At 42.6% G+C, this 121896-nt stretch overlaps 4 protein-coding genes across 4 annotated transcripts; all 4 read left to right on the plus strand.

The window, feature by feature from the left end:
- Nucleotides 1-5374: 5374 nt before the first annotated feature.
- LOC137560738 (oocyte zinc finger protein XlCOF6-like) lies at nt 5375-6247 on the plus strand. The gene has a single exon (XM_068271889.1). It carries the CDS (start codon nt 5375-5377, stop codon nt 6245-6247), a length of 873 nt encoding a protein of 290 aa, XP_068127990.1.
- Nucleotides 6248-20384: 14137 nt separating this feature from the next.
- Nucleotides 20385-21141, plus strand: LOC137560740 (oocyte zinc finger protein XlCOF22-like). Its single transcript, XM_068271890.1, has 2 exons — nt 20385-20443; nt 20571-21141. Exons 1-2 carry the CDS (start codon nt 20385-20387, stop codon nt 21139-21141), a joined length of 630 nt encoding a protein of 209 aa, XP_068127991.1.
- Nucleotides 21142-33605: 12464 nt separating this feature from the next.
- LOC137560741 (zinc finger protein 300-like) lies at nt 33606-45919 on the plus strand. Its single transcript, XM_068271891.1, has 3 exons — nt 33606-33675; nt 42921-42990; nt 45199-45919. The coding sequence occupies exons 1-3, from the start codon at nt 33606-33608 to the stop codon at nt 45917-45919; spliced, it is 861 nt and encodes a 286-aa protein (XP_068127992.1).
- A 21158-nt stretch (nt 45920-67077) lies between these two features.
- LOC137560742 (zinc finger protein 850-like) lies at nt 67078-116102 on the plus strand. Its single transcript, XM_068271892.1, has 6 exons — nt 67078-67197; nt 78400-78470; nt 80364-80495; nt 80580-81746; nt 98131-98886; nt 115241-116102. The coding sequence occupies exons 1-6, from the start codon at nt 67078-67080 to the stop codon at nt 116100-116102; spliced, it is 3108 nt and encodes a 1035-aa protein (XP_068127993.1).
- The last annotated feature ends 5794 nt before the right edge of the window (nt 116103-121896 follow it).

The raw sequence follows: 121896 nt of genomic DNA on the forward strand, positions 1-121896 counted from the left end.
ATTATGGCTGGATAGCGTAATGGTTAAGGGCTCTGCCTCTGACACAGGAGACCTGGGTTCGAATCTCGTCTCTGCCTGTTCAGTAAGCCAGCACCTATTCAGTAGGAGACCTTAGGCAAGTCTCCCTAACACTGCTACTGCCTATAGAGCGCATCCTAGTGGCTGCAGCTCTGGCGCTTTGAGTCCGCCAGGAGAAAAGCACGATATAAATGTTCTGTGTTTGTTTGTTTGATTAACCTAGAGCACAACCTGCATGGATTACACAGGCAATACAATACAAACAGTATTTTATTATTAGCAGAAATGTAGCTGCATCTAAGTCACTCTGGAACTAATGATCCATTGCGCAATCAGCAGGAATGCTCTTTTAAAAGTAGTTTTAATTTAAAAAAGTTAAGTGAAATAGGATATTATGAAATATTGTTAAAGATGGGAGGTCACATGATAGCACAGCTAACAAGTTTTCAAAGCAGGAAAGAGAATTTTGTGTTGTGGTCTACATGTATTTAATACATTCAGATAACATATATGTTTTAGTATTAAAGCTAGAAAATAATAGAAAAAAAATAATGTATGAGAATAAAGGTTCCATTTAAAGATATGCATATTCATGTCCTATCCTTACAGGAGGCTATGAAAAACGTAGTGCTATTAAAAAAAATTAGAAGATTTAGTTCAGATGGTTGGACGTTCAGAAAAATGACCTGATTTAAGTTAACTGAACCCTAATCTGGATTCGGCGTAGACAGTTTTGCAGTAATCTGTGATATTTTGCAAATGAGGGTGCTGCTCTCCTCTACTGTAATTGTTTTGTTTTGTTGTATGTGTTTGTGTAGTCCATATCGGCACCTTTTGTTGCTAAAAATGCTATAAAATTTGACTTTAAAAAAGATATGCATATTCATATGAGATTTCTAATACGTTTTTGAGGAGAATGCTTTTCAAATTTGTGAATTTAGTACTGAACATATTATTATGTATGCATAGAACACTGAAACTGTCCATCCTCTACTGACCTATTCATTGTATTTCCATCTATTGTTATGCTATTGAAGAATCTCCAACTTTGATCAGCTCCTTCCATTTGCCTTTTGTTCATATTGTGGAATGTTAATGACTGGGGGTTAATTTACATAAAGAGGTCATGGAACTGTCTTTTAATAATACTGTAAACACACCTTTTGTTGTTAACAATACATTCTTTTTAACCAATGGAAAATAACCTTATGCTAGTGAATGAAGGAGAAGCGAATAAAAGATGGGTCAGGCCTGAATCAGGTAGCAGAATACCAGAGACTTCCAAGGAGTAAGGAGCCCCAATACCACATCCTACTAGGTAACTATGACCTGATTTAATCAGTTGTAATATTAGTCTAAACACATTGTAGTTAGGATTGCATTGTAGTATTTTGCATTCTTTAGTTTGTATTTTTAAAATAAATTAATTATAAATTATGTTAATAAGCGTGATATTGCATAACCCAGTAAGTCTCTTATGACTGGGTGGCACATGTGTGAGTTTTATATTGTACAAAAGTGTACCTGTTAGAAGAATAGCAGTAGGGCTTGTGTTAGTGCTGGGCTATTCTGAAGAGATTTTTTGGGGGCATATGAGTAAAATATTTAAATTCTTGTAAGCAGTTGCTCTTTTTGTCCATTGTGTTTGTTGATTTTAAAATAAAGAGTAAATAATTATTTATTTATTGTACATAAAGAGATTCTGAATAAATCCCACAGGCAAAAATAATTTGATTAACAAACTAAGGATAATAAAAGGGATTTATAGTTTATCAGAGATTAATAATAAGTCCCAATGTGGTATGTAGGTCAGTTATAAGGTAAATGAATGTATTTATTTGCTGCATTAATATCAAGTGCAGTGCTACCCTGATTATCTCTGCGTAGACAATGACCTCAATTCAATAAGATCATGCTGGAGATAATAAGGCAAGAGAAAACTTACCTCCACGCAGTGAGAGAGTTATCTTATCGCTTCATTCCTTAAGTTACCTCCTCTGTAGTTATTTTCACATGCTGTTAATTAAAATTTAATTTAATTTAAAGTCTTTAACTTTAGAATTCTGGAGATATTTTAAGGATCGAAGAGTTAACTTTAGGTTTACTTGAGGTAAAATGTTTCCTGAATACGACATGCCATATCACCATGGTGATAATTCTAGAAACGTTATTAAGGACAGGAGATAAGCTTAGCGAATTAAAGAGACACTGAAGCGAAAAAAAATATGATATAGTGAATTGGTTGTGTACTATGAATAATTACTAGAAGATTAGCAGCAAAGAAAATATTCTCATACTTTTATTTTCAGGTATATAGTGTGTTTTCTAACATTGCATCATTCTATAATATGTGCAGATTACACAACACTCGGCATTCAAAATTAGTCTTTCAGAGCAGTCTGTGAAGTAATGACCTCTCCTCTATCAGAGAAAAAGTAAACAGTTCACTTACAGTTGAGATAATAAAAGTCAGATAACAGCCCTCTCCATGACTTAGGGCCCTTTTCCACCAGCGCGTTTGCGCTGGCTGAATCGCAAAACCGCAAACCGCTAGCGATTTTACAATCGCTACGGTTTGCTTTTTAACATAGGAATCGCGGTAGGTCATTTCCACTACCGCGATTCGCTTTTGTCGGGGACGCGAACACGCGGCGGAGCGATAATTGCCGCGATTTTGCTATGCAGTGCATAGCATAGCAAAATCGCGGCCTCAAACGTCGGGGGAATCGCCGGTTTTGCGATTCAGCAATCGCTAGCGTTCAGCGTGAACGCTAGTGATTGCAGGTGGAAAAGGGCCCTAAGACTTAGTCGGAGAGTTAATGGCTTGTTTGCATAGAGATAACAACTGGAGTTTCTTAACTCTTCCTGTACTGTAAACAATTAGACTGATGTATCTGATCTTAATGTTTTATTTCTTAGCTGTACTACACATACAAATCATAATATCATAATTTTTTTTCGCTTCAGTGTCTCTTTAAGGCTATTGTAATAATGTAATATTTTAAAATAATGGTAAAACAAATTTTGGAGTGCAGTAGTCAAATAAGGACTAAAGACTGAGGGTTGCAAATAAGTGGCCAGAGGGTCTATTAATCAGAGTCATCTCAGTGTAAGTGGTATGAGGAATAGTGGCATGAGACAGTATACAAAGATGCCAACAAGCCTGCTTTTTATGGTACATGATTCTGGCAGCTGGAGAGTGTACTTTGCATATACATAAACAAGGCTTGTGTTCATTTTTGAATTATTATTACTGTTGTTATCAATATTGTTAACAATATTATAATAACAGCCTAACATCAGTAATATGCATATCTAAGCCACACTAACCCTCCTATAACTAACCCTCACCTGAACTTGTTACCCTATCTCCTAGCACTAACTTAGCTATTACTAAGCGCAACACTAGCCTCTATAGATAACCTCTTCGGCTTCATCATAGCTAATAACATTACACAGCTTTACATGTAGCCGATAGTGGTACTTGGCTACATCAGCACTGCATCCAATCCGGAATCCCTGATGCCGATTGCCCAACCCCACCACCTGCTATGCCAATAGTTGGAGTTCAGCTATATAATAGTCGAACCTCAGTATCAAATTAAACTACTCAGTGCTCCATAGCTGCACATTTACATTGTGTTCTATAACATCACCTGATTTTAAAAACAAATTGTGCATGCAAATTAACTGATTTGGTGCACTTCTTTTCAGGGAGTGCTTCTGAGAAAACCCCAGAAGGAGGGAGACGGATCTAAAACCTGTTGGTGAGAGGTTCAGAGCTGTCAGCTACTAATTCCCAATGTAAGTGAAATCTACATAGAAAAAATACATTTACAGTGCAGTTTACTCGGGGACAAATGTACTCCTATATGTGTATATGCAAAAATAATTTCCAATTGTCATTTTAAAAAAAGGGGGTTCTGTGGCATGTTAATATAAAAAAAACACTTACCTGGGGCTTCTCTCGGCCCCTGCAGCTTGCATGTCCCGCGCCATCCTCCTACGATCCTCCGTTCCTCACCGCCAGCACCGGTCAATTATTCGACTAACAAGATGACTAATGCGCACTCCCGCTTGCGTTTGCAGGAGTTTCCTGCGCAGGCACAGTAGGAGGTTCTTTTGTACTGCGTCTGCACAGTAAGCTCCTAATGACGTACATGGAAGCCACAGTCGCGTTAGAAGAATAATTAGACCGGGAGCAGCGGCATGGAACGGAGGATCATAAAGGATGGCGCAGGACATGACAGCTGCAGGGGGCCTATAGATGCTCCAGGTAAGTGTCAGTTTGTTTTTTTTATTATTATGCCACAGAACCACTTTAAGTTAAAGGACCTGAGCCAGTAGAAAAAAATGGAAATTATAAGTGAGTGTAGGTAGGGGTGCAGATGCTTACTGCACATACCCTTTCATTGTGCATTAAAAGGCCCTGTTCTGTAACCCTAGTCAGCAACGTCCTTTGAACTGGATATATTATGCTGTGTGTTCACAGTATGTCAGGTCAGCAGCCTTGTGACTGTGCTCCCCGCTTGTCTCCTTCTATGTGTGTATTCATACATGCAGGGAGCACAGTCACAAGGCTTCCCACCTACTGCACATGCACAGTGTAGTATGTCCACATCAAAGGGCACTGACCACTGTTAAAGAAAATAATTCCAATTGCCTTTTTTAGAGATGACAATTTTTCTGTGTAATTCTTGCAAATGACGATCTAATAAGCCACATTATGGATTATCTTGTGTTAATTTCAAGTGTCTTAAATGGGATTATCATCTGCAGTGTAGTATTATAATAGACTAGGGATGATCGGAAATGCCAATTACCGCTGCCGATTTACTCCTTCCGCGTATTTCCACATTCCGATGTGGATTTTCCAATAAAAATAAATTTTCACGTTCTCTGATTAACTTATTCATTGTAAGGCTTTTGAAGTTCTGATTGGCTTAAAATTACCAAGTATCAGTAAGTGGAGTTTTGCAAAAAAAAAACACATTATCTGATTGGTTAATTCATTCCGACTTTCTGAGTCTTCTAATTGGCTTAAAATTACCCAATATCGGTAATGCGGATTTTCCGTCAAAATTTTCGCCTAAAATCCGCATTCACTGATTGGTTTATTCATTCTGAGTCTTAAATGTTCACTTTTCCACAGAAATCCGTGTTCCGCATTAGTATTTCCAAGTTCCGCATTCCCATGTGGAAATACGGATTTCCAATCTGAAATGCGGCAATTGTATTTCTGCTGAATCTGAATGAGCAAACCTATAATAGACCATTTTTTGTTTGATACGCTGTCAGAGCTTCTGGTAATATAGCAACAATAACATATAATATATTCAATTGCAGGAGTGAAATGATGAGTCACAGTGGAGACAAGCCGCATCACTGCTCAGAGTGTGAGAAAAGCTTCACTTACCAATCACAGCTTATTAGTCACCAGAGGAGTCACACTGGGGAGATGCCATTTTTCTGCTCAGAGTGTGAGAAAAGTTTCAGTCGAAGGTCACTTCTTAAGTTACACCAGAGGATCCACACCAGAGAGAAGCCATTTTCTTGCTCTGAATGTCAAAAATATTTCAGTCAGAAGGAACACCTCATGGCTCATCAGAGAATTCACACTGGAGTGAAGCCTTTTTCCTGCTCAGAATGTGACACATCTTTCACTGAGAAGTCAAACCTTATAAGGCATCAGATATGTCATACTGGAGTGAAGCCTTTTTCCTGCTCAGAATGTGACAAATCTTTTACTAAGAAGTCATCCCTTATAAGGCATCAGATTAATCATACTGGAGAGAAGAATTTTTCCTGCTTTGAATGTCAGAAATGTTTTGCCACAAAATACGGCCTCATAGAACACCAGAGAATTCACACAGGAGAGAACCTGTTTCCTTGCCCAGAATGTGAAGAACTTTTTACTTTCAAAGCAAGCCTCAAATACCACCAAGTGATTCATACTGGAGTGAAGCTGTTTTCTTGCTCTGAATGTGATAAGTCCTTCAGCACTCAACAAGAATTTAGTATCCATCTCCGCATTCACACTGGAGAAAAACCATATAAATGTAGAGAATGTGAGAAAAGGTTCTCACAGAATTCAACTTTAACTCGCCATCACAGAACTCACACAGGAGAAAAGCCATTTAGTTGTTCAGAATGTGACAAGAGGTTCTCAGTACAGTCAAATCTGAGAAGACATCAGAAGATACATGAGCGAGTGGATGTCAGCCTGTAAACTGTGTTTTAATAAACATGTTGCTGTAGCATCACAGGATTATGATCATTGATAAGTAGAACAGATTTATTAATTGACATGTGATTTGGGGGTTGATGCATGAAGCTGCAGTAATATTTCTGTACACAGACAGTGCACAGCAATATTACCGTTACTGCCGGCAGCAAGTTACCATAAGTTCCATTATTAGTATGACTCGTGGTACTCGTGGAAAACGATAATTGCTACAGTAACAACATTACTAATGCTTATTATTGTAGCAACACCAGCAGTACTTAAGCACCCCAGGTTGTGCTAATAGCAAAACTCGCAGTAACTTGCTGCCAGTAGTAATGCTAACATTACCTGCCTGCATACAGCAATACAACCGCAGCTTCATGCAACCCTCAGAAGCTTGATCCACCATCAGAGATCACAGAACAGGCAGAAAGTATATTGTTTTTGGTGACATATTAAGACAATCACAAATTACGTTAACTGTGATTAGCTGGTACATGGAAACCTGGCCATTTTTTAAAATAGAAATTTACATTATGTGCACAATGGGCTGTAATAATAAGATTCCCATTTAATCTGTGTGTCATGTACTGTTAGGTTTATGATCTGTAACTTGCCCTAAAAAAATCTATCTTTTACTTTGATGGGAAGTGATTCTACATTTTTGTTATTGCTGTATTTGCATGAATCTGTGTTTTGCATTGGGTTTAGATAAATTATGTCAACTTGGAGTTGAAAAACATTTTGAGGCCCTGATTAACTTACGGTGGTGGGATAGTTAGAGTTTTGTATATGTTTTGATCTGATGTATATTTTATCTGCTCATTGATGGAGGTGGTTATGTGATTTAAGTTTGTTTTAATAAAAACATTTTTCTATGCTGAAAATATTGTTTGAATTGTTATTTTATAAGATGTGTCTTCAGTTTGATAAACTAAAGCATTCTCTATTGAACAAAAAACCATGGAGAATGCATTATAAGCGTTCTAGCATATGCACTTGTGCCACAATAACTCAGTATCGATCAGAATCCTGGTCAACACTTTAGTCTGAGTTATTGTGGCACAAGCACATATGCTGGAACTTTTATAAGACAGATTCAGTCCATGGAGCAGGTGAGCATGATTGGAATTGTGTGTGACTCTTGCCAATGAAACTGATACACACAGGGAAAAACAATGGCCTCGATCCATAAACAGCAGTACGATAAAAAAATCTTGTCGGGAAAATACCGCACTTGGTATTTTCCCGGTCTGTGTGCTAATTCATAAAGATTTGCCCAGCTGCCCTTGGAGGTCGGTAAATTACCGCAGCCCATTGAGTGGTAGAGTAGAGCAGTGTCTCGATTCTCTCTTTGCCCTGCAGAAATGACTCACACAGATGGCTCTCTGGCTCTTTTCACTGATGACTCAGACAGATGAGTCACACAGTCTTTCCCTGCATGCTCAAATGATTCACACAGATGGATCTCTCCACTGATGACTCAGACAGATGAGTCACAAAGTCTTTCCCTGCCTGCTCAAATGATTCACACAGACTGATCTCTCCACTGATAACTCAGACAGATGAGTCACACAGTCTTTCCCTGCCTGCTCAAATGATTCACACAGATGGATCTCTCCACTGATGACTCAGACAGATGAGTCACACAGTCTTTCCCTGCCTGCTCAAATGATTCACACAGAGGGCTCTCTGGCTCTCTCCACTGATGACTCAAACAGACTTCGGCTCTCTGCACTTTTGCATTCATCAGAGCTGTCAGAGCTGCCGGTAACGTGTTATCGCCTCACTAGAGGTGGCGGTAACTACCGCCAGGCTTACCGCTTGTTAAAGGCTTTATGAATTGACATTTGCTGACAATTTACTGACATGTGTTGTCGGTAACTACAGCCAAGTTGGTAATTTATCTCCCGGGTCGGTAATGTCAGCTTTTTATGCGGTAACAGCCTTTATGAATTGACATTTTGCTAAGTGGTCGGTAAAGTCTGCTGTTTTCAGCATTACCGCATGAGGTAATGCTTTATGAATCGAGGCCAATGTGCCACTTTTGACACAGAAATCCAGGCAGAAATGAAACACCCAGGAGGTAAATTAAATGCATTATTGCTGCCATTAGACAAGACAAGACAAATAAAGTTCATATTGTGCTTTTCTCCTGATTGAGGCAATAGCAGTGTTAGGGAGACTAGCCCCAGCTCTCCTTACTGAACAGGAAGCCCAAGGTGCTGGCTTACTGAACAAGAAGAGCCAAGATTTAAACCCAGGTTGCTTGTGTTTGGTGGTAATGGTGGTAAGTGTCAGTTCAGTACACTAGCAGATGACTGGGCTGTCAGAGCAGCAGGAGACTACATTGCTAGCTGGCATCATAACCCAGGGCTGGGCAGAGGCAGAGATTAGAGAGGCTCCAGCCTAAGGGTGCAGAGTAGGAGGGGGCACACAACTCATTCAGCTATCATTCCCCTGTTGTGTTTGCAGCAGAGAGAAATAAGAAAATGAGATACATGGCAGTGACTGCATGCCAAATAACTAGAGATTAAGGTGTTGGGGGGGGGAGGCTCTGGGGCACCTCTTAGTCTAATTGCAATCAGTGTGTGACGGCTGGGGTGGGTGGGATGGAGGGGTGCACTTTTATGTCTCAGCCTTGGGTACTGGAGGGCCTTGTCCCAGCTCTGTCATCATGAATATATGACACCCATAAAAGTGTCTTGAAGATGCAGAAATATTAGGCTCAAGGATGGAGGACCTGAGATGGAGCATTAGTCAGTGTGAAGAGTAGCAGTGTGGCGTCAGGCCAGCTATAGCCATGGAGACTGCATTATAAGAGTTCTAGCATATGCACATAACTCAGTACCCATCAGCATCCTGGTCAATACTTTTGTCTGAGTTATTGTGGCTCATATGCTGGAACTTTATATAATACAGATTAAGCCAATTGAGCAGGTAGTTGGAATTGCATGTGACTCTTGCCAGTGAAACTGATACACACAGGGAAAAACAATTTTTCACTTTTGACACAGAAATCAAGGCAGAAATTAAACGCCCAGGAGGTTAAATGAATGCATAGTGTTCTTTTCTAACTGCTGGAATTACACACAGCTCCCCAGTGGGAAAAGGAGGCGGAATTTGTAGCTCTGTGAAGATTCTAATTAATTTGGTTTTATAGAAGGGTGTTGTTTCTCCAAACAAGCTCAGGTGAAGAATATATGCAAAATAAATAGACTCTACAAGCTGGAGAAAAACATTAGTGATTGAATGGATCCTTAGTGAAAATAAACAAGTATTTTGTGTGTGATGCTGTAAAGCTCTCTCTCATTTGTTGTCTGTCATGTTGGCTCTGATTGCCCCTCACTCCAAAACCTTATTAGTAAATTTTACTTGTGTACTCTGTATGAATATTCATTTTCCACATAGTCACCATAGACTATCCTTACATGCATTTCCATAGCATTTGGTATGCTGCATTTCTCTCAGGTGTGACCCCTGCTGCTCTTGTTGCTGGTCATGTTGGCTCTGAAAGCTTTTTGTTCTTAAAGAGTAACTGTTAGCCCCAAAAATGAAATTTAAATCTGTATTGCAATGTTTTATTTACTTTTTAAGTGAGCCAAAAAGGCAATGCAGAAGTTAAAAATCAATCTAATTTTTTTACTATGTAGCCTTTTCCCCAAGCTCCGGACGCAAAGCCGCATATCAGATACTGCTGAGCATGCAGAGCATGCCTATGTCTGCCCTCCCCCCCCCCCCTCTCCCCCCAGGACCAGGTGCCGATATATTCTCACCCCAAACAGCTGACCGCTCTGACACGGAGAGAGAGCGGGAGCACTTCCAGCGCCGCCACCGCAGAGCAGCCGCTGCCGTGCATCTCTCTCCTGCTCGTGATTCTCTCACATGTGACTCGGCGGTGGCTGCTCTGCGGTGGCGGCGCTGGAAGTGCTCCCGCTCTCTCTCCGTGTCAGAGCGGTCAGCTGTTTGGGGTGAGAATATATCGGCACCTGGTCCTGGGGGGGAGAGGGGGGCCGGGCAGACATAGGCATGCTCTGCATGCTCAGCAGTATCTGATATGCGGCTTTGCGTCCGGAGCTTGGGGAAAAGGCTACATAGTAAAAAATTAGATTGATTTTTAACTTCTGCATTTCCTTTTTGGCTCACTTAAAAAGTAAATAAAACATTGCAATAGAGATTTAAATTTCATTTTTTGGGCTAACAGTTACTCTTTAAACATTTTTTATTTAACTAGATTAGTCTAGACTAGACTAGATTAGACTAAGTTTTTTAACTAGTCTTTTTAATAGACTTGTGCTCCTAAACATTGTCAGTAAATTTTACTTGTGTAATCTGCACAGATATTCATTTTACTTTAATTACATAAAGTTCATAATTTAGGTTCAGTATTATTTTATAATGTTAATATTTACGTTTTGAGTATTTATATTGTGCTGACATGTTTATCAGTTCTTTTGACAGTATACAGTCAGGTCTCTAACTGGCTCTGCTGCAGAGATTTTGGTACCAGACATCACAAGGTACCATTAAAGGTGTTTAGTCCTCACGCCTACAGAAATGTGAGGTGTTTTGGAGGCATAAGGGGATTAAATAAAATATTAGAAGGGTTGGAATGTCTTTTTTTTGTTGTTTTGTTTTTTTTAGTTTAGATAATAACTTCAGTAGGGGAAACCTCCGGATGATCCAGAGGCTTCCCCAATCCTCAGCAACCCCTCTGCTGCTGGCCGGGACCTTCCTTATCTTTGCTACTGCATTACCCTCTATGTAAGCATGCAGCCACACTGTGCAGGTGCCAGTGGTTTTGCTCCTGTGCAGCAGCACACAGACACTTGTGCATGGAGAAAAAAGCCATTTATGAGCACCCTGTGCCACTGCGCAGGACTTGGATGTGCTTTGTGCCTGCGCAGTGCGGCCACTTTGCAACTGCATAGTGTGAACACACTTTTTAACTTTTACATGACAATAAAGAATATTCTACTAAATAGCCTGAACAAGGTTTCAACTAAACATACTTAGAATTTAAATTAAATGAAATGTAATGATTTAATTTAAAGAAAACTGATCAGTTGGCCGCATCTTGAAGTTATTTTGCAAAGTTGTATAATATAAAAATGACTCAAACACAAAAGTATCATTAACCTAGAACACAACCTGCATGGATTACCCAGGTAATACAAATAGCATTTTATTATTAGCAGCAATGTAGCTGCATCTAAGTCAGTCTGGTACTAATGATCCATTGCGCCATCAGCAGGAATGCTCTTTTAAAAGTAGTTTTAATTTAAAAAAAGTTAAATAGGATATCATGAAATATTATTAATGAGAGGCAGTCACATTATATCACAGCTAACAAGTTTTCAAAGTAAGAAAGAGAATTTTGTGCTGTGATATATGTGTATTTAATACATTCAGATAATACAAATGTTTTAGTGTCAATAATAGAAAAAAAAAATGAATGAGAATAAACGTTCCATTTAAAAATACGCATATTCACTTCCTATCCTTAAAGGAGTCTATGGAAAACGTGGTGCTATTAAACAATTTGAGAAGATTTGGTTCAGATGGTTGGACGTTCATAAAAATGACCTGACTTAGGTTAATCACCCTGGCGTTCTACACACTATGGATGCCTGGAGAGCGCGTCCAACAGGTTAGACAAACCTGTAACTAAAGCCGGTGCCTTGTCCCAGCCGGATTGCTCCCACGGCTTTAGGAAGTACCCAGAAAGACACAAGAGACGGCACACCACTGGCTGCAAACAATTTTGCTGTATTGGATCAAGTACACTACATGTTACGGATATTACATCCTTCCTCAGGTGTCAAACAGCAAATTAAACATACACCATTATATATCATCAGGAGAGCGACCACACCCGTCATGGCTAGCTCCACCCTCTCCCATAATCACCAATGTCCATCTCCCAAAATAGTCTTTGCGGTCATCTGGCACTCCAACAGGCTACCAATAGTACATAGAAAAAACTGACCGTCATTCAAGCACTTCCAATGATGGACTGCCACTACTCCACCTAAAAATGACATGCAATACATAAATAACATGTATACACTAACAGCATTATACGCACATCTTAGAATTATACAATATACCAACATCTTTTATAGAAAACATTTGAGAGGTAGCCTCTCATTCATACCTCTTGGGGCTACAACATCCAGCATATGTATCCATCTGGATTCTTTTTGTTTTAATACTTTCTCTAAATCACCCCCTCTATTCGATGGATTTAATGCCTCCAGAACACACCATCTCAGCTGTGATGCGTTGTGTCCCATGGCAGCAAAGTGTCTTGCTACTGAAGTGTCATAGCTCTTTCGTTCACCCTCAGCATATTTGCTAATGGCCCTCTTATGCTCCTGTATCCTGGTCCTCACTGCTCTAGTGGTCTCTCCAACGTACATTAGCCCGCACGGGCACTTGAGCCCATAAATGGCCCAAGGTGTAGAACAATAGTGTCTCCCTTTAATGGTGATTTTACGTGAAGTGTGTGGGTGACAAACTACCTCTCCTTTAATGATGCCACTGCATACATTGCAATTGAGACACGGATGTGTCCCTGGTTTACCTGTGCTCACCTCATCACTCCTGGGGGCGGTGTCCATGTGCCTAACACTGTCCTGAATCGTCCTACCCCTCCTGATTGAAAATATGGGCTCCTCTTTGAATAATGCCCCAATCTCTTTATCAGTGCTTAACAGGGGCCAAAATCTACGTATGGACTCTTTAATTAATGTGGTATTTTTCCCCAAATTGGTGACCAATGGTATCCCCTTGGAGCTGCTCTTTCTAGAGGATCCATGTAACAGGCGTTCTATTAAAATCACCAGGGTGGCGGCGCAGCACCATTTTTTGAATTTTTGTTTAAAATCATGTAGCTAGCCTAGCACTAGCTACATGATTCCGCCCTCCCTGCGGCATCTGCGTGTATGGTCCAATCGCCGCCGGCGCGTAAGCCCGTCCGGAAATCCCATTCTGAACGGGATTTCCTTTCGGGCTTCCCCCGTCGCCATGGCGATGATCGTGATGATGTCATCGACGTCATCGATGTCGTGACATCATCGGGAGTCCCGATCCACCCCTCAGCGCTGCCTGGCACTGATTGGCCAGGCTGCGCATGGGGTCTTTGAGGGGGGGCCCTCTTTCGCGTCGGGTAGCGGCGGATCGGCGGCGAGCGGTGGCAATCGAATTCCCCACACAGCTAGCAAAGTGCTAGCTGCGTGTTTTAAAAAAAATAGCAAAATCGGCCCAGCGGGGCCTGAGCGGCGCCCTCCGGCAGTCATTGACGAGCTGAGCTGAGCTCGTCAATACCGCCAAGTTAGTTAACCAGACCCTAATCTGGATTCAGCATATACAGGCTAGCAGGACTCTGTGCTATTTTGTAAATGGGGGTGCTACTCTGCTCCACTGCAATTCGATTTGCAATTGCAAAACATGGCAAATCGAATTGAAAAGAATCGAATCCCGATCGGACATGTTGGATTTAATTGGATTGTAAATAGAGTCATAATTGAATCGTACAAAGAATGGTATCATGTAGATGGGGCTTAATTGTTTTGTTTTGTTGCATATGTTTGTGCTGTCCATAGTATACACTCTGTAGTCAGGAGGAGCTCCACACCAGAAAGAAGATGAGTGTGCCTCGACCTTCACCTCTGCGTCCACTGAGGTGCTCAAAGCATTCAAGTAGTAAAGAGGTCGGCACCACTCCAAGCATCAGGAAAAGCTCTTTTATTGCATCACCATTGTGGCTTAACAATGACAAACGTTGTTTCGGGCTATGCTTGGAGTGGTGCCGACCTCTTTACTACTTGTGTGCTGTCCATATTGGCACCTTTTGTTGTTAAAAATTCAATAACATTTGACTTTAAAAAAAGATATGCATATTAATATGATATTTTTAGGAAGATTTTGAGGAGAATGCTTTCCAAATTTGTGAATTTGGTGCTAAACATATTAAAATGTATGCATAGAACACTGAAACTGTCTGTCCACTACTGACCTATTCATTGTGGTTCCATCTATTGTTATGTTATTGAAGAATCTCCAACTTTGGTCAACTCCTTCCATTTGCCTTTTGTTCATATTGTGGAATGTTAATGAAGTTATCACCTTGCTGGCTGGGGGTTAATTTACATAAAGAGTTCTTGGAACTGTCTTTTAATAATACTGTAAACACACCTTTTGCTGTTAACAAGAAACCCTTTATAACCAATAGAAAAAAACCTCATGCTAGTGAATGGAGAAAAAGAGAATAAAAGATGGGTCAGAACTAAGTTAGGCAGCAGAATACCAGAGACTTACCAGGAATAAGGAGTCCCTATACTACATCCTACCAGGTAACTACGACCATTCTGATTTACTCAGTTGCAATATTAGTCTAAACACATTGTAGTTAGGATTGTATTGTATTATTTTGCTTTCTTTAGTTTGTATTTTTAACAGTTGCTGTTTATGTCAATTTTGTTTGTTGATTTTAAAATAAAGTGTAAATAATGTTATTGTGCATAAAAAGAGTCTGAATAAATCACACAGGTAAAATAATTGATTAACAAACTAAGTATAATAAAAGGGTTGTATAGTTTAACAGAGTTCAGTAACCAGTCATAATTTGAATTGCAGGTCAGTTACAAGGTAAAATGAATGTATTCATTTATTGCATTAATGCTGGGAATACACCATAAGTTTTTTCAGCAGAAAGATGGTTTGATAGAAATCTTCCGACATGATCGATCTTATTTTCAATTGTTTTTCTGATCGATTTCTTATAGAAATTAATGGAAATTGATAAGAAAAGATAAGAACATGGATCGTAAAATCGATTGAAAATAAGATCGGACAGTAAATCGACTGAAAAATGTAATTGTGTATTGCCAACATAATATCAGTGCATTGCTACCCTGATCATCTCTACGTAGACAATGTAATATTTTAAAATAGTGGTAAAACATATTTTGGAGGGCAATAGTCAAATAAGGACTAAAGACTGAGGGTTGAGAATGAGTGGCCATGTGGTACATTAATCAGAGTCATCTCAGGGTAAGTGGTATGAGGAATAGTGGCATGAACCAGTAACAAAGCACCGCCTGGGAAGGACCTACACAAAGATGCCAACAAGCCTGCTTTTTCATGGCACACGATTCTGGCAGCTGGACAGTGCACTTTGCATATAAGTAAAAGAGGATTGTGTTCCTTTTCGCAAATTCCTTTTGTAAATGATGATCTAATAAGCCACATTATGGATTATCATGTGCTAGTTCCAATTGTCTTAAAAGGGATTATCGTTTGAAGTATAGTTTTCTAATAGACTAGAGATGATCGGAAATGCTGATTACTGCTACTGATTTACTCCTTTCATGTCTTTCCACATTCCACCAAAAATAAATGGTCACGTTCTCTGATTAACTTATTCATTGTAAGTCTTCTGAAGTTCTGAATGGCTTGAAATTACCAAATATCGGTAAGTGGAGTTCCGGCGAAAAAAGGCATTATCTGATTGGCTAATTCATTCCGACTTTCTGAGTCTTCTGATTGGCTTAACATTACCCAGTATTGGTAATGTGCATTTTCCGCCAAAATGTTTGCCTAAAATCCACATTCACTGATTGGTTTATTAATTCTGAGTCTTCTGATTGTCTTAAAATTACTGCATATCATTAAGCGTAATTTCCACATAAGTTTTCACATTTACGCAAAAATCTGCTTCCGCATTATTATTTCCAAGTACCAAATTCCGATGTGGACATACAGATTTCCAATCTGAAATGCGTCAATTGCATTTTAGTGGAATCTGAATAAGCATCCCTATAATAGACCATTTGTTTTGTTTGATACGCTGTCAGAGCTTCTGGTAATATAGCAACAATAACATATAATATATTCAATTGCAGGAGCAAAAAGTATCTCCAGCAGCCGATGATGAGTCACAGAGGAGACAAGCCGCATTACTGCTCAGAGTGTGAGAAAAGCTTCACTTACCCATGAAGACACACACAAATGGGCAAGCACCATCTACTCAACCATAAATATGGGTAAATACCAGAGTGTGCAGTGTGCAGAAGGGAACCAAAAGCAAGTACTGTACAAACAAAAGAAAAAGTAGTTCCCTAAAAACCGCACCACTCAATTCAATAATGAATAATAAACCAACTTTATTCAGTATACAAGGAATTAAAACACTAAAAACAATAGATCATGGGGCACATGATAATAGAATGAATGTAGTCAAAAATCCACAATGCCAGCAAGTATATCGCAATAAATACACATATATATAAATTATATATGAAAAATAAAAATAATAATAAATATCAAAAAACCCCTGACAAGCTGTCAGCCGATGCATGCAAAGAGGTAAAGTGCATAGTGCAAAGATGAGGAGGAACAGAGTAATCAACCCTCCAATGAAAATGTGGGATCAATAACCATAAGAACAAACAGATACAGAAGTCAGTGAGGTGCTAATAGTGGAGAAAGGATATAGGGCTGTATGCAGATGGTGAGAAACAGATAAGGGCTGTATGCTAATAGTGTGGCATGGAGAAAGGCTGTAGCTTACCAGGTAGGAGAGAGAGAGCAGGCAAGGGAAAGGGGTGCCCCACGCACGCCGTCGCGATTCGCTGCCTCCAATGCGCAGCTTCGACTGGGCTGAAGGACCTACATTAGTGGCCGGCTTTTTAATGCAGGACCTATGTGGGCGGGGACAGGAAAAGTCCTATACTAGAATGTTGTGTGCGCGGCCGCGCACTAGGAGGAACCCGGAAGTAGCGTCAATTGACGCTACCCCGATTCCTCCAAAAGCCCTCAAGGATTATGGGAAATATAGTGCCGGCGAATGATGAGGAAGTTACTGAGCGGGGATAGTAAAGAAATAGTTTAGGGGTGGTTAGCCCCATCAGAAACCATAGGAAAAGATCCCTAATATGAGTACAAAGAAAACACACATGTAGATAAATGAACTCAATATGCTTAATAATTACACATCGTCAGAAAACACATAGAATAAGCTGAGCCAATCACAACAGTTATGTACATAATCACATGTTGCCATCTAGTGGTCAACTACATATTGCTGCAAATACAGTTATATAAACAGGCAATTAGCCCTGCCACATGAATGAACCTAATAACAAAAAAATAAAATAAAATAAAATAAAATAAGGAAAGCACACACAGGGAGCTCTATCCAGAACCTCAGAGAGGCAAGAAGATGTACTGTAGTCCATTCCCGTCCATCCAGGTTAGTTAAAATAAGTAATGCAAGTATTTATAGAGCATCCAGATTCCAGAAATACTACAAGAGAAAAGTATATATTAATATATATCCTGCATAAAAATATCAGGTAACAATGGAACCCATCATGAAAAGCAGCCCGTATAGCCAAAACGCCAAGGAACCAAGAAAACATCCTGTGTTAGGTAGGAAGATCCCCCAAATGACATGCGGACCAGTGCATAAATTAAAAAATGAATGATGAAAAATGGAACTACTCACGAATTCCAAAACCGTACGATTGAGACCTCAAAAATGGGTAAAACAAGCAGATCAGTGGCAAGAGGGAGAAAACACACAGCAAAAGGGAGAGTGGTGCTATAAATATGATTCAGACCAATACACCCACTCACCAAGGATGTCATAGGTCAAATCAGTTGTTAATGTAAAAAACCCAAAAAGGAAAAATCCTCATTGAGACCTACCGGTGATTTTGAGCCCAGGTCGAAGATCCACCTTGTCTCGTGTCTCAATAGTGACGTGACGATATTGCCGCCCCTAGGAGACATAAACACACGTTTTAAACCACATACTGTCCAACCAGTAGTCAAACCCCCATGTACTTTTAAAGCGTGGTCTGCCACTGGAGTAAGTGGTTTCCCCTCTATGAAGTCCCTCTCCGCCAAACGAATGGTTGAGAGGTGCTTCTGAATATGTGTTTTTAATTTATTTTTGGTTTGACCAACGTAATACAAGTCACATGGGCACCTCAACAAATATATCACTGCTTCTGTCTGGCAGTTGATACACTCCTCAATACGATGTGTTTTTAGTGTTTTAGGGCTGACTACTTCCTTAGTAGGTCTCATCAAAGGACAAATACTACATCGTCCACAGGGAAAACTTCCCTTGGTTTCCAAACGTGTGCTTGGGTGCTGCTGGAAGTGGCTCCTACATAGATGATCCTTGAGTGTGGGTGCTTTTTTAGCTGTTAAGGCCGGTCTGGTTGTAATAAACTTCCCCAAAACTGGGTCGGTATGTAGAATTGGCCAATGTTTTGCCAAAATACATCTTAAGTCATCCCACCTGGTGTTGTATGGGGTGCAAAGCCTTACCATAGAATTGGTCTGCTTTCTCTTAGCATATAGGAGTTCCTCCCATCTGGAGTGCTTCGCTCTCTGATACGCCTGCTTGACCGTCCGTTTGGGGTATCCCCTCTGCAGGAACCTCATCTCCAAATACTTAGCTTCTCACTCAAATTCCTGCTCCTCAGAACAGTTCCTTCGAACCCGCAGGAACTGTCCAGTAGGGATATTGTTCTTTAGCTGCTTAGTATGAAAAGATCCATAGTGTAGTAAAGAGTTAACTGCAGTAGCTTTTCGGAAAAGGGTACTTCCTATTTGTCCATTGTCTGAAAAATAAAGATGTAAATCCAGAAAATCCACAGAGACAGGTGAGATCTTAGATGTTAAAACAATATTCATATTGTTCTGCCCCAATTCCTGAATGAATTCCTGTGCCATTGTCACGGAGCCCTCCCAAAGGATCAGAATGTCATCTATAAAACGGTACCACCCCAAGATGTTAGGGTGGTACAGTTCTAACGAGGGACCCCATACTATTTCCCGTTCCCACCACCCAAGAAAGAGATTGGCGATGGCGGGGGCACACTTTGCGCCGATGGAAACACCATGGGTCTGTAAAAAGAACTGTCCATCAAAAACAAAGAAATTGTGGGCCAAAATAAATTTCAGAAGATTAATCAGAAACGAATTAAAGTCCGCTCTACCTGTTGTAGTCGTAGACAGGAAATAATGGACCGCTCGACACGCATCATCATGTTGAATATTCGTGTAAAGTGATTCTACATCGAGCGAGATAAAACAAGTACCTGTTGGAACAGAAACGTGATTAAGTTTCGTAATCAAATCCAAAGAATCACGGACATACGAGTCCAAAGTAACGACATGTTCCTGCAAAAAAAAGTCTAAAAAACTGCACCCCTTCTCAATGAGGCTACCAATCCCCAAAACAATAGGGCGGCCAGGTGGACACACTAAATTCTTGTGGACCTTCGGTAAAAGATAAAATGTTGAAGTAATTGGTTCTTTGACCGTAAGGAAACCCTTTTCCTTTTGTGAGATTAGGCCCCTCTCTCTAGCCTCATCTAAGAGATGGTTCAGTTCTGTGTTAAAGTGAACGGTCGGATTGCCAGGAAGGCGTTTGTAAAATCTTCTATCTCCTAATTGTCTCTTGACCTCCTTCAGGTATTCACTAGTCGGCCACAGCACAATGTTCCCACCTTTGTCCGCCTCACGGATCACAAAGTCATCCCTGATAGCAAGTTCAGAAATGGCTGCGTTCTCTTCCATAGTCAAATTAGACATGTAGGGGCGTCGTGAGGTTAAACTCTCTATGTCCTGAACAACCAGGTCAAAAAATATTTTTATCGGTGGAAAAAGAGACAAATTAGGTAGAAAAGTAGATCTTGATCTAAACATACCTCTTATGGTCTTCTCTCCATCAGATCCCATATTGTTCTCATTCTCATTCAGCAAGTCCATGAGGTCCTCAAACACCTGTCTGTCATTCTCATCAGGAAGGTCGACAATCTGCTGTGTTCGCACATCCAATTCACTATTCTCGTGATGATATAAACGTTTCAGAGCCAATCTTCGACAAAACAAATAAACATCTTTAACCACTTCAAAGACGTCCATATTCTTGGTTGGGGAAAAATTAAGGCCTTTCTGTAAAACACTCAGTTGGGCAGGACTGGGCTGATAGTCTGTTAAGTTAATGACCTGAAGTGTATTTATCTCCTCAATTCTCCTGGGCTCACATTCAGCTTTCTCCTCTTGTTGGTAATTTATATATATGTGTATTTATTGCGATATACACATATACACAATGCCAGCGATATACTTGCTGGCATTGTGGATTTTTGACTACATTCATCCTATTATCATGTGCCCCATGATCTATTGTTTTTAGTGTTTTAATTCCTTGTATACTGAATAAAGTTGGTTTATTATTCATTATTGAATTGAGTGGTGCGGTTTTTAGGGAACTACTTTTTCTTTTGTTTGTACAAAGCTTCACTTACCCATCACAGCTTATTACTCACCAGAGGAGACACACTGGGGAGAAGCCATTTTCTTGCCCTGAATGTCAAAAATGTTTCAGTCTCAAGGGAAACCTCATGCTTCATCAGAGGATTCACACTGGAGAGAAGATTTTTTCCTGCTTTGAATGTCAGAAATGTTTTGCCACAAAATACAGCCTCATAGAACACCAGAGGATTCACACAGGAGAGAAGCTGTTTCCTTGCTCAGAATGTGAAGAAAGTTTTACTTTCAGAACAAGCCTCAAATACCACCAGAGGATTCACACAGGAGGGAAGCTGTTTTCTTGCTCTGAATGTGATAAGTCCTTCAGCACTCAACAAGCATTTAGTATCCATCTCCGGATTCACACTGGAAAAAAACCATATAAATGTAGAGAATGTGATAAAAGGTTCTCACGGAATTCAACTCTTACTCGCCATCACAGAACTCACACAGGAGAAAAGCCATTTAGTTGCTTAGAATGTGACAAGAGCTTCTCATGCCAGTCACATCTGAGAAGTCATCAGAAGATACATGAGCGAGTGGATGTGAGCCTGTAAGCTGTGTTTTAATAAACATGTTGCTGTAGCATCACAGGATTATGATTATTGATAAGTAGAACAGATTTATTAATTAACATATGTGATTTGGGGGTTGATGCATGAAGTTTCAGTAAAATTGCTGTACGCAGACAGTTTACAGCAATATTACCATTACTGCCGGTATCAGGTTATCATGAGTTCCATTATTAGTATGGCCCATGGTACTTGTGGAAAATGATCATTGCTACATTAACAACATTACTAATGCTTGTTATCGTAGCAACGCCAGCAGTACTTAAACACCACAGGTTGTGCTAATAGCAAAAATTGTTGTGCACTGTCTGCATACTGCAATATTACAGCAGCCTCATGCACCCCGTAGAAGCTTAATCCACCATCACAGACCACAGGACAGACAAAAAATTACATTGTTTTTGTTGACATATTAAGTTAATCACAAATGAAGTGAACTATGATCAGCTGGCACATGGAAACCTGGTCATTTTTTAAAATATAAATTTACATTATGTTTCAGTGTGTTATGTACTGTTAGATTTATAATCTGTAGCTTGCCCTTAAAGAGACTCAGTGATGAGTATTAGGGTATTTTTTTACTTATCTGGTGCTTCCTCCATCCCCATAAGCACGGATGCGTCCCTTGCCGTCCACCTGCAGTTTCCCGTTCAGCCGTGGGGAGCCCCGGTAATATGCTCAGTGACGTCAATCTGGAGCGCATGTAGACCCAGACTGGCTTCGGCTGAGCCCCTTATCGGGGCTCACCGCAGCTGAACAAGAGACTGCAGGAGGACAGCGAGGGACACATCTGTGCTTATGGGGCTGGAGGAAGCCCCGGGTAAGTAAAAATAAAAAATCTCAGTACTCATTTCTGAGTCTCTTTAAAATCTATTGTTTACTTTGATGGGAAGTGATTCTCCATTTTTTATTTCTGTATTTGCATGAATTATTTAGCATTGGGATTAGATAAATTCTGTCAACTTGGAGTTGAATTATATTTTGAGGCCCTGATTGACATACGGTGGTGGGATAGTTCAAGTTTTTTCTATATATTTTGATCTGATGTGTATTTTATCTGCTGTTAATTGATGGAGGTGGTTATGTGATTTAAGTTTGTTTTAATAAAATCTCAGATTTTTTAAACATTTTTCTGCACTGGAAATATTGTTTGAATTGTTATTCTATAAGATGTTTCTTCAGCTTCATAAACAACAACATTCTCTATTGAACAAAGATCACCATATCAGGGATTAGCCAACTAGGGTTACCCCATTTATTCAATCAGCAGAACATACAGAAAGACAAGCTCAGTGTTTCAGGACAGAGCACTGGGCATTTGAGGAAGGGGGCATGGCTCAAATCATTGTGCTGGTCTTTTTATATGTTCTACATGCTGAATTTTTGGGATAGACTTGGTATTCTGCTTTTTTTAGTGGTGTATCTGGGTGTTGTGGTAGCTAGGAATGAGTGAGAACACCTCTCTGGTAGTATCATTTTTTTTTTCTTGAACTTTGGATGGTTTTGTGATTTTTCTGCAAGACAATTTTGCATTAAAATCAAGGGCAAACTTTGGAGGTCAATTGCATACCAGAATCACCAAAATTGCTAAATATGTTGAAGGATACCAGAGCCAAAAAGCATAGGAGAAACAAGGGAGCAGGCATGTAGCGGGAGCTGTCCTAATGGCCACCACTCCCCCCGTTATCCATTGTCTTCTTCCTTGCTTACCTTAAGACCCCCAACAGCCTCTTCCGGGTCACCAGGAGTCGCCAGAGTGATGACCATCAGCACAGCTCCCCCTACATGCCTGCACTCCCCGTTTCTGCTATACTTTTCAGCTGTGGTATCCTTAAAGGAGAACAGTGGTAACAAGGGAAGATTTAAAGTGCCCTTAAAGAGGAGCTGTCAGCCATACTGTCTAAAAAAATCATATATAAGTAGATAAATACTTGCTCTACTTACACAACATATGTATTGAACAGTCCACGTTTTGATTTTAGTGATTTTTCTATAGTAAAAAAATAAGAAAATCATTCTTAAGGTCCGTACACACACCGGACTGGAGGCAACGACGGGTCCGTCGTCACCTCCCGCTGGGTGGGGCGTTCCAACGACAGTCCGGTGTGTGTACGCACTGTCGGCGGACTGATACGGCTGTTTCTGAGCGATCCGCTGGGCGGATCGCTCAGAAACAGCCGTATCAGTCTGCAGACAGACTGTACACACGCCGAACTGTCGTTGGAATGCCCACCCAGCGGGAGGTGACAACAGACCCGTCATTGCCTCCAGTCCGGCGTGTGTACGGACCTTTAGGATTCTCCATTTTGACTGTGTCTATCTTAAAGCTAATTCTGGTGTCATTGTCTCAATTAATCTCCTCTGCCTGATTGTGTATGCATTGCCTGCCCTCCTCCCAGTCTTCAGGCGCTCCCACCCAGCTATGTAATAGAAAGTGCATTGTCTCAGCGTGATAAATATTGGTCAATCAGAGAGGAACAGGGGTGGGGGAGGGGAAAACAGGAGGAAAGAGGTTTCAGCCTATCAGGCTGCATTAGTTAAGTCTGAGAAGAAGGTAAAGAAGAACAAAAGACAACCCAACATGCCCTGCAACTTCATTTGTATGGCAATGTACCAACTAAGAGTCAGATAAACTGGGAAATGATCATTTATCAACAAGAAAAGTAAAAGTAATGTTTAACTTTTGGATTGCCTGGTTAGCATCCGTATTACTTGTTTACCAGATGAAAATAAATAATTGATTTTTGATTTTATGCCTGATAGTTACACTTTAAAGACCTTATGGGAATTTCCCTGAAAATTGGATTTAAAATGACTGTATTTAAAAAAAATGCAGTAAAATGACAGAATTTGTAGCTGGTTTACAGGGAGCGATAAATCTGTTTATGGGATGTGGGACTGCGAACAAAGTGCAGCACACAGATGACAGCACATGCAGATTGTACAACCTACATGATGCAGAGGGTGTACATGAAACATGACATGTTTTTGAAGCAGTAATATACATACTCTTACCCATTTCCAAAAGGTTAAATAAAATAAATACATGAGAAATAAAAACACAAGAAAAAGTCCTTTAACCATTTGCCCTCCCTCGGGACGAGTAACTACGTCCCTGCAAGTTCCCATAACTTCTTGCAGGGACGTAGCTATCACGTCTCTCCCCACCATAAGTTACCACTTGCCCCTCCCACGCTTGTTACTGCCACTGATCGTTACCTGCTACGTCAATTAATGGGAACACAGTTCCCATTCATTGATCTTAGTCCCTGGGTGAATGACAGCAGCTGTCAATTAGATGGCACTGTCATTCACAAAACCCGTCCCCACAGTGCTTCCTGTATGTGTACTAATAGCACGCATACAGAAGACACCTGTGAGGGCATCTTGTGGCCAAAGAGTAAAATTACAGCTGCATTTATTTTTCAATAAAGGACCTATTTTTACCTTATTTTTACTTTTTAAATTAACCCCTGACCTCCCACACTCCCCAGTAGTTAGAAGTTTTTTTTACAAAAAATTTACAAAAAAAGATACATAAATAGTTACCTTAGGAACTACTTTATAAATTATGGGCTTGTAATTAGGGGTAGAATCAAAACTGAAAAAAATGCACCTTTATTTCCAAATGAAATATTGGCACCATACATTATACTAGGGAAAAATGTTAAAGGGGCACTACAGCAAAAAACTGTAAAATTTAAAATATGTGCAAACATATACAAATAAGAAGTACATTTTTTTCCAGAGTAAAATGAGCCATAAATTACCTTTTTCCTATGTTGCTGTCACTTACAGTAGGTTGTAGAAATCTGACAGAAGTGACAGGTTTTGGACTAGTCCATCTCTTTATAGGGGATTCTCAGGGATATATTTATTTTCAAAAGCACTTAGTGAATGGAAGTCCAACTGCCAAAAAAACTGTAGTGAGCAGGGAAGCTGGCCAGTATCATTGTTTAAATCAAACAAACAAACACAGAACACTTATATCGCGCTTTTCTCCTGGCGGACTCAAAGCGCCAGAGCTGCAGCCACTAGGACGCGCTCCATAGGCAGTAGCAGTGTTAGGGAGACTGGCCCAAGGTCTCCTACTGAATAGGTGCTGGCTTACTGAACAGGCAGAGCCGAGATTCGAACCCAGGTCTCCTGTGTCAGAGGCAGAGCCCTTAACCATTACTCCATTCAGCCACTGCTGGGAATATGTTTATAAAGAATAAAAGCCTTGCTGAGAATCCCCTATGAAGAGATAGACTAGTCCAAAGCCTGTCACTTCTGTCAGATTTCTATTACCTACTGTAAGTGACTGCAACATAGGAGAAAAGTAATTTATGGCTCATTTTACTCAGAAAAACACACACTTCTTATTTGTATATGTTTGCACATAGTCTTAGCAAAAAGTACCCCCCAAAGAAAGCCTAATTCGTGGCAAAAAAAAATAAGATATAGATTGTTTTGTTGTGATAAGTAGTAAAAAGTTATAGGCGAATGAATAGAAGGAATGCTGACAGGTGAAAATTGCTCTGGTTTTTTAAGGGGAAAAACCCTTCGAGGTGAAGTGGTTAATATTCTTAATTAAATATAAATACTTACCTACAATTTTTGGATGAAAGTGATTATCAACTGTGGAGCATATGTGTCTGTACTGTTACAATTTCAAATAAGAAACCAAATACATATAATTAAAGAATATAAAAAATATCAAATCTTTATTAAACTAATATTCAAAAAAGTGCTTAAAAACAACATGGGATGGCCACCCCGTCACGACCAAACACAGCCCACTCACAGACACATCCACAAGCACACAACGGCCGTATGCATGCTATAAGGAAGCTTGGTATGTAGCAAAAAGAGAGAACAATGTTCCACAACATCCAGATAAGGGGGGATGCTTTAAGAAGGACAAGCAGCCTCCAAAAGTTCCACAAACCACAGCTCCTCAGCAAGGAGTTAGTCTGAGCAAGGAGTTTAATAGATCACATGCAGGAAAAACGCTTCATGCAGGGAAAGCCACAATAGATATCAGCATATATAAGCAGGCAGGCAATAAGCACCGCAATCATCAATCATCAGTTCAAGGCCTCATTGCATTGTCAGCATGATCTCACCACACCAGATCTTGGCTGGAAGGAGTTGCGGAGTGTTGTCACCATGAGTATGATAAATATCCAAGGCTGTCTGTGGGATGCTTAGGTGAGGTAGGATGGTGAGCAGTCGGTAGTGTGCATCAATGCCCAGTTGGCTAGGCCGGGCAGTGCGTCCAGATGGAATCCGCTGCTAAAAGGTCGGGGCGGCGTGGCGTCCCATGTGTGAAGAGGGAAGCGCTCCCGACAGTTTCGCCGGCTTCCGGCTTTCTCAGAGGGCGTGGCTTCCCTCCGTACATGCACACATACAAAACAGTCTCCATCACCAATCATATGCGAGTAGGGGAAGGAACACCCTGAGCGGCCAATGAGGAAATTTCAGGGCAAAGCATCACCAGTATCTAGGTAGAGTAGAAAGTCAGCGCAGGGCAAACGGAACGCAAGCCTATAGTGGGCAATTGTATGTATCGCCCCAGAGAGAGCATACTGCTCTTAAACAACTCGTGCTGTGTCCCCACTGCCCTGGGCGCCCCGGATATAAATTACCTCAACATGGCTTAGCCCAGGGTGAACATCCCGGAAAGAACACATATACTCATACGCAGCAACCTCAGTTGCCTAAATGTATACTATTTAAACTATGACAGACATTGATCAAAATATTAAATATTTAAATTCCCTACAAAATAGTATATATATATATAGAAAAAGAGATAATTTCAAAAGGCATTTTTGATCCCAAAAATATATGTAGGGTTTTTTTAAACCGGACCCAATATATGTCCATCTGACAAGCCAATAAACAGACTAAGCCACCCATAGTATACTCCTATTCCATCATATACATAATTGAATACTAAAGCATTAATTTCAAAATGCACAAAGGATAGGAGAAACATTGCAGCCGGGACTTCCTGCCAAAGCCGCAGGAAGGAGGACAGCAGCGCCCAGACACAGGCCGGATCGCAGAAACAGAAACATCTATACTGGTAAGAAATGGGCATAATTAAGCTGTTCATTTAGGCCTGGATGGGAGCATGCCCCTAAATTGTAAATCCATCTGGACTCACAACGTAATAAGAGGCGATCCCAGTTGCCCCCTCTTATTGTAGGGTGAATGCGATCTAAACCCACAAATATTCTCAATATTGGTTATATGTTCAGACATACGTTCACGGAGTGTACGCTTTGTCTTGCCAATGTAAAAAGCACCGCATTGGCACAGTAGAAAGTAGACCACCAATTTAGTTTTACAATTCACAAAATGGGATAACGGAAGTCCCCTGTTGCCAGATAACTGCACAGTCCTACCCACCTGTATGAAACGACAATATTCACATCCTCCACACGTGGGGGTCACTCCCACGAAGTGGCTGCGTACCACAGCATCGCGCAGAGATCTCGACTTGCGGAACGTCAAATTTGGTCTGGATGAAACATGTGGGCCTATCACTGGATCATTCTGGAGTAGATACCAATGTCTCTCCAGGATTCTTTTCAACACAGGATGCTGTGCACAAAATCGTGTACAAAAACGGGACGACATCCCCGCATCATCACCGCGTCGGTGGTAACTTTGCCACAGCAGGTCTCGTCTATCGCTGTTCAGTGCCCTATTAAAGGCTCGTCTCAAAAGTTTGTCCCGATAGCCACGAGCTCTAAATCTCTTGCGCAAAATCCATGCTTCCTGTAAAAACGTTGATTCCTTGGAACAATTACGCCTTGCTCTTAGATATTGACCCGTCGGGATACCCCGTATGGTATGTGCAGGGTAAAAGCTCTCTGCATGCAAGAGAGCATTAGTGGCCGTCGCCTTTCTAAATAGAGATGTACTTAGATGACCGTCATGTTGTATTGTGATACAAATATCCAAAAACGGGATCGTAATAGGGTCAAACTCGAAAGTAAATTTTAGATTTCGGCTGTTGTTATTAATACACTCCACAAACTCAGTGACCTGCTGTGGCGTGCCCGTCCACAGTATCAAAATATCGTCTATGTACCTGTGCCACCCTAACACGTGACACAGGTACACCGACAGACCGTCGTCCGAAAACACACTGCGCTCCCAGTCCCCCAGGTACAGGTTTGCGTACGACGGAGCACAAGTTGTCCCCATCGCCGCACCCTGCACCTGGAGGAACCTCTGACCGTCAAATGTGAAAATATTGTTGTTCAACAAAAAATCCAACAGCCGCAACAAAAACGAGTTGTGCGCAGCATCCTGTATCCCCAACTCACAAAGAAAATTAGCCACTGCCTGGACACCGAGACCGTGGGGAATGCTAGAGTAGAGTGCCTCAACATCAAGGGAGACTAGTAATGTCCCAGCCGGGACTTGAACGCCATCCAAAATACGTAGAAGGTGTGTAGTATCCTTAATATATGATGGAAGACCCTGCACATGCGGCTGGAGATGTTTGTCAACATATATACTGGCCTTTTCTGTTAAGGAACCTCTTCCCGATACTATCGGGCGTCCAGGTGGATTTTTAAGACGTTTATGCACTTTTGGCAAAGCATAAAAAGTCGGGAGCACAGGGTCTTCCACCTTCAAAAACTGTGCAATATTGCCATCGATCACATTATTCCTCAGTGCAATGTCAATGATAGAAAAGAGTCTGGATTGACAAGAGTCAACCCTCGATGCCGAGACCCACGTGTAGCACTCCCCACGGCCCAGGATGTCCAAACACATGGCCCTGTATTGTACGGTAGTCATTATGACGACATTCCCCCCCTTATCGGAGGGCTTTATCGTCCAATCTTGTCTACCAGAAATAAGATCCAAGGCCTCACATTCATCCCGTCCCAAATTCGACATTCCCTCGTCTCCCATCTCCAAACTGGCAATGTCTCTTTCTACAGCCCTAATAAAGCAACGTAAACCAACATTGCATGACACAGGTGGGAATCGTTTTGAACAGTTATAAAATTGTCTATTAATTGTGGAGAATCTAGGGCCCGGGGCAACACAAAGTGCATCCCCCCCTGAATAATCCCCCATAATCATCCTGTCACCTTCCGCTAGCAGAAAGTTGAGATCTTCTAACGCCTCACGATCTTGTCGTGTCAAGGGGGGTGCTGCCATTACAGGTCTTTCTATGGTCCTCTCACGCAGAGTCGATTGAAAAAAGAGTTTTCTGCAAAACAACTGCAGATCAACAATAAATTCAAAACGATCAAGTTGTTGTGGTGGGCAGAAGCCCAAACCCCATCCTAGGAGTTTCATAACCCCCTCGGGGATGATTTCACCCGTAAGGTTAATTACTTGTAATTCTTCGCTGCGACATTGGGGCTGAGCTCCCAGCGTCTCCGCTCCAGCGTGGACCATATTGATCTGTTGGGGGGGGGCGTTACTCTAAAAAAGATGCAGCAGAGGATGGTGATGGTAGGGCAGATGCAACTCCCGCTGCCCCCACACTCTCTTCTATTCCCTGAGTACATTTAGGTTTGTTTTTGGCACCCTTTATATTTCTTCTGGGGTTATCTCTATCCTTATCTTGATGGCGAGTAGGATATCTCCGTCTGGATGTGTTTGAATTATTACTAGAGGCTGAGGTGGCCGATATGCCGCTTGCCGCTGAGGAGTCAGATTCCTCCGCTGTTTCTACTGGCTGCGGCCTTTGTCTAGGTTGTGGGCCCCTGGGTCTAACTGGGTAATCAGGACGAGAGTCCCACCGATAGGCCTGGCCTGATTTGTATGCTAGTCTATCGTTAAATAATTTCTTATCTTTCAGGACATCCAAATCCTTATTATATTTTTTAATATGATTATTTAAAAATTCATTCCTTTTCTTATACAAGGACTCCTCAGAGAATGGATTCAATTCAGTGGTAATTTTAACAATATTCTCCTCTATTGTGGCCAACTCCGCCTCGTCTAGATCGTTCATCAAGCCAAGGCATACGTGGGCGCAATTTTCAAAATTTGCTTCCCATTTACGTTTAAATTCCAAACTAAGATCTCTTCTATGTGGGAATACCTGAACTCTCAACCAGAGCGGTGCAAAATGATCCCCTATATAAACTTTGTTGTATTTTATATTCCACCACAATCTAGACTTTTTTTCATACAAACGCTCCAACTTGCGGAAACCAGTATTTATTGTCTGCTCAGCGTCCCTACTACCTGCCGTCTGCGCACAGTCACCCTCCACCTGCATTACAAGATCGTCCCAACGCAACATCCTCCTATCCAAACACCTGATCAATCAATTGCTGATTATGACAAATACCCAGGGCCTATTGTAGCCCTCTAACCATCATTAATAAGGTCTCCACTTTCACGGATAGATGTCAAAATCACTGCAATAAATAAAGTGATTGTTTATTATTTAGTTGCTCACACTATATATAGTACAATTTTTGGATGAAAGTGATTATCAACTGTGGAGCATACGTGTCTGTACTGTTACAATTTCAAATAAGAAACCAAATACATATAATTAAAGAATATAAAAAATATCAAATCTTTATTAAACTAATATTCAAAAAAGTGCTTAAAAACAACATGGGATGGCCACCCCGTCACGACCAAACACAGCCCACTCACAGACACATCCACAAGCACACAACGGCCGTATGCATGCTATAAGGAAGCTTGGTATGTAGCAAAAAGAGAGAACAATGTTCCACAACATCCAGATAAGGGGGGATGCTTTAAGAAGGACAAGCAGCCTCCAAAAGTTCCACAAACCACAGCTCCTCAGCAAGGAGTTAAATACTTACCCGTACCTTTAAAAAGTTTTACCACGCCAATATCCTCAGAAATAATCCCATGCCAATATCATCTAATGAACTTGATTGAAGTTCTCTGCCCCACACCCGCCACCACACACCGCAGCTCCTCGCTGCAGCTCTAGCTATACTTAGTAGGTATCCTCCTGATCCCTATTGGTCTGTTAATAGACCAGTGGGGAGCCTTGGAGCCAAATTTAAAGATGCTTATTGCTCTAGATATACTTCAGTATAGCTAGAGCTCTGTCTTCAAATTCCTCCATGGCTCCCATGCTCTAGCGCGTACGGGGCATTGCTATTAACTTCTAGCCGACTGCATCATGCTGGTGGGCATGGCCAGGTGGCAGCCCCAGGACCCCCTAATGCCGATCGGGGTAAAGTCCCAGGACTCTGTTTTGCAGGAGATTGTGCGCAGGGTGTGCAAGCAACTCCTGCTTGGTGGGCGGAGCAGAGCTCCGCCTTCAGTCTCCGAGCAGCGGTTGCAGCTCGGGAGACTGTTAAACACCGTAATCACCATCTAATTACTGGTACAGCGCTGCAATCTACAGCAGCGCTGTACTGGGGACAGCCGTGTGATCGGCTGAAGCCTATGACAGTTGATCACAGGGATTGGCTGGCGGGGGAGGGAGGGGGTATACTATAGCTTAAAAAAACACTTTTTATTTAAAAAAAAAATACATAAACAAACAAAAACAAACAAACAAACATCTGGGGGGTTATCAGACCCCACCAACAGATAGCTCTGTTGGTGGAGAGAAAAGGGGGGGGGGGGTAATCACTTGTGTGCTGTGTCGTGTGGCCCTGCAGCTTGGCCTTAAAGCTGCAGTGGCCAATTTAATGATTAATTGCCTGGTCTTTAGGGGGGTTTAACACTGCGGGCCTCAAGTGGTTAACCGCTTAAGTAGGCGGCCCACAAGATTAATGTAAAAAATGCAAATTCTAATTTTTTACAAATTTGCTTTAAATGCAAACGATAAACAGCCCAAGTATTGCCAGGAACTGTCCGCCGGTGAGCTGTTTGGGCTATTTCTACTGCAGGGCATAGTAGTGAGATAAGTAAGAAAGACCCTGCACATTCTGGCAAGTGGATGCGATATGCGATAGGCGCGGACGGCGTCCTCCATGCATTTAAAACTGATTAAGGTACTTATCTTTTTTTCACTATTTGGGCTCGTAAGTCCTTTAAAGATGCAGAAATATTAGGCTTAAGGTTGGAGGACCTGAGATGGAGCATTAGACAGTGAAAATAGTAGCAGTGTGATGTCCAGCCAGCTATGACCATGGAGAATGCATTATAAGAGTTCTAATTTATGCACTTTTGCCACAATAACTCGGTATCAATCAGTATCCTGGTCAATACTTTAGTCTGAGCTATTGTGGCACAAGCACATATGCTGGAACTTTTATAAGACAGATTCAGTCTATGAAGCAGGTGAGCATGATTGGAATTGTGTGTGACTCTTGCCAGTGAAACAATGTGCCACTTTTGACACAGGAATCCAGGCAGAAGTTAAGTTAGGAGTTTAATTAAATGCATAGTGTTCTTTTCATGTGTTTGGTGGTAATGGTGGTGTCAGCTCAGTACAGTAGCAGATGACTGGGCTGTCAAAGCAGCAGGAGACCACATTGCTAGCTGGCATCATAACCTGCATGACATTATGAATATATGACACCAATAAAGGTGTCTTGAAGTTGCAGAAATATTAGGCTAAAGGATGGAGGACCTGAGATGGAGCATTAGTCAGTAGAGATGGCCTGAACAGTTCGCCGGTGGGCAGTGTTTGGCAAATGTTGAACGCAATAAAAAAAAAAAAAAAAACTTCATGTTCACATCTTTCCCATAGACTTTAATGGCAGGCAAGCGGCCGACGACTTTAGCGGTTAATAGCAAAGCCCCCTTACATGCTAGAAAAAACAAATTTGCAGGGTATGTGAAGGGGGACCATGGGTACAAGAGGAAAAATAAAAAAAGAACTTATAGTTGTTGAGAAAATCGATTTTAAAGTTTCATAGGAAAAAAGTATACATTTAAATGCGGTAAATGACAATGAATTTCATGACTGGGTTTCTAGGGGGGCCCCCAGGAAACCCCTTCAGAGTGGCAACGCTTTGGCCAGGGATCGCTATACAGCCGCAATATGGCAACTTTACCTATTTATGGCAACTTAAAAAAAAATGTTCAGAGTGTAGGAAATTTTAAAATAAATCACATTGGGTTCCCCCCTCCTGTGCCTCTTTAACCCCTGGTCCCCCATACAGGAGCCAGAATGCATAGCCCCAGCCGAGTGGGACTTCGAACCCTGAGCTATACAAGCCTGCATGGTCCATGGAATGGGGGGCATGGTCCAATCCATGGACAAGGGGCTCTTCCCCACCTCCAGTGCTCCAGATGCCTGTCCCACTCCCCTGTAGCCTCCCTGGCGTTCTGATTCCCCAGGATTTCCGTGCAAAAAGTGGTTCAATTAATTTCCAATAATTTTCAACCTTTTTTTTTTCCAATCAATTTTTTAAAAATATTGAATTCAATACAGGTTATTGTATTGAATTCAACTTAAAAAAAAATGTTTGCAGTGAGATGTTGACGCTGTGTGACCCTGGTGTCCTCAACGCCGATCGGCGGGGGACATGTCATCGCTGAGGGAGAAGCGAAATCCGTACAAGGACATGGAGGACGGCACTGGGGAAGCTATCAGAGGTACGTGACGAGGGATCAGCATGCCAATGCTGAGTATAAGACCCAGATGTGAAGGCAGGTGTATAGGGAGCCACATGTAGCCAGGTGTCAGGGTAGCCAGATGTCAGGGTAGCCAGATGTCAGGGTAGTCAGGAGTGTAGCCAGATGTCAGGGTAGCCAGATGTCAGGGTAGTCAGGAGTGTAGCCAGATGTCAGGGTAGCCAGATGTCAGGGTAGCCAGATGTCAGGGTAGTCAGGAGTGTAGCCAGATGTCAGGGTAGCCAGATGTCAGGATAGTCAGGAATGTAGCCAGATGTCAGGGTAGCCAGGAGTGTAGCCAGTTATGGGTAGCCAAGTGTGTAGCCAGGTATATAGGGTGCCAGGTTTAGCCAGTTATAGGTAGGTAGGTGTAGCCAGTTATAGGGTGCCAGGTGTAGCCAGGTATATAGGGGAGCCAGGTATATAGGGTGCCAGGTGTAGCCAGGAGTATAGGGTGCCAGATGTCCCCTCCCTCCCGATCTCCCCTCCTCGTTCCTCACTTTTGGGCTGGGGGATCCCCCTCTGCGGGTGGGGGGATCCCCCTTCTGTGCGGGGTAATTTGGGCTGAGGGATCCCCCTCTGCGGGTGAGGGGATCCCCCTTCTGTGCGGGGTATTTTGGGATGGGGGATCCCCCTCTGCGGGTGGGGGGATCCCCCTTCTGTGCGGCGTGCAGGTGGCCTCTACCCCCCCCTCCCCCCATCCTCGCCTCCCCCCCCCCCCTTCCCTGTCTAAGCCCTGGCTTTGAGCAAATAGAACTACTCACCCAGGGGCCCTCTCCAGCGCAGCACTTCTTCCTCCATCGCAAAGTCCCGTCTGTTTACAGTTACATTACGAGACTTGGTGACGTCACCAAGTCTCGTAATGTAACTGTAAACAGACGGGACTTTGCGATGGAGGAAGAAGTGCTGCGCTGGAGAGGGCCCCTGGGTGAGTAGTTCTATTTGCTCAAAGCCAGGGCTTAGACAGCGAAGGGGGGGGGGGGAAAGCGAGGATGGGGGAGGGGGTAGAGGCCACCCACACGCCGCACAGAAGGGGGATCCCCCCACCCGCAGAGGGGGATCCCCCATTCCAAAATACCCCGCACCGAAGGGGGATCTCCCACCCGCAGAGGGGGATCCCCCATCCCAAAATACCCCGCACAGAAGGGGGATCCCCCCACCCGCAGAGGGGGATCCTCCATCCCAAAATACCCCGCACAGAAGGGGGAACCCCCCGCTCGCCCTAGCACATTCTCTCCCTAGGGATTCCCTAGGGAGAAGCATGCAGCAGCCTTCAGAGGCTGCTGCAGCGCTGCTGATCACAGCCTGAGAGGGGAAAGTAAGGGTAGAAGACCGAGAGCCCAATATAGTGTAGTATATTTAAGAGGGGAGGGAAAGTAGTATGAGAAGTAAGTATAATACTCACAAACCAGGGTTACCTCCAAGGCAACCACTGTAAAGGCAGGTGGGGAGAACAAGCCTGTCCCCACTCAGGATTAAAACGTCGCTCTCTGTAGATAGGAGGAGATAGCAGGGTATGTCACCCTTCCACCAAGGGTGGACTTCTAGATGCGCTGAGGTGTACAGAGGCGCCGGTAGGATAAAAGACAATAAAAAGTTTAAAAATGTTTCGGTTGTGGTGGTGGACCAGCCAACCAAAAATAGACACATGTACTTGTAATTATACAAATCGTATACAATTTATTCGTTTGCTCCTAGTAACAGTCGCAACGCGTTTCACGGGCGAGAACCCGCTTCTTCAGGCAATAAAAAGACAGGAGCAATACACAACATGTACTCGATGAGTGGCGTGGCACCTCTGGGAGGCCACGCCACTCATCGAGTACATGTTGTGTATTGCTCCTGTCTTTTTATTGCCTGAAGAAGCGGGTTCTCGCCCGTGAAACGCGTTGCGACTGTTACTAGGAGCAAACGAATAAATTGTATACGATTTGTATAATTACAAGTACATGTGTCTATTTTTGGTTGGCTGGTCCACCACCACAACCGAAACATTTTTAAACTTTTTATTGTCTTTTATCCTACCGGCGCCTCTGTACACCTCAGCGCATGAGAGGGGAAAGTGCAGGACGAGCTGAGCTCGTCCAGAACATTTCCAGCAAGTTTTCTTTGGACGACCTCAGCTCGTCCAGAACGCTAGGCAGGTTAAGAAGAAGACCCCCAGATGCCCACCCTTTCCCCGGAGAAATTAGTATAATGGTACAAAGTATCCCTTACCCATTTTCACAAAGGGTTAAATGAAATAAACACAACAATGAAAAAAAGTCCTTAATCTTAATTAACCAGAAATAATTACCTTACCTTTAACCACCCTGGCGTTCTATTAAGATCGCCAGGGCGGCTGCGGGAGGGTTTTTTCTTAATTTAAAAAAAAATATTTCATGCAGCCAACTGAAAGTTGGCTGAATGAAAGCCCACTAGAGGGCGCTCCGGATGCGTTCTTCTGATCGCCTCCGGCGACCAGAAGTAACACGGAAGGCCGCAATGAGCGGCCTTCCGTGTTTCGCTTACCTCGTCGCCATGGCGATGAGCGGAGTGACGTCATGGACGTCAGACGACATCCTGACGTCAGCCGCCTCCGATCCAGCCCTTAGCGCTGGCCGGAACTTTTTGTTCCGGCTACGCTGGGCTCAGGCGGCTGGGGGGACCCTCTTTCGCCGCTGCACGTGGCGGATCGCCGCGCTGCGGCGGCGATCAGGTAGCACACGCGGCTGGCAAAGTGCCGGCTGCGTGTGCTGCTTTTTATTTGAGCCAAATCGGCCCAGCAGGGCCTGAGCGCCAGCCTCCGGCAGTGTTGGACGAGCTGAGCTCATCCAGACCGCCCAGCAGGTTAAAAAAATGTTACCACATCAATATCCTCAGAAACGTCCCACGCCAATATTGTTAGTTGATTGACGATCTCAGCCGGCCGCAGCCACACACGCCGCCCCGGCCACAGCTCTCAGCTATACTGCGGCTGTATAAAGATCCCTGGCCAAAGCGTTGCAACTCTGGAAACCCCGTCAGGAAATTCATTGTTCTTTCTTTTGATATATGTAAATTTACACTACCGTTAGGTTTGCTACATTATCTGTCATTTACCACATTTCAATGTCTAACTTTAAAATCGATTTTCTCCAAAACTTTAAATTTGGTGTTTCTAGGGGCTTTGCTATTAACTGTTAAAGTCGGCCATATAAGTCTATGGAGCTCGCCAGTTCGGGAACTTTTGAGGAAATTTGCGTTTGCAATTCCTGAACCCAAAATCTGATGTTTGCGACATCTCTATTAGTCAGTGAGAAGAGTGGAAGTGTGGCATTAGGCCAGCTATGGCCATGGAGACTGCATTATAAGAGTTCTAGCATATGCACATAACACATCAGCATCCTGGTCGATACTTTTGTCTGAGTTATTGTGGCTCATATGCTGGAACTTTATACAATACAGATTAAGCCAATGGAGCAGGTAGTTGGAATTGCGTGTGACTCTTGCCAGTGAAACTGATACACACAGGGAAAAACAATTTTCCACTTTTGACACAGAAATCCAGGTAGAAATAAAATGCCCAGGAGGTTAAATAAATGCGTAGTGTTCTTTTCTCATTGCTGGCATTACACAAAGCTCCCCAGTGGGAAAAGGAGGAGGAATTTGAAGTGCTGTGAAGATTCTTAATTTGGTTTTATAGAAAGGTGTTGTTTCTCTAAACAAGCTCAGGTGAAGAATATAAATAGACACTACAAGCTGGAGAAAAACATTAGTGTTTGAATGGATCCTTAGTGAATCCTTAGGGAATGTAAATAAACAAGTATTTTGTGTGTGATGCTGTAAAGCTCTCTCTCATTTGTTGTCGGCCATGATGGCTCTGATAGCCCCTCACTCCTAAACATTATCAGTAAATTTTACTTGAGTACTCTCTAGAAATATTCCTTTTCTAATAATTATATACAATTCTCAATATCAAATTTGTTTCTGTATTATTTTATAATATTATAATGTTTAAATTTGAATAATTTAAATAGTGCTACCACATTCATCAGTTCTTTTGACAGTATAAAGTCACCACAGACTATACTTACATGCATTTCCATATCATTTGGTATTCGGCGAAACACTGCATTTCTCTCAAGTGTGACCCCTGCCGCTCTTGTTGCGGGTCATGCTGGCTCTAATGCTGGGCATACACGGGTCGTTTTTGTGGCTTGATTAGCTGCCGGATCGACTCCTGTCGTGTCCCCGCGCGTTCCCGCCCGCACCTGGATCGTCCCCGTGGGCGCTTCCTTATCTTCCACTTATTTTCCGCTATTGTCCGCCCTCAGGGATCGAGCACTGAATCGATCCGCCGGGTCATCGGACATGTCGGATATTATCAGTCGAGCCATCAGCAGCTCGAATGATAACAAAAAAACGTCCCATGTATGCCCAGCATAATAGTCTGTTGCTCTTAAACATTATCAGTAAATTCTACTAGTGTAATCTGCACAGATATTCATTTTACTTTAATTACATAATGTTCTTAATGGTGGTTCTGTATTATTTTATAATGTTAATGTTTACATTTTAAGTATTTATATTGTGCTGACATATTTATCAGTTCTTTTGACAGTATATAGTCAGGTCCCTAACTGCCTCTGCTGCAGACATTTTGGTGTCATACCTCACAAGATACTTTTAACTACTAGCCGACCATGTCACACCGACGTGACCATGGCAGCAGCCCCAGGACCGTCTAACGCTGATCGGTGTAAAGTCTTGAGGTGGGGATTTGCAAGAGATCTCCATTTGTATGACGGAGCTCCGCTCTGCCATCAGTCTCCCAGCGGCAATCACCGCTAGGAGACTGTTAGATGGCAAAACAGCTGTCTATTTAGTCTATACAGCACTGTGACTTATGGCAGCACTGTACAGGGGACAGCCGTATGACACGGCTGTCCCTCTGGGACGCAGGAGAGCGATCAGCTTTTATTGGCTGATCGGCCATCAATAAATGTCATTATTTATTGAAAAAAAACATTTATATAAAAAATAAACATCCTGGGAGCGATCATAGCCCACTTACAGAAAGCTCTGTTGGTGGGCAGAAAAGGGGGTGGGGGAATCACTTGTGTGCTGAGTTGTACGACCCTGCAGTTAGGCCTTATAGCTGCAGTGGCCTATTTTGTAAAAAATGGCCTGGTCACTGGGGAGGGTTTAAGCCCATGGTCCTTAAGAGTTTAAAGGTATTTAATGCTCATGCCTGCATAGATGTGAGGTGTTTTGGATGCATAAGGAGGTTTTGATAAAATATTAAAAAGGTTGCAATAATTCTTTTTTATTTTTTTATTTAGATAATAACCTCATTAGGGGGAAGCCTCTCTGGATGATCCAGAGGCTTCCTCAATTCTCCGCAATCTCTCTGCTGCTGTGTTTCCCTCAATGTAAATGTGCAGCCGCACTGTGGAGGTGCCAGTGGTTTTGCTCCTGTGCAGCAGCACGAAGACACTCGTGCATGGAGAAAAAAGCAATGTATGGAGAATAAAGCCGTGTATGAGCAGCCTTGTGCTATTGCGCAGGAGCAGGATGTACTTTGTGCCTGTGCAGTGCGACCACTTTGCAACTGCATAGTGCGAACACACTTTTTAACTTTTACTTGAAAAAATATATATATAAATAGCCTGAACAATGCTTCAACTAATCATACTTAACAATTTACATTAAATAAAATGTATTGATTTATTTAAAGAAAACTGATCAGTTGTCTGCATCTTAATGTTATTTTGCAAAGTTGTATAATATAAAAACTGACTGAAACACAAGAATAACATTAACCTAGAGCACAACCTGCATGGATTACCCAGGCAATACAAATAGCATTTTATTATCAGCAGCAATGTAGCTGCATCTAAGTCAGTCTGGTACTAATGATCCATTGTGCCATCAGCAGGAATGCTCTTTTAAAAGTAGTTTTAATTTAAAAAAAAAAAAGTTAAATAGGATATTATGAAATATTGTCAGTGAGAGCAGATCACATGATATGACATGATATGACAGCTAACAAGTTTTCAAAGTAGGAAAGAGAATTTTGTGCTGTGATATATGTGTATTTAATACATTCCGATAATACATATGTTTTAGTGTCAACGCTAGGAAATAATAGAAAAAAGTAAATGAATGAGGATAAAGGTTCCATTTTAAGATACGCATATTCACTTCCTATCGTTAAAGGAGTCTATGAAAAATGTGGTGCTATTAAAAAATTTGAGAAGATTTGGTTCAGATGGTTGGACGTTCATAAAAATGACCTAATTTAGGTTAACTGAACCCTAATCTGGATTCGGCATAGACAGGTTTGCAGTAATCTGTGATATTTTGTAAATAGGAGTGCTGCTCTGCTCCACTATAATTGTTTTGTTGTATGTGTTTGTGCCGTCCATATCGGCACCTTTTGTTGTTAAAAATTCAATAAAATTTGACTTTAACCACTTGTGGACCACAGTGGTAAACCCCCCTAAAGACCAGGCTGTTTTTTTCATAATTGGCGACTGCAGCTTTAAAGCCAAGCTGCAGGGCCGCACAACACAGCACACTAGTGATTCCTCCCCTTTTCTCCCCACCAACAGAGCTCTCTGTTGGTGGGGTCTGATCGCCCCCCCTTGTGTTTATTTTTTTTTATAAATATTAATGTTCTTTTTTCTTTATATTTTTTTCTATTTCCGTGTTTCTTTGTTTTTTCCAATCCCCTCCCACCCCCCAGCCGGCCAATCATGGCGATCGGCTGTCATAGGCTTCTGCCTATGAGAGCTGATTGCTCTCTTGTCCCCCAGGGGGACAGCCGTGTCACACGGCAGTTCCCAGTACAGGGCTGCTGCTGATCGCAGCGCTGTACTACATGTAAAGATGGCTATTCACCGTCTAACAGTCTCCCGAGTGGCGATCCCTGCTCGGAGACTGAAGGCAGGGCAGAGCTCAGCCCCCCGAGCAGGAGATGCGCGCGCAGCCTGCACGTAATTTCCTACAAACTGCAGCCCCAGGACTTGATGCCGATTGGCGTTAGGCGGTCCTGGGGCTTCCGCCGCAGCCATGCCCGTTGGCGTGGAGCGGTCTTAGAGGAGTTAAAAAAGTATGCATATTCATATGAGATTTCTAAGAAGATTTGAGGAGAGTGCTTTCCAAATTTGTGAATTTTGTACTGAACATATTATTGTGTGTGCATAGAACACATAAACTGTCCACCCTCTACTGACCTATTCATTGTGGTTCCATCTATTGTGATGTTATTGAAGAATCTCCAACTTTGATCAGCTCCTTCCATTTGCTTTTTGTTCATATTGGGGAATGTTAATGAAGTTATCACCTTGCTGGCTGGGGGTTAACTTACATAAAAACGGTCTTGGAACTGTCTTTTAATCATACTGTAAACACACCTTTTGTTGTTAACAATAAACTCTTTTTAACCAATGGAAAACAACCTTATGTTAGTGAATGGAGAAGAAGAGAATAAAAGATGGGTCAGGCCTAAGTCAGGCAGCAGAATACCTGAGATTTCCCAGGAATAAGGAGCCCCTATACTACATCCTACCAGGTAACTATGACTATTCTGATTTACTCAGTTGTAATATTAGTCTAAGCACATTGTAGTTAGGATTGTATTGTATTATTTTGCACTCTTTAGTTTGTATTTTGAAGATAAATTATGTTAATAAGTGTGATATTGCATAAGCCAGTAAGTGTAACTCTTATGACTGGGTGGCACATGTGTAGGTTTTATATTGTACAAAAGTGTACCTGTTAGAAGAAGAGCACTAAGGCTAGTGTTAGGCCTGGGCTATACTGGAGAGATTTTTTGGGCAAGTGATTAAAATATTTAAATTGTTGCTAGCAGTTTCTCTTTATGTCAATTTAGTTTGTTGATTTTAAAATAAAGTGTAAATAATGTTATTGTACATAAAGAGATTCTGAATAAATCCCACTGGATAATTTGATTAACAAACTAGGGATAATAAAAGGGATTTATAGTTTATCGGAGTTTAATAATCAGTCACAATGTTGTATGTAGGTCAGTTATAAGGTAAAATGAATGTATTAATTTCCTGCATTAATATCAAGTGCAGTGCTACCCTGATTATCTCTAAGTAGACAATGTAATAATGTAATCTTTTAAAATAGTGGTAAAACATATTTTGGAGGGCAATAGTGAAATAAAGACTAAAGACTGAGGGTTGAGAATGAGTGGTCAGAGGGTACATTAATCAGAGTAACAAACAACAAACAAACACAGAACATTTATATCGCGCTTTTCTCCTGACGGACTCAAAGCGCCAGAGCTGCAGCCACTAGGACGCGCTCTATAGGCAGTAGCAATGTTAGAGAGACTTGCCCAAGGTCTCCTACTGAATAGGTGCTGGCTTACTGAACAGGCAGAGACGAGATTCGAACCCAGGTCTCCTGTGTCAGAGGCAGAGCCCTTAACCATTACACTTCCAGCCTTAACCATTACACTATCCAGTAATCTCAGGGTAAGTGGTATGAGGAATAGTGGCATGAGGCAGTAACAAAGCACCGCCTAGCAAGGACCTATACAAAGATGCCAACAAGCCTGCTTTTTATGGCACATGGTTCTGGCAGCTGAAGAGTGCACTTTGCATATAAATAAAAGAGGCTTGTGTTCATTTTCAAACTATTATTACTGTTGTTATCAATATTGTTAACAATATTATAATACCAGCCTAGCATCAGGTATGTTATTATTATCATTGCTTAATTATCTTCAACACTCCTAATATTAAATTGAGCTTAATCTCCTAAAACTATCAAATCTTACCTCATACTAACCTATCTAATAACACTAACTCTCCTATATCTAAGCCACACTAACACTCCTATAACTAACCCTCACCTGAACTTGTTACCTTGTTGTTACCTTGTATCTCCTAGCACTAACCCTGCTATTACTAAGCACAACACTAGCCTCTATAGATGATCTCTTCAGCTTCATCATAGCCAATAACATTACTCCGGTATACATATAGCCGATAGCGGTACTTGGCTGTATCAGCACTGCACCTAATCAGGAGTATGCAGCGCTGACTGCCCAACCCCACCACTTGCTATGCCAATAGCTGGAGTTCAGCTATATAATAGTCAAAGCTCAGTATCAAATTAAATTACTCAGTGCTCCATAGCTGCACATTTACATTGTGTTCTATAACAGCACCTGATTTTAAAAACAAACTGTACATGCAAATTAACTGCTTTGGTGCACTTCTTTTCAGGGAGTGCTTTTGATCATAAACAAAATCCTGAGAAAACCCAGAAGGACGCAGACAAATCTAAAACCTGTTGGTGAGAGATTCAGAGCTGTCAGCTACTAATACCCACTGTAAGTGACATCTACATAGGAAAAATACATTTAGGCCTCTTTCACAGTGGGACGGTGCGTTTGATGCGCATTAAAGTCGCACAACGTGCCCCTAATGCAGCGCATGTAGGTGATAAAATTGGACATTATTTTGTACTACGTTATGTGTCTCTTGGTGCGCTGTTTTCGTCGCATACTGATGGAACAAAAACGGCGCATGCGTTACATTAAAAAAAAAAACATTACTGAGCATGTGCAACCAGCAAATGTATTGCTAAATGCACAGCATGCAGCACTTTCTAAATATTGCTACAAGTTACACACAACGCAACGTGTGCACTGTGAATGTCGCACAGACTTTGCATTGCTGTGTGTTAGTCTGCATTGGACCATTTAACAAATTTAACGTCGCACTGTGAAAGAGGCCTAACAGTGCATTTTACTCCGGGGCAAATGTAACTCTATATGTGTATATGCAAACATCATTTTCAATTGTCATTTTAAATTAATGTACAAAAGCAAAACAATAGTTGATTTGTGGTGAATCCAGCAATGTGTAATATGTGGGAACCTTCCAAAAATACTATTTTAATAATAACAAAGTTTGTATTTTGTTTCTTTACACTGTTAGTTTTTTTATCCTGAGAGGAATTATAAATGTGTTTTATATATTCGTTCTATTGCCGTTGATTAATTACATGTCAGACTAAATTGATACTCCAATGTACAAATCTTATTCGTTTTTTTTTATATTGCATGAAGGCAAACCAATTATGCCACAACATTGTATCTGTTCTTATATTGTGGCCACAAAAACTTTCCTTTCAAAGGGGTTCTGCAGCATGTTAATAAAAAAAAAATACCTGAGGCTTCTATCGGCCCCCTGCAGCTGTCATGTCCCACGCCGTCCTCCTACGATCCTCCATTCCCAACCGCCAGCACCGGTCAATTATTCAACTAACAACACGACTAGTGTGCACTCCCGCTCATGTCTCTGTGAGCTTTCTGTGCAGGTGCAGCATGAGGTTTTCTTGTACTGCAACTGCACAGTAAAATCCTGATGACATGCGTGGAAGCCGCAGCTGCAGTGTCAGTTTGTTTTTTTATTATTATGGCACAAAATCCCTTTAAGTAAAAAGGATACCTGATCTGAGCCAGCAGAGAAAAATGGAAATTATAGGTGTGTGTAGGCAGGTGTGCAGATTCTTACTGCACATCCCGGTGACAGAGACACCCTCCATTGTGAATTAAAAGGCCCTGTTCCGTCACCCTAGTCAGCAGGCTCAGCATCCTTTGAACTGGACATACTATGCTGTGTGCGTACAGTATGTCAGGTCAGCAGCCTTATGACTGATCTCCCTGCTTGTCTCCTTCTATGGGTGTATTCACACATGTGGGGAGCACAGTCACAAAGCTGCCCACCTACTGCACATGCACAGCTTAGTCTGTCCACATCAAAGGGCACTGACCTCTGTTAAGGAAAATAATTCCGTTTGCCTTTTTTAGAGATGACAATTTTTCTGTGTAATTCTTGTAAATGACGATCTAATAAGCCACATTATGGATTATCATGTGCTAATTTCAAGTGTCTTAAAAGGGATTACCATCTGGAGTGTAGTTTTATAATAGACTAGGGACGATCGGAAATGCCGATTACCGCTACCGGTTTACTCCTTCCGCGTATTTCCACATTTTCATGCGGATTTTCCACCCCAAAAAATGTTTTCACGTTCTCTGATTAACTTATTCATTGTAAGGCTTTTGAAGTTCTGATTGGCTTAAAATTACCGAATATCGGTAAGTGGAGTTCTGTGAAAAAACTCATTATCTGATTGGCTTAAAATTACCCAATATCGGTAATGCGGATTTTCCATCAAAATTTTTGCCTAAAATCCGCATTCACTGATTGGTTTATTCATTCTGAGTCTTCTAATTTGCTTAAAATTACTGCATATCATTAAGCGTAATTTCCACATAAATTTTCACATTTCTGCAAAAATCTGTGTTCCGCATTAGTATTTCCAAGTTCCACATTCCGATGTGGAAATACAGATTTCCAATCTGAATTGCGGCAATTGCATTTCTGTGGAATCTAAATGAGCATCCCTATAATAGACCAATTTTTTTGTTTGATACACTGTTAGAGCTTCTGGTAATATAGCAACAATAACATATAATATATTCAATTGCAGGAGCAAAAAGTATCTCCAGCAGCCCATGATGAGTCACAGAGGAGACAAGCCGCATCAGTGCTCAGAGTGTGAGAAAAGCTTCACTTCTCAATCAGATCTTATTAGACACCAGAGGATACACACTGGGGAGAAGCCATTTTTGTGCTCTGAATGTCAAAAATGTTTTAGCCGGAAGGGACACCTCATGGCTCATCAGAGGATTCATACTGGAGAGAAGCCATTTTCCTGCTCAGAATGTGATATGTCTTTCACTAAGAAATCACACCTTATAAGGCATCAGTTGATTCATACCGGAGAGAAGAATTTTTCCTGCTTTGAATGTCAGAAATGTTTTGCCACAAAATACAGCCTCATAGAACACCAGAGGATTCACACAGGAGAGAAGCTGTTTCCTTGCTCAGAATGTGAAGAACGTTTTACTTTCAAAACAAGCCTCAAATACCACCAGAGGATTCACACAGGAGGGAAGCTGTTTTCTTGCTCTGAATGTCATAAGTCCTTCAGCACTCAACATGCATTAAGTATACATCTCCGGATTCACATTGGAGTGAAACCATATAAATGTACAGAATGTGATAAAAGGTTCTCACGGAAGGAACATCTTACTCTGCATCAGAGAACTCACACAGGAGAAAAGCCATTTAGTTGTTTAGAATGTGACAAGAGCTTCTCATGCCAGTCACATCTGAGAAGACATCAGAAGACACATGAGCTGCAGTAATATTGCCGTACACAGACAGTGCACAGCAATATTACCATTACTGCCGGCAGCAGGTTACTGTGAGTTCCATTATATTAGTATTACTTGTGGTACTCGTGGAAAAAGATAATTGCTACAGTAACAACATTACTAATGCTTGTTATCGTAGCAACACCAGCAGTACGGTAATAGCAAAACTCGCAGTAACTTGCTGCCAGTAGTAATGGTAATATTGCCCCGCACTGTCTGCATACAGCAATATTACCTCAGCTTCATGCAACCCTCAGAAGCTCAATCCACCATCAGAGATCACAGGACAGACAGAAAGTAAATTGTTTTTGGTAACATATTAAGACAACCACAAATGAAGTGAAGTTTGATCAGCTGGTACATGGAAACCTGCACATTTTATTAAATAGCCATTTACATTATGTTCACAATGGACTCTAATAATAGAATACCCATTTAATCAGTGTGTTATGTACTGATAGGTTTATGATCTGTAACTTTCCTTAAAATCTATTGTTTACTTTGATGGGAAGTGATTCTATATTTTTTTTCTGTATTTGCATGAATTTGTGTTTAGCATTGGGATTAGATACATTATGTTAACTTGGAGTTTAACCACATAAGGACTATAGTCTTTTTAATAAGGACCATAAGGACCAGATCCTTTTTTTTCTATTCAGACCACTGCAGCTTTCACGGTTTATTGCTCGGTCATACAACCTACCACCTAAATGAATTTTCCCTCCTTTTCTTGTCACTAATACAGCTTTCTTTTGGTGCTATTTGATTGCTGCTGTGATTTTTAGTTTTGATTATATTCATCAAAAAAGACATGAATTTTGTCAAAAAGAATGTTTTTTTTTAACTTTCTGTGATGAAATTTGTCAAATAAAGTAAACTTTCTTTATACATATTAGTCCAAATTTATTGTGCTATATGTCTTTGATAAAAAAAAAAAAAACATTCAGTGTATATTTATTAGTTTGGGTAAAATTTATAGCGTTTACAAACTATGGTGCAAAAAGTGAATTTTCCCATTTTGAAGCATCTCTGACTTTTCTGAGCACCTGCCATGTTTCATGAGGTGCTAGAATTCCAGGATAGTATAAATACCCCCCCCCCCCCAAATGACCCCATTTTGGAAAGAAGACATCCCAAAGTATTCACTGAGAGGCATGGTGAGTTCATAGAAGATTTTATTTTTTGTCACAAGTTAGTGGAAAATGACACTTTGTGACAAAAAAAAAGTTTCCATTTCTGCTAACTTGTGACAAAAAAATGAAATCTGCCACGGACTCACTATGCTCCTCTCTGAATACCTTGAAGTGTCTACTTTCCAAAATTGGGTCATTTGTGGGGTGTGTTTACTGTCCTGGCATTTTGGTGGGTGCCTAATTGTAAGCACCCCTGTAAAGCCTAAAGGTGCTCATTGGACTTTGGGCCCCTTAGCGCAGTTAGGCTGCAAAAAAGTGCCACACATGTGGTATTGCCGTACTCAGGAGAAGTAGTATAATGTGTTTTGGGGTGTATTTTTACACATACCCATGCTGGGTGGGAGAAATCTCTGTAAATTACAATTTTTTTTTACACACAATTGTCCATTTACAGAGATATTTCTCCCACCCAGCATGGGTATGTGTAAAAATACACTGCAAAACACATTATACTACTTCTCCTGAGTACTGCGATACCTCATGTGTGGCACTTTTTTGCACCCTAACTGCGCTAAGGGGCCCAAAGTCCAATGAGTACCTTTAGGATTTCACAGGTCATTTTGAGACATTTGGTTTCAAGACTACGCCTCGCGGTTTAGGGCCCCTAAAATGCCAGAGCAGTATAGGAACCCCACAAATGACCCAATTTTAGAAAAAAGACACCTGAAGGTATTCTGTTAGGAGTATGGTGAGTTCATAGAAGATTTTATTTTTTGTCACAAGTTAGCGGAAAATGACACTTTGTGAAAAAAAAAAACAATAAAAAATCAATTTCCGCTAATGCCCTGGCATTTTAGGGGCCCTAAACCGTGAGGAGTAGTCTTGAAACCAAATGTCTCAAATGCCCTGTGAAATCATAAAGGTACTCATTGGACTTTGGGCCCCTTAGCGCAGTTAGGGTGCAAAAAAGTGCCACACATTTGGTACCACCGTACTCAGGAGAGGTAGTATAATGTGTTTATGTTTTGGGGTGTATTTTTACATATGCCCATGCTGGGTGGGAGAAATATCTCTGTAAATGACAATTTTTGGATTTTTTTACACACAATTGTCCATTTACAGAGATATTTCTCCCACCCAGCATGGGTATGTGTAAAAATACACCACAAAACACATTATACTACTTCTCCTGAGTATGGTGATACCACATGTGTGACACTTTTTTGCAGCCTAGGTGCGCTAAGGGGCCCAATGTCCAATGTGTACCTTTAGGATTTCACAGGTCATTTTGAGACATTTGGTTTCAAGACTACTCCTCACGGTTTAGGGCCCCTAAAATGCCAGGGAAGTATAGGAATTTCACAAATGACCCCATTTTAGAAAGAAGACACCCCAAGGTAGTCTGTTAGGAGTATGGTGAGTTCATAGAAGATTTAATTTTTTGCCACAAATTAGCGGAAATTGATTTTTATTGTTTTTTTTTTCACAAAGTGTCATTTTCCGCTAACTTGTGACAAAAACTAAAATCTTCTATGAGCTCACCATACTCCTAACTTAATACCTTGGGGTGTCTTCTTTCTAAAATGGGGTCATTTGTGGGGTTCCTATACTGTCCTGGCATTTTAGGGGCCCTAAACTGTGAGGAGTAGTCTTGAAACCAAATGTCTCAAAATGACCTGTGAAATCTTAAAGGTACTCATTGCACATTGGACCCCTTAGCCCACCTAGTAGTATAATGTGTTTTGGGATGTATTTTTACACATACCCATGCTGGGTGGGAGAAATCTCTCTGTAAATGGACAATTGTGTGTAAAAAAAGAAAAAAAAATCTAATTTACGGAGATATTTCTCTCACCCAGCATGGGTATGTGTAAAAATACTCCCCAAAACACATTACACTACTTCTCCTGAGTACGGCAATACCACATGTGTGGCACTTTTTTTGCGGCCGAACTGCGCTAAGGGGCCCAAAGTCCAATGAGCACCTTTAGGCTTTACAGGGTGCTTACAATTTAGCACCCCCCACTTTCCAGGACAGTTAACAAACCCCACAAATGACCCAATTTTGGAAAGAATACACGCCAAGGAATTCCATGAGGGGCATGGTGAGTTCATAGAAAATTGTATTTTTTGTCACAAGTTAGCGGAAAATGACACTTTGTGAAAAAGAAAAACAAAACAACAATTTCTGCTAACTTGTGACAAAAAATAAAATCTTCTATGAACTCACCATGCACCTCACGGAATACTTTGGGGTGTCCTCTTTCCAAAATAGCATCATTCGTGGGGTCTGTACTGGCATTTTAGGGTCTCCAATCAGTACATGTATGGTCAGTATTAGGAGTTTCTGCTATACTCCTTATATTGGGCATACGGGTAATGCACTCTGGGCTGAAAGGATAAATGAATGTCAAACAATCAATCAATCAATGTGGATGAAAAAATATCTGCCAAAAAATGTGAAAAAAAAGAGGGGAAGGCATCTGCCAGGACATAGGAGCTGCCACCCAAAAACGTCTAAACCCACTCAGCTCATATGCCGGGCAAACTCGATTTCTGTATTCACACCGATCAATGTGGATAAACAAATCATTGCCAAAGTTCTTTTTTTTTATAAAAAGTGCTTGACAAAGCATAGGAACTCCAACACTGCCCCTCAGATCATATGCCTCGGCAAACGTATTTTTTTTACTTTTTTACTGCCGCTGCATGCACCGACTTGTGTGCAATCTGACAGATGCACAATGCTTCTGTCAGGATGCACCATCAGTGCTTCAGCTGGTTGGTCGTTCGCTCAGTCCACCTGGAAGGGTTATGGATGGAAAAAAAGAGAAAACAAAACAGAAAAAAAAACAAAAAGAACAAGCAAGCAGCAAAGCAAAAACTTAATTACCATTTATAAACTTTTTCAAACAAAACCTTAACATTGTGAACCAAACATTAACTTTTTTGCTCACCTTTTTTTTTAACTTACCTTCCGAGGACAAACCTCTCCTCCCCCATGGGACAGTGTGCGAAGTGCAAATCACACAGAGTTGTGGCGAAGTACATTACGCATTCACATTCTGTCCCAAGTAAAAGGAGAGGTTTCTGGCAGCCCTGTGTATTAGGGTCTCTCAAAACCAGATGTTTGGTTTCACACTGCATATTGGCATATCTGGTGGGTCAAGCCCGCCGCACCGTATCGCCCAAAACAGACCTTCAGGGAATACAACAAGAGTAGTATTCGGCCTAGAAATTAACTGCGTCGCCATATAGACTAACAGGACTTCCAGGCCGACCTAAATTGCCACAGAAGCCACGCAGTAACATAGGCATGCACTAGCGTTAAGTCAAGCACTTCCGGCGTAGGGGGGGACTGCAAAGTGTGACTTTTGCTAGGCAATTTGCCCTAACGCATCGTACCAGTGTGAAATAGCACTGAGAGACCCTTGTGTGCCTACTGCTGTGTCTGGAGTTCCCTATTCTCTAATAGTGTACCTGCTCGTGGTGCCTCTCAAAACACTCCCCTAGGCATAGGCCAGGCTGGTCAGGACAGGTGGGACAGTGAACAGTGGTGTCATGCCTTATTCCAGCCCTGCTGCAGACACGACAACTTTTCTTCGGATGCGGTGACCTGGGGTATTCGGAAACGGATAGGCTTAATGCCTTCCATGCAACCGGCTAGTTGCTTCTGGGGGTTGGGCCATAGCACCTCCTGGATACAGGAGTTCCATAACGATCTGTTTCTGAAATTGAAGAAACGATCCAGTTCTCCCAGCCAGCCTTACTGTAGAGAACAAAACTGTTGTAAACTTCCAATTGAATGAGATAAAAAGACACTTTTTTATACCAGCGTCTTGTTTTCCGGGAAAATAAATAAGGCGCTAACCTCTGGTCATTGAAGTCCACCCCACCCATGTTAGTATTATACCGTAGTCATGGACGACAAGGAGTTTTTCAATGACCTCAGTTTGCCGTTGAATTTTGACTGTCCTGTTTGCGTGAATAGTGGACAGAAAGTAAACGTCCCCCTTGTCCTTCCATTTCACCGTGAGCAGGTCGTCAGTACACAAGGTGGCCCTCTGCCCCCGTTGAAGTCTGGTGGTAATGAGCCATTGGGGGAAGCCCCGGCAACTAGGTCGCATGGTGCCACAGCATCGGATTCCTTCTATATTTAAGTGCTGATAGAGGGCCACACTTGAGTAATAATTGTCCACATAAAGATGGTACCCCTTTTGGAACAAGGGTGACACCAATTCCCACACAACCTTTCCACTGATCCCCAGGTAGTCAGGGCATCCGACCGGCTCCAATTTTGAGTCTTTTCCCTCATAGACCCTAAAATAAGTTGTATAGCCTGTGGCCCTTTCACAGAGCTTATACAGTTTCACCCATATGGGCGCGCTTGCTTGGGATGTACTGTTTGATGTGAAGACGGTAAAACATATGAGGGACTCTTCTACGCAGATGTCCTGTTCAGGGGTATAAACATCTGCAAATCTGGACGACAGGTGGTCTATGAGGGGCCGAATTCTGTGGAGCCAGTCATAAGCAGGGTGGTCACTTTGATGACAGGTTTCATTGTCATTGAAGTGCAGGAAGCACATGATGTTCTCAAATCGTGTCCTGGACATGGCAGCAGAGTACAAGGGAACGTGATGTGCTGGGTCTGTAGACCAATAAGACAGCAACACTTTCTGTTTGACTAGTCCCATGTGAAGGAGAAGGCCCCAAAAATTTTTACGTTCGGAAACTTGGACTGGTTTCCACCGAAAAGGCTGGGCAAGGAAGTTATTCGGATTGGTGGTTATAAATTGTGTGGCCTTATGGTTGGTCTCTGCCAAGACTAAGTCTAAGAGATCCTGGGTGATGAACAGATAGAAAAAGTCTAGGGCCGATCCTCGATTATCTGTCTCCACCTGGACTCCAGACTGGGCGGTGGAAGGGGGCAGTACGGGTGCAGCGGAATCAGGGGAATGCCAATCCGCCTACCTAGCAAAAGGGAGTACTTGAGGAGTAGAAAGCTGTGGTCACTGAGTTTTGATTAAAAAAAAATCAAAGCTGATCTTTACAGTGCCACAGCTATTGTACAGTGTTTTTTGCAGTGATCAGAAAAAAAAATTCTGTCACTGCGGAGGGGTGGGCTGAACGCAAGTGCAGGCGAACAATCAGGCCTGATAGGGCAAACACTGCATTTTTTAGTGGATCCTAATGACCCTAATATAGATGTGACTGCGATCAGTAATGATCACTTACAGACACTATATAGTACCAATGTGGATTAGCGACAGTGATGACGCTAATTAGTGACTGTGGTGCAGTACGCTGAGCACTAACTGACACTAACAAAGGGGCCTAGCTAACTGGCCTAAATGCTAACACTAGTGATACTAAAAAAAGTGACAGTTTTCACTGATCACTGTTTTTAGATCACTAGGATAGTGACAGGGGGGTGATCTGGGGTGGGGTGGTCTGGGGGTGGTGGCGAGTGGGGAATCAGAGGCAATCAGAAACAATCACGGGACAATCAAAGCCAATCACGAGAAAACAAAGCCAATCAAAGCCAATCACAAAGTAATCAAAGGCAATCGCAGGCCAATCACAGGGCAATCGCCGGCCAATCACAGGGCAATCACGGGACACTCAAATCATGGGACAATCAAAGTCAATCACGGGACAATCAAAGCCGATCACGGGACAATCAAAGCCAATCACGGGACAATCAAAGCCAATCATGAGAAAACAAAGCCAATCACAGGGCAATCACAGCCAATCACAGGCACTCAAATCACGGGACAATCAAAGCCGATCACGGGACAATCAAAGCTGATCACGGGACAATCAAAGCCAATCACGGGACAATCAGAGCTAATCATGGAACAATCAAATACAATTACAGCACAATCACATACAATGCACTGGGAATGTGATGGGGTGGGGGGTCTGAGGGTGATCTGAGGGTGTGGGGAGTTGATTAGGTGCCCGCACGGGGCAGATTAAGTCCTGATCTGATGGGTGGCAGACACAGGTGGTGACCGATGGGAGATCAGTGAGTGATTACAGGGGAGAATAGATGTAAACAATGCACTGGAGAGGTTATCAGGAGGGGGATCTGAGGTCAAAATCTAAGGGTCTAGGCGGGTGATCTGGTGCCCCTAAGGGACAGTTAAGGGTCTGCTCTGATGGGTGGTGGTGACAAGGGGTGATAGACAGGTGATAGACAGGTTATCAATGGGTAATCAGTGGGTAAGGCTGATGTATACAAATGTATACAGTATACAGGGGGTGGTCTGGGGGGGGGTCTTGAAGGGATCTGAGGGTAGGGGGGTGATCAGGGGACCCTAGGGAGCAGTTAGGGACCTAATCTAGGGGATAGCATTGACAGTTAGTGACAGGGAGTGATTGATAGTGATTGATGGGTTTTTAAAGTGGAATATAACACTGCATTTCAACTTTGCTCTAAAACATTATTTACAGTATATTATATGCAACCAGCATTTTTTTTTTTTTACTAGACCAGCATTGGAAGGGTTACACAGGGCTTTAAAGTTCCTGGAGATTTCTGCAGATGCATCCGAAGCTGAAATAGATACATTTTGTTTGCATAAATGTATCTAAGTGTTGAATGTGACTCACTCTCTCTGACTGAGAAGGAGCTTGGAGGACAGCCAAATAGTGTGTAACATTTATCAATAGATACATTCAACTAAATAGAATGTAGCAATCTGAACTTGCATATCTCTCCACGGAACTTTAAACCTCTGTGTTTAACCCTTCCAATGCTGGTCTAGTAAAAAAAAAGTGCTTTTTGCATATAATATGCTGTAAATAATATTTTAGAGCAAAGTTGAAATGCAGGGTTATATTCCGCTTTAAGGGCGTACTTGGGTGCAAACTGTGGTGTGCTGGGGTGATCAGGGGGTGTTCTGAGGGCTGGGGTGGTCGATCGGGGGTCTATGTATGTAAAAGTGTGTGTGTGTGTGTTTACTCACTGGGCTGCCGTCCTCTCTGATGATCCCATGACGAAGAGACCATCAGGGGAGGCGACAGCCTGTATAATACACTTTGTTATATAAACAAAGTGTATTATACACTTTCTATTGGCCAGATCTCGCAGTTTAAAACAGGCTCCGCCCACGTGGCGCAGTAACCCGCCAGCCAATTGGCAGCGCCGGCGGGTTACTGCGCCACGTGGGCAGAGCCTGTTGCCGGTGGCAGATTGCGTCACTCGTGACGCGATCGCCGCATAACCACGCCCGCCGCCTCCACCGGCGATGGGCGTATTGCGGTCGTTTAGGCCCAGCCTTTGCCGTCGGCTTAAGGCGGTCGGCAAGTGGTTAAATATATTTTGAGGCCCTGATTGACATACAGTGGTGGGATAATTAGAGTTTTGTATATATTTTGATCTGATGTGTATTTTATCTGCTCATTGATGGACGTTTTTATGTGATTTAAGTTTGTTTTAATAAAAACTCTGATTTTTTTAAACATTTTTCTGCACGGAAAATATTGTTTACATTGTTATTCTATAAGATGTGTTTTCAGTTTGATAAACCACAGCATCCTCTAGTAAAAAAAAAAACACACCATATCAGAGATTATTCAACTAGGGTTACCCCATTCATTCAATCAGCTGAATATACAGAAAGACAATCTCAGTGTTTCAGGACAGAGCACTGGGTACCTGAGGAAGGGAGCGTGGCTCAAATCATTGTGCTGGTCTTTTTATATGTTGTACAGGCTGAATTTTGGGGATAGACCTGGCATCCTGCCTTTTTCAGTGGTGTATCTGGGTTTTAGTGGTTAATTAGGAATTAGTGAGAACTAGTGTTGGGCGAACAGTGTTCGCCACTGTTCGGGTTCTGCAGAACATCACCCTGTTCGGGTGATGTTCGAGTTCGGCCGAACACCTGATGGTGTTCGGTCAAACCGTTCGGCCATATGGCCGAACTAAGAGCGCATGGCCGAACGTTCCCCGAACGTTCGGCTAGCGCTGTGATTGGCCGAACGGGTCATGTCGTTCGGACCCGAACGCGCTCTGATTGGCCGAACGGGTCATGTGGTTCGGGTCAATAAATACCCGAACCACGTCATTTCTCCGCCATTTGTCTGTGGGTTTAGCTTTGGGTAGGCAGGCAGGGTAGTTCTCTCTCCAGCCAGGCTAGCCAGGGTCCCCCCAGTCATTGTGTCGCTGCTGGGAACAGTAGTACACCGCTCACCCACACTATATAGCATTGTGTTTACTGCCACTCTGTGTACACCGCTCACCCACCACTGTATAGCATTGTGTTTACTGCCACTCTGTGTCTCTGCTGGGAACAGTAGTACACCGCTCACCCGCCACTGTATAGCATTGTGCTCTGTGTCACTGCTGGGAATAGTGGTACACCGCTCACCCACACTACATAGCATTGTGTCTACTGCCACTCTGTGTTTCTGCTGGGAACAGTAGTACACCGCTCACCCTGTATAGCATTGTGCTCTGTGTTGCTGCTGGGAATAGTAGTACACCGCTCACCCACACTATATAGCATTGTGTTTACTGCCACTCTGTGTGTCTGCTGGGAACAGTAGTACACCGCTCACCCGCCACTGTATAGCATTGTGCTCTGTGTCGCTGCTGGGAATAGTGGTACACCGCTCACCCACACTACATAGCATTGTGTCTACTGCCACTCTGTGTTTCTGCTGGGAACAGTAGTACACCGCTCACCCTGTAGAGCATTGTGCTCTGTGTTGCTGCTGGGAATAGAAGTACACCGCTCACCCACACTATATAGCATTGTGTTTACTGCACTCTGTGTCTGCTGGGAACAGTAGTACACCGCTCACCCGCCACTGTATAGCATTGTGCTCTGTGTCGCTGCTGGGAATAGTGGTACACCGCTCACCCACACTACATAGCATTGTGTCTACTGCCACTCTGTGTTTCTGCTGGGAACAGTAGTACACCGCTCACCCTGTATAGCATTGTGCTCTGTGTTGCTGCTGGGAATAGTAGTACACCGCTCACCCACACTATATAGCATTGTGTTTACTGCCACTCTGTGTGTCTGCTGGGAACAGTAGTACACAGCTCACCCTGTATAGCATTGTGCTCTGTGTTGCTGCTGGGAATAGTAGTACACCGCTCACCCACACTACATAGCATTGTGTTTACTGCCACTCTGTGTGTCTGCTGGGAACAGTAGTACACTGCTCACCCGCCACTGTATAGCATTGTGCTCTGTGTCGCTGCTGGGAATAGTGGTACACCGCTCACCCACACTACATAGCATTGTGTCTACTGCCACTCTGTGTTTCTGCTGGGAACAGTAGTACACCGCTCACTCTGTATAGCATTGTGCTCTGTGTTGCTACTGGGAATAGTAGTACACCGCTCACCCACACTATATAGCATTGTGTTTACTGCCACTCTGTGTGTCTGCTGGGAACAGTAGTACACCGCTCGCTCAGCCACACTATATAGCATTGTGTTTACTGCCACTCTGTGTACCTTGCTAAGCCACACTATATAGCATTGTGTTTACTGCCACTCTGTGTACACCGCTCACCCAGCACACTATATAGCATTGTGTTTACTGCCACTATGTGTCTGCTGGGAACAGTAGTACACCGCTCGCTCAGCCACACTATATAGCATTGTGTTTACTGCCACTCTGTGTACCTTGCTCAGCCACACTATATAGCATTGTGTTTACTGCCACTCTGTGTGTGCTGGGAACAGTACTACACCGCTCGCTCAGCCACACTATATAGCATTGTGTTTACTGCCACTCTGTGTACACCGCTCACCCAGCACACTATATAGCATTGTGTACTCTGCCAGTCAGTGTGTACTGAACGTCAACCACTATATGAGCTCACCATGAGTTCCTCAGAGACCTCCGCTGTGAGCAGCACTCCCAACAACAGCAACAGCCAACGCCCCACGCAAGCTATAACATCCACCCCAGCAGCCAGTGGTCAGCAGCAGCCCTCCCCGGAGGAGAACGTTGTGTCCATCGGTCCGGCGGTCCGGCGCCAGAGCGATTATTGAGGGCTGCCATTGAGGAGATGATGGGGCCTGATGTGGTGGAGGAGGTCGGGCTCAGGCCAGCATCCCAAGTTAATGTTGAGGACAATGAGGGGTCTGTGTCTGGGGATGTTGGGGTGGCAGAGGTGGTGGGTGGGTCAGACTCAGGAGAAGAGTTGTATGATGAGGATGATGATCGGGACCATCTGTATGTGCCTCAAAGTCCGACCCCGGAAAACATGTTGTATCGTGTGTTTAGGTACTAAAATCTGCGTTCCCACTTCCCAGTACTGCCCGGGTCCACGGATCCATATAATTTTTTGAGCAGCACTATCAAACTGTGGTACTATGAGTGAGTTGCCATGGTCCTTCTGTGCTGTCACACTCACCGTCTGTCTGCAGATGGATTGTTCAACACAGCTACGCCATCTGACATGTAGTCCTTGACCATCTTCTCCAGGCGATTGGTGTTGGAGGACGTGGAACTGCCCGATTGCTGTTCTGTGGGCTGCTGCATGGGTGTCAGAAAATGTTCCCACTCCAAGGACACTGCCAATACCATTCCCTTTTGGGCACTAGCAGCAGCTTGTGTTCTTTGCTGCCCTCCTAGTCCTCCTGGGTTTGCTGAAGTCAGTCTGTTGGCGTACAACTGGCTAGAGAAGGAGGAGGATGTCAATCTCCTCTCTAAAGTCTCCATCCTCAAGGGCCTGCTGGAATTGTTCCATTTTTGACCTGTCTGACACTTTCTTCAATCAGTTTTTTAACATTGTGTTTGTATAAACTGGGTATAAACCCAGTAATTGGTGTTGTCCAGAATAATGAATAATAATGAATAGTGAATAATGCGCGGGCCGCGTTCAATGCAGTCTAGCATGAATTGAGCCATGTGTGCCAGAGAGTCCTGCCAGACTCCTCTGTCTTCATGTTCTTGTGAGTGTTGTGATTGTTGTGATGCACCATATTAGTCACCAGCATCACTATCTTCCTCTTCTGCTGTCCATTCCCGCTAAATTGTGGAAGTCCAACGTGCACCGCTCTGTCCCTCGGCAGTGGGGGCATCCAATTCCTGCTCCAACTCCAGCTGTTCCAGGCGCGGACTGGGACGGGGGGATGGGGGGCATTTGCCCCCCATGCCGCCTTCTTCTCTCATGTTTTGGGCCGCTGGCCGGGATAGGAAGGTGAGCGAGTGGCTGGGTGCATGTAGCGGCAGCCAGTGAGCAGCTAAGGGATTGGAATGCAGGGCAGAGCGGGGATCAGATGAAATCTACAGTGCGCTGCTTCGTCTCATGTAACTCACACTCTCTCCTTAAAATGGCCAATCAGCAGAGCAGATTCAGAAGGGAGCGCGCGTGATTTGTATCCTCACGCAGAATGTAAGGCCATCCAGGAATAAACACTTCTCCCGACTGACAGAGCTTCACATCAGCGGCCTGACAAGCTGCTCGTGTCTGTGTTCAGCAATAAGCCAGCTTTGCAGGAGGGGTATCCGATAGAACACGCTGTCTCTGCCTTTTTCTCTGTCGCCAGGTGACCCTTAGATTAAAAGGTCAGTCAGAGTGCGGTTGAAGGGTCCAAGTTTCCTCCCGATGCATGAAGCAGGAGCAGGTCTCTGGCTCTAGTGCTAGCTGGATGAAAAGATCTGTCGGGGCAGCATTCATGTGCAGGATGGAGGTCAAATTCCAACGACGGCTAGTGACAAATGATGGATGGGGCATCTCGGCTTCTGGAATCAAGCAGCCACTGGAACAGTGAGAAACTAATACTGCATACCATCAGACAGGGGATCGACTGCTGATTCTTTCTTGCTGTATCTGTGCTATTGTGCTAATCATTTCATTACTTTTATGTGTACCAAGTTTTATTTGCAAGCTGATTTATTGATTGCAGCAATGTCCACTGCTGATGTATATGTTACGGCCAGAACCCGAAGTTTGGCCACTTCTAGTTCTGGCCGGCCAATGAGCGAAGTGGCCTCTGCGCTGTGGCCAATGTGAGAAATGGAAATGATTTCTGTAACATTAATGTATCTTCTGGCCGTCTCGCTGCGGCCAAATTTATCACAGTTAATTTAATTAAATGATGCCGGCGGCAATGTAGCAGATGAAGTCGCCGGATTTTGCTCTGCTTCTCTCTCCTCCCCCCCGCCTCTCTCTCTCTCCTACTGGCAGCTGGCGGGGACACGCGTGTCCCCGAGAGTCGTTTGTCACGCCAGGGAAGCAGAGCGGGGAGGCTGCAGACATTGCTTCTGCCAGCACCCGCTCTGCAAGAACGGCAGGATTACCCTGCCGCGACGAACGACTCTGGGAGGACTCGCGCGTCCCCGCCGGCTGCCCATACGAGAGAGAGAGAGAGGCGGGGGGGGGGGGGGAGAGGAGAGGCAGAGCAAAAGCCGGCGGCTTCCTCTGTTACATTGCCGCCGACTTCATTTCATTAAATTAACTAAGTTGTGATAAATTTGGCCGCAGCGAGACGGCCAGAAGATACACATTAATGTTACAGGAATCATTCCATTGGCACATTCCTGTGGCCAAACTTCGGGTTCTGGCCGTAACATATACACATCATAAAAAAAGTGCTCATTAAGCATACATTTAAAAAAGCTGCAGGTTGAAAAGAGTGTGGGAGATAACCGCTAGTTAAATATTGGTAAAATTATCATTTTACTAGTTAATTCTGATAGTAAAATAGCAGTAATTTTTATCAATATTTTACTATGACCTAACCGTCACAAGGGCCCTCCCTGTCGACCCCTAACCAATTCCCCCCAATCCCCCCTTCCCAGCGATGCCTAATCCTCCTCTGTCAACCCCTAAGCAATCATCCCCCCCCCCCCGGTGATGCCTAACCCTCTTCCTGGTCATGTCTAACCTTAGCCACCCTGGCCAGGAGCGTCACTATACATCATCCGCAGAGGGCCTGCCCAGGGCCGCTTGGGGGGGGGCAGAAGCGCCGTGTGCCGCATGATTGTGGGACCCCCCAGGTGTTGAACTGGCATCTATTAGACGCTGCACCAGTTCATTCCCCGCAGCACACCTTAGCCTGCAGGAGTCTCCCGGGAGGCAGAGCAGGGCTACGGGAAGATGGCTGACGAAGCCCTGCACTGGAGACTATTTGTGTCTTCAGTACAGGGCTTCGGGCGCCATCTTCCCGTAGCCCTACTCTGCCTGTTAGTGCGGGAGATTTGCTGCAGGAGCATCGTCGGGGAGCTGCGCGCTAGAGGCCGGTCAGGAGAGGAGACTTCTGCCAGGTGAGTATTTTTTTTATTTTTTGCAGGTGCGCTATTTTCTGGTGAAATGCTGCCCACATTACAATTTTTTCCTGGTGAAATGCTGCCCACTTTACGATTATTTTCTGGTGAAATGCTGCCCACTTTACGATTATTTTCTGGTGAAGTGCTGCCCACTTTACGATTATTTTCTGGTGAAATGCTGCCCACTTTACGATTATTTTCTGGTGAAATGCTTATGCTGCTCACTTTACAATTTCTGGTGAAATGCTGCTCACTTTACGATTATTTTCTGTTTCTGTTGAAATGCTGCCCACTTTACAATTAATTTCTGGTGAAATGCTGCCCACTTTACAATTAATTTCTGGTGAAATGCTGCCCACTTTACCATTATTTCCTGGTGAAATGCTGCCCACTATACAATTTTTTCCTAGTGAAATGCTGCCCACTTTACAATTTCTTGTGAAATGCTGCCCACTTTACAATTAATTTCTGGTGAAATGCTGCCCACTTTACGATTATTTTCTGGTGAAATGCTGCCCACTTTACGGTTAATTTCTGGTGAAATGCTACCCACTTTACGATTTTATGGTGAAACATTGCTGCATTACGATTATTTTATGGTGAAACGCTGCCTCATTACGATTGTTTGGCACCTATGGGTGGGGCACCAAAATTTTCGCAGGGGGCCCAGTGATTTCTAGACCCTGGTGATGCCTAACTCTAACCTTCCTCCTGGCCATGTCTAACCTTAGCCACCCTTGCAATGCCTAAAACAACTTTGTTGATGAATCTAACTGGAATCAGCCGGGAAACTTTTACTCAGGAAGTGCCCCGAGACTTTTATTGCTCTCCCACGGCCGGAGATGTAACTGTAAAATATATTGTTCCTTTAGGCCTCGTTCACAATATAAATCGCCAGTGCTATTGCAAGCGCTGAGTGATTTATTGAGAGTTTTGTAAGCGCTTTTCCTTGTGCTTTGCGCTTAGAAAAGCGATTTTGCAGAGCGATTTCGTTTTTTCATTTCCTGACGTCAGGAAGTGAACTCTTTAATCCGGAAGAGAATAAATACAATGTATTTATTCTTAAAAGTGCTCGGAAAATCGCTGCACAAAACGCTCTGTGATTTCCCTATACCTTCCATTGAGCCAAAGCGCTCAGAAAATGGTACAGGCAGCTCTTTGCTGAGTGGCACTGAATCAAACCGCTCATATGTGAACACTCTCATAGGAAATCATTACACAAGCGATTTTAGGGTGGTTTTCAAAATCGCCAGCGCTTAAAAAAAAAATACGCATATGCTTATAGTGTGAACAAGGCCTTACTCTGTCAAGACTGCCATTGATACATTTGCACGCAAGAAAGATAAGTATTTGGGCTGGGGCTGCCATGAAAGGGCCTCTGGGTTGTGTTTTCCCCCCAGGCCAAAAGGTCCCAGTCCTCCCCTGAGCTGTTACTCGTCCTGTTCTTTGTCATAGCTGGGACCAGCGTTTCCTGAGGCAGGTTGCCTGATGTTGGTATCATCACGCTGATCGTTTTCATCTTCAGATTCCCCCACTTGCATCATGCCAGCGGTTTCCATCTTCAACATTGATTTCTTCAGTAAACACAGCAGTGGTATTGTAATGCTGACTGTAGAGTTGTCACTGCTCAGTCACAAGCAACGTGGATTGCTCAAAATTTTGGAGGACTTGGCAGAGATCCAACATGGTGGCCCAATCAGATCCACAGAAGCTTGGTAGCTAGCTGCTGGAATGCGCCTCAGCACTGCGCAAAAGCGTGCTAGCATGTGCAGCGTAGAATTCCAGCGCGTAGGGAGGGACATCACCCAGCGAGCGATGGTGCGCTAGATTGAAGCGCTCCTGCATCTCTTGGTGAGTCCTTCAGAAGCGGTACTGTTTTTTTTTTCCTTCAACAGAAGATCTGCCACGTTGGAGTGAGGAGGACGCCGCCGACCCCGACACCAAGCTGAACCCCGGCGAACCCTGGTGAACTCCAAGCAGAGGATCTTCAGGAACCCTCAAGGCTTTGAGCAAGCTGAGGAGGATCAGCAGTCCCGACGAGACCTCTCCTCATATGTGACTGTGTGCAGTGGAGTAGAGCTCCCCAGAACAACCTCTCACTTGTCATTTTGTCACTTTGTCACTTGTCACTTTGTCACTTGTCACTTTGTCACTTGTCACTTGTCACTTTGTCACTTGTCACTTTGTCACTTGTCCAGATGATCTCGGTACACCTCCTGTGATTCAAATTCCTGCACACATTGCTCTGGGATTTGGGTGTGATGAATGATGCATCTAACTGGCCACCGGAGGCAATTAAGGCCTTCAAAACATTGAAAGCAGCTTTCTGTTCCGCCCCCATTTTGCGTCATGTTGAGTTGTTGACGTCATGTTCATCCTCGGCCTCGCCTTGCATTTCAGTGCGAGGTGCATTTTCCACAGAAAAAGGTTGTGAATCCGGGCACAACATTTGTGGCTGTTCCATTGACCTTTCACAGGTAGAAGATTGTGGGGGTGGGAATAGCTCCTCCGAATAGCCCATTGTGTCCTGAAAACTACTCATTGCATTGCTTTGCGCACGCATTTTTTTGTCCTCATGCAAGGCCTGAGTTGCGCCTGAAAGCGTGGCCTTCTCCTCCTGCGCCTCCTCCTGTTCCATCACGTCTGCTGCTGCTGGGTTAGCGTTGCCGGTACCTGTTTATTGAACCTCTCATCTTTATTACATTTATGACTGCATGGCGGTAAAAAGCATGCTATCCGCACGCTTCTTGTCCTCCTGCAAGGCCTGGGTTGTTGTGTCTCAAAGCGTGGCCTTCTCCTCCTGCGCCTCCTCCTGTTCCATCACGTGTGCTGCTGCTGCTGCTGGGTTAGCTTTGCCAGTCCCTGTTTATGGAACCTCTCATCTTTATTACATTTATGACTGCATGGCGGTAAAAAGCATGCTATCCGCACGCTTCTTGTCCTCCTGCAAGGCCTGGGTTGTTGTGTCTCAAAGCGTGGCCTTCTCCTCCTGCGCCTCCTCCTGTTCCATCACGTGTGCTGCTGCTGCTGCTGGGTTAGCTTTGCCGGTCCCTGTTTATGGAACCTCTCATCTTTATTACATTTATGACTGCATGGCGGTAAAAAGCATGCTATCCGCACGCTTCTTGTCCTCATGCAAGGCCTGGGTTGTTGTGTCTCAAAAAGCGTGGCCTTCTCCTCCTGCGCCATCACGTGTGCTGCTGCTGGTGCTGGGTTAGCGTTACCGGTCCCTTTTCCTGGAACCTCTTCTCTGTATTACATTTATGACTGCATGGCGACAAAAAGCATGTTACCTGTGCAAAGAAACATGACATTTTCCACATTTAAAAGACAGTTTTTCCTTTGAAACTTTACAATCAATTTTCTCAAAAACTATAAGCTCTTTTTCAAATATTTTTTTTCCTCTTGTACCCACTCCCAAGGTGCACATACCCTGAAAATTTGGGGTATGTAGCATGTAAGGAAGCTTTACAAAGCACGAAAGTTCGGGTCCCCATTGACTGCCATTATGTTCGGAGTTCGGCGCGAACACCCGAACATCGCGGCGATGTTCGGCGAACGTTCGCGAACCCGAACATCTAGGTGTTCGCCCAACACTAGTGAGAACACCTCTCTGGCAGTTTACATTTTTTTCTTGAACTTTGGATGGTTTTGTGATTTTTTTTTTGCAAGACAGTTTTGCACTAAAGTCAAGGGGCAAACTCTAGAGGTCAGATGCGTACTAGAGAATCACCAAAATTGCTAAATATGTTAAAGCATACCAGAGCCGAAAAGCATTGGAGAAACAAAGGAGCAGGCATGTAGCGGGAGTTGTCCTGACAGCCAACATTTCCCCGTTATCTTCTGTCTTCCTCCTTTTTTACCTAAAGACCCCTGGCAGCCTCTTCCGGTTTGCTGGGAGTCGCTGGAGTGGTGACCATCAGCACAGCTTCTCCTAAATGCCTGCTCTCCCCATTATTCTATACTGTTCAGCTGTGGTGTCCTTAAAGGGGAACTGTGGTAACAAGGGAGGATTAAAAGTGCCCTAAGGCCTGGTGCACACCATAGGAGTTTTTCTGAGCGTTTTGAGTTTTTAAATCTGCTGCTAATGTTATCCTATGTGTCTGTGCACACTGGAGCAATGAGGTTTTGTAAAAAAAACCCATAGCATTACATTGGGAAGAGCTTTTGAAACCTCTAAAAGCTCTTCCCAATGTAATGCTATGGGGTTTTTTACAAAACCTCATTGCTCCTCATTTTAATTCTGCTGCTAATGTTATCCTATGTGTCTGTGCACACTGCACAGACACATAGGATAACATTAGCAGCAGGATTTTGTGGTTTATGGCTGCGCCATTTTAATTAGCTAATAGACATTTTGGCAGCCAGCATAAAAGTCAGGTCTTTTTCTTTTCTATGCAGCATAATTACATAACAGAAGAATATCAAATTTCCTTGCACCTCTATTTCATAGATGCCATTTTTACCAAACTTTGAGAAAATAGAATTATGAATATATGACACGCATACAGATGTCTTGAAGATGCAGAAATATTATGCTCAAGGTTGGAGGACCTGAGATGAAGCATTAGTCAGTGAAAATAGTAGCAGTGTGATTTCCGGCCAGCTATGGCCATGGAGAATGCATTATAAGAGTTCTAGGCCTTATGCACTTGTGCCACAATAATTCAGTATTGATCAGTATCCTGGTTGATACTTTAGTCTGAGTTATTGTGGAAGCAGTAAAGTGTTGTACCGTGTTAGCCATGAGTAAAAGCAAGAAGTTTTGAATCAGGATGATACCATTTATTGGCTAACTTAGAGATGGATAAACAGTGAGCTTTCGACTTATAAAAAGCCTTCGTCGGACTGGTTCCTGACCAAAACTGAAAAACACAGCTTATATACACTGACATACAGAGGAGAAACATTCTTTAGCAAACATAAATGTAATTAGATGCCTTAACTGTTACTGAGGAGGCTTTCCCAGGCATCCTATCTAAACTGATAAGATCAATAGAATACTCAACATGACATAAAGCAGACTCTGGTGATGGGGAGACATTGTAAATTCATAATTCCAATTGTAACTGGCCTGGTTACATGCACCATTAATTCTAAGCTTAAAGGGGAACTTCAGCCTAAACAAACATACTGTCATTAAGTTACATTAGTTATGTTAATTAGAATAGATAGGTAATATAATCTTCTACCCACCCTGTTTTGAAAGAACTGGCAAATGTTTGTGATTCATGGGGGCTGCCATCTTTGTCATGGGGGCAGCCATCTTTTTGGTTGAAAGGAGGTGACAAGGAGCAGGAGACACAGTTCCAACTGTCCTGTGTCCTGATAACCCCTCCCAACTGCACATGCTAGGCTTCAAATGTCAAATTCAAAATGTACGAAAAAAAAGAAAAAAAAATTTGCACCAAAACAGCAGAACGAGAGCAATAACATCAGAAATCCCATCATGCTTTGCACAGCATCAGGGGAAAAAAGCCCGGGCAGTTTTCTTCTGTGCAGCTAAAAATGAGGCTTGGATAAAAGAAACAAAGTTCTGATGCTGTGAAACTGTTAAAGAAACACCAGGCCTTTTCAGTGCTGCTGAGTCGATTTTTAGTCCGGAGGTTCACTTTAAGAGAATTGTGGCATTTAAAGCCAGCACCTGAAAGCAAATAAAATGAATAGTGACAGTGAATTCCATCTTACACAGCATATGGCACTAAAATGAATAAAAAGATAGAAAAAATTTAAACTAAAAGAATTGTGGCATTTAAAACCCATCGTACCAGCACAAGAAGTTAGAGTCCTTGTTCAAACCATCTTCTACAGTTTTGAACCAATTTATAAACTTAGTTTCTTGTGTTAGTCTCATGTTTCCCGATTTGAAGCCACCCATTAATACAGTGACGCGAAAATCGCTTAAACTGTGTCCAGGTAAACAAAAGTGTGTTGGTATTGGGAGATCAGTATATTTTGTAAAATCCTTTCTCCTGCTGTTAATAGTGGATCTGTGGTGTGTCATGCGATCACACAGTGGTTGACTTGTTTCTCCCACATAAATTCCTTTGGGGCATTTTGCACACATGATCACGTATACCACATTAGATGAGTCGCAGGAAAAGGTGCCTTGTACTTTGTATTTCTGTTGTGTACCTGGTATTAGTATCCTGTCAGTGGAATGGATGTGTTTACAGGTCCCACACGGTTTCCCTCGGCAGGGAAATGTTCCATTCTGTTCTTGCCTATTTAAGGCACTCCTCACTATCATCTGCTTAAGATTGGGTGGCTGTCGGAACGCTAGGAGGGGAGGTTCAGGGAATATCTTTTTCAGTCTCTGATCCTTGTGTAGAACAGGATGAAGTTCTTTTGCAATCTTTCTTAAGATTTCCAGGCGTGGGTTGTAGGTTACTACCAGTGGGACACGGCTCTCTTCCTGGTTCTGCTTGTACTCCAGGAGCTGAGTCCTAGGGAAGTTGTTAGCTTTCTTGATTTGGGTCTCAGCTATTAGAGGATTGTATCCCTGTTTTATGAAATTCTTCTTCAGGTAATCCAGGTGTTTGTCTTTGTCATCCTTGTCAGAACAGATCCGATTGCATCTTATTGCCTGGCTGTAAATTATGGAATTCTTTATATGTTTGGGGTGGAAACTGTCATACCTGAGGTATGTGGGACGATCCGTCGGTTTGCGGTACATGGACGTTTGTAAGCTGTTCTCTCTGATGTATATGGTGGTGTCAAGAAAGTTAATCTCCCTGTGAGAATAGCTCAATTTCAGTTTGATTGTAGGATGGAAGGCATTGAAGTTCCTGTGAAATTGGATAAGATCCTCCTCACTTGCAGACCAGATGATCAAGATGTCATCGATAAAACAGAAGTAGGCCATGGGTTTTATATGACAAGTATTCAGGTATTCTTCTTCAATCTTTGCCATGAAGAGATTTGCGTACTGCGGTGCAAACCGTGAGCCCATTGCCACTCCCATTTGCTGTAAATAAAGGTCCTCCCCAAAAGTGAAATAATTGTGGGTGAGAACGAATCTCATTAGTCCAGCAATTGAGTTTATAGGTGTGCCCAAACCTCGAAGATATTTGCGACAGGCCGCAATACCATCATTGTGGGGAATGTTGGTGTACAGAGACTCTACATCCATAGTGGCAAGTTGCCAGTTGGTTCAGAAGGTGTGTAGTATCCTGTATGTAGCTGGGTCTTTTACAGACTAGAGGCTTCAAAATGTTTTCCAACCACCCTGAAATATTCTCTGTAAGAGTTCCATTCCCTGAGATTATGGGCCTGCCTGGGTTCCCCTCTTTGTGGACTTTGGGAAGCATGTAAAAGCAGGCGGTTCTTGGCTTTTCCGGGATAAGAGTCTGTACATGAAGCCTGGTGTTTACAGGCAATTTCTTTACCATCCTATTGAGTGCCATCCTGTACCTTTTTGTTGTGTCCCCCTGTAATTTGGCATAGTGCATGGTGTTAGACAACTGTCTTTGTGCCTCCTGGATATAGTCACTGGTGTTCATGATGACTATGGCACCACCTTTATCCGCTGGTTTAATAATAATGTCCTTATTCTCCTTAAGGGATGTGATAGCTTGTTGCTCTTGCAATGTTATGTTATGAGCCAGTGTTTTTCTTTTATTCAGAACCCTGTCAGAGATTTGGCGTCTAAATTTGTTGATGTATTTGTCCAGGGTAGGATTTTTTCCAGCTACAGGGGTCCATCCGCGTTTTTTTGTGGATCTGGTGTGTGTTGGCTCATTATCAGTAGTGTTGCAAGATTCCTTGTCATAGTAGTGTTCCTTGAGACGTAGCTTCCTGAAGAATTGTTCCATATCACCACAGAGTGCAATCTTGTCTATGGGCTTTGCAGGGCAAAATGATAGTGTTGGGCGAACAGTGTTCGCCACTGTTCGGGTTCTGCAGAACATCACCCTGTTCGGGTGATGTTCGAGTTCGGCCGAACACCTGATGGTGTTCGGCCTTTTAAGTTCGGGTTCGCCCCGAACTACTAATTGGCCACCGAACAGGGCCAAACAGGGCCCCTGTTCGGCCGAACAGGGCCCTGTTCGGCCGAATACTGCCCCCCTATGGGGTCGCAGGCATAAGGGGGGAGCATGCCCCGATCGCGGGGGCGGGTCGGAAATTCCCCCCACCCCCTCCGCTAGCGCTCCCCCCTCTGCCCGCTTCCCCATACAAAAGTTTCAGGAAGTACCGGTCCGGTGGTAGTGGGTGGCTGGCAGTGGGCGGCACTGTGAAGTGAGTGACTGAGGAGGAGGAGTCCGGAGAGTGACGCGTTGAGGGAGGCCGGGCAGCGGGCGGTTCAGCAGTAGTACCGTACTACTGCTGAACCGCCCGCTGCTCGGCCTCCCTCAACGCGTCACTCTCCGGACTCCTCCTCCTCAGTCACTCACTTCACAGTGCCGCCCACTGCCAGCCACCCACTACCACCGGACCGGTACTTCCTGAAACTTTTGTATGGGGAAGCGGGCAGAGGGGGGAGCGCTAGCGGAGGGGGTGGGGGGAATTTCCGACCCCCCCCCCACGATCGGGGCATGCTCCCCCCTTATGCCTGCGACCCCATAGGGCCCCCAAAAGCGGGATGTTCGGGGAGTTCGGGGTTCGGCCCGAACATGCCGAACATTGCGGCCATGTTCGGCGAACTTTCCCGAACCCGAACATCCAGGTGTTTGCCCAACACTACAAAATGACAGGCCTTTGGACAGTACTGCCATTTCAGCTTCAGTGGCCTGATAAGAGGAAAGGTTAATGACACCCGTGGGTTGCTCTTTCTCTGCTGCTGCGGTATCCAGGTGTCCACTCTTTATTTTGAGTCTCTGAAGTTTTTTCTTCTTGTTTTTAATTAAGATCCTCTGCAATTTCCTATAAAAGGTCTGTAGCAGTTCCCATGCTCCTGTGGGCTCATCAGTTAAAGATGATTTCAGACTTTGTATATGGTCCTTCACAATCCTCCTTATGTTATAGCAGATTTTTATTAGGTTGTTTCGTACTCTCTCTGAGCTCCTCCTGCAGATTTGTTCTGCAAACCTGCTATTGTATGTATGCAGGGTGGGATTCTGTATCCTCAGTCCTTGTGGTATAAGGTTCTCCTTTTTGCATGTAGTCAAGAAAAAGATGTCGCTGTCCAGCTGTGCAAGTTTCTTTAGGTCTTTTTTCAGTTCCAGGAATGTGCGGTACATTGCGGTATCTTTCAGCATAGTAGAAGCAGTAAAGTGTTGTACCGTGTTAGCCATGAGTAAAAGCAAGAAGTTTTGAATCAGGATGATACCATTTATTGGCTAACTTAGAGATGGATAAACAGTGAGCTTTCGACTTATAAAAAGCCTTCGTCGGACTGGTTCCTGACCAAAACTGAAAAACACAGCTTATATACACTGACATACAGAGGAGAAACATTCTTTAGCAAACATAAATGTAATTAGATGCCTTAACTGTTACTGAGGAGGCTTTCCCAGGCATCCTATCTAAACTGATAAGATCAATAAGAACAAGCACAAATGCTGAAACTTTTATAAGACAGATTCAGTCTATGGAGCAGGTGAGCATGATTGTGATTGGGTGTGACTCTTGCCAGTGAAACTGATACACACAGGGAAAAACAATGTGCCACTTTTGACACAGAAATTCAGGCAGAAATGAAACGCCCAGTGCATAAATGCATAGTGTTCTTTTCTTATTGCTGCCATTATACAAGACAAGAAAAATAACATTTATATTGTGCTTTTCTCCTGATTGAGGCAACAGCAGTGTTAGGGAGGCTAGCCCCAGGACTCCTTACTGAACAGGAAGCCCAAGGTGATGGCCTACTGAACAAGAAGAGCCAAGATTCGAACCCGGGTTACGTGTGTTTGGTGGTAATGGTAGTAAGTGTCAGCTCAGTACAGTAGCAGATGACTGGGCTGTCAAAGCAACAAGAGACCATATTGCTAGCTGGCATCATAACCTGCATGACATTATGAATATATGACACCCATAAAAGTGTCTTGAAGATGCAGAAATATTAGGCTAAAGGACAGAGGACCTGAGATGGAGCATTAGTCAGGAGAGAAAGCCAGAACAGTTCGCCTGTGGGCAGTATTCGGCAAACATCGGGCTGTTCAAAGTTCGTGTTGAATTCAATTTAAAAAGCAAAAAATTGCGTTCACATTTTCCCCATAGACTTTAATGACAAGCAAGCTGCCACCGACTTTAGCGGTTAATAGCAAAGCCCCTTACATGCTAGAAACACCAAATTTGTGGGGTATGTGAAGGGGGACCATGGGTACAAGGGGAAAAATATTAAAAAATAACTTATAGTTGTTGAGAAAATCAATTTTTAAAGTTTTATAGGAAAAAAGTATATTGTTAAATGTGGTAAATGACAGCTAATGTAGAAAACCTAACAGTAGTGTAAATGTACATATATCAAAAGTAAGAACAATGAATTTCATGACAGGGTTTCCAGGGGGGCCCCTGGAAAGCCCTCCAGAGTCTCAACACTTTGGCCAAGGATTGCTATACAGCCGCAATATGGCTGTATAAAGATCCCTGGCAAATTTACCTATTTTTAAAAACTTAAAAAAAAAGAGTGTGGGAATTTCTTTTTTTAAAATGACGTGGGGTCCCTCCTCCCAAGCCTCTGTAACCCCATGCCCCCCATGCAGACTGGAATAGCCAGAATGCTGAGCCCCGGCTGAGTGGGGCTTCGCACCCTGAGCTATACCAGCCTGCATGGATGAATGAATAAAAAACACAACAAAGAAAAAAGTCCTTTATTAATCCTACTTAATCAGAAAAATGTACCTGTACCTTTAAAAAAATGTTTCCACGCCAATATCCTCAGAAAAGTCCCACGCTAATGTTACAAGTTGATTGAAGATCTCAGCCGGCTGCAGCCACACACACCGCCCCAGCCACAGCTCTCAGCTATACTCCAGCTGTATAAAGATCCCTGGCCAAAGCGCTGCAACTCCAAAAACCCCGTCATGAAATTCATTGCTCTTTCTTTTGATATATGTAAATTTATACTACCATTAGGTTTTCTACATTATCTGTCATTTAGTGATTACTCGTGACTCAAATGAGCTGTAATTGCCACAGCTGAGTGGCTGAATGCGGCGGGGTTAATTACCCATAATGCTGCCATCCACCCTGAATTTCAAAGAGCTTGCACGCGTCCTATTAGTTGCGTTGCGAGCCTCACCATGGCGCACTTCCTCCTTCAAGCCAATGTTTCTAGCATATAAGGGGGCTTTGCTATTGACTGTTAAAGTCGGCGGCCATTCGTCTGCCATAAAAGTCTATGGAGCCCGCTGCAAACAGTCGGTTTGGGAACTTTTAAGGAAATTTTTGTTTAAAATTCATGAACTCAAAATCTGATGTGACATCTCTATTAGTCAGTGAGAAGAGTAGCAGTGTGGCATTAGGCCAGCTATGGCCATGGAGACTGCATTATAAGAGTTCTAGCATATACACATAACTCGGTATCCATCAGCATCCTGGTCGATACTTTCGTCTGAATTATTATGGCTCATATGCTGGAACGTTATATAATACAGATTAAGCCAATGGAGCAGGTAGTTGGAATTGCGTGTGACTCTTGCCAGTGAAACTGATACACACAGGGAAAAACTATTTTCCACTTTTGACACAGAAATCCAGGCAGAAATAAAATGCCCAGGAAGTTAAATAAATGCATAGTGTTTTTTTCTCATTGCTGGCATTACACACAGCTCCCCAGTGGGAAAAGGAGGAGGAATTTGTAGCGCTGTGAACATTCTTAATGAGGTTTTATAGAAAGGTTTTGTTTCTCCAAACAAGCTCAGGTGAAGAGTATATGCAAAATAAATAGACACTACAAGCTGGAGAATAACATTAGTGTTTGAATGGATCCTTAGTGATTCCTTAGGGAATGTAAATAAACAAGTATTTTGTGTGTGATGCTGTAAAGCTCTCTCTCATTTGTTGTCGGCCATGATGGCTCTGATAGCCCCTCACTCCTAAACATTATCAGTAAATTTTACTTGTGTACTCTGTAGAAATATTAATTTTTCAATAATTATATACAATTCTCAATTTCAAATTTGTTTCTGTATTATTAGTGCTACCACATTCATCAGTTCTTTTGACAGTATAAAGTCACCACAGACTATCCTTACATGGATTTCCATATCATTTGGTATTTGGTGAAACACTGCGTTTCTATCAAGTGTGACCCCTGCCGCTCTTGTTGCGGGTCATGTTGGCTCTAATAGTCTGTTGCTCTTAAACGTTATCAGTAAATTCTACTAGTGTAATCTGCACAGATATTCATGTTACTTTAATTACACAATGTTCTCAATGTTGGTTTTGTATTATTTTATAATGTTAATGTTTACATTTTGAGTATTTATATTGTGCTGACATATTTATCAGTACATTTGACAGTATATAGTCAGGTCCCTAACTGCCTCTGCTGCAGACATTTTGGTGTCAGACATCACAAGATACTTTTAACTACTAGCCGACCATGTCACATTGACAGGGGTGACCGTGGCAGCAGCCCCATGACCGCCTAACGCTGATTGGTGTTTGAGCTCGCCGATGCTTGCATCTCCGATTGAATGACGGAGCTCCGCTATCAGTCTCCCAGTGGCGATCGGCACTAGGAGACTGTTAGATGGCAAAACCGCCATCTATTTACACTGTACAGTGCTGCGATCTATGGCAGCGCTGTACTGGGGATAGCCGTGTGACATGGCTGCCCCCCTGGGATGGAGGAGAGCAATCAGCGCTCATTGGCTGAAGCCTATGACAGCCAATCGCTGTCATAGGCTGCCTTCAGGAGGGAGGGAGGGTTTTTAAAATGATTAAAAAAATGTCATTATTGAATGAAAAACAATATGTATATAAAAAATAAATATCCTGGGAGAAATCATAGCCCACCAACAGAAAAGGGGGGGATCACTTGTGTGCTGAGTTGTACAGCCATGCAGCGAGGCCTTCTAGCTGCAGTGGCCTATTTTGTAAGAAATGGCCTGTTCACTAGGGGGGGGGGGTTAAGCTTGTGGTCCTTAAGTGGTTACAGGTGTTTAGTGCTCATGCCTGCATAGATGTGAGGTGTTTTGGATGCATAAGGGGGGTTTGATAAAATATTAGAAAGGTTGCAATGTTTTTTTTTTTCAATTTAGATAATAACCTCAGTAGGGGGAAGCCTCTCTGGATGATCCAGAGGATTCCTCAATCCTCCGCAATCTCTCTGCTGCTGCATTTCCCTCAATGTAAAAGTGCAGCCCACTGTGGAGGTGCCAGTGGTTTTGCTCCTGTGCAGCAGCACGCAGACACTCGTGCATGGAAAAAAAAGCTGTGCATGGAGAAAAAAGCTGTGCATGAGCAGCCTTGTGCTACTGCGCAGGAGCAGGATGTACTTTGTGTCTGCACAGTGTGGCCACTTTGCAACTGCATAGTGCGAACATACTTTTTAACTTTTACTTGAAAAAAAAGCATATTGAACTAAATAGCCTGAACAATGCTTCAACTAATCATACTTAAAAATGTACATTAAATTAAATTTATTGATTTAATTTAAAGTGTAACTATTAGGCATTAAATGTAAAATACATTTTCAATTGCAGGGTGTTACACAGCAAAAAAGGGTGCTAACAAGGCAATTCAAACATTTAAAATCAATCTTACTTTTTTCCTGTTACAATTTTCCTCCTCATGCCCCAGGCTCTAAGAGGGTACGCACGGCCGCAGAAGAGAAGTGACAGGCAGGCTGAATCAGCCTGATTGGCTAAAGCCTCTGTCACTCACCTCTCTGCGCTGAGATTGGCCGCCTTGTCTCCCCTTCACTGCGGTGGATGTAGCCATTGTTAGAGTGCAGGGAGGGGGGCCAGAGGCTATCTCCTGTCTCTGTCCTCTGCCCCCCTCCTTCAGTAGCATGTCCACTCGGTCTCTGCCCACCTGCTGCATGTGTCACTGCTGCATTCCCCCTCTTCCCCGCACTGATTAATGGGGATGGATAAAGGCGGCGCACACAGACTCACCTAACAATGGTTCGAGGCGCAGCAGTTCCCCTCTATACTCTCTGCACTACCGCCAGTAGATGAGAACAGCAGCGCTTGGATCCATTATTAGGTGAGTCTGTGCCTGCTCCATTTATCCTCCCAGCTGTGCTCAGAATAAGTGCGGGGAGGAGGGGGATCGGGAGTGGGAAGCAAGAATCTACCCAAGGAACCAAGATGGCCACTGCCAGGAGGGGGATAGTTTATTAAGAAGGTTAAAAAATTTATGAAATCTAATAGGTGGACAGTGCAATACATATGTTATGTAAGTAGAGCAAGTATTTATCTACTCACATGTGTATTTCTTTAGGGGGCATATTATGGCAGTTGTTCTTTTAAAAAAACTGATCAGTTGTAAGCATCTTAATGTTATTTTGCAAAGTTATATAATATAAAATCTGACTCAAACACAAGAATAGCATTAACCTAGAGCACACCGTACATGGATTACCCAGGCAATACAAACAGCATTTTATTATCAGCAGGAATGTAGCTGCATCTAAGTCAGTCTGGTACTAATGATCAATTGCGCCATCAGCAGGAATGCTTTTTAAAAGTAGTTTTAATTTAAAAAAAGCACAGCTAACAAGTTTTTAAAGAAGGAAAGAGAATTTTGTGCTGTGATATATGTGTATTTAATAAATTCTAATAATACATAGGTTTTAGTGTCAAAGCTAAAAATAATAGAAAAAAAAATAAATAAATGAGAGTAAAGGTGTAACGATTGATGTAGCACACAGACGTCTGATTATTGGGTGATCTGCAGAATCACCAATAATACAGACTCTATACCTGATTATGTAATGATCTGCAGTATCACCAATAATGCAAGTATAGAAGGCTGAGAAACAGAGGTGTAAAGTGTTTGGTGCAACAGTAGATTAAATGGATAGATCTCACCAGAGAAGCTGGTGAGTACTATCTGAAACAACAGTGCTAGCCCTCACCAGGGGAGCTGGTAGGTACTAGCTGCAACACAGTAGTATAAATAATAGGTCTTACCAGAGGAGCTGGTAAAGTACTAACAGCAAGAGAGACAACAAAGTTTGGCTAAACCTTACCAGGGGAGCTGGTAAGGTACTATCAGCACAAGCGACTGAATAGTTAAACTAGACCTTACCAGAGGAGCTGGTAAGGTAATATCAGTCACAGGAGCTGTATAACTTAAACTAAACCTCACCAGAGGAGCTGGTGGGTATTTAGTCAAAAGAGCACCTCACCAGTGGCAAGGGCCCACTGGTGAGTAGAGAGGTCAGACAGGCAAGGTTTGGCAACTGAGAGGCAAATACAGTACAGAAACATGAGGCAGAAGAATAGTGAGTAATCAGGTAGAGGTTCAGCAACTAAGGTCAGATAGGCAGAAGTACAGAATCGATAAGCAATAGCAAGGTCAGAGTATAGCCAGAATCATACACAGGTAATCAGTAATACAATATAACAATAGTCCTACTCTTGTGTGAAATCCCTGGTTTCCTCCCAGATCAAAGCACACCGGGTACTAGTCTAAGGTCTGAGCGCTAACACGAGTGTATTCGCAACAGCAGACAAGTTGCAAATGACCAGCGAAGGCTTAAGAAGCCGAGGAGAGCTCACAGCCATGCCCCTTACCAATCAGCCAATCCGAGCGGTGTGAGTCACCTCCGACGTCAGCCGACCGGCAGGTCAGCTGATGCGCCTTCTTCCTGCATAAAGGTCCTGTCTCCGCGCGCGCCCGCGCGATACAGCGACCCTATGAGCCCGAGACAGTACCGTTCCCGGCATGCTAGACGCCGACAGAATGGATGAGGCCTGTGAACAGGGAACAAAGGCAGCTGTGGGTATACCCTGCGTGTCAGCAGCCACCATAGTTGCAGATGTTACAAAAGGTTCTATTGAAAGATACACATATTCACTTCCTATCCTTAAAGGAGTCTATAAAAAACGTGGTGCCATTTAACAATTTGAGAAGATTTGGTTCAGATGGTTGGACGATCATAAAAATGACCTAATTTAGGCTAACCGGACCCTTATCTGGATTCAGCATAGACAGGTTTGCAGTAATCTGTGATATTTTGTAAATGGGAGTGCTGCTCTGCTCCACTGTAATTGTTTTGTTTTGTTGTATGTGTTTGTGCCATCCATATCGGCACCTTTCGTTGTTAAAAATTCAATACAATTTGACATTAAAAATAGATATGCATATTCATGTGAGATTTCTAAGAAGATTAAGATTTTGAAGAGAATGCTTACCAAATTTGTGAATTTGGTGCGGAACATATTATTAGGTATTCATAGAACACTGAAACTGTACATCCTCTACTGACCTATTCATTGTGGATCTATCTATTGTTATGTTGTTGAAGAATCTCCAACTTTGATCAGCTCCTTCCATTTTCCTTTTGTTCATATTGTGGAATGTTAATGAAGTTATCACCTTGCTGGCTGGGTCTAATTTACATAAAGAGGTCTCGGAACTGTCTTTTAATAATATTGTAAACACAGCTTTTGTTCTTAACAATAAATTCTTTTTAACCAATGGAAAACAACCTTATGCTACTGAATGGAGAAGAAGAGAATAAAAGATGGGTCAGGCCTAAGTCAGACAGCAGAATAGCAGAGACTTCCCAGGAATAAGGAGCCCCTATACTACATCCTACCAGGTAACTATGACCATTCTGATTTACTCAGTTGTAATATTAGTCTAAACACATTGTTGTTAGGATTGTACTGTGTTATTTTGCTTTCTTTAGTTTGTATTTTTAAGATAAATTATGTTAATAATTGTGATATTGCATAAGCCAGTAAGTGTAACTCTTATGACTGGGTGGCACATGTGTGGGTTATATATTGTACAAAAGTGTACCTGTTAGAAGAAGAGCACTAAGGTTTGTGTTAGGCCTGGGCTATACTGGAGAGATTTTTTTGGGCATGTGATTAAAATATTTAAATTCTTGTTAACAGTTGCTCTTTATGTCAAATTTTGTTTGTTGATTTTAAAATAAAGTATAAATAATGTTATTGTGCATAAAGAGATTCTGAACAAATCCCACACGCAAAAATAATTTGATTAACAAACTAGGGATAATAAAAGGGATTTATAGTTTACTGGAGTTTAATAATCAGTCACAATGTGGTATGTAGGTCAGTTATAAGGTAAAATGAATGAATTCATTTGCTGCATTAATATCAAGTGCAGAGCGACCCTGATTATCTCTAAATAGACAATGTAATAATGTAATACTTTAAAATACTAGTAAAACTAATTTTGGAGGGCAGTAGTCAAATAAGGACTAAAGACTGAGGTTTGCAAATGAGTGGCCAGAGGGTACATTAATCAGAGTCATCTCAGGGTAAGTGGTATGAGGAATAGTGGCATGAGGCAGTAACAAAGCATCACCTGGCTAAGACCTATACAAAGATGCCAACAAGCCTGCTTTTTCATGGCACATGATTCTGGCAGCTGGAGAGTGCAATTTGTATATAAATAAAAGTGACTTGTGTTCATTTTCAAACTATTATTACTGTTGTTAACAATATTTTAATACCAGTCTAGCATCAGTAATATGCATGTTATTATTATCATTGCTTAATTATCTTTAACACTCCTAATGTTAAATTGAGCTTAACCTCCTAACACTATCAAATCTAGCCTCCTACTAACCTATCTAATAACACAAACTCTTCGATATCTAAGCCACACTAACCCTCCTATAACTAACCCTCACCTGAACTTGTTACCCTATCTCCTAGCACTAACCCTGCTATTACTAAGCACAGCACTAGCCTCTATAGATGAGCTCTTCAGCTTCATCATAGCCAATATCATTACTCCGGTATAAATATTGCCGATAGTGGTACTTGGCTGTATCAGCACTGCACCCAATCCGGAATCCCCGATGCTGACTGCCCAACCCCACACCTTGCTATGCCAATAGTTGGAGTTCAGCTATGTAATAGTCGAACCTCAGTATCAAATTAAATTACTCAGTGCTCCATAGCTGCACATTTACATTGTGTTCTATAACAGCACCTGACTTTAAAAACAAACTGTACATGCAAATTAGCTGCTTTGATGCACTTCTTTTCAGAGAGTGCTTCTGATCATAAAGATATTCCTGAGAAAACCCCAGAAGGACTCAGACAAATCTAAAACCTGTAGGTGAGAGCTTCAGAGCTTTCAGCTACTAATACCCACTGTAAGTGAAATCTACACAGAAAAAATACATTTACAGTGCATTTTACTCTGGGGCAAATGTCCCCCAATATGTGTATATGCTAACATAATTTTCAATTGTCATTTTAAATTAATGTACAAAAGCCCCAAAAATCATTGGTTTGTGGTGAATCCAGCAATGTGTAATATGTTGGAAAGTTCAATAAATACTATTTTAATAATAACAAGGTTTGTATTATGTTTATTTACAGTGTTACATTTTTTTATCCTGAGAGAAATTATAAATGTGTTTTATATATCTGTTCTATTGTTGTTGATTAATTATATGTCAAGCTAAATTATTTCTCCAATGTACAAATCCTATTAGTTTTATTTATTTTTTTTATTGCATGCAAGCAAACCTATTATGCCAAAACATTGTATCTGTTCTTATAGAGTGGCCACAAAAAAATTCCTTTTAAAGGGGTTCTGTGGCATGTGAATAAAAAAACACTTACCTGGGGCCTCTATCAGCCCCCTGCATCTGTCATGTCCCACGCCGTCGTCCTACGATCCTCCATTCCCCACCGCTGGCATCGGTCAATTATTCCTCTAACAAGATGACTAGTGCGCAATCCCACTCGCATCTCCAGGAGCTTCCTGTACAGGCACAGCACAAGGTTTTCTTGTACTGTACCTATGCAGTAAGTGACATGTGTGAGAGCGAGCAAGCATGCGGTCATGGCCGTGCAGTCGCGTTAGAGGAATAATTAGACCGGGACCAGCGGCGTGGAGGATCGTAGAGGATGGCATGACATGACAGCTGCAAGGGCTGATGGAAGTCCAAGGTAAGTGTCAGGTTTTTTTTTATTATTAATATGCCACAGAACCCCTTTACATTAAAGGATACCTTATCTGAGCAAGCAGAGAAAAATAAAATTATAAATGTGTGTAGGTAGGGGTGCAGATGCTTACTGCACATCCCGGTGACAGTGTCACCCTCCATTGTGCATTAAAAGGCCCTGTTCCATAACCCTAGTCACCAGGCTCAGTATGTCAGGTCAGCAGCCTTGTGACTGTGCTCCCTGCTTGTCTCCTTCTATGGGTGTATTCACACATGTGGGGAGCACAGTCACAAAGCTGCCCACCTACTGCACATGCACAGCGTAGTCTGTCCACATTAAAGGGCACTGACCACAGTTAAGGAAAATTATTCCAATTGCATTTTTTAGAGATGACAATTTTTCTATGTAATTCTTGTAAATGACGATCTAATAAGCCACATTATGGATTATCATGTGCTAGTTTCAAGTGTCTTAAAAGGAATTATCATCTGAAGTGCAGTTTTATAATAGACTAGGGATGATTGGAAATGCCGATTACCGCTACCGATTTACTCCTTCCGCGTATTTCCACATTCCCATGCGGATTTTACACCAAAAATAAATTTTCAAGTTCTCTGATTAACTTAATCATTAGTCTTCTGAAGTTCTGATTGTCTTAAAATTACCCAATATTGGTAAATAGAGTTCTGCGAAAAAATGCATTATCTGATTGGCTAATTAATTCCAATTTTCTGAGTCTTCTGATTGGCTTAAAATTACCCAATATCGGTAATGCGGATTTTCCACCAACATTTTTGCCTAAAATCCACAATCACTGATTGATTGTTTTATTTATTCCTAAATTTTCACATCTCCACAAAAATTCGTGTTCCGCATTAGTATTTCCAAGTTCCGCATTCCGATGTGGAAATACAGATTTCCAATCTGAATTGCGGCAATTGCATTTCTGCGGAATCTGAATGAGCATCCCTATAATAGACCAATTTTTTGTTTGACACACAGTTAGAGCTTCTGGTAATATAGCAACAATAACATATAATATATTCAATTGCAGGAGCAAAAAGTATCTCCAGCAGCCCATGATGAGTCACAGAGGAGACAAGCCGCATCAGTGCTCAGAGTGTAAGAAAAGCTTCACTTATCAATCAGAGCTTATTAGACACCAGAGGAGACACACCGGGGAGAGGCCATTTTTCTGCTCAGAGTGTGAGAAAAGTTTCAATCAAAGGTCAACTCTTAAGTTACACCAGAGGATCCACACCAGAGAGAGGCCATTTTCTTGCTCTGAATGTCAAAAATGTTTCAGTCAGAAGGGAAACCTCATGGCTCATCAGAGGATTCATACTGGAGAGAAGCCTTTTTCTTGCTCAGAATGTGACAAATCTTTCACTAAGAAGTCATCCCTTATAAAGCATCAGTTGATTCATACTGGAGAGAAGCCTTTTTCCTGCTCAGAATGTGACAAATCTTTCACTGAGAAGTCATCCCTTATAAAGCATCAGTTGATTCATACTGGAGAGAAGCCTTTTTCCTGCTCAGAATGTGACAAATCTTTCACTGAGAAGTCACACCTTATAAGGCATCAGTTGATTCATACTGGAGAGAAGCCTTTTTCCTGCTCAGAATGTGATATGTCTTTTACTGAGAAGTCACACCTTATATGGCATCAGAGGATTCATACTGGAGAGAAGCCTTTTTCTTGCTCAGAATGTGACAAACCTTTTACTAACAAGTCACACCTTATAAGGCATCAGTTGATTCATACTGGAGAGAAGAATTTTTCCTGCTCAGAATGTGACAAATCTTTCACTGACAAGTCACACCTTATAAGGCATCAGTTGATTCATACTGGAGAGAAGCCTTTTTCCTGCTCAGAATGTGATATGTCTTTCACTGAAAAGTCACAACTTATAATGCATAAGTTGATTCATACTGGAGAGAAGCCTTTTTCTTGCTCAGAATGTGACAAATCTTTTACTAACAAGTCACAGCTTATAAGGCATCAGTTGATTCATACTGGAGAGAAGAATTTTTCCTGCTTTGAATGTCAGAAATGTTTTGCCACAAAATACAGCCTCATAGAACACCAGAGGATTCACACAGGAGAGAAGCTGTATCCTTGCTCAGAATGTGAAGACAGTTTTGCTTTCAAAGCAAGCCTCAAATACCACCAGAGGATTCACACAGGAGAGAGGCTGTTTCCTTGCTCTGAATGTGATAAGTCCTTCAGCACTAAACAAGCATTAAGTGTCCATCTCCGGATTCACACTGGGGAGAAACCATATAAATGTAGAGAATGTGATAAAAGGTTCTCACAGAATATAGCTCTTACTCTGCATCACAGAACTCACACAGGAGAAAAGCCATTTAGTTGTTTAGAATGTAACAAGAGCTTCTCACAACAGTCATATCTGAGAAGTCATCAGAAGACACATGAGCGAGTGGATGTCAGCCTAGAAGCTGTGTCTTAATAAACATGTTGCTGTAGCATCGCAGGATTATGATTATTGATAAGTAGAACAGATTAATTAATTAACATATGTGATTTGGGGGTTGTTTCATGAAGCTGCAGTAATATTACTATACGCAGACAGTTCACAGCAATATCACCATTACTGCCGGTATCAGGTTATCATGAGTTCCATTATTAGTATGACCCGTGGCACTCGTGGAAAATGATCATTACTAATGCTTGTTATCGTAGCAACATCAGCAGTACTTAACCACTTCACCACTGAGGGGTTTTACCCCCTGAGCACCAGAGCAATTTTCACCTTTCAGCGCTACTTCCATTCATTCGTCTATAACTTTATCATTACTTATCGCAATGAAATGAACTATATCTTGTTTTTTCCGCCACCAATTAGGCTTTCTTTAGGTGGGACATTATGCCAAGAATTATTTTTTTCTAAATGTGTTTTAATGGGAAAATAGGAAAAATGTGGGGAAAAAAATAATTATTTTTCAGTTTTCGGCCATTTTAGTTTTTAAATAATGCATGCTGCTGTAATTAAAACCCATGGAATTTATTTGCCCTTTTGTCCCGGTTATAAAACCATTTAAATTATGTCCCTATCACAATGTTTGGCGCCAATATTTTATTTGGAAATAAAGGTGCATTTTTTTCAGTTTTGCGTCCATCCCTAATTACAAGCCCATAGTTTATAAAGTAACAGTGTTATACCCTCTTGACATAAATATTTAAAAAGTTCAGTCCCTAAGGTAACTATTTATGTATTTTTTTTAATTGTAAATTTTTGAATTTTTTTTTAATTACAAAAAAAAAAATGGGGAGTGTGGGAGGTAATGAGCATTTATTTGTATGTGAAAAAGGTGTAGGGTGTAGTTTACTATTTGGCCACAAGATGGCCACAGTAACTTTTTGTTTTAATGCGACCTCCAAGCGTCCTTCCGGAAGCTTGGAGGAAGTATAAGGAGGCTGGACACGTGAGTTTTTTCTCACAATGATTGCGCTGCCCATAGGAGAGCAGCGGATCATTGTGGGGCTTAGATCAACGAACGGGAATGGATTTTCCCATTCATTGATCTCCGGGCGAGCGGGCGGCGGCGTGTTTACTAGCGGCGGGCGGCGTGTTTAAGAGCGGGAGCGCAGACAGCGTCGGGTACGCGGAAAGTACGGATTTCTCTGTCCCTGGGGGTTAAAGGATGGAAAAAGGGACGGAGAAATTCGTACGGGCGGGGGTAAAGTGGTTAAACACCACAGGTTGTGCTAATAGCAAAACTTGCAGTAACTTGCTGCCAGTAGTAATGCTAATATTGTTGTGCACTGTCTGCATACAGCAATATTACAGCAGCTTCATGCACCCCGTAGAAGCTTAATCCACCATCACAGACCACAGGACAGACAGAAATTACATTGTTTTTGGTGACATATTAAGTTAATCACAAATGAAGTGAACTATGATCAGCTGGCACATGGAAACCTGGTCATTTTTTAAAATATAAATTTACATTATGTTTCAGTGTGTTATGTACTGTTAGATTTATAATCTGTAACTTGCCCTTAAAGAGACTCAGTGATGAGTATTAGGGTATTTTTTTACTTATCTGGGGCTTCCTCCATCCCCATAAGCATGGATGCGTCCCTTGCCGTCCACCTGCAGTTTCCCGTTCAGCCGTGGGGAGCCCCGGTAATATGCTCAGTGACATCAATCTGGAGCGCATGAAGACCCAGACTGGCTTCGACTGAGCCCATTACCGGGGCTCACCGCAGCTGAACAAGAGACTGCAGGAGGACAGCGAGGGACACATCTGTGCTTATGGGGCTGGAGGAAGCCCCGTGTAAGTAAAAATAAAAAAACCTCAGTACTCATCTCTGAGTATCTTTAAAATCTATTGTTTACTTTGATGGGAAGTGATTCTCCATTTTTTTATTTCTGTATTTGCATGAATTCGTATTTAGCATTGGAATTAGATACTTTCTATCAACTTGGAGTTGAAATATATTTTAAAGCCTTGATTGACATACGGTGATGGAATAGTTTTTTCTATATATATTTGATCTAATGTGTATTTTATCTGTTCATTGATGGAGGTGGTGATGTGATTTAAGTTTGTTTTAATAAAATCTCTGATTTTTTTAAACATTTTTCTGCACTGGAAATATTGTTTGAATTGTTATTCTATAAGATGTTTCTTCAGTTTCATAAACAACAACATTCTGTATTGAACAAAAAACACCATAGCAGATATTATCCAACTAGGGTTACCTCATTTATTCAATCAGCAGAACATACAGAAAGACAAGCTCAGTGTTTCAGGACAGAACACTGGGCACCTGAGGAAGGGAGCATGGCTCAAATCATTGTGCTGGTCTTTTTATATGTTCCACAGGCTGAATTTTTGGGATAGACTTGGTATCCTGCTTTATTCAGTGGGGTATCTGGGTGTTGTGGTAACTAGGAATGAGTGAGAACACCTCTCTGGCAGTTTTAATTTTTTTCTTGAATTTTGGATAGTTTTGTGATTTTTCTGCAAGACAGTTTTACCTTAAAGTCAAGGGCAAACTTTAGAGGTCAAATGCATACTAGAATCGCCAAAATTGCTAAATATGTTAAAGGACACCAAAGCCAAAAAACATAGGAAAAACAAGGGAGGAGGCATGTAGCGGGAGCTGTCCTGATGGCCACCACTCCCCTCCGTTATCCTTTGTCTTCCTCCTTTCTTACCTAAAGACCCCTGTGAGCCTCTACTGGGTCACCGGGAGTCGCCAAAGTGATGACCATCAGCACAGCTCCCCCTACATGCCTGCACTCGCTGTTTCTTCTATACTTGTCAGCTGTGGTATCCTTAAAGGAGAACAGTGGAGAACAAATCATATATAATTAGATAAATATTTGCTCTACTTATAATAACGTATGTATTGCACAGTCCACGTTTTGATTTTAGTGATTTTTTTATAGTAAAAAAATAAGAAAATTATTCTTAGGATTCTCCATTTTGACTGTGTCTCTTAAAGCCAATTCTGATGTCATTTCCTCCCTTAATCTCCTCTGCCTGATTCTGTATGCATTGCCTGCCCTCCTCCCGGTCTTTAGGCACTCCCTGTGCAAAAGAAAGTGCATTGTCTTAGCATGATAAATATTGGTCAATCAGAGAAGAACAGAGGTGTGGGAGGGGAAAACAGGAGGGTAAAGGCCCATACACACGTCGGATTTTAGCGAATGACCCGTCGTTTGACCGTTCCGTCGTTCGGACGTTTCCGCGTCAAATCCGACGTGTGTACAGACTATCGTTCGGGTGATAAGACTGGTTACCAGCGATCCGCCCGGCGGATCGTTGGTAACCAGTCTTATCACCCGAACGATAATCTGTACACACGTCGGATTTGACGCGGAAACGTCCGAACGACGGAACGTTCAAACGACGGGTCGTTCGCTAAAATCCGACGTGTGTATGGGCCTAAAGAGGCTTCAGCCTATCAGGCTGCATTAGTTTAGTCTGAGAAGAAGGTAAAGAAGAACAAAAGACAACCCAACATGCCCTGCAACTTCCTTTGAATGGCAATGTACCAAATAAGAGTCGGGTAAACTAGGAAATGCTCATTTATCAACAAGAAAAGTAAAAGTAATTTTTAACTTTTGGATTGCCTGGTTAGCATCCTTGTTACTTGTTTACCAGATGAAAATAAAAAAATTGATTTTTTATTTTATGCCTGATAGTTACACTTTAAAGCGGAATATAACCCACAATTTTTTCTTTGCTCTAAAAGATTATTTACAGCATATAATATACTAACACAATTTTTTTTTAGTAAAACAGCATTCAAAGGGTTACATCACAGGGCTGACTCTTTCTTCTGCAGGGAGAACCCACATCCGAACTGCTGTTAAGCGTATCTTGTGTACACATTCTTTACTTGATACATTTATGTAAACATTCTCTGGCTGTGCAGGACTTCAGCTGATGAGTCCTGGGGTGAAACACAGGTGAGAAATCACTGATGGCTGCATTCACAACATAATTACAACAGTTATGAATAAAATGCACCAGCAGCTTTAAAAATAAATTAACTGAACTTTGGGAAGTGTTAATGTCTAAATGAATAATAATACTTGTGCACAAAAGCAAATATGATAATTGTATGGGTTATAAAAATTAGGAAAACACATTTTTGTTAAAAAATTTGTCAGAGTTTTAAACCGCTTTAAAGACCTTATGGATAATTTCCCTAAAAATTGGATTTAAAGTGACTGTATTTTAAAAAAAATGCAGTAAAATGACAGAATTTGTAGCTGGTTTACAGGGAGTGATTAATCTGTTTATGGGATGTGGGACTGCGAGCAAAGTGCAGCACACAGATGACAGCACATGCAGATTGTACAACCTACATGATGCAGATGGTGTACATGAAACATGACATGTTTTTAAAGCAGTAACATACTCTTACCCATTTCCAAAAGGCTAAATGAAATAAAAATGCAACAAAGAAAAAAGTCATTTAACCACTTCCCCTCCCTCGGGAGGAGTAACTACGTCCCTGCAAGTTCCCATAACTTCTTGCAGGGGCTTAGCTATCACCTCTCTCCCCGCCATGCGTTACCACTTGCCCCCCCATGCTCGTTACTGCCGCCGATCGTTAGCTGCTACATCAATGAATGGGAACGCAGTTCCCATTTATTGATCTAAGTCCCTGGGTGAATGACAGCAGCTGTCAATTAGATGGCACTGTCATTCACAAAACCCATCCCCACAGTGCTTCCTGTATGTGTACTAATAGCATGCATACAGAAGACTCCTGCGAGGGCATCTTATAGGCAAATAGTGAAATTACATCTGCACTTTTTTTTCAATAAAGGACCTATTTTTACCTTATTTTTACTTTTTAAATTAATCCATGACCTCCCACACTCCCCAATAGTTAGCAGGTTTTTTTATTAAAAAATTACAAAAAAATACATATATAGTTACTTTAGGGACTCCTTTATAAATTATGGGCTCGTAATTAGAGATGGACACAAAACTGAAAAAATGCACCTTTATTTCCAAATTAAATATTGGTGCCATACATTGTACTAAGGAAAAATGTTAAATGGTGCAATAACCAGGACAAATAGGCAAATCAAATGTGTGGGTTTTAAACACAGCAGCATGTATTATTTTTATACTATCATGGCCAAAAACTGAGAAATAATATTTTTTCCATTTTTTTCTTCTTTTTCCTGATAAAACAGTTTTAGAATAATATAATTCTTAGCAAAAAGTACCCCCAAAGAAAGCCTAATTCGTGGGGAAAAAAAAAGATATAGATTGTTTTGTTGTAATAAGTAGTAAAAAAGTTATAGGCGAATGAATGGAAGGAACGCTGACATGCAAAAATTGCTGTGGTTTTTTAAGGGGAAAAACCCTTCGAGGTGAAGTGGTTAATATTCTTATTCTTAATATTCCCAAGTTTTGCCAGTGAGCTGTTCGGGCCATTCCTACTGCAGGGAATAGCAGTGAGATAAGTGAGAAAGACCCTGCACATTCTGGCAAGTTGGTGCAATATGCATTTGCTGTGCCTTTTATATTAGCTAATAGACATTTTGGCAGCCAGCATAAAAGTCAGGTCTTTTTCTTTTGTATGCAGCATAATTACATAACAGAAGAATATCAGATTACTTTGTGCCCCTATTTCATAGATGCCATTTTTCCCAAACTTTGAGAAAATACAATGATGAATATATGACATGCATACAGATGTCTTGAAGATGCAGAAATATTATGCTCAAGGTTGGAGGACCTGAGATGGAGCATTAGTCAGGGAGAACAGTAGCAGTGTGATGTCCAGCCAGCTATGGCCATGGAGAATGCGTTATAAGAGTTCTAGCATATGCACTTGTGCCACAATAACTCGGTATCCATCAGTATCCTGGTCAAAACTTTAGTCTGAATTATTGTGGCACAAGCACATATGCTGGAACTTTTATAAGACAGATTCAGTCTATGAAGCAGGTGAGAATGATTGTGATTGTGTGTGACTCTTGCCAGTGAAACAATGTGCCACTTTTGACACAGAAATCCATGCAGAAGTTAAGTTAGGAGGTTAATTAAATGCATAGTGTTCTTTTCATGTGTTTGGTGGTAATGGTGGTAAGTGTCAGCTCAGTACAGTAGCAGATGACTGAGCTGTCAAAGCAACATGAAACCACATTGCTATCTGGCATCATAATCTGCATAACATTATGAATATTTGACACCAATAAAGGTGTCTTGAAGATAGAAATATTAGGCTAAAGGATGGAGGACCTGAGATGGAGCATTAGTCAGTAGAGATGGCCTGAACAGTTTGCCGGTGGGCAGTATTCGGCAAATGTTGAACGCAATTTAAAAAAATAAAACTTCATGTTCACATCTTTCCCATAGACTTTAATGGCAGGCAAGTGGCCACCGACTTTAGCGGTTAATAGCAAAGCCCCCTTACATGCTAGAAAAAATAAATTTGCAGGGCATGTGAAGGGGGACCATGGGTACAAGAGGAGAAATAAAAAAGAACGTATAGTTGTTGAGAAAACCGATTTTAAAGTTTCATAGGAAAAAAGTACATACTGTATTTAAATGCGATAAATGACAGATAATGTAGAAAACGCAACGGCAGTGTAAATTTACATATATCAGAAGGAAGAGCAATTAATTTCATGATGGGGTTTCTAGGGGGACCCCCTGGAAACCCCTTCAGAGTCAAAACGCTTTGGCCAGGGATCGCTATACAGCCGCAATATGGCGGAATAAAGATCCCTGGCAACTGTACCTATTTACCTATTTATGGCAACTTAAAAAAAATGTTCATAGTGTGGGATATTTAAAATAAATGACATTGGGTCCCCTTTCCCGAGCCTCTTTAACCCTTGGTCCCCCATACAGGATGGGATAGTCAGAATGCATAGCCCCAGCCGAGTAGGGCTTTAAACCCTGAGCTATACAAGCCTGCATGGTCCATGGAATAGGGGGCATGGTCCAATCCATGGACAAGGGGCTCTTCCCCACTTCCAGTGCTCCAGATGCCTGTCCCCCTCCCCTTTAAGAAGAAGACCCCCAGATGCCCACCCTTTCCCCAGAGAAATGAGTATAATAGTACAAAGTACCCCTTACCCATTTCCACAAAGGGTTAAATGAGATAAACAACAATGAAAAAAAGTCCTTAATCTTAATTAACCAGAAATAATTACCTGTACCTTTAAAAAAAATGTTCCCACGTCAATATCCTCAGAAAAGTCCCACGCCAATATTGCCAGTTGTTTGACGATCTCAGCTGGCCACAGCCAAACACGCCGCCCTGGTAACAGTTCTCAGCTATACTGCAGCTGTATAAAGATCCCTGGCCAAAGCGTTGCGACTCTGGTAACCCCATGAGGAAATTCATTGTTCTTTCTTTTGATATATGTAAATTTACACTACCGTTAGGTTTGCTACATTATCTGTCATTTACCGCATTTCAATGTCTAACTTTAAAATCGATTTTCTCCAAAACTTTAAATTTGGTGTTTCTAGGGGCTTTGCTATTAACTGTTAAAGTCGGCCATATAAGTCTATGGAGCTCGCCAGTTCGGGAACTTTTGAGGAAATTTGCGTTTGCAATTCCTGATCCCAAAATCTGATGTTTGTGACATCTCTATTAGTCAGTGAGAAGAGAAGCAGTGTGGCATTAGGCCAGCTATGGCCATGAAGACTGCATTATAAGAGTTCTAGCATATGCACATAACACATCAGCATCCTGGTCGATACTTTTGTCTGAGTTATTGTGGCTCATATGATGGAACTTTATATAATACAGATTAAGCCAATGGAGCAGGTAGTTGGAATTGCGTGTGACTCTTGCCAGTGAAACTGATACACACAGGGAAAAACAATTTTCCACTTTTGACGCAGAAATCCAGGTAGAAATAAAATGCCCAGGAGGTTAAATAAATGCATAGTGTTCTTTTCTAACTGCTGGAATTACACACAGCTCCCCAGTGGGAAAAGGAGGATGAATTTGTAGTGCTGGGAAGATTCTTAATTTGGTTTTATAGAAAGTTGTTGTTTCTCCAAACAAGCTCAGGTGAAGAATATATGCAAAATAAATAGACTCTACAAGCTGGAGAAAAACATTAGTGTTTGAATGGATCCTTAGTGAATCCTTAGGGAATGTAAATAAACAAGTATTTTGTGTGTGATGCTGTAAAGCTCTCTCTCATTTGTTGTCGGTCATGTTGGCTCTGATAGCCCCTCACTCCTAAACCTGATCAGTAAATTTTACTTGTGTACTCTCTAGAAATATTCCTTTTCCAATAATTATATGCAATTCTCAATTTCAAATTTGTTTCTGTATTATTTTATAATATTATAATGTTTAAATTTTAATAATTTAAATAGTGCTACCACATTCATCAGTAATTTTGACAGTATAAAGTCACCATAGACTATCCTTACATGCATTTCCATAGCATTTGGTATTCGGCGAAACACTGTGTTTCTCTCAAGTGTGACCCCTGCCGCTCTTGTTGCTGATCATGTTGGCTCTAATGCTTGGCATACACGGGTCGTTTTTGCGGCTTGATTAGCCGCTGGATCGACTCTTGCGTCCCCGTGCATCCCCGCTCGTTCCCGGCCGCGCCTGGATCGATTCCCGCTCGTCCCCGCGGGCGCTTCCTTATCTTCCACTCATTTTCCGCTATTGTCCGCCCGTGGGGATCGAGCGCAGGATCGATCTGCCGCGTCATCGGACACATCGGATATTATCAATCGAGCCATCAGCGACTCGATTGATAACAAAAAAACGACCCGTGTATGCCCAGCATAATAGTCTGTTTCTCTTAAACATTATCAGTAAATTCTACTAGTGTAATCTGCACAGATATTCATTTTACTTTAATTACATAATGTTCTTAATGGTGGTTCTGTTTTATTTTATAATGTTAATGTTTACATTTTAAGTTTTTATATTAAGCTCACATATTTATCAGTTCTTTTGACAGTATATAGTCTGGTCCCTAACTGCCTCTGCTGCAGACATTTTGGTGTCATAACTCACAAGATACTTTTAACTACTAGCCGACCGCGTCACACCGATGGGCGTGACCATGGCGGCAGCCCCAGGACCGTCTAAAGTCTTGAGGTGGGGATTTGCAAGAGATCTCCATTTGTATGACGGAGCTCCACTCTGCCATCAGTCTCCCAGTGGCGATCACCGCTAGAAGACTGTTAGATGGCAAAACAGCTATTTAGTCTATACAGCACTGTGACTTATGGCAGCGCTGTACTGGAGACAGCCATGTGACACGGCTGTCACTCTGGGACGCAGGAGAGCAATCAGCTTTTATTGGCTGATCGGCCGTCAATAAATGCTATTATTTATAGAAAAAAAATGTATATAAAGAATAAACATCCTGGGAGCAATCACAGCCCACCCACAGAAAGCTCTGTTGGTGGGCAGAAAAGGGGGTGGGGGGGAATCACTTGTGTGCTGAGTTGTACAGCCATGCAGTGAGGCCTTATAGCTGCAGTGGCCTATTTTGTAAAAAATGGCCTAGCCACTGGGGGGTTTAAGCCCGTGATCCTTAATGGTTAAAAGTGTTTAGTGCTCATGCCTGCATAGATGTGAGGTGATTTGGATGCATAAGGGGGTTTTGATAAAATATTAGAAAGGTTGCAATGTTTTTTTTTTTTTTTATTATTATTTAGATAATAACCTCAGTAGGGGGAAGTCCCTGGATGATCCAGAGGCTTCCTCAATCCTCCGCAATCTCTCTGCTGCTGTGTTTCCCTCAATGTAAAAGTGCAGCCACACTATGCAGGTGCCAGTGGTTTTGCTCCTGTGCAGCAGCACGCAGACACTCGTGCATGGAGAAAAAAGCAATGCATGGAGAATAAAGCTGTGCATGAGCAGCCTTGTGCTACTGCGCAGGAGCAGGATGTACTTTGTGCGTGTGCAGAGTGGCCACTTTGCAACTGCATAGTGCGAACATACTTTTTAACTTTTACTTAAAAAAAAGAATATAAATAGCCTGAACAATGCTTCAACTAATCATACTTAACAATTTACATTAAATAAAATGTATTGATTTATTTAAAGAAAACTGATCAGTTGTCTACATCTTAATGTTATTTTGCAAAGTTGTATAATATAAAAACTGACTCAAATGCAAGAATAACATTAACCTAGAGCACAACCTGCATGGATTACCCAGGCAATACAAATAGCATTTTATTAGCAGTAGCAATGTAGCTGCATCTAAGTCAGTCTGGTACTAATGATCCATAGCGCCATCAGCAGGAATTCTCTTTTAAAAGTAGTTTTAATTAAAAAAAAGTTAAGTTAAATAGGATATTATGAAATATTGTCAGTGAGAGCAGATCACAATATGACAGCTAACAAGTTTTCAAAGTAGGAAAGAGAATTTTGTGCCGTGATGTATGTGTATTTAATACATTCCGATAATACATATGTTTTAGTGTCAACGCTAGAAAATAATAGAAAAAAGTAAATGAATGAGGATAAAGGTTCCATTTTAAGATACGCATATTCACTTCCTATCGGTAAAGGAGTCTATGAAAAATGTGGGGCTATTAAAAAATTTGATAAGATTTGGTTCAGATGGTTGGACGTTCATAAAAATGACCTAATTTAGGTTAACTTAACCCTAATCTGGATTCGGCATAGACAGGTTTGCAGTAATCTGTGATATTGTGTGAATGGGAGTGCTGCTCTGCTCCACTGTAATTGTTTTGTTGTATGTGTTTGTGCCGTCCATATCGGCAACTTTTGTTGTTAAAAATTCAATAAAATTTCACTTTAACCACTTGAGGACCACAGTGGTAAATCCCCCTAAAGACCAGGCTGTTTTTTTCATAACTGGCGACTGCAGCTTTAAGGCCTAGCTGCAGGGCCGCACAACACAGCACACTAGTGATTCCTCCCCTTTTCTCCCCACCAACAGAGCTCTCTGTTGGTGGGGTCTGATCGCCCCCCTTGTGTTTATTATTTTTTTATAAATATTTATGTTCATATTTTTTAAATATTTTTTTCTATTTCTGTGTTTCTTTGTTTTTTCCAATCCCCTCCCTCCCCCCAGCCGGCCAATCACGGCGAACGGCTATCATAGGCTTCTGCCTATGAGAGCTGATTGCTCTCTTGTCCCCCAGGGGGACAGCCGTGTCACACGGCAGTCCCCAGTACAGCGCTGCTGCTGATTGCAGCGCTGTACTAACAGTCTCCTGAGCGGCGATCCCTGCTCGGAGACTGAAGGCAGGGCAGAGCTCAGCCCCCCAAGCAGGAGATGCACGCAGCCTGCGCGCAATCTCCTGCAAACTGCAGCCCCAGGACTTGATGCCGATTGGCGTTAGGCGGTCCTGGGACTTCCACCGCAGCCACGCCCGTTGGTGTGGAGCGGTCTTAGAGGAGTTAAAAAAGGTATGCATATTCATATGAGATTTCTAAGAAGATTTGAGGAGAGGGCTTTCCAAATTTGCGAATTTCGTACTGAACATATTATTATGTATGCATAGAACACTGAAAGAAACTGTCCATCCTCTACTGACCTATTCATTGCAGTTCCATCTATTGTGATGTTATTGAAGAACCTCCAACTTTGATCAGCTCCTTCCATTTGCTTTTTGTTCATATTGGGGAATGTTAATGAAGTTTTTACCTTGCTGGCTAGGGGTTAATTTACATAAAAAAGGTCTTGGAACTGTCTTTTAATCATACTGTAAACACACATTTTGTTGTTAACAATAAACACTTTTTAACCAATGGAAAACCACCTTATGTTAGTGAATGGAGAAGAAGAGAATAAAAGATGGGTCAGGCCTAAGTCAGGCAGCAGAATACCAGAGATTTCCCAGGAATACATCCTACCAGGTAACTATGACTATTCTGATTTACTTAGTTGTAATATTAGTCTAAACATATTGTAGTTTGGATTGTATTGCATTATTTTGCTTTCTTTAGTTTGCATTTTAAAGATAAATTATGTTAATAAGTGTGATATTGCATAAGTTAGTTAGTGTAATTCTTATGACTGCGTGGCACATGTGTGGGTTTTATATTGTACAAGAGTGTACCTGTTAGAAAAAGATCACTAAGGCTAGTGTTAGGCCTGAGCTATACTGGAGAGATTTTTGGGGGCAAGTGATTAAAATATTAAAATTTTTGCTAACAGTTGCTCTTTATGTCAATTTAGTTTGTTGATTTTAAAATAAAGTGTAAATAATGTTATTGTACATAAAGAGATTCTGAATAAATCCCACAGGCAAACATAATTTGATTAACAAACTAGGGATAATAAAAGGGATTTATAGTTTATCAGAGTTTAATAATCAGTCACAATGTGATATGTAGATCAGTTATAAGGTAAAATTAATATATTCATTTCCTGCATTAATATCTAGTGCAGTCCTGCCCTGATTATCTTTACGTAGACAATGTAATAATGTAATATTTTAAAAGATTGGTAAAACATATTTTGGAGGGCAATAGTGAAATAAGGACTAAAGACTGAGGGTTGAGAATGAGTGGCCAGAGGGCACATTAATCAGAGTCATCTCAGGGTAAGTGGTATGAGGAATAGTGGCATGAGGTAGTAACAAAGCACTCCCTGGCAAGCACCTATACAAAGATGCCAACAAGCCTGATTTTTATGGCACATGGTTCTGGCAGCTGGAGAGTGCACTTTGCATATAAATAAAAGAGGCTTGTGTTCATTTTCGAACTATTATTACTGTTGTTATCAATATTGTTAACAATATTATAATACCAGCCTAGCATCAGTAATATGTATATAATTATTATCAATGCTTAATTATCTTCAACACTCCTAATGTTAAATTGAGCTTAATCTCCTAAAACTATCAAATCTTACCTCGTACTAACCTATCTAATAACACTAACTCTCCTATATCTAAGCCACACTAACACTCCTATAACTAACACTCACCTGAACTTGTTACCTTGTTGTTACCTTGTATCTCCTAGCACTAACCCTGCTATTACTAAGCACAACACTAGCCTCTATAGATGAGCTCTTCAGCTTCATCATAGCCAATAACATTACTCCGGTATACATATAGCCGATAGCAGTACTTGTCTGTATCAGCACTGCACCCAATCAGGAGTATGCAGCGCTGACTGCCCAACCCCACCACTTGCTATGCCAATAGCTGGAGTTCAGCTATATAATAGTCGAAGCTCAGTATCAAATTAAATTACTCAGTGCTCCATAGCTGCACATTTACATTGTGTTCTATAACAGCACCTGATTTTAAAGACTAACTGTACATGCAAATTAACTGCTTTGGTGCACTTCTTTTCAGGGAGTGCTTTTGATCATAAACAAAATCCTGAGAAAACCCAGAAGGACGCAGACACATCTAAAACCTGTTGGTGAGAGATTCAGAGCTGTCAGCTACTAATACCCACTGTAAGTAGGGATGGTCAGAATGCCAATTTCCGATTCCGCGGTAAATCCGCATTCCGCCATTGCCAATTACCGATTCCGCTTTCAGATACCAATTTCCGCAATCCAATGCTGAATTTCCGCTGGAAATCGTGGAACCGACTTTAACATCGATTTTCTCAGTTTCTTGTTCAGAAGATTCTGTTTACTAAACCCTGAAAATTTGGTGTTTCTAGGACTTACGGGGGCTTTGCTATTAACCACTAAAGTCGTCGGATTTTTACTGTAATGTAAAATGCAGAAAATAGGCAGATGCAGATTTTCTGCATTTTACATTGCAGTAAAAATCTGCCGACTTTAGCGGTTATTAGCAAAGCCCCCTTAAATCCTAGAAACACCAAATTTTCAGGGTTTATTAACCTGAATCTTGTGAACAAGGTGCAAATAAAAGTTTTCAAAAAGACGTTTTAGTTTTTGAGAAAATCGATGTTAAATTCGGGTGGAATTTCTGCAATTTCCGGCGGAAATTTCCGCGATTTCCGGCGGAAATCTGCCTACCGCACTTGCATTACCGATTTCCGCATTCCGATGCGGAAATGCAATTTCCGATCGGAATTTCAGAAATTGCATTTCCGCGGAATCCGAATGAGCATCCCTAACTGTAAGCGACATCTACATAGGAAAAATACATTTAGGCCTCTTTCACAGTGGGACGGTGCGTTTGATGCGACGTTAAAGTCGCACAACGTGCCCCTAATGCAGCGCATGTAGGTTATAAAATTGGATGTTATGTGTCTCTTGGTGCGCTGTTTTCATCGCATATTGATGGAACGAAAACGGCGCATGCGTTACATTTAAAAAAAAAACATTACTGAGCATGTGCAACACACATAATGCAGCAAATGTATTGCTAAATGCACAGCATGCAGCACTCTCTAAATATTGCTACACGTTACACACAACGCAACGTGTGCATTGTGAATGTCACACAGACTTTGCATTGCTGTGCGTTAGTCTGCGTTGGAACATTTAACAACTTTAACGTCGCACTGTGAAAGAGGCCAAACAGTGCATTTTACTCCGGGGCAAATGTAACTCTATATGTGAATATGCAAACATAATTTTCAATTGTCATTTTAAATTAATGTACAAAAGCAAAAAAAAATCATTGATTTGCGGTGAATCCAGGAATGTGTAATATGTTGGAACCTTCCAAAAATACTACTTTAATAATATAAAAGTTTGTATTTTGTTTCTTTACACTGTTTTTTTTTTATCCTGAGAGGAATTATAAATGAGTTTTATATATCCGTTCTATTGCTGTTGATTAATTATATGTCAGGCTAAATTGATCCTCCAATGTACAAATCTTATTTGTTTTTTTTTTATTGCATGAAGGCAAACCAATTATGCCACAACATTGTATCTGTTCTTATATTGTGGCCACAAAAACTTTCCTTTTTAAAGGGGTTCTGTGGCATGTTAATAAAAAACAAATACCTGGGGCTTCTATCTGCCCCTGCAGCTGTCACGTCCCACGCCGTCCTCCTACGATCCTCCGTTCCCAACCACTGGCACCAGTTAATTATATGACTAAGAACACGTGTCTCCGGGAGCTTCCTGCGCAGGTGCAGTACCAGGTTTTCTTGTACTGCGAGTGCACAGTAAGCTCCTAATGACGTACATGGGAGCCGCAGTCGCATTAGAAGAATGATTACACCGGGACCGATGGCATGGAATGAAGGATCATAGAGGACAGCACGGGACATGACAGCTGCAGGGGGCTGATTGAAGCTCCAGGTAAGTGTCACTTTGTTTTTTTCTTAATATGTCACAAAACCCCTTTAAGTTAAAGGATACCTGATCTGAGCCAGTAGAGAAAAATGGAAATTATAAGTGTGTGTAGGTAGGGGTGCAGATGCTTACTGCACATCCCAGGTGCCAGTATCCCCCTCCATTGTGCATTAAAAGGCCCAGTTCGGTATCCCTAGTCAGTATGCTCAGCATCCTTTAACTGGGCATACTATGCTGCGCTTGCACAGTATGTCAGGTCAGCAGCCTTGTAACAGTGTTCACCGCTTGTCTCCTTCTATGTGTGTATTCGTACATGCGGGGAGCACAGTCACAAAGCTGCCCACCTACTGCACATGCACAGCGTAGTATGTCCACATCATTAGGCACTGACCACTGTTAAGGAAAATTATTCCAATTACATTTTTTAGAGGTGACAATTTTTCTGTGTAATTCTTGTAAATGACGATCTAATAAGCCACATTATGGATTATCATGTGCTAATTTCAAGTGTCTTAAAAGGGATTATCATCTGAAGTGTAGTTTTATAATAGAATAGGGATGATCGTAAATGCTGATTACCACTACCGATTTACTCCTTCTACGTATTTCCACATTCCCATGCGGATTTTCCACCAAAAATAAATGTTCACATTCTCTGATTTACTTATTCATTGTAAGTCTTCTGAAGTTCTGATTGGCTTAAAATTACAGCATATCGGTAAATGGAGTTCTGTCAAAAAACGCATTATCTGATTGGCTTATAATTACCCAATATCGGTAATGCAGATTTTCCATCAACATTTTTGCCTAAAATCCGCATTCACTGATTGGTTTATTCATTCTGAGTCTTCTAATTTGCTTAAAATTACTGCATATCGTTAAGCGTAATTTCCACATAAATTTTCACATTTCTGCAAAAATCTGTGTTCCACATTAGTGTTTCCAAGTTCCACATCCCGATGTGGAAATACAGATTTCCAATCTGAAATGCGGCAATTGCATTTCTGTGGAATCAGAATGAGCAACCCTATAATAGACCAATTTTTTTGTTTGATACACTGTTAGAGCTTCTGGTAATATAGCAACAATAACATATAATATATTCAATTGCAGGAGCAAAAACTATCTCCAGCAGCCCATGATGAGTCACAGAGGAGACAAGTTGCATCAGTGCTCAGAGTGTGAGAAAAGCTTCACTCGTCCATCACATCTTATTAGACACCAGAGGAGTCACACTGGGGAGAGGTCATTTATCTGCTCAGAGTGTGAGAAAAGTTTCAATCGAAGGTCAAGTCTTAAAGTACACCAGAGGATCCACACCGGAGAGAAGCCATTTTTGTGCTCTGAATGTCAAAAATGTTTCAGTAAGAAGGGACACCTCATGGCTCATCAGAGGATTCATACTGGGGAGAAGCCTTTTTCCTGCTCAGAATGTGACAAATCTTTCACTGAGAAGTCAACCCTTATAAGGCATCAGTTGATTCATACCGGAGAGAAGAATTTTTCCTGCTTTGAATGTCAGAAATGTTTTGCCACAAAATACAGCCTCATAGAACACCAGAGGATTCACACAGGAGAGAAGCTGTATCCTTGCTCAGAATGTGAAGAAAGTTTTACTTTCAAAGCGAGCCTCAAATACCACCAGGTGATTCACACAGGAGGGAAGCTGTTTTCTTGCTCTGAATGTGATAAGTCCTTCAGCACTCAACAAGCATTAAGTATACATCTCCGGATTCACACTGGAGAGAAACCATATAAATGTAGAGAATGTGATAAAAGGTTCTCACTGAAGGAACATCTTACTCTGCATCACAGAACTCACACAGGAGAAAAGCCATTTAGTTGTTCAGAATGTGACAAGAGCTTCTTATGCCAGTCACATCTGAGAAGTCATCAGAAGATACATGAGCGAGTGGATGTGAGCCTGTGAAATGTGTTTTAATAAACATGTTGCTGAAGCATCAATGGATTACGATCATTGATAAGCAGAACAGATTTATTAATTAACATGTGATTTGGGGGTTGATGCCCACAGACAGTGCACAGCAATATTACCATTACTGCCGGCAGCAGGTTACCGTGAGTTCCATTATTAGTATGACTTGTGGTACCCATGGAAAATGATCATTGCTACAGTAAGAACATTACTAATGCTTGTTATTGTAGCAACACCAGCAGTACTTAAGCACCACAGGTTGCGCTAATAGCAAAACTTGCAGTAACTTGCTGCCAGTAGTAGTGGTAATATTGCCCCCCACTGTCTGCATACAGCAATATTACCGCAGCTTCATGCACCTCTAAGAAGCTTAATCCACCATCAGAGATCACAGGACAGGCAGAAAGTACATTGTTTTTGGTGACATATTAAGACAATCACAAATGAAGTGAAGTTTGATGAGCTGGTACATGGGAATCTGGACAGTTTATTAAATATTCATTTACATTATGTTCACAATGAACTCTAATAATAGAATACACATTTAATCAGTGTGTTATGTACTGATAGGTTTATGATCTGTAACTTTCCTTAAAATGTATTATCTATTGTTTACTTTGATGGGAAGTGATTCTACATTTTTTTTATTTCTGTATTTGCATGAATTTGTGCTTAGCATTGGGATTAGATAAATGATGTCAACTTGGAGTTTAAATATATTTTGAGGCCCCGATTGACATACGGTGGTGGGATAATTAGAGTTTTGTATATGTTTTGATCTGATGTGTATTTTATCTGCTCATTGATGGAGGGTTTTTATGTGATTTATGTTTGTTTTAATAAAAACTGTGATTTTTTTAAAACATTTTTCTGCACGGAAAATATTGTTTGAATTGTTATTCTATAAGATGTGTTTTCAGTTTGATAAACCACAGCATTCTCTATTAAACAAAAAAACACCATATCAGAGATGATTCAACTAGGGTTACCCCATTTATTCAATCAGCTGAATATACAGAAAGACCAGCTCAGTGTTTCAGGACAGAGCACTGGGCACCTGAGTAAGGGAGCATGGGTCAAATCATTGTTCTGGTCTTTTTATATGTTCTACAGGCTGAATTTTGGGGATAGACCTGGCTTCCTGCCTTTTTCAGTGTTATATCTGGGTGTTGTGGTAATTAGGAATTAGTGAGAACACCTCTCTGGCAGTTTACATTTTTTTTCTTGAACTTTGGATGGTTTTGTTGTTTTTTTTGCAAGACAGTTTTGCATTAAAATCAAGGGGAAAACTTTAGAGGTCAAATGCGTACTAGAATTGCCAAAATTGCTAAATATGTTAAAGCATACCAGAGCCGAAAAGCATTGGAGAAACAAAGGAGCAGGCATGTAGCGGGAGCTGTCCTGATAGCCAACACTCTACTGTTATCTTCTGTCTTCCTCCTTTCTTACCTCAAGACCCCTGGCAGCCTCTTCTGGGTCGCCGGGAGTCGCCGGAGTGGTGACCATCAGCACAGCTTCCCCTAAATGCCTGCTCTCCCCATTCCTCTATACTTTTCAGCTGTGGTGTCCTTAAAGCTAATGGGAACCCATACTTAAATAAAAAAGAGTCAGATACTCACCTAAAGAGAGGGAAGGCTCGGTCCTAATGAGCCTTCCCTCTCCCGGTGCCCTCGGTACTGCACTAGCTCCCCCATTCACATCCCCCACCGAGGGGACTTCGTAAGTTTTTGGGAGCCGAGTCCTCCCAAAGACAGGTAGCTCCATTCTGCGCATACGTGAGTGCATCATAGAGGGTGCTCACATGTGCGCAGTGTAGAGTGGCCCGTCTTCGGGAGCACTCAGGCTCCCGAAGTATTTCCAAAGCCTCCCTTTGGCCGGGAAACAGCGGTATTTGACCGAAATGGTCGAATACCGCTACAGGGGAGCCAGTGCAACAGCGGGGACTGGGAAAGGAGAGGGGATGCTCTATGGGACCCAGAGCCTCCCTCTCCTTTGGTGAGTATCTGACTTTTTTTATTTAAATATAGGTTCCCATTCACTTTAAAGGAGAACAGTGGTAACTAGGGAAGATTAAAAGTGCCCTTAAAAAAGGAGCTGTCAGCCATAATATCTCAGATAAAAAAAAAAACACTTATACAAGTAGATATATACTTGCTCTACTTACAGAACAGATATGTATTGCACTGTCCACGTTTTGATTTCCATGATTTTTTTATTGTAAAAAAAGAGAAAATCCTTTTTAGGATACTCCATTTTAACTGTGTCTATCCTGAAGCCAATCCTGATGTCATTTTCTCACTTAATCTCCTCTGCCTGATTGTGTATGCACTGCCTGCCCTCCTCCCAGTCTTCAGGCACTCCCACCTAGCTCTGCAATAGAGAGTGCAATGTCTCAACATAGGATATATTGGCCAATCAGAGAGGAACAGAGGTGTGGGAGGAAAAAACTTTAGGGAAAGAGGCTTCAGCCAATCAGACTGCATTAAGTCTGAGAGTAAAGTAAAGAAGCAAAAAAGACAACCCAGCATGCCCTGCAACTTCCTTTGTGCGTCAATGTACCAAACCAGAGTCAGGAAAACTGGGGAATGATTTATCAACAAGAAAAGTAAAAGTGATTTTAACTTTAGGATTGCCTAGTTAGCATCCGTAGTACTTGTTTACCAGAGAAAAATAAAGAATTGTTTTTTTAGTTTATGCCAGACAGTTACCCTTTAAAGACCTTATGGATAATTTCCCTAAAATTGGATTTAAAGTGACTGTATTTAAAAAAACAAACAGTAAAATGACAGAATTTGTAGCTGATTTACAGGGAGCGATTAATCTGTTTATCGGATGTGGGACTGCAAGCAAAGTGCAGCAGGATTGTACAACCTACATGATGCAGATGGTGCGCATAAAACATAACATGTTTTTGAAGCAGTTATGTACTCTTACCCAACAAAGAAAAAAGTCTTTTAGGGCCTGAACACAGTGCTGCGCTTGTGCTGCGCTTTTCAAATCACATGCGCTTTTTAATTGCAAGGTCTTTTGAAAAATAATGAGAATCATGAAGACCTGTACACACTGGTGCGATGCGCTTTTTCTATTCTCATGAAGGCTTGCGATTTTAAAATCGCATGCGATTTCAAAAGCACAGCAGTGTTTTCAAGCCCATAATCTTCTTAATTAACCTAGGCTGACCAGGTGTCCTCTTTTCCCCGGACAGGTCCTCCCAGGTTTTTGAAATGTCTCCGGTGAAGAGAGCCGAACACAGTGCGAGTCAGAAGAGCCGATTGAAGAGACAGAGAGACGAACAACCAAGACTCAGTCTAGTGTTTTCCCCAGAGCCTATCAGCTGGGCAGTAGTGTTGTCCGGATCATGAATGATTCGGATCTTTGATCCGGATCTTTTCTGTGAGTCCAATCATTCGAATCATTCAATCATTGTGATGATCCGGATGATTCGACTCACAAAAAAGATTCGGATCAAAGATCCGAATCGTTCATGATCCGGACAACACTACTGCCCAGCTGATAGGCTCTGGGGAAAACACTGGACTGAGTCTTGGCTGTTCGGCTCTCTGTCTCTTCAATTGGCTCTTCTGACTCCCTATGTGTACGGCTTTCTTCACCCGGGACATTTCAAAAACCTGTGAGGACCTGTCTGGGGAAAAAAAGACACCTGGTCAGCCTAAATTAACCATAAATACTTACCTGTACCTGTGTAAAAAATGTTACCACGTCAATCTCCTCAGAAATTATCCCACACCAATATTGTCTAATGAACTTGATTGAAGATCTTTTCCCCACACCCACCACCACTCACCACAGCTCCTCGATGCAGCTCTAGCTATACTAGTAGGGATCCTCCTGATCCCCATCGATCTGTTAATAGACCAATGGGAAGCCTTGGAGCCAAATTTAAATATGCTTTTTGGCTCTAGCTAAACTGTAGTATAGCTAGAGCTCCATCCTCACTGTCCTCAGTAGCTCCCACGCTCTACTGTGTACAGGGGCATTGCTATTAACCGCTAAAGTTGGTGGCCAGTGACTTATTAAATTTTTTACAAAAATGTTTGTCAAATGCAAATGGTAAACAGCCTAAGTTTGCCAGGAACTGTCCACCGGTGATCTGTTCGGGCCATTCCTACTGCAGGGCAAAGCAGTGAGATAAGTGGATGCAATATGCATTTGCTGCACCATTTTAATTAGCTTATAGACATTTTGAAAGCCTGCATAAAAGTCAGGTGTTTTTTTTTTCTATGCAGCATAATTACATAACAGAAGAATATCAGTTTACTTTGCACCTCTATTTCATAGATGCCATTTTTCACAAACTTTGAGAAAATAGAATTATGAATATATGACACACATACAGATGTCTTGAAGATGCAGAAATATTATGCTCAAGGTTGGAGGACCTGAGAAGAAGCATTGTCAGTGAGAACGGTAGCAGTGTGATGTCCAGCCAGCTATGGCCATGGAGAATGCATTATAAGAGTTCTAGCATATGCACTTGTGCCACAATAACTCGGTATTGATCAGTATCCTGGTCGTTACTTTAGTCTGAGTTATTGTGGAACAAGCACAAACGCTGGAAATTTTATAAGACAGATTCAGTCTATGGAGCAGGTGAGCATTATTGGAATCATGTGTGACTCTTGCCAGTGAAACTGATACACACAGGGAAAAACAATGTGCCACTTTTGACACAGAAATTCAGGCAGAAATGAAATGCCCAGGAGGTTAATTAGCCAAGGTGCTGGCTTACTGAACAAGAAGAGCCAAGATTCAAACCCAGGTTGCATGTGTTTGGTGGTAATGGTGGTAAGTGTCAGCTCAGGACACTAGCAGATGACTGACCTGTAAAAGCAGCAGGAGACCACATTGCTGGCTGGCATCATAACCTGCATGACATTATAAATATATGACACCCATAAAGGTGTCTTGAAGATGCAGAAATATTAGGCTAAAGGACGGAGGACCTGAGATGGAGCATTAGTTAGTAGAGATGGCCCGAACAGTTTGCCGGTGGGCAGTATTCGGCAAACATTGGGCTGTCCACTGTTTGCATTGAACACAATAAAAAAAAAAAAACTTCACGCTCCCATTTTTCCCATAGTCTTTAATGGCAGGCAAGCGGTCGCCGATTTTATCGGTTAATAGCAAAGACCCCTTACATGCTAGAAACACCAAATTTGCAGGGTACGTGAAGGAGCCCATGGGTACAAGAGAAAAAAAAATAATATAGTTGTTGAGAAAATAGATTTTAAAGTTTTATAGGAAAAAAGTATACTTTTAAATGTGGTAAATAACAGAAAATGTAGAAAACCTAACAGTAATGTAAATGTACATATATCAAAAGGAAGAACAATGAATTTCATGACAGGGTTTCTAGGGGGACCCCTGGAAACCCCTCCAGAGTCTCAACGCTTTGGACAGGGATCACTATACAGCCGCAATATGGCTGTATAAAGATCCCTGGCAACTTTACCTATTTTTGAAAACGTAAAAAAAAATGTACAGAGTGTGGGAATTTTTTAAAAAAATGACATGGGATCCCGCTCCAGAACCTTTTTAACCCCTTGTTCCCCATGCAGTATGGGATGACCAGAATGTGGAGCCCCGGCCGAGTGGGGCTTCACACCCTGAGCTATACCAGCCTGCATGGTCCAATCCGTGGGGGGCGTTGACTCCCTGGGGGATTCATGGTGGCATAATGTGGCATCTGGAGACCCCCAGATGCCAACCCCCCTCCCAGGAATAATTAGTATAGGGGTACGAAGTACCCCTTACCTATTTCCACCAAAGGGTTAAATGAAATAAAAACACAACAAAGAAAAAACTCCTTTATTAATCTTAATTAACCAGAAATTCTTACCTGTACATTTAACCTCCCTGGCGTTAAGTCTCCCTAGGATTTTTGTGTAGAAAGTGATCTAATTAATTTTCATAACCATTTTTCCTGTAACTTGCCAAAATGTGTCAAGCAAGGGTCTAGTATACAGTGCAGGAGAGTATTGATGTGTATGCACGCCAAATACTGTTCACAGCATGTTTTGCATTGATGAGTATTTCCATCAATCAATACCGCTAGGGAGGTTAAAAAAAAAATCCCATGCCAATATCCTCGGAAAAAACCCACACCAATATTACAGGTTGATTGAAGATCTCAGCCGGCCGAAGCCAAACACACCACCCCGGCCACAGCTCTCAGCTATACTGTAGCTGTATAAAGATCCCTGGCTAAAGCGTTGTGACTCCGAAAACCTGTCATGAAATTCATTGCTCTTTCTTTTGATATATGTAAATTTACACTACCGTTAGGTTTGCTACATTATCTGTCATTTACCACATTTAAATGTACACGTTTTGCCTATGAAACTTTAAAATCGATTTTCTCAAAAACTTTAAATTTGGTGTTTCTAGGGAGCTTTCACTATTAACTGTTAAAGTCGGCAATATAAGTCTATGGAGCCCGCTGAGAACAACCGGTTCGGGAACTTAAGAGGAAATTTGCGTTTGCAATTCATGAACCCAAAATCTGATGTTCGCGACATCTCTATTAGTCAGTGAGAAGAGAAGCAGTGTGACATTAGGCCAGCTATGGCCATGGAGACTGCATTATAAGAGTTCTAGCATATGCACATAACTCGGTATCATCAGCATCCTGGTCGATACTTTCGTCTGAGTTATTGTGGCTCATATGCTGGAACTTTATATAATACAGATTGAGCCAATGGAGCAGGTAGTTGGAATTGCGTGTGACTCTTGCCAGTGAAACTGATACACACAGAGAAAAACAATTTTCCACTTTTGACACAGAAATCCAGGCAGAAATAAAATGCCCAGGAAGTTAAATAAATGCATAAATGCATAGTGTTCTTTTCTCATTGATGGCATTACACACACCTCCCCAGTGGGAAAAGGAGGAAGAATTTGTAGCGCTGTGAAGATTCTTAATTTGGTTTTATAGAAAGTTGTTGTTTCTCCAAACAAGCTCAGGTGAAGAATATATGCAAAATAAATAGACACTACAAGCTGGAGAATAACATTAGTGTTTGAATGGATCCTTAGTGAATCCTTAGGGAATGTAAATAAAGAAGTATTTTGTGTGTGATGCTGTAAAGCTTTCTTTCAATTGTTGTCGATTGCCCCTCCCTCCAAAACCTGATCAGTAATTTTTACTTGTGTACTCTTTAGAAATCTTCATTTTCCAATAATTATAATCAATTCTCAATGTCAAATTGGCTTCTGTATTATTTTATAATATTATAATGTTTAAATTTGAAGAATTTAAATAGTGCTTCCACATTCATCAGTACCTTTGACAGTATAAAGTCACCATAGACTATCCTTACATGGATTTCCATAGCATTTGGTATTCGGTGAAACACTGCGTTTCTATCAAGTGTGACCCCTGCCGCTCTTGTTGCGGGTCATGTTGGCTCTAATAGTCTGTTGCTCTTAAACATTATCAGTAATTTACTAGTTTTATCTGCACAGATATTCATGTTACTTTAATAACATAATGTTCTCAATGTTGGTTCTGTATTATTTTATAATGTTAATGTTTACATTTTGAGTATTTATATTGTGCTGACATATTAATCAGTTCTTTTGACAGTATATAGTCTGGTCCCTAACTGCTCCTGCTGCAGAAATTTTGGTGTTATACATCACAAGATACTTTTAACTACTAGTCGACGGGTGTGACCATGGCGGCAGCCCCAGGACCACCTAAGGCCAATCGGCGTTAAAGTCCTGAAGCGGGAATTTGCAGGAGATCGCACATGATGATATCCGCTTGGATGACAGAGCTCCGCTCCTCCTTCAGTCTCCTAGCGGCGATCGCCACTAGGAGACTGTTAGATGACAAAACAGCTGTCTATTTCATCTATACAGCGCTGCGATCTATGGCAGTGCTGTACTAGGGACTGCCGTGTGACATGCTGGGATGCAGGAGAACAATCAGCTCTCATTGGCTGAAGCCTATCACAGCCGATCGCCGAGAAAGCTCTGTTGGTTGGCAGAAAAGGGGGAGAATCATTTGTGTTGAGTTGTATGGCCCTGCAGTTAGGCCTTAAAGCTGCAGTGGCCTTTTTTGTAAAAAATGGCCTGGTCACTAGGGGGTTTAAACCCGTGGTCCTTAAGTGGTTAAAGCTGTTTAGTGCTCACGCCTGCATAGATGTGAGGTGTTTTGGATGCATAAGGGGGTTTTGATTAGAGTTGGGCCGAACCTCCGATTTTAGGTTCGCGAACCCTGTTCGCGAACTTCCGCGAAAGGTTCGGTTCGCGAAAAAGTTCGCGAACCGCCATAGACTTCAATGGGGAGGCGAACTTTCAAAGTTTTAAAAAATTCTATCAACTGGAAAAATGATAGAAAACATGTTTCAAAAGCTCTAATACCTGGAGCCACACCTAATTGAGTGAAATACACATCACTGCTGGAGGACCAGCCCACCCTCCCTCCTCCAAGCAAGGTCCTTTATACCATTTGCCTACCTACACTAATTAGTTATGGGACAGCTGCTACACTCTCTGCTAGGGAGATTTTAATACCTCCCTCCTCCCTCCTACCGGAGGGAGGAGGGTCTCTTCTGCCAGGGAATTATACTATTTTAAAAACCAGTATACATCATACCATAGCTGGTACATCATACCATAGCTGGGAATACATACATGAGTATACATCATACCATAGCTAGGAATCGAACCCAGATCTCACTGTGTGGTGGACACGTCACCCTAAGCACTGTACCACTACAGAAGTAAGTAAAACTAGCCTAAAATTTAACATTTATGCTCAATGCAATAGAACCATTAGGTTTCTTAAAGGAGAACTGTAGTGAGAGGTATATGGAGGCTGCCATATTGATTTCCTTTTAAGCTATACCAGTTGCCTGGCAGCCCTGCTGATCTATTTGGCTGCAGTAGTGTGAATCACACCAGAAACAAGCATGCAGCTAATCTTGTCAGATCTTACAAAAATGTCAAACACCAGTTCTTACCATAGCTGGGAATCAAACCCAGATCTCACTGTGTGGTGGGCACGTCACCCTAAGCACTGTACCACTACAGAAGTGAAGCTAGCTTAAAATTTAACATTTATGCTCAATGCAATAGAACCATTAGGTTGCTTAAAGGAGAACTGTAGTGAGAGGTATATGGAGGCTGCCATATTGATTTCCTTTTAAGCTATACCAGTTGCCTGGCAGCCCTGCTGATCTATTTGGCTGCAGTAGTGTGAATCACACCAGAAACAAGCATGCAGCTAATCTTGTCAGATCTTACAAAAATGTCAAACACCAGATCATACCATAGCTGGGAATCAAACCCAGATCTCACTGTGTGGTGGGCACGTCACCCTAAGCACTGTACCACTACAGAAGTAAGTAAAACTAGCCTAAAATTTAACATTTATGCTCAATGCAATAGAACCATTAGGTTTCTTAAAGGAGAACTGTAGTGAGAGGTATATGGAGGCTGCCATATTGATTTCCTTTTAAGCTATACCAGTTGCCTGGCAGCCCTGCTGATCTATTTGGCTGCAGTAGTGTGAATCACACCAGAAACAAGCATGCAGCTAATCTTGTCAGATCTTACAAAAATGTCAAACACCAGATCATACCATAGCTGGGAATTGAACCCAGATCTCACTGTGTGGTGGACACGTCACCCTAAGCACTGTACCACTACAGAAGTAAGTGAAGCTAGCCTAAAATTTAACATTTATGCTCAATGCAATAGAACCATTAGGTTGCTTAAAGGAGAACTGTAGTGAGAGGTATATGGAGGCTGCCATATTGATTTCCTTTTAAGCTATACCAGTTGCCTGGCAGCCCTGCTGATCTATTTGGCTGCAGTAGTGTGAATCACACCAGAAACAAGCATGCAGCTAATTTTTCCTTTTAAAATAATACCAGTTGCCTGAATTGCCTGCTGATCCTGTGTCTCTAATACTTTTAGCCACAGCCCCTGAACAAGCATGCAGATCAGGTGCTCTGACTGAAGTCAGACTGGATTAGCTGCATGCTTGTTTCAGGGTGTGATTCAGCCACTATTGCAGTCACAAAGATCAGCTGGACTGCCAGGCAACTGGTATTGTTTACAGGAAACAGCCATATCACTCTCAGTTAAGGTTCCCTTTAAAGGAGAACTGTAGTGAAAGGTATATGGAGGCTACCATATTGATTTCCTTTTAAGCAATACCAGTTACCTGGCTATCCTGCAGATCCTCTGCCTCCAATACTTTTAGCCCTAGACCCTGAACAAGCATGCAGCAGATCTGGTGTTTGACATTTTTGTAAGATCTGACAAGATTAGCTGTATGCTTGTTTCTGGTGTGATTCACACTACTGCAGCCAAATAGATCAGCAGGGCTGCCAGGCAACTGGTATAGCTTAAAAGGAAATCAATATGGCAGCCTCCATATACCTCTCACTACAGTTCTCCTTTAAGCAACCTAATGGTTCTATTGCATTGAGCATAAATGTTAAATTTTAGGCTAGCTTCACTTACTTCTGTAGTGGTACAGGGCTTAGGGTGATGTGTCCACCACACAGTGAGATCTGGGTTCGATTCCCAGCTATGGTATGATGTATACTCATGTGTGTATTCCCAGCTATGGTATGATGTACCAGCTATGGTATGATGTATACTGGTTTTTAAAATAGTATAATTCCCTGGCAGAAGAAACCCTCCTCCCTCCGGTAGGAGGTAGAAGGGGAGGAGGGAGGAGGGAGGAATTAAAATCTCCCTAGCAGAGTGTGTAGCAGCTGTCCAATAATTAATTAGTGTAGGCAGACAACTGAGTCAAATGGTATAAAGGACCTAGCTTGAAGGGAGGGTGGGCGGGTTCTCTAACACTGAAAGCAGTGTGTTTGACAATAACATGTCTGCTGACAGTGAAATGGAGGCTAAAAATTTTGCTCAATACAGCATTATGGGGCGAATCGAACTTCCGCAAAAGTTCGCCTGATGCAGGCGAACGCGAACCCCCAAAGTTCGCCTGGAACCGTTCGCAGGCGAACCGTTCGGCCCAACTCTAGTTTTGATAAAATATTAGAAAAGTTGCAATGTTTTTTTTTAAATTTAGATAATAACCTCAGCAGGGGGAAGCCTCTCTGGATGATCCAGAGGCTTCCTCAATCCTCTGCAATCTCTCTGCTGCTGCATTTCCCTCAATGTAAAAGTGCAGCCGCACTGTGCAGGTGCCAGTGGTTTTGCTCCTGTGCAGCAGCACGAAGACACTCGTGCATGGAGAAAAAATCAATGCATGGAGAAAAAAGCTGTGCATGAGCAGCCTTGTGCTACTGCGCAGGAGCAGGATGTACTTTGTGCCTGTGCAGTGCGGCCACTTTGCAACTGCATAGTGAGCACACACTTTTTAACTTTTACTTAAAAAAAAGAATATAAATAGCCTGAACAAGGCTTCAACTAATCATACTTAAACATTTACATTAAATGACATTTATTGATTTAAATTAAAGAAATCTGATCAGTTGTCCGCATCTTAATGTTATTTTGTGAAGTTGTGTAATATAAAAACTGACTCAAACGCAAGAATAACATTAACCTAGAGCACAACCTGCATGGATTACCCTGGCCATACAATACAAACAGTATTTTATTATTAGCAGCAATGTAGCTGCATCTAAGTCACTTCGGTACTAATGATCCATTGTGCCATCAGCAGGAATGCTCTTTTAAAAGTAGTTTTAACTTAAAAAAAAGTTAAGTTAAATAGGATATTATGAAATTTTGTTAGTGAGGGAGGTCACATGATAGCACAGCTAACAAGTTTTCAAAGCAGGAAAGAGAATGTTGTGCTGTGGTCTACATGTATTTAATACATTCAGATAATATATATGTTTTAGTGTTAAAGCTAGAAATAATAGAAAAAAAATTAATGTATGAGAATAAAGGTTCCATTTAAAGATATGCATATTCACTTCCTATCCTTACAGGAGTCTATGAAAAACATAGTGCTATTAAAAAAAAATAGAAAATGTGGTTCAGATGGTTGGACATTCAGAAAATTGACCTAATTTAAGTTAACCGAACCCTAATCTGCATTCGGCATAGACAGCTTTGCAGTAATCTGTGATATTTTGTAAATGAGGGTGCTGCTCTGCTCCACTGTAATTGTTTTGTTTTGTTGTATGTGTTTGTGAAGTCCATTATCGGCACCTTTTGTTGTTAAAAATTCTATAAAATTTGACTTTAAAAAAGATATGCATATTCATATGAGATTTCTAATAAGATTTTGAGGAGAATGCTTTCTAAATTTGTGAATTTGGTACTGAACTTATTATTATGCATGCATAGAACACTGAAACTGTCCATCCTCTACTGACCTATTCATTGTGGTTCCATCTATTGTAATGTTATTGAAGAATCTCCCCCTTTGATCAGCTCCTTCCATTTGCCTTTTGTTCATATTGTGGAATGTTAATGAAGTTTTCACCTTACTTGCTGGGGGTTAATTTACATAAAGAAGTCATGGAACTGTCTTTTAATAATACTGTAAACACACCTTTTGTTGTTAACAATACATTCTCTTTAACCAATGGAAAACAACCTTATGCTAGTGAATGAAGGAGAAGTGAATAAAAGATGGGTCAGGCCTAAATCAGGTAGCAGAATACCAGAGACTTCCCAGGAATAAGGAGTTCCTATACTACATCCTACCAGGTAACTATGACCATTCTGATTTACTCAGTTGTAATATTAGTCTAAACACATTATAGTTAGGATTGCATTGTATTATTTTGCATTCTTTAGTTTGTATTTTTAAGATAAATTATGTTAATAAGTGTGATATTGCATAACCCAGTAAGTGTAATTTTTATGACTGGGTGGCACATGTGACGGTTTTATATTGTACAAAAGTGTACCTGTTAGAAGAATAGCAGTAAGGCTTGTGTTAGGGCTGGGCTATTCTGAAGAGATTTTTTGGGGGCATATGAGTAAAATATTTAAATTCTTGTTAACAGTTGCTCTTTTTTTTCAATTTTGTTTGTTGATTTTAAAATAAAGAGTAAATAATGTTATTGTACATAAAGAGATTTTGAATAAATCCCACCGGCAAAAATAATTTGATTAACAAACTAGGGATAATAAAAGGGATTTATAGTTTATCAGAGATTAATAATCAGTCACAATGTGGTATGTAGGTCAGTTATAAGGTAAATTAATGTATTTAGTTGCTGCATTAAAGCGGACCCAAACTGAACAATTTTTTTAGTTGCACCACTCTGACACATACAAAGATAAATAAACACTCCTTCAAGCCTATGAGCATTTCAGTGCACGCTTTTCACCCTTCTCTTTTTATAACTAGGATTATACTGGGAGCAGCCATTAGCAATTCCTCCATTGCCGGACACCACCTACTCCACCAGTTTGCCGGATTCTGTCCCGGCAATATGAAAGGAAGGGAGGGGTTCCTCCAATAAATGTAAAATATTTTATATTTGTCATCATGCAGCTGAAAAAAGGCTGCTATTTATTATTATAATTTAGAAAATAGATTTTATTTCTGAAATCTTGTATTTTTAATTTGGGTCCACTTTAATATCAAGTGCAGTGCTACCCTGATTATCTCTGCGTAGACAATGGCCTCAATTCACTAAGACCATGCTGGAGATAATAAGGCAAGAGAAAACTTACCTCCACGCAGTGAGAGAGTTATCTTATCTCTTTATTCCTTAAGTTACCTCCTCTGTAGTTATTTTCACATGCAGTTAATTAACAGCCTGTCTTTAACTTTAGAATTCTGGAGATATTTTAAGGATCAAAGAGTTAACTTTAGGTTTACCTGAGGTAAAATGTTTCCTGAATACTACATGCCATATCACCATTGTGATAACTCTAGAAACGTTATTAAGGACAAGAGATAAGCTTAGCAAATTGAGGCTATTGTAATAATGTAATATTTTAAAATAATGGTAAAACAAATTTTGGAGTGCAGTAGTCAAATAAGGACTAAAGACTGAGGGTTGCAAATAAGTGGCCAGAGGATCTATTAATCAGAGTCATCTCAGTGTAAGTGGTATGAGGAATAGTGGCATGAGACAGTATACAAAGATGCCAACAAGCCTGCTTTTTATGGTACATGATTCTGGCAGCTGGAGAGTGTACTTTGCAAATACATAATAGAGGCTTGTGTTCATTTTTGAATTATTATTACTGTTGTTATCAATATTGTTAACAATATTATAATAACAGCCTAGCATCAGTAATATGCATATCTAAGCCACACTAACCCTTCTATAACTAACCCTCACCTGAACTTGTTACCCTATCTCCTAGCACTAACTTAGCTATTACTAAGCGCAACACTAGCCTCTATAGATAACCTCTTCGGCTTCATCATAGCTAATAACATTACACAGCTTTACATGTAGCCGATAGTGGTACTTGGCTACATCAGCACTGCATCCAATCCGGAATCCCTGATGCTGACTGCCCAACCCCATCACCTGCTTTACCAATAGTTGGAGTTCAGCTACATAATAGTCAAACCTCAGTATCAAATTAAACTACTCAATGCTCCATAGCTGCACATTTGCATTGTGTTCTATAACAGCACCTGATTTTAAAAACAAATTGTACATGCAAATTAACTGATTTGGTGCACTTCTTTTCAGGGAGTGCTTCTGATCATAAAGATATTTCTGAGAAAACCCCAGAAGGACGCAGACGAATCTAAAACCTGTTGGTGAGAGGTTCAGAGCTGTCAGCTACTAATTCCCACTGTAAGTGAAATCTACATAGGAAAAATACATTTACAGTGCATTTTACATTTACAAATGTACTCCTATATGTGTATACGTAAACATAATTTCCAATTGTCATTTTAAAAAAGGGGGTTCTGTGGCATGTTAATAAAAAAAAAACACTTACCTGGGGCTTCTCTCGGCCCCTGCAGCTGGCATGTCCCGCGCCATCCTCCTACGATCCTCCGTTCCCCACCGCCAACACCAGTCAATTATTCGACTAACAAGACGACTAGTGTGCACTCCTGCTTGCGTCTGCAGGAGCTTCCTGCGCAGGCACAGTAGGAGGTTCTTTTGTACTGCGTCTGCACAGTAAGCTCCTAATGACGTACATGGTAGCCACAATCGCGTTAGAAGAATAATTAGACCGGGAGCAATGGCATGGAACGGAGGATCATAGAGGATGGCGCGGTACATGACAGCTGCAGGGGGCCTATTGATGCTCCAGGTAAGTGTCAGTTTGTTTTTCTATTAATATGCCACAGAACCACTTTAAGTTAAAGGATACCTGATCTGAGCCAGCAGAGAAAAATGGAAATTATAAGTGAGTGTAGGTAGGGGTGTAGATGCTTACTGCACATACCGGGTGTTGGCATCTCCTTCCATTGTGCATTAAAAGGCCCTGTTCTGTAACCCTAGTCAGCAACGTCCTTTAAACTGCATATATTATGCTGTATGACATATGTATAGTATGTCAGGTCAGCAGCCTTGTGACTGTGCTCCCCGCTTGTCTCCTTCTATGTGTGTATTCGCACATGTGGGGAGCACAGTCACAAGGCTTCCCACCTACTGCACATGCACAGCGTAGTCTGTCCACATCAAAGGGCACTGACCACTGTTAAAGAAAATAATTCCAATTGCCTTTTTTAGAGATGACAATTTTTTCTGTGTAATTCTTGTAAATGACGATCTAATAAGCCACATTATGGATTATCAAGTGTTAATTTCAAGTGTCTTAAAAGGGATTATCATCTGAAGTATAGTATTATAATAGACTAGGGATGACCGGAAATGCCAATTACCGCTGCCGATTTACTCCTTCCGCGTATTTCCACATTCCGATGTGGATTTTCCACTAAAAATAAATTTTCACGTTCTCTGATTAACTTATTCATTGTAAGGCTTCTGAAGTTCTGATTGGCTTAAAATTACCAAGTATCGGTAAGCGGAGTTCTGCAAAAAAACACATTTTCTGATTGGCTTATTCATTCCGACTTTCTGAGTCTTCTGATTGTCTTAAAATTACCCAATATCGGTAATGCGGATTTTCCGTCAAAATTTTTGCCTAAAATCCGCATTCACTGATTGGTTTATTCATTCTGAGTCTTAAATTTTCACTTTTCCACAAAAATCCATGTTCCACATTAGTATTTCCAAGTTCCACATTCCCATGTGGAAATACGGATTTCCAATCTGAAATGCGGCAATTGTATTTCTGCTGAATCTGAATGAGCATCCCTATAATAGACCATTTTTTTGTTTGATACGCTGTCAGAGCTTCTGGGAATATAGCAACAATAACATAAAATATATTCAATTGCAGGAGCAAAATGATGAGTCACAGTGGAGACAAGCCGCATCAGTGCTCAGAGTGTGAGAAAAGCTTCACTTACCAATCAGCGCTTATTAGACACCAGAGGAGTCACACTGGGGAGAGGCCATTTATCTGCTCAGAGTGTGAGAAAAGTTTCAGTCGAAGGTCACTGCTGAAGATACACCAGAGGATCCACACCAGAGAGAGGCCATTTTCTTGCTCTGAATGTCAAAAATGTTTCAGTCATAAGGGAAACCTCATGAATCATCAGAGGATTCATACTGGAGAGAAGCCTTTTTCCTGCTCAGAATGTGACACATCTTTCACTGAGAAGTCACACCTTATAAGGCATCAGAGAATTCATACTGGAGAGAAGCCTTTTTCCTGCTCAGAATGTGACAAATCTTTTACTAAGAAGTCACACCTTGTAAGGCATCAGTTGATTCATACTGGAGAGAAGAATTTTTCCTGTTTTGAATGTCAGAAATGTTTTGCCACAAAATACAGCCTCATAGAACACCAGAGAATTCACACAGGAGAGAAGCTGTTTCCTTGCTCAGAATGTGAAAAATGTTTTACTTTCAAAGCAAGGCTCAAATACCACCAGAGGATTCACACAGGAGAGAAGTCATTTTCTTGCTCTGAATGTGATAAGTCCTTCAGCACTCAACAAGCATTAAGTATACATCTCCGGATTCACACTGGAGAGAAACCATATAAATGTACAGAATGTGATAAAAGGTTCTCACAGAATGCAAATCTTACTCAGCATCAGAAAAGTCACAAAGGAGAAAAGCCATTTAGCTGCTCAGAATGTGACAAGATCTTCTCAGTACAGTCAAATCTGAGAAAACATCAGAAGATACATGAGCGAGTGGATGTCAGCCTGTAAACTGTGTTTTAATAAACATGTTGCTGTAGCATCACAGGATTATGATCTTTGATAAGTAGACCAGATGTATTAATTAACATATGTGATTTGGGGATTGATGCATGAAGCTGTAGTAATATTGCTGAACACAGACAGTGCACAGCAATATTATCGTTACTACCGGAAGCAGGTTACTGTGAGTTCCATTATTAGTATGATCCATGGTACTTCTGGAAAACGATCATTGCTACAGTAACACCATTACTATTGCTTGTTGTCGTAGCGACACCAGCAGTACTTAAGCACCACAGGTTGCGCTAATAGCAAACCCCACAGTAACTGTAGTAATGCTAATATTGCCCCCTACTGTCTGCATACAGCAATATTATTGCAGCTTCATGCAACCCTCAGAAGCTTAATCCACCATCAGAGATCATACAACAGGCAGAAAGTATATTATTTTTGGTGATATATAATCACAAATTAAGTGAACTGTGATCAGCTGGTACATGGAAACCTGGACATTTTTTAAAATATACATTAACATAATTTTCACAATGGACTGTAATAATAGGATTCTCATTTAATTAGTGTGTCATGTACTGTTAGGTTTATGATCTGTAACTTGCCCTTAAAATCTATTGTTTACTTTGATGGGAAGTGATTCTCCATTTTTTATTTCTGTATTTGCATGAATTTGTGTTCATCATCGGGATTAGATAAATTATGTCAACTTGAAGTTGAAATATATTTTGAGGCCCTGATTGACATACGGTGGCGGGATAGTTAGAGTTTTGTGTAAGTTTTGATCTGATGTGTATTTTATCTGCTCATTGATGGAGGTGGTTATGTGATTTAAGTTTTTTTAAATAAGAACTTTAATTTTTTAAACATTGTTCTGTGCTGCTGGAAATCTTGTTTGAATTGTTATTCTATAAGATGTGTCTTCAGTTTGATAAACCACAGCATTCTCTACTGAACAAAAAAAAACATATCAGAGATCATCCAACTAGGGTTACCCCATTTATTCAATCAACAGAACATAAAGAAAGACCAGCTCAGTGTTTCAGGACAGAGCACTGGGCACCTGAGGAAGGGAGAGTGGCTCATATCATTGTGCTGGTCTTTTTATATGTTCTACAGCAGGCTTTCTCAACCAGGGTTCCTTGAGTGCTCTGCAGGGGTTCCATGGCATTTCCCCTCATCATGGGGTAAGTATAATAGGGCACATTATAATAGGTGGTACTTTAACAAGATGTACTAAATTGGGAGGGGGGGCTCAGGAGACAGTATAATGAGTGACAGTGTAATAGGAGGTACTGAAATAAACAGTCACACATACTTTTAAAGACCATGCCTCCTGAAAAATAAATGCAGGGGTTCCTTAAGATCAAAAAATTGTTTGCAGGGGTTCCTTAAGATCCAAAAGTTATTTGCAGGGTTCCTCCAGGTACCTAGGTTGAGAAAGGCTGTTCTACAAGCAGAAATTTTGGGACAAACCTGCCATCCTGCTTGTTTTTCAGCAGTGCATCTGGGTGTGGTGGTAACTAGGAAGAGTGAGTACACCTCTCTGGCAGTTTCTTTTTTTTTTTTTTTTTTTTTTGAACTTTGGCTGGTTTTGTGATTTTTCTGCAAGACAGTTTTGCATTCAAGTCAAGGGGCAAACATTAGAGGTCAAATTCATTCCAGAATCGCCAACATTTCTAAATATGTTAAAGGATACCAGAGCTGAAAAGCATAGGAGAAACAAGGGAGCAGGCATGTAGCGGGAGCTGTCCTGATGGCCAACGCTTCCTCCATTATCATCTGCCTCCCTTCTTTCTTACCTAAAGCATAGGAGAAATGGAGAGCAGGCATGTAGCAGGGGCTGTCCTGATGGCCAACGATCCATCATTATCCTCTGTCTCCCTCCTTTCTTACCTAAAGAGCCCCGACAGCCTCTTCTGGGTCGAGAGTGTGTGTGTGTGTGTGTGTGTGTGTGTGTGTGTGTGTGTGTGTGTGTGTGTGTGTGTGTGTGTGGTGTGTGGTGTGTGGTGTGTGGTGTGTGGTGTGTGGTGTGTGTGTGCCGCGATCACTCAAAAACACCTTGACCGGAGTCTCCACACTTGGGACAGTTGGTCAATTGGTGACCGAGTTTACAAATCCAGGAAAAAAGTGGGTGGATCATAAAACAGCCTATCGAATTTCAGCCATTCATTTTAAATGGGAAAATGTAAACTGCAGCCATTCTTACACTGTAAAAATCAAGATAGGTTGCGCTGGCAGGGCCGTATCTACTAAGAGGCACCCGTGGGCCGGTGCCATGGGCGGGTCCTCGGGGGGGGCGGCCACCTATAGTTCATTTATTTTTTTTTTTATTTATTTTTTTTTTCTATTCATAAAAAAAATTTTTTAATTTTTTTTTTTTTGCTGAGCGGGGGGGGGGGGGGGGGGGGGGGGGTTGGGGGGGCGAGCGGCGGAGAGGGCACTTACAGATAAGGGGAGCTCGCTCACCCCCGCCCTCCAGCAGAGTGGCTGCGGCCGGCCAGGACATAATCCTTAACTCTGCATGCCGCCGCCTGGTCTAGTGACGTCACTAGACCAGGAGGGGGCATGCAGAGTTAAGGATCTCGTCCTGGGCCTGGCCAACAGCTGCCACTCTGCTGGAGGGCAGGAGCCCGGGAGACACGCGCCGCTGGCAACTGCAGCCCAGCTACCCAGCCAGGAGCCAGCTCGCCCAGCCAGGTAGGTACCCAGCCAGCCCGCATGCCCAGCCAGGTACCCAGCCAGCCCGCTGCCCAGCCAGGTACCCAGCCAGCCCGCTGCCCAGCCAGGTACCCAGCCAGCCCGCATGCCCAGCCAGGTACCCAGCCAGCCTGCTGCCCAGCCAGGTACCCAGCCAGCCCGCTTCCCAGCCAGCCCGCATGCCCAGCCAGCCCGCATGCCCAGCCAGGTACCCAGCCAGCCCGCATGCCCAGCCAGGTACCCAGCCAGCATGCCCAGCCAGGTACCCAGCCAGCCAGCATGCCCAGCCAGGTACCCAGCCAGCCCGCTGCCCAGCCAGGTACCCAGCCAGCCCGCATGCCCAGCCAGGTACCCAGCCAGCCCGCTGCCCAGCCAGGTACCCAGCCAGCCCGCTGCCCAGCCAGGTACCCAGCCAGCCCGCATGCCCAGCCAGGTACCCAGCCAGCCTGCTGCCCAGCCAGGTACCCAGCCAGCCCGCTTCCCAGCCAGCCCGCATGCCCAGCCAGCCCGCATGCCCAGCCAGGTACCCAGCCAGCCCGCATGCCCAGCCAGGTACCCAGCCAGCATGCCCAGCCAGGTACCCAGCCAGCCAGCATGCCCAGCCAGGTACCCAGCCAGCCCGCTGCCCAGCCAGGTACCCAGCCAGCCCGCATGCCCAGCCAGGTACCCAGCCAGCCCGCTGCCCAGCCAGGTACCCAGCCAGCCCGCTGCCCAGCCAGGTACCCAGCCAGCCCGCTGCCCAGCCAGGTACCCAGCCAGCCCGCTGCCCAGCCAGGTACCCAGCCAGCCCGCTGCCCAGCCAGGTACCCAGCCAGCCCGCTGCCCAGCCAGGTACCCAGCCAGCCCGCTGCCCAGCCAGGTACCCAGCCAGCCCGCTGCCCAGCCAGGTACCCAGCCAGCCCGCTGCCCAGCCAGGTACCCAGCCAGCCCGCTGCCCAGCCAGGTACCCAGCCAGCCCGCATGCCCAGCCAGGTACCCAGCCAGCCCGCTGCCCAGCCAGGTACCCAGCCAGCCCGCTTCCCAGCCAGCCTGCTGCCCAGCCAGGTACCCAGCCAGCCTGCTGCCCAGCCAGGTACCCAGCCAGCCCGCATGCCCAGCCAGGTACCCAGCCAGCCCGCTTCCCAGCCAGGTACCCAGCCAGCCAGCATGCCCAGCCAGGTACCCAGCCAGCCAGCATGCCCAGCCAGGTACCCAGCCAGCATGCCCAGCCAGGTACCCAGCCAGCATGCCCAGCCAGGTACCCAGCCAGCCAGCATGCCCAGCCAGGTACCCAGCCAGCCAGCATGCCCAGCCAGGTACCCAGCCAGCCAGCATGCCCAGCCAGGTACCCAGCCAGCCAGCATGCCCAGCCAGGTACCCAGCCAGCCCGCTGCCCAGCCAGGTACCCAGCCAGCACGCTGCCCAGCCAGCCCGCATGGCCAGCCAGGTACCCAGCCAGCCCGCATGGCCAGCCAGGTACCCAGCCAGCCCGCATGGCCAGCCAGGTACCCAGCCAGCCCGCATGGCCAGCCAGGTACCCAGCCAGCCCGCATGGCCAGCCAGGTACCCAGCCAGCCCGCATGGCCAGCCAGGTACCCAGCCAGCCCGCATGGCCAGCCAGGTACCCAGCCAGCCCGCATGGCCAGCCAGGTACCCAGCCAGCCCGCATGGCCAGCCAGGTACCCAGCCAGCCCGCATGGCCAGCCAGGTACCCAGCCAGCCCGCATGGCCAGCCAGGTACCCAGCCAGCCCGCATGGCCAGCCAGGTACCCAGCCAGCCCGCATGGCCAGCCAGGTACCCAGCCAGCCCGCATGGCCAGCCAGGTACCCAGCCAGCCCGCATGCCCAGCCAGGTACCCAGCCAGCCCGCATGCCCAGCCAGGTACCCAGCCAGCCCGCATGCCCAGCCAGGTACCCAGCCAGCCCGCATTCCCAGCCAGGTACCCAGCCAGCCAGCATGCCCAGCCAGGTACCCAGCCAGCCCGCTGCCCAGCCAGGTACCCAGCCAGCACGCTGCCCAGCCAGCCTGCATGGCCAGCCAGGTACCCAGCCAGCCCGCATGGCCAGCCAGGTACCCAGCCAGCCCGCATGGCCAGCCAGGTACCCAGCCAGCCCGCATGGCCAGCCAGGTACCCAGCCAGCCCGCATGGCCAGCCAGGTACCCAGCCAGCCCGCATGGCCAGCCAGGTACCCAGCCAACCCGCATGGCCAGCCAGGTACCCAGCCAACCCGCATGCCCAGCCAGGTACCCAGCCAGCCCGCATGCCCAGCCAGGTACCCAGCCAGCCCGCATGCCCAGCCAGGTACCCAGCCAGCCCGCATGCCCAGCCAGGTACCCAGCCAGCCAGCATGCCCAGCCAGGTACCCAGCCAGCCAGCATGCCCAGCCAGGTACCCAGCCAGCCCGCATGCCCAGCCAGGTACCCAGCCAGCCCGCTGCCCAGCCAGGTACCCAGCCAGCCCGCTGCCCAGCCAGGTACCCAGCCAGCCCGCATGCCCAGCCAGGTACCCAGCCAGCCCGCATGCCCAGCCAGGTACCCAGCCAGCCCGCATGCCCAGCCAGGTACCCAGCCAGCCAGCATGCCCAGCCAGGTACCCAGCCAGCCCGCTGCCCAGCCAGGTACCCAGCCAGCCCGCATGGCCAGCCAGGTACCCAGCCAGCCCGCATGGCCAGCCAGGTACCCAGCCAGCCCGCATGGCCAGCCAGGTACCCAGCCAGCCCGCATGGCCAGCCAGGTACCCAGCCAGCCCGCATGGCCAGCCAGGTACCCAGCCAGCCCGCATGGCCAGCCAGGTACCCAGCCAGCCCGCATGGCCAGCCAGGTACCCAGCCAGCCCGCATGGCCAGCCAGGTACCCAGCCAGCCCGCATGGCCAGCCAGGTACCCAGCCAGCCCGCATGCCCAGCCAAGTACCCAGCCAGCCCGCTGCCCAGCCAGGTACCCAGCCCACTGCCCGCTCGCTTAGCCAGGCAGTGGCTGGAAAGTGTAATGGTTAAGGGCTCTGCCTCTGACACAGGAGACCTTGGTTCAAATCTCGGCTCTGCCTGTTCAGTAAGCCAGCACCTATTCAGTAAGAAGTTTCTTGGGCAAGTCTCCTTAACACTGCTACTGC

The sequence above is a fragment of the Hyperolius riggenbachi genome, chromosome 3, assembly GCF_040937935.1.
Source record: "Hyperolius riggenbachi isolate aHypRig1 chromosome 3, aHypRig1.pri, whole genome shotgun sequence".
Classification (NCBI taxonomy): Eukaryota; Metazoa; Chordata; class Amphibia; order Anura; family Hyperoliidae; genus Hyperolius; species Hyperolius riggenbachi.

Coding starts and splice junctions, on each gene's coding strand:
- LOC137560738 (XM_068271889.1), top strand. CDS start 5,375: ATGAGTCACAGTGGAGACAAGCCGCATCACTGCTCAGAGTGTGAGAAA.
- LOC137560740 (XM_068271890.1), top strand. CDS start 20,385: ATGCCAGCGATATACTTGCTGGCATTGTGGATTTTTGACTACATTCAT. Junction 20,444..20,570: donor TACATTCATCCTATTATCAT/GTGCCCCATGAT, acceptor GTTTGTACAAAG/CTTCACTTACCCATCACAGC.
- LOC137560741 (XM_068271891.1), top strand. CDS start 33,606: ATGTCATCGCTGAGGGAGAAGCGAAATCCGTACAAGGACATGGAGGAC. Junction 33,676..42,920: donor CACTGGGGAAGCTATCAGAG/GTACGTGACGAG, acceptor ACTTCTTTTCAG/GGAGTGCTTTTGATCATAAA. Junction 42,991..45,198: donor GACAAATCTAAAACCTGTTG/GTGAGAGATTCA, acceptor ATTCAATTGCAG/GAGCAAAAAGTATCTCCAGC.
- LOC137560742 (XM_068271892.1), top strand. CDS start 67,078: ATGGAAGGCATTGAAGTTCCTGTGAAATTGGATAAGATCCTCCTCACT. Junction 67,198..78,399: donor TTTATATGACAAGTATTCAG/GTATTCTTCTTC, acceptor ACTTCTTTTCAG/AGAGTGCTTCTGATCATAAA. Junction 78,471..80,363: donor GACAAATCTAAAACCTGTAG/GTGAGAGCTTCA, acceptor ATTCAATTGCAG/GAGCAAAAAGTATCTCCAGC.